The sequence below is a fragment of the Arvicanthis niloticus genome, chromosome 3, assembly GCF_011762505.2.
Source record: "Arvicanthis niloticus isolate mArvNil1 chromosome 3, mArvNil1.pat.X, whole genome shotgun sequence".
Taxonomy (NCBI): domain Eukaryota; kingdom Metazoa; phylum Chordata; class Mammalia; order Rodentia; family Muridae; genus Arvicanthis; species Arvicanthis niloticus.
The window spans coordinates 130,373,230-130,517,408 of record NC_047660.1 but is presented as its reverse complement, the minus strand read 5'-3'; positions in this window follow the sequence as shown (position 1 = coordinate 130,517,408).

Genomic DNA, 144,179 nt, shown 5'->3' with positions numbered 1-144,179 from the left:
AATGATCTGCCTGCCTTTGCCCCCAATGACATAGAATTAAATGTATGTGCCACCACTGCCTAGGATAAGTGGGTTTCTTTATTAATTATTATTTGTTATTTAGATTACATATTTTAGTTTATGTGTATAAATATTTCTACTTGCATGTATGTATATCATACTTGTTTTTGCAGAAAACCGAAGAAGGCATGAATCTGAACTTAGGACTTACAAACAAGAACCACAGTTTGGGTACTGTTCTCACAGTTAAGTCCTCTGTGAGAACAGTAAGTGTTCTGAATCACTGTACCTTCACCTCATCCCCTATAATTATTTTTATTGTTAGTGTCAATCTGTATTTCTTTTCAAGTGACTGGCAAAATAACAACAACAACACAGATATGATTTATTTATTTATTTATTTATTTATTTATTTATTTGAAATTCTCTCCATGGGTTTCTTTAATTATGAATAGCATTCTTAGTTGTCAAGAGAGGGCATTAGGACATCACTTCTCCAGGAACTCGACTTACAGAACTAGCACATGGATGCTAGGAATCCAACCTGAGCTCTCTGCAAGAGCAGCTAGTTCTCTTACTGTTGAGATATCTCTCTTTTACCAGTGGCTCCATCAATTTGTAAACTTCAATTTGCATATCAATTTTTTGCATATAATGAATCATTCTTGGCAACTTTGACTTTGTATTTTATTGTATCAACTGAGCTATGTTGACTAAAAAATGCTTAAGATTCATATATTACTCACTTAAATTTTTAATACCAACCACACTGCTGGGCACTAGATGCAGTGAATGGACTTCATACAAGTTGTCTATTATATCTAAATCTTGCACAGACTTACATTAACATTTCTTTCTCCTTCTATCCCATATTAAGTAATGTTTCATTATTTAACAATAAGTCCTTTGAATGTCACTGTAAATCATCCACATGCTTTTGATAGTGCCATCATTAGTAGGAATATTACTCACTGACATCTATGAACTTGAATTTATACAGTGCTCCAGAATATCATTACAGTAGCCATGCAAATTATCATGTACTCAAGGACTTAGTGAAATAAATCAACACATTGAAAAAATTTGTCAGCAATTCTAAGTCCTTCAGTGGTCAGAGACAGCATTCATAATTAAATTGAAACTCTTCAAAGTTTCCACTTTAGTTTCACCCCTGTTTGTTTTGTTTTGCTACAACTTCCTCAATTTCCATCCATTTTTATAGGTCATAATTCTTCAACTGCTTACCCAAATATGTATTTAAGTTTTGCACAATTCCATGTCTAAAAATTCCCTTTATCCTTTATTACATTAATCTTAATCTTGTGTTATTTTTAAGTGTCCACAAAGTAGTTAATTATTTCTAATATGATAATAGGATTTAATTTAGATTAAATCTCTGTCCATAATAGTGAGCAAAAATGTTTTTGTCATGAAATACCTGCCTATTGGTTAATCTTTTGAACTCTACTTTCTGTAATGATGCTCTTCCCCTGTCTCCCAAAAGATCTTTTATATTGCTAAGAAAATGTTCAATTCCGTAAGTATAAAATCAGTATATCTTTCAGAATTTTCAAGAATTGACAGTGTTTATTTTTAATTCTTGAATTAATGTAGGCATTCCCACACAACAGTTGACCTAAGAATATGAATACTAATATAAAAATTGAATGATGGTATTTTACATTAATTAACTATCATGACAATAAGAAATTAAATGCAACTAAACTTATATTATTAATACTTTATTTTATTATTTATAATTTTGAGTATGTGCATTTAATGTGAGGCTTAAATTTAAGAGGTTTACTTGCTTTTCTTTAATTAATTAATTAATTGGTTCATTTAACTGTAGCAGTGAATAGTTGATCTTTTCTAAAATCCTTCACTGAGGGTGACTGAGCCTCCAGCCATCTGCCAGAGCTCTCTAGACTAATGAATGAAAGATACCCACATCAGCTTAAATTTTAATATGCCTAATTAGCTCGATGACTGGGCACTTTTAAACCTCCCTGTAGCTAGCACACACCTACCTCTAATATTCCTGAGTTAATATTTGCTCTCTGCTGTTCAAGACCCAGTCAATTATCCTGATTCTTACTCATCTGCAGGCCTTTTAGTCTAGTTTTTCTGCTTCTCCATCATGGCGATTCTGTTTGTCCCCCTCCCTCCCTTGTGGGGTCCTTTGCCCTCACAATCTAAAGTACCACCTCTTTCTCCTGCCCAACCATTGGCTGTACTGCAATTTTTATTACCACCCAAAGCCAGCTGTGGGAAGTGACCCTCAGCATCTGAAAGTGTGGCTTTTGAGAGCTGAATTAAGACAAAGCATTAAAACCAATTCCCAATATCTTATACTTTCTGTGCAATAAAAAAGGCTCTTCTCTCAGATATAAATTGAGCATAACCATCAAAATTATGTAAATTACAAAGTATGATATTCAATTAACATCCACCACATCATATTTGTCAATTAGATAAAGTACTCTACCATTTATCCTGACTTAAAGGTTTTATAATTCTATATCTGAATTGTGTTCTGACTTTAACTTGTATTACCATCTGAAAAATTCCTCCATTTCTGGTGTAATTGCAAATTGGTACAACCACTCCAGAAATCAGTCTGGAGGCTCCTCAGAAAACTGGACATAGTATTACCTGAGGACCCAGATATACCCCTCCTGGGAATATACCCAAAAGATGCTCCAACATATAATAATGACACGTGCTCTACTATGTTCATAGAAGCCTTATTTATAATAGTCACAAGCTAGAAAGAGCCCAGAAATCCTTCAACAGAAGAATGGTTACAGAAAATGTGGTACATTTACACAATGGAGTACTACTCATCTATTACAATGACTTCATGGAATTCTTAGGCAAATGGATGAAACTAAGAGATATTATTCTGAGTGAGGTAACCCAATGACAAAAGAACACACATGGTATGCACTCATGGATAAGTGGATATTAGCCCCAAAGCTCAAAATACCCAAGATAAAATTCACAGACCACATGACAGGCACTTCTAAACCTCTGGTATTCCTTAATATTTGCCAGCACTGTATATTATCTCTGCTGCCCCTGACCCACTTAGGGGAGTGGCCCCTGTGGCCACTTACAGATTCTTACATGTTATTTGGCCTTTTAATCTGATCTTTCTGCTTCTTCATCATGGAGAATCTGTCCTTCCCCCTCAGGCCCTTGCATGCATAATGCAAAAGTCCCTCCTGAACCTCTCTGCCCAGTCACTGGCTCTATGACAAATTTTTACTACCAATCTGGAGCAGAAACCTTTAGTGTTGGAACGTTTTGGGAGTTTTGTCTCACAGTTTTGGGAGTTAAATTAAGACAAAGCATTAGAACAAATTCCTAACATTTAACCTTTAAGATTTTTTTTTCTTCATGTGTGGGGTCTGTGTATGTACTTTACATAAGCACAGGATTCTCTGGTGAGGAGATGTTGATTTGAGCCACTCAGCACTGGATGCTTGGAATCACATTCAGGTTAATATCAATAATATTATGTTCTTTCCAACCCCAGCACAAATTAAATTTCTCAATTCTCTCTCTCTCTCTCTCTCTCTCTCTCTCTCTCTCTCTCTTTCTCTCTCTCTCTCTCTGTCCCCCTCTCTCCCTCTCTCTCTTTCTTTCTCTCTCTTTGTTTCTCCCTGTCTATTTTGTCTCTGTCTGTATCTCTGTATCTCTTTATCTCTTACACACACAAGTGTGTCACACATACACTTGCATACAATCGATTTTATATTTAATAAATTTTAGCTGAGCACTTTAAAAATGCCTGCTTATTTAAGTATTGTGTTTTCTTTGTATTGGATGTCTCTTCATGGCTGAATGACTGATTGCCATTATGATATTACTTTTTATGCTCAGTGAATATTTAAATATATTCTGGTTAGCAATCTGGAATTTAATTTTTCACTACATGTTTCTAACTTTCAACATATTTATTTTATGATATTTTTAAAAACTTTTTAAGGGGAAGCATATATACCAATCCAGCCACAAAATATTCATCTATAATGCTGTCCTGCCTGCAAACTCTATTAGGGTGATATTAGCACAAAGCTTGTGGGAGTAACAAACCAGTATCTGATTTGATTTAAAGACCACTACATGAGATGGAACATATAACAAGAACTTATTGGGCAGAAGAGGAGGCAGAAAGGGTGTAAGAGACAGAGGATGTAGAACACCAGGAGAATATGCCTCTCTAAATCAACTAAGAGAAATACATATGAAATAAGTATCAAGTACAGGGCTAAATTGGGTTTGCACTAAATCCTCTCTGTGTTTACATTATAATTTACAGTTAAGTGTTTTAATGGGACTCCTGAATATGTGCATAAGTGGGTCTCAGATTCTTGTAACTTCTCCTTGGTTCTTTTTCCTCTGTTTGTTTGCCTTGTCCAAGTTCAATGTGATTGTTTTATATATATATTATTATTCATATAATATTTAGTTGCATTTTGTTGTTTTGTATTAGAATTCAGTTACATTGCATCCAGGGTGACTTTAATATGATTTTTTATATTCTCATAATTAATATTCAGTGATAGTATTATTTTACTAAACAGAATATGTTATAATTCATGAGAAATTATATAAGGGATATTGTCAGAATTTCTGGCCTAGGTATACAGAGAGTATAGTAGTATGATTTTCATGATATCAAGAGGTCATATATTTGAACAAGTGAAATTTTTCTTTGATTTGTTTATTAATCTCAGAATTATTTGTATAGTTTATACTAGGTAGCAACTGTGGTCACACAGAATTTTAAGTTTCTTCTTTATAAGACTTTATGAATCTCCAAAAGTCTGTTTGATCCTTGAGAAAAATAAAATGTTTATAAGTACAATGAACAATATGTATTATGATAATTTGTGGCATAGCAGTGGAAAATAGAAGAATATGTGATCACCCATCCTACTCCTTCATCCCTCTAGTGACATTTAAGCATTACACATGCACTTTTGTTGGTATTACAAATGGAGCTTATTTAACCTGAGCTCTTTGGATTATATAAATATAATTTAATACAAATGATATATTCAATTCAATAAATATAATATAAATGATTATATTAGGGGAAAATTAAATTATCAGATACAAAGAAATCCATGAGACCAGAGCACCACCTTCTAGAGGGGGCATGCCATTTGACAATTTTTTAGCATTGCTCACTTGGTTTACCAGTGTAAAAGTACATAACAGCAAAAACATTCATGTGCTATGACCCTAATGAAGACATCATGGCATTGGGTTTTATGGTATCTTCCTAACTTCCTTCTTCCTTCTTTTTGAAATCATGATAAAGTTATAGGCTCATTTTGCTTCTTGAGAAACAATTAATACTCATACTCTATTCTTAAAAGTAAAAACAAAATCAAAATCTTAGTTAAATTCAAAATATATCATTAAAATGACTACAAACACTCTAAACTGATTCTCAGGTACTTAATATAAAGTAAGTTCTTCAGTTAATATACTCTAAGTCTCCTGACAATTTCTACTGAGAAACTCTAAGGTTAATATATTATGATGTTATAAATATTGGGGTTGACTGAGGCACAGGGACAGAACTTTCACAAATGAAATAAATGTTTTTGTAAAACAGATGTAAGGAGAAAACTTCAATCAAAAGAAGATGGTGATGAGAAATTCATTGTAATAAAATTGTAAAAATACATTTATATTCTTTATAAACTGTCCAGTTTATGATATTTAGTTACAGTTGTTCATGTGGATTGATACACAATTCCACATCCAAACAGCAAAAGATACCATAAATATATTAAAGAGTGGTATTGTCATTTAGCCTAGTACTTCATTCTCTAGAATGGATAAAGAGTATGAACAACAAAGGAAAATAGGGAAAGGAGAAGAAATGAAACAAAGAACAAATGAGAGGAGGAGAAGAAAAAAGAGTATGAGAATGAATGAGAGAGAAGAAAGGGAAACAAAGTCAAGAAGAAGAAAAGACCTCATAGAAGAAAATGAATGAAGCAGAGAAGAGGGAGAGCTGAGGTTACGGGCTGTCTTCACTTGAGACTGGGACATATTGATGGCACTAGAGAATAAACTCTCCTAAGCTACCACTTAAATATGCTCTTAGAAGACTTGACAAAGCATGACAGCTGGAAATCATCCCATTTGCTACATAGGTGATTTCAATTAAATCTGGATGCCACTAGTTCAAACTGTTCTTAGGCAAGCTGAATTAAATGGTGGCTTGGTATGAATTTAGGCAGGGTTAATGATAGTGAGGCTGGTGGGCTGACAAACGTGGGCAGTCTTTAAACAGTTCCCTGAGAGGTTGGCTGCTGAAATGTAGGCAAAGTGATTCATTTACTAAAGAGGAAAATATGATGTAAAGTATAATTAGGAAAGAAAATAGCCCTCAGAAAATAGATTATATTTTAATTTGCAAAATCCCTGGCTTTTACAAACAAAACTACACATCTTCAAAACAGATTTTAATCTTATGTATACGGTATTTACTAGACTATTATAGTTCAATCTCTATTACATATTTTTCTATATTCTACAAATTGTATGGTCTTTGACTTGACGCTTAACTGACTTTGCTAGTAAAAACCATCATGTGGAAAACAGTAAAGGAAAAAGCCTAGTTGTTTATATAAATTGATGCATACTTTATTGTTCTCTTTAAACTGGAACACTGTAATGTTTACGGTGCTTTGCTTGTATATATCTGAAAGGAATTGGACAGTTCCACCCTAGTGAAATTGCTTACACAAGGGTAACAATGCAAAACGCTGCTTCTAACTGTGTTTTAATCATTCCTAAGTGGGTAGTTGAGTTTATTCAGCTATGAATCAATGCATCAATTTAGAGGGTAGAGTAAATGTTTTTATAAGTATTTTGGGCAAGGTAACTAAAAGATACTTAAGTAAGATATAAAAAGAAAAACAATAGTACAGGACAAATGGCTCAGTGGATAAAGAGCATGGGGTTCCTGAAAAGAATGAGTTTGGTTACCAGTCAGTACATCTAACTAGGGTGGATCTGATACTTTCTTCTGATCTCTCCAGGCAACTGCACAGAAATGAAATACAATACATAATTGCACACACACACACACACACTTCAATAAAAATAAATATCTAAAAACATGGGTAATAATAAAAACTATCAAACTGAATAAACTTGACTACTCTAAAATCAGAAGTGAAATTTCTTTCACTAATGTTTGGTTATTTGAGGTTTAGATATTGGGTTGCCCTGCAAGGAAAATATATTTAGGAGCTATGTACCTACAGTTGCAACTCATTAAAGGGTAATATAGTACATTAAAGAAAAATACTTCTCAATGTCATTTCCATCTATGTGAAAATTAAATATGATTATCACTGTTGACAACAATTTTCTTAATGTAATTTGGATACTTCCATTTAAAGTTTTTTTTTTTTGTTTGTTTGTTTGTTGTTGTTTTTCGAGACAGGGTTTCTCTGTGTAGTCCTGGCTGTCCTGGAACTCACTTTTTAGACCAGGCTGGCCTCAAACTCAGAAATCCGCCTGCCTCTGCCTCCCAAGTGCTGGGATTAAAGGCGTGCGCCACCACTGCCAGGCAACACTTCCACTTCTAATTGAGCTCAGTGTCTATTTTACATCAAAATTCCAGGTTAAAGTTATGTCATTGATATGTTAAGGCAGAAATTACATGCAGTTGGTTACATTATATCCACATATCCACAGTCAAAAGCAGAAAGCTTTTCCACTCTCAATATTTATTCCACTTCTGTATGTTTGTCTTACCAGTTATCTACTAGTCTCCCTGGTTTAACTCATTCTCACTACTACCCAAATAACCCCTCTCATTTTCTTGTTTCCACTTGTGTTCCAAGTTAAACACACAAACAAAAGAATAAAATGTAGCATCTGTGAAGTGGATGTGGCCTATGGGTAAGTTTACCTTTCTCAGCAGGAAATATACTTCCCCTAAGGAAAGAACGCATTGCTTATCCGGTAACAAAGGTTTGACTCTGATAATGTAAGCATTTATGGAACATTATGTAGACTAAGAAGGTTGTACTTACATGTTTAAGAGTACACACATATATGCATACATATATGTTATTACATATATGTGTTATCAATGTTATTAATATATATAAAGATATTCATACATGTATACTCATATAAATTTTGAAAGATAACAATGGGGAGTATATAGGAGGGTTTAGATGGAGAAAGTAGAAAAATGATGCAATTAAATAAAGAAATTATATCTAAAACAGAGAAACAAAATAGATCACTCACAAGTTCACACTTCAAACTGAGGAACTAATGGCAATTAATAGCTACTTTAAAAAGAGAATAATTATTCTTGAGGGATGGGGAGGGCCGGATAGTTGTCAATACTCCTGTCATTGAGCCCATACCATATAAACATGAAACATTAATTTTACTTTGTAGATTATTGCAAATCACAACACTAAAGAAGAAGACATGAAACTTGAAGCAGAGAAAGTCGGGGGATCTTTGAGGAATTGAGTTGGAAAGGAGGGTAGAGAAAGAATATGATCCTATTTCATTATATGCTTACATGTACTTCTCAATAAATAAATCTCTAAATAAACAAAAGAGCTGTGAACAATAAAACAATGCATGTGTATTGGTGTTGATGGTTCTCTCTTTTTCATTTTAAATTTTTTTTCAGCATAATTAAAATATAATTACATCATCCCTATCTCCTTCTACCACTCCAATGGATAGGCCTCCAATGCCCTCCCAGATTCATGGACCTCTTCAACCATTGTCATAACACATACATATAAATGAATAAATGGACATATACAGACTACATGCTCATTTAGTGCTCTATGTATATTTATGATTCTATGGATTTCCATTTCATATTGTGTAAGCAGAGAGCATATCCTGCAGAAAGACTAATTTTCCATCTCCCTAGAGTTGTTACTTGCTTGTAACTTAATTTAGCACTTTGGCACCCAATATTTCCTGCATCTATTTGGATGGAAACTGGTGTTGAATTGTTCAAGTTATCTTAATTAAAGTAACTCTAGTTTGGGGATTTCAAAGGTAGGGCCTTCGTGTATAGCTGGAAGGTACAATCACACAGCATGCTTCCTGGCCCCCTAGTTCTTGTAATCTTTCTGCCCACTCTGCTGTGATATTCCCTAATTCTTACCTGTGCAAGCTGTAGTAAAGAAGTATCATCTGAAGCTAGGCATTCCACAGATATTATTTTTTCTCTACTTTTACTAGTTGTAACTTTCTGTGATTTTTTTTCTAGTGCAGAAGAAGTTTATTTGATGAGAGGTGAAGTCAGTAGTTCTCTGGAAATTCCATTAAGGATTATACTGTTTTAGGGAAGTAACTGTGGTCAATTCTTTTCTGAGACCCATGAATTCATCAGTTATTTATAAATAGCTAGGTTTACAGTGTGAAGTCTGATTTCATTTCTGCTAATTAGACCTATAGCCAAAATGTAAATAACACTGATATGTTCTCTCTTTTTAATTCAATACTCAGCCCCCGAAATAATGTTATCAACAGTCAGACTAAATCCTCCAAACACATTCAACCCAATTAATAAAATTCTTCACAGGCACACCCTTAGTGAAGATCAATCCTTTCTGGGATAACTTGATACTTTCTCAAGTTGACAAAGGTAAACAAACAACCTAAAAACATTACAAATAGTATAAGAGAGATAAAGACAGATATCACAGTTATCATGTTGATCATGCTAGATATTTTGGCTAAATCAATATTTCTAAAGCTCTGATGTAAGAACATTTTTTTTTTTTTGTAAATGAGAGGCATGATAAAGCTTGTTTTACATAGGACACTTTGGATTAATATTTTGTCAAAACAAATATTCATTTTGAAAATATTAAAAAGTAAGTACTGAATGAATTTGGGCAATAAGTTAATTTTATTTTTTCAGAAAGGTTTAACAACTGTTTCTTGTATGTCTGTCTCAACTCATCATTTGAGTTAAACAAGAGATCTTAAAACATGGTAAATTCTCAAGTTCCTGTCCAAATATTTTCACCAGGTTTTATTATGTTTGAAAGAGTCATGTTTTGTATACTTTAGAGTTCAATTGCAAAAGACCATATTATGAATGAATTAAAAATGTGAGATACCCACAATATTGAGATTATATTTAGAAAAACTAAAAATAATGACTCCTGAATGTATTTATAGTACAAAATGGTGTAGGTTGCAAAAATAGCTGTTTATAGAGGTACTTTAAAATTTTAAATTCATATATACATTGAGGAAATTCAAATCAAAACAATTAATTTCACATGTAAATATGTTACATGTTTAAATTATCAACCATTAGTTAAGTACAAAAATAAAAAAACAACAAAAGTAATAAAAACAAAGTTAAAAATTAGGGCTATGAAAACAGCTGCTGTTTGAATAAATGATAAGAATAATAAAGGACAAAACAGAAAGTCTATAGCAGTAAACACCAGGTCATACAACTGCTTAACCATATCAAAATCAGTAATGCTAGGGTTCCTTTGTCTTTCTTGATCATTATTCCAGAGACTCATTCTATAGATGAAATGATGGCCTGAGGTTATGGTGTGCCACCTCTTTAAGTATTTAATTCTAGAATCAACACAAATGTTACTTTGCTCCTAAAAGTCATACTTTCAATTGCATTTACTAACATACATACATACATACTTACATACATACATACAGTCATACTCATGCATACATACCTACACACACACACATATATATATATAAAATTTTAAATTACCTTGACAGCTAATATATATATATGTATATATATGTGTATATATATGAAATTTCAAATTATCTTGACAATGACTATTTTTATATAATAGAAATATAAAGTAACATGAAGAAAGAGCGAAACAGATATCATAAAGTTATATTTTAATATTTATTACAGAAATTATTATAAAGATGCTTCTTTCTAAGAAAATATGATAAAGAAATTAGACTTTAGTACCTTGAAATGACCTATTTTCTTCTTTCATGTGTTATTTTTGTTATTCAGGATAAAACCTAATAATGTGTGTTAAATATATAAAATCCAAATGGACAAGAAATTCTTAAAATGCATTTCTTGATTAACTGAAGAAAATGTAGGATTTATTGATTTGTCATTAGTTATTTTGGATTATTAATTATTTTACCTTCTAGGTTATTTCCATGGTAGAACATGATTTCTAGTATGGCTGGATTTCCAGGTAAGTTAAAATTTGCGTGAAATTCCATCTTGATTTAGGAAAGGATTACTTAATCCATATTCAGTCACATGAGTTCAGTCTATCTTATCTTTCCCTGTCTCTGGCTTAAATTAAAAATAATTTTCTTCACTTATCTTGCACAACCACTTATAACATTTGCTAATAAGATCTTTGCAATCATTTCAAATGTATCATTTTTCTATTCAGTGTTTAATTGTCCATGGTTGTATTTCTCTCATCATTAGCATCTAATGTTCTATTTGTGATTAGTAATCAGTTCTAAAGGACCTTTCTGACGATGAATTCTCCAGCACAGATTTCTGCTTGGTGATGTCTTATGAGGTACAGATTCATCCAGTTTTTCTTTTACTTTTTTCTTTATTTTTAAATTGTATATTTTATTTATTTATATTTCAAATGTTATCCCTTATCCCGGTTTCCCCTCTGCAACATCCCTATCCTATCCCTGCTTCTATGAGAGTGATCTCCCACCCACCCACTCAATCCTGCCTCACTGCCCTACATTCCTCTACACTGGGGCATCAAGCTTTCACAGGAACAAATATTCAACATTTTAACATCTTCTAGGTATATTGCAGTTAGTTTTAAGCTAATTTTAAAAGATATTTTCAAATTTATAAAGATTTTAATATTTAAAATATATTTTATTCCACTGAGTATTCATTTTCTACACCAAAGAGTAATGCACACACTGTGTTGTTCATATCTTTGAACTCTTGATGAATCAGAATACTGAAAATTGATTTTTATTTTTGTAAAATGATGTGTTGATTGGTTTATGTTCTTTTCTAACATTCATTAAGATCCCCAAGTCCAATAAAATACAGGACAGTCATTTCCATATAGAAGTTGCATTAAAGTAAGTTGAGGAATAAAATTTTTACCATATTACTATAAAATTATAAGAATGGTTATATAGTTGACAGATATTATTATTTCATAGCTGTTATATAAATTTTACATATTAGAAATATTCCTGAAAACTGTAGAGTATTTGTATTCTTGATATTTGATAATAAGTGAACTAAGATGCTGATTAATGTGAATTCTTCAATATCCTGTGTTTGGAATGGCAGCACTTCAATTTCAGTGAACATCTATAGCCAATTTGAGTCTGAATGCAAAAAGAAAACACTACTTAAAGACACAACACTGTTCATGTATTTTGAAAGTATAAATATACATAGATATATTTGTTGAGTTGTAACTGCTGGTGCAATAGGAAAATATTTTAAGAACAATTTAGCATGAACTGAGATAGTTCAGCAGCTGTTTCTACACAGGATTTATTTCTCAGTAGTCATATTTGTATTGTTGGAAATTTCAGTTCCAGGGTCACTAATATCCACTTTCAGGCTCCATTGAATCCAACTGTTACATGTATAAACACATATACATAATTAACAACATAAATAAATCATTATAAATGCTTAGAAGTACAATTGTTTATTGAAAGTCTATTGAAATTTTGGTATTGATTTTTAAAAGATAATTATTTTTAAATTCAACTGAAAAATTTTTCAGTAGTGGTATGTTGAATATTGTGTGTCAAATAAATTGTCTAAATTGAAATTAATGTATTTCTATTTGATATGATTAAAATTATTTTCTAAATAACCTTATATAGTGTAATATATATTTATTTTTCTATATATATATTACATTGCTGAAAATTAAATTATTTTTTAAAATATGTTTTGTCATTCATTTAACAGATTTAAATGGATGTCATAATATTCTCATATTTTTCTTAATTTCCTCTTTAATAAGTCAATACATTTCTGATTTTTTTTCTTTTTTCATGGTTTAAAATTTCACTTCCTCTTCATAGGTTATTGGCTATGACTATTTTTAAGTACTTTTCACTGACATAGAAACAACAACAACAACAAAAATAAGCCTAGAGAGATATTTCTCCAGATGATGCTGGTGAGATTCCAAATACCCTCATGGTGGTTAACAACTAACTATCTGTATCTAGTTCACAGGTCCACATCCTCTCTTTTGCCCTCCCCAGAGTCTTTACACAGATGTTACATTGTCATGTATGCAGGGTAAACACATTTTACCAACAAAATAAGTTCCATAATCAAGTAGTCATTCCTAAAAGCATAACACTTCATGAAGAATGATTGAGAAGTTTCAAGACTAACCAAAATACTACAGAAAACAGTGCAATGTTAGGCAAAGCAGTAATAGTCTTCCCAAGGAAAGGTCCCGATGGGTTATCAAATATCAAGTGCTCATCCCTATTTACAGGAAATCCTACAGACTGACAAATGCTACAATATACTAGAAATATATTATTGACATATATTTATGACAATAATAAAAGATAAAGAGGCTATTTGTTGAAGAGAGATATAGAAGTGCATGACCAGGTTGCAGAAATGATACGAAAGGGAAAATGATGTAAGTAGAGTGTAATTTTTAAAATACTATAAAAATAACCAACAAAATGATGTGACTACTAAATCAATATTATACAGTGCATTTATGGAAGCTTTCCAAACATGATCTTTTTTCATCATCCTTCTTCCATTTTACTTTTTATATCATCAATTTTTATTTTGGGGATACAGTGAAAATTATGTACTTATGGTTTACCTTAATGTTAATTTAGAGACTCAGTGTTCTGGAACCCCACACTCACTTCCCCAAGACTCCCTATTTTCCTTTCATCTGAACTTTTTGCTACCTCTTTTCAATTGCAATTTATCTAAATACCTAGATATCTTCCAATTTTTCTGTTTGAAAGATGATATGATATAAGATATGGTCAGCCAGTGCCATACTAGTTTGAATATAGAAAGCTATACTCTTGTTTGGCTCAATAAAATATTATTCAACATATCTTCAAAATATTTACAAAAATATTCAAATTTTAAATGCCACTGAAATGGATGCCTGTGAGTTTAAGGCCATCCTTCCCTAAAAAGCAAGTTCCAGACCAAAGAGAACTATGAAGAGAGATTCTCTCTCAAAATAAGTAATAAGCACATATTACAAATCAATTCTCTAGTACTGTCTTACAATAATCATACATCTATTGAGACATAGAATTTATCAATTATACTCTTTGAACTTTTGTCAGTATAGCTTCATATCTACAATTGTATCTTTATCTATCTTTCTTCTAGTCTTTCTTTCTTTCTCTCTCCCTTTCTTTCTTTCTATTATATATTTCCAAACATTTTGTTTGACATATTATATGTAGAAGATAAGGTATCTTTATAGTATATACTTTCATACAAAAATTTTGAGTTATCAGAAAAAAACATAGCATGTTATATTTTATTGCTTGCATACCTTATTTGAATGCTGAATGTATAAGAATTAACTAAAGTTATTTTGTTTTATTTCATTGTTTAAAACATGGAATAATATCCTTAGAGGAAAAATATAATTTTCAAAACATTATTCTTTTGTTCTGGCAATTTAATGTGTGTGTATTATGAATTTTGAGTTTATTTATGTCTCTGCTATTCTCCTTGTTGCCCTCCCTCTCCCCTGAAAAACCTTTCTTTACCTAAAACAATCTGAATGTTTATATGGAAGCGTATACTTGGCAGATATTCAAGTTGATCTGAAGTTAATAGAATATTGTCAGAGCAGTCATTATACCTAATCTCAAGTTGTATTAGTTTTCTGACTTCGAATTTTAATACCATTGTCTCTCCTCATTTGTAAATACCATGTAATTGCCACAAAAGAAGACATACAGGACAGTGTATGACAAAAGTACCAAAATATAAATTCCTGGAACTATCACACAATATTCATAAAAAATGCCAAGACCACATATTAAAAGACAGCTTGTTCTACAAATGGTTTTTGAAAATTTTAAAATCGACATGTAGAAGATCAAAATTAGATCTGTCTCTAATCCTGCATGAAAATGATCTCCAAATGAATCAGAGGCCTGCATTAAAAGTAGTAAAACCATAGATTTAATATTTTTCCATCTCTTAACTATTTATTTTATCTATTTATGTCTAACATTTTTAAAAGAAAGATAATTGTTTATTTTGGTACTGTGTAACTTATATTAAAATAATCAATAGTTTAAAAATTAAAGATTGATTAATTTTACTGAACATCATAAAAGTACGTGTTATATTTAGAATATATCACTTAGAAAAAAAATATTCTTTTAGAAACCTGTATATAACATATATACATTCTTTTATAAACATGAAAATACATATATGTGTATATATGTAACATACCTGAAAAACTAGCATCAACACTTTCTTAATGGTTATTTCCTTTTACATGTTCCACAATTAATGAGCTTTACGGCTATATTCAAATAATTGTATTTTATTCCTTTTATAAGTAATTTGTTGTTGAATTTTGTTAATGAATTGATACAATTTTGTTGTTAAACGTTGAACTAACATATTATATTATATTTGAATTTATAAATCTTGTCACCAAAGGCAGAGAACATAGAACAAAATCATTAAATAAAATATATCATAAATTTTTATATGTGTGCATCAGTGTGTGTTCTCATTGGATTAGCCTCTCATATTTTTCAGCTTTGAGAAGTGAAGTGCATTTTAAACATTATTTTTAGAAGTGTTAAGTCTGATTGATTTTTATTTGGAAATGAAATATGAAATATTTTCCCTGAAAAATATGAATTCATATGCAAATACATGCAAAACTATTTTAAGCCACTTATATTATTGGCAAATGTATTTTGGAAAATTGACACATATAATTTTTGTATTACATTTTATTATGGCTATTCTCAATTATATCTTGTATGGTGGATATCATCTGTATTTTCAATGTTCCCTATATATATATTTTATTCGATTATGATATATTTACCAGGTAATTATTTTTTTTCATAGATTACTAAATTTACTCTCATACAAAACAATTAGAACCATAATCTTACATTTATAGAAATATTTACATTTTTCTTTTTGTTTCCTAATGAAAACCAAGTTCAAATTTGTTAAAAAATATCTTCTAAAACAAGGAAAAAAATCATGTTTGATTTTACTAGTATCTAAAATCTGGGATATATCTTAATAGCTAAGTTAGAAATAATTATGAAATATTTAGTACATATTTGGTTATTTTTAATCATGAATATTCTAACTTGACTTCTTGATTTGACATATATTAAAATGATCAGTACAAAGATACTTGTATCTTTTATTTATATTCAGTAAATATTTATTCCAACATAAATTGTTATGAAAATATAAATCCGTGCCATTTATTTGATTATAAATTAAAGTATCAACTTCACTCTGGTCTTTATTTTCATTGCATGTTATCATAAGGACACAATTCTATATTTGATATTTTTGTAGTTTTATAGTTAATCAACAACACGTTTTCTGAAAAAATAGATATGAGCTTCCAAGAATCAATCAATTAAAGTTAATCTTATTATTTGGTACTTAGCAATTGTATCATTTTTTTACTCAGTATACAAGAAGATATATCTAAAGATAAAGTGATTTGTGTACTTCTGGAACAGTTTCCATCTATCTATATTTATCTATTTTATTTCCATTCCAAAGAATATCAATATCTCTCCAATAATACCTTACTCTATACATAAACTCTGTGATTATATGAACTGTGACCTGCTTAACAAAGACTTTACAGCTAACATCCACATAGGAGCAACTACACACTATTATTTGTCTTTTGTTCCTGAGTTACCTCACTCAGAATGATTTATTTCTACCTTCATCCATTTCCCTGTGAATTTTATAATTTACTGTTTTATTAGATAAATAATATTCCATTATGTAAATGTACTACATAGTTTTCATGTATGTATATGTTTGCAGCTATCTAGACTTTTTTCTAATTTCTGCCTGTTATGACAGACAAACATTAAATATGGATGAGCAAGTATCTTGGTTGTAGGATATATGCCAAAGAAACCTTTGGATATATACCAAAGAGTGATCTAGCTGAAGAGAAGGAAGTGAAGAAATATGAGAGAGATGGATAAAACTAAGGGCTACTGTGGGAGTCATATGAAAACTTAATATAGTAAAAGCTTCTTTAAAACAAAACAAAAAATATTTAAAAGAATCAAAATAAAATTACCAACTAAATAAAAAGATAATATCCAAATTAGACATCTCTTGTCACCAAATGAAATCTCCACTTTGTTTTAAAGAAGACTATGTTTTGAAAATATATGTATTTCTAAAATGTTCAGAAAATTCTTGCTTATTTCTAGAACTGAACATTAAATGCATGCTTTTTAAAGCATAATAAAAATCTTACGTTTATAATACTTGAACATCAAATTCAATACATGTAATAGAACACATAATAGAAAGAATGGTAAATTAATGTATTTTGTCCCTCTTGGACTGAGTACATGGTTATGGGATTGATTAATAGATATCAATACTTACTCTCTGAAACATGATAGTTATAGTGCATTATTTGTCATTTCTGTAATGTAATTTTTTGACTATTTCTATCCAGTTTGAAATTGCTAAACAAATAGACTGAAATACAGGTGAACTATTGTACTGTTGTGGATTAATTTTTGTCTTTATTTATTTATATTTGTATACATAAGTGATATAAACTTAATATTATGGACTGCATAACTAGGAGGTTACTGTAGATCTTACTTTCTTGACGTCATTGTGCTATTATTGTTTATTCATAGAAAATACGGCATGGCAGAGGAAGGCCGGAACCACTTGGCTTTAATATAAAAAAACTCCCTTGTGGGAGATGTGTGGGAGTCAGTGGGATGTATCCAAGTGAAGAAAGATACCTGTAATGCCTTTACATTAATAAATTTCACCCACAGACTTCACTGTGGACTCAAAAGTGAATGGACTAAAGTACTAGTAATTGGTTCAAATGTTAATGAATCTTGAAAAATGGTCAGGCATATTCAGTGCTATGCTTTTGGGTATTGCATGTTGGTCTTATAAATAATTGTACAGTAATGGTTAATTGTTTTTTGTGATGTCAATGTACTTTAAACATATTTAAGAGGTCAGTATCCCATCAACATTTACCAGGAATGTGCTTATCATTAATTCTAGTACATTTAGAGTTTATTCTTTATGAATGCTCATTTAGAATAAAGCCAAAAAAGACAAGCTAATCCATACTGTATAAATTGCCATTACTAAGGCAGTTACTAAAGTACTTTCAAACTTAATAGAAGAAGAAACATTCAAATAGGACAGCACAAATAATACACTAAGGAATAGTTAAATGGTACATTGTTACTGAGCCAGGGTGGACAGAAAATGTATGATTTGGTGGTTGCTAAATTGATTTCACAAGTTAGCAAAAATAAAATATGTGTATTCTGTATTAGTTGTATCTATGTAAAAATTATAATTATAAATTGTCTTCACTGTTTTATACAAAATGTTTAGGTTTGTAATATGTACTGATTGTCAGCTTTCTTTGGTCTTTATAAGTAAGAGGAAGTTATTTAATTTATATGTTAACCTCAAGGATTGTCAAGGATGCTTGACAATACACATCTGTAGGCGTCATTTTTACAAGCTACAGGAAGTTTATGAAAATTAGTTTGAAATAACAAAAAACCATTTACTTTAAAGCATATGAATACATGCTTCTTCACTGGTTATTCTAATATTGAATTAAAATAGATAAGGTAAATAGTTATTGGTAATTTTGTATAAACTAGAGTAAACATCTTTTCTCAAACCAATATCTCAATGTCTTTTTTCAATTAAGTAGGACTTCATGTTGGTATTGTAAACTTTAAACCATCAATACTCAACTTTTTTTAAAAGATTTTTTTGTCTTTTATTTATTATTTTCTTTTATACTTCAGATTTTATTCTCCACCTCCCTGGTCCACCCTTCAACTGTTCCACATCCCACTTCTCCTCACCATGACCTGTCTCCACAAGGATGTCCCCATCCCCCACCTCCACACAACCAGACTTCTAAACTCTTGAGGCCTCCAATCTCTTGATGCCCAGGTGCATCTTCTCTGACTTAACCAAGACTTGGCAGTCCTCTGTTGTGTATGTGTTGGGGGCCTCTTATCAGCTTGTGTATGCTGCATGGTTGGTGGTCCAGTGTTTGAGAGATCTCAGGGGTCCACGTTATTTGAGGCTGCTGGTTCTTCTACAGGGTCACTCTCCTCCTCAGCTTATTCCAGCCTTTGTCTGTAGCTACAGCAGGGGGATAAAATCTGGAGTGCAAAATAAGAAATTAAATAAAATTAATGAAAAAAACCAAATCAATTGATTCTGAGCATGTCAGGGAATGCGATCTTGTTTCAAATACTTCTTTTATTTTTTGATATTATAATATAATGATATAATTTCCACCCTTCCTTTTTCTTCTTTCAAAAAACCTCATGCCTGTCCTCTTTGCTCTCTTTCAAATTCATAGGTGGAAGATATGTATGCAAACACTTGAAGCTGTTTCATGTCTTCTGTGAATTTTTGTGTATATTGGATAGTGTTTTCTTCTGATGACATAGACACCCTGTAGGAATTTCAAAATCTGTAAATTCATGTCCTCAGTCTTTTTAGGAAAATTTTGCCCATGTATCTTCACTTTTTGCCTTGATTCCACTTTGCTGCATCTGCAAAGATATAAAACTTCATTGCCAGTTTGATCCCAGTTTGCTACTTTGCAGTGGTGATGTAGGGCCTTTTTCCTGATTTTCAAAAGGCTTTTGTATATTTTCAATATTTTTACCTTTCTCGGAATGAGACTGTATGTTCCTAACGTAGCATATTTTATTTATCGATTTTTGTCATGTTAGACATTTTCTCCAAAATATTCTAACATTTTCAATTTTATATTTGAATTGTAGTATTTCCATCATTTCTACTCCTTGGTCTCACCTTACATGTTTTCCAGAATCTCCCCTCACTCTATCAAATTCCTGACCTATTCTTTACAGTTATTATGACACACAAATATATAATATTTCTAGCCATCTGTTTAACTGTCAGTATGTTATCTATAGTTCTGTCTGTCTTTCATCATCAACTATCATTTAATCTATCTATCATTTATCATATATCTACCTATCTATTTATTAGCTGTCTTTAACTATATAATCTATACTTTTATTTATTATATGTATATGTGTGTATGGCAGAGATTTAATAAGCATCAGAGAGACCAAAACAGAGAGAAAGAGGGGAAGTTAAGTATGAATAAAGCTTGTTGACTTTATTTGATGCTGCTCATACATCTTTAGGGTTGAAAAAGTTCTATAACCTAGTAGAGACTCAGTCATGAAGAACACTGATTCTTCCTGTTTTTAACAGACATTCTTTGCCTGCAGCACTTCATTAAGGTGTAGAGTCTTGTAAGATTTTTGCCATCCACAATTACAATTGTAATTGTGAGGATCTTCTTTAAAATATCACAGTTTTGAAATTTCTTGGATGTATTTTTCTTGTTATACATAGAAGGTACTATGTTTTCATCTTTTCTTACAAGTTTATTCCCTTTTATCTTGTCAAATTAACTAACTCTTACCTGCTGCAATTTATCTTATTTACCTTTGTGACCTGGCTATTTAAGCACAGCACTGTAATATATTCTGGTTGTACCTTTTAATATTTACAAACCAATAACATCTAGATAAAAAAAATTTATTATCTATATACATATAGATAGCATATGTCTAGCAATGCTTCTTATAGAAATTTTCATAATTGAAATAAGGTACATACATACATAAATCAAATCCATGCAAACACACATGTCATCTATACATTTATTATATTTTGCATTTTATATTTTAAATATTTAAAACTAATTTACTCTGTATATATTAACATGCCTGTAAGAAAATTAACATACGGATAAGAAAGATTGCCTAGAAAATAAATTTTTGCAGTACAACCATGGGGAAATGACAGAGGATTTCTAGAACCTAATTAAATGTTAGGTATGGTGTCACAAGCTTTCATCCCAAATGTGAAATGGAAATGGAGAAAGGTAGACCACTAATAGCTCATTGGCCAGATAGCACAGAAAAATAAGCAAGCTCCAGGAGCAAGGTAAGGCCTTCTATCAAAGGACAAGGTCAAGAATGATAGAGGAAGATGTGTAAGATGGGCATCTGGCCTCTACAGGCATGTTTTCTCATGTACCCACCCACAAATTTATTATTGTAAAATAATAATATTATTTACAAAGTATAAAAACATATAGGAATTGAGCCTAAGTCATTCATCCACTTGCTTTTTTATCACTATACAATATAACGACTGTTAACTTCAGGGTCTTTGATTTCATTGTAATACGTTCAGTTTTTCACTCTTGCTAAATTCAAGAACCTTTACTATTTCTTAAGGTTTCTACAGATTTTAGTAATTGGAATTCCTCTCTAAGCCCATTTTCTACTTTATACACAATTTGATATTATATGTTAAATACTGTAGTTAGAATATCACTTTAATGTATTTATTATATTTCTCAATAATGCTGAGAACTCAAAATGGTACACTGCAAATACTCTTTAGAAACTTTTAATACCATGCCATCCGTGAGACTATGTCAGTCACTTTTGCAAAAACATAAACACCGATACCTATTTCATAACTTCTAAAGTTATTGCCCCATTTGTACTGAAATAGCACTACATTCAACAACATTAGGAATTTTAATACCACGGAACATTTTGTTGCAGATTGAACTATTGTAACTGAAAGGAGATGAATATGCAAATCACATTTATATCACATATTTCTACTTTTTAATTTTCTTTATCATTTCAAATATTGCTAGACTGAATGCATAAATTCTAATAAACCAATACAGCAGTTTCTTAAGCTAAGTACTTTTAAGGCAGCAATGAAAAAGATGTTTTAACTTGCATGTCCAGATCTTGTGGCTGCTCCACACTGCTTTTTTCAACAGATAAATCAATTGCTATCTTGGATGTACAAATTTTTAGGCAAAGCATAGTTGAACTTCTCACTGCTGGTCATGAAAAACTCAATCATTTCTATATTTTAAGCACAGTGATATGTGCTGCTGTGTGTGAGGATATGTGAGCATGTGTGCGTGTGTGTGTGTGTGAGTACATGTGTGTGTGAGTACGTGTGTGTGTGTATGTGTGTGTGTGTAGGTGAGTGTGTGTGTTTGAGGGCATTTCTGTGTGTGTGTGTTCATGTGTGTGTGCATTTGTGTGTTTTCTTTGTGAGATACAGGTAACTTATACCTCTAATACATTTATGATCACATCTGCTTCTGATAATATTTGGTTTTTGTTGATGTCATAAAAACTCTTGTCATTTCTAGCCAGAATCAATATAATATTTTTCTTCTGAATGCTAGACAATATATACAGATATTCATTGTCCTGATGTTTAATGAAAAGACATTGTCATTTTATTCAAATGCAATTGTCACTTTTGAAATTTAACATTTACAATTTATTCAGTTACCATTAAATAGTTAATTAATTATGTATTTTTGTGAATTTGTGTAATACATGCCAAGGCAAAATTTTGACGTAGGAGGATGCCTTGCAATAGTTGGTTTCTCCTACCAAGAGGATCCCAGTGTATTACATATATTACAAACATTTTCTACAACAGGCTTTCATCCTTCTTTTTGTTTTGCTATTAAAAACTAATTTCACATGATGAATCAATAATGATACTAAAGATACTAAACTAAGCATTGCATAACACCTTTCAAATTTGATATTGCAGGAAGCTCCTTCTTTATATCTATACAAATAAAGGAACCTGTATTATTTAAGACAAAATAAGAGTAGATGGACATTTAATAATGAACTTATTGGTTTAAGACGACTGGCTTACATATTGCTGGCTATAGATGCTACATGGTTTATGCATGGATAAATTTTAAGTATAATGCATACACCTGATCTTCAGTGTCTAGTAACTTTCCTATGAACGTTTAGTATAAAAATGGGTATAAAAATACGTGTTCTTCCATCATGTCAAATACTTCAGCATGATTTTATGGTTTTTTTGATTAATTTTTCTCCTATTTTGGTTTATGAATGATTGATGATTGATTGATACAAAGCCTCAAACTGTGTCCCAGGCAATTCATGATGAGTCATGCATCTCAGTTTATGTAGATTCAGGGTTACAGAAGAGAGCTGCAATATCTGGATAGAGAGGTTCTAGTCTATTTAAATTTCAATGAATTAAAATAAAGTTTATTTATATAAAAATATGGAAGTAATTAAAATTGTACAATGATAAATATATGTATTTCAAGTCTTAATTGACTTTTGATTCCTTGTTTATTTCTCCTTGTTTGTGAAGAAGATCTACTTTAGACAGAGTTTCCAAATTCTGACTTGAGTCCACAGTGAAAATAATGACCATAATCTGGACAATAATTCAAGAAACCTAAAATCTGGAAACCAATTCAGACAGGTAGAAATTTACAAAGAGAGTAGGCAGGGTACAACCAGGCTGTCCTCAGATAGAGTCACATTTCCAGGCCTGAGTAAGTGTCCTTTATGCTGAATATCCCACTCAGGGTCTTTTCTCAGTCACTTTAAAATACTGTAAGATACTATCATCACTGTCCTTGCATAGATTAGTTAACCTATTGCATGGCAAATAAGTAACTCACTTGAGTTAATATAGCTATCAATGCTGACAAGATATTTTCTAGCAGTTTGCTCTCTTCTATGATATTAAGAATAGCAACAAAATATTATATGTAATGAGTAAGCTAAGTAGGAAGGAGTTCCCCCAGTGCCCTGCATTGGTCAGCCTAAAAATCACTCAATTGGTGAATGGAATGCTTACAATGAAGATGAATCAGCCACAAACCTGTCATTCAGAAATGTCCTAATGCAGGCTACACTATAAACCTTCTACCTCAGATCAACTAGCTCAGAAAACAAGACAAAATGAAGAAAGAGGAAGCTGGGAATCAGGGAGCTTGAATGGTTTATGTGAACATTTAATAAATATTACTAATAAGATGGCATTGGTGTGTCTAGCAAATATGTCTTATACATATTTTTTTCTATTTATTATCTGTGGTAATTGAATAAAAATGATCTCCATAGGCTCATACATTTGTATGCTTTATCTTCAGGTAGTAACACTGTCTGATTAGGTGGTGTTGCCTTGCTTGAAGGTGTGGTCTTGTTGGGAAGAGTATATCACTGGGTTTGGGCATTCAGGTTACAGAAGTCTAAGAAAGGTCCTTCTCTCTTCCTACTGCCTGTAGCTCCAGATGTAGACATTTCAATTACTTCCAGGTCTGCCTATGCTACCATGTGTCCTGAAATTAAATTTTTTCCTTAATAAGGAAATAAAATGATTCATCACAGCAAAGAATAGGGACCAAGACATCATTATTCTCTTAGAAGCCATTTTGAAGTTCTTCATATTAGAAATATTATCAGTATTGTAAAGAAAGAAACTAAAAGAGCTAAGAATTACCTCTCATCTAGGCAAGCTCTACTGTGATGTATAAGATGGAAATGTAGCAGATACGTAAATGGAGGTGCACTCAGGGTTAAAGTGGGATCCACGTTTTATTCTTAATATAGGGAGAATTTGGCTATTACCCATCTGCTAAGATTTTACCACACAACCTATACCTTCTACCTCAGATCAACTAGCTCAGAAAACAAGACAAAATGAAGAAAAAGGAAGCTGGGAATCAGGGAGCTTGTCTTGACCACGTAATCATTTCAGAATGGTTACATCTAACTGAACAAATACTTGACCTCTCTTTGTCAAAAGAAACAGAGAAGGATATAAGAGGAAACAACACATGCTTTTGTTTTAGAGAAAAAAAGAAACAAAAAGGAATCTCTTTATAAGTGGGACATTTTGAACTGAAGAAACAAGTCTAGAGACTTGTAAGTGGTAAACAGTGAAGGGGAAGGGGTGAAAACATCTGTTTTATAGAAAATGATTATTCAACATATCTTATAGTACTCTAAATAAATTTATAAAGCTACAAAGCACACACTTTTACCATATAACATCCATATTCAAATGTTTCTCACTGAATATGCTTTTTCTAGTTATTTAATGCTCAATGAAGACTTTTTCTACTAGTAAATGAGAGGAAATGCGAAAGTTCTGTATTAAAAAATCTGTTAAACACATTTACATTATGATATGTCAATAAGTTATATGACAGTTTTCTACTCAGCTTAACATGATGCCACCTCAGAGTACAGATTTCCATGGATTAGAATTCATGGTAACAAGATCATCTATACAATGATACAATGGCCTACAGTAACAGTAATGTTTACCTTTCTAGTAGAAGGAAATAGGAGATGGGCACAGGGTCTTCATTTGGGACTCTGTCCACTCTATGAACTTTAAGTCATCTTAACAGATATTTGTATTTATTCAATGAAAAGTTAATTTCAATTGGGATCCCAGGATGCAGTTCCAGGAGGTCATGATTTCATCATTCATGATGAAATGGGTCTTTGTAGTCGAAAAGAGAACTGGAGGTTTCACAGTCTCATGTAATCCCTCACCTGTGCTCCGTTGAGCAAGTTCATTAAACTTCCTGGTAAGTTGAACTTTGTTGGATCCTTCTTTGTGCAAAGCACAATTTTGTATGAATATATTCTCACTTTTATTTTCCCAGAGAAAGTTAGCACAGAACAATGCCATGAAAGTATTTCAGTTTTCATGAAATGAAATCTCTTAACTCAATTAGTTGAGACTATATTTTGAAAGAAAATGAATAACTATGATGATTCATATTTTAGTTCCATATGTAAACAAATGTGTGCTTTCCCCCCTGGACCTCCACTTGTCATTTGAATATAATCATAGTATATAACAAATTTACATTTAACACTTGAGAAGGCACTGAATAGATATTTGATATTTTTGAATTATTAATGCACTGATGAAAGGGTAGGTATGATAAACTTTTGTTGTACTTATTGTGCCACATTCCTTGCCTATCATTTGTCAAAAACTTCTAAAGGCTGAAAATTTTAGAGATGTATGTAATGACAACATAGCAAAACTACAGTAAAGGATTACAACCAAAGCATCTATATAAACTGTATTCTAATGACATTTCTGTAGGTCAATTAGTCCTTTACGCATGTATGTGTGAATTGAGCTTTAAACAATTTTATCATGTTCAGTTCATTTACTCACCACTTGAAATACTGGGCAGGCTCACAAAGACAAGCATCTTTGGAATTGCATTATAAGACTGTATGACTTTCTACCTAAAATGAGTGTTTGATATTTCACAATTAATATTTTCTTTTCCAAGATTAGTTTTTATTTTTACAATTAAAATGATATATTCTGAAAGTAAAAATCAAGACCACACTGTACAGGGCCTTTCAGGCATTCATGGTTTCTCTCAATAAAATAATATTTAAAAAGATATTATTAATGTATGAGTTCTCTTGCTGTGTCACAATATTTCCAAGTATGAATATACAAAATATCCCCTACTCACTCACTTCAATTGTGCTTTACCTATATTAAAATATTATGAACAAAATAACTTATGAAAATTTGGTATGGCATTCTGAAAGAACTCTGATTTTCAGTTCCCAAAGGTAAATTCCAAGGACCCTCTCTACTCTAACTGTCAGAAACCACCAGTTTCTCCAGAGTAACTACACCATTTGAAATTCATACTCTTAGTATTTGGTTAACTAAACCCCTGTGAAAACTGACTATCATTTTATGTTGACACAGCTAGAGCCATGGGTCTCTCCATATGTACTATTTGGTTGGTGGTCCTTGGGAGCTCTAGGGGCTACTGTTGATTAATATTGTTGTTTTTCCTGTGGGTTTTCAATCTCCTTCAGCTCTTTTAGTTCTTTCTCTAACACTTCCATTGGGGTCTTCGTGCTCAGTTCAATGGTCGGCTGTGAATATCCACATCTGTCTTGGTCAGGCTCTGGCAGAGCCTCTCTTGGGGATAGCTATACTATGCTCCTGTTGGCAAGCACTTATTGGCATCAGAAATAGTGTCTTAGATTGGTGTATGCAGATGGGATGAATCCCTAGGTGGCGTAGTCTCTGGATAGCCTTTTCTTCAGTTTCTGCTTCATTCATTGTCCTTGCATTTTCATTAGACAAGACTCTGTAATGTATGTCAATAGTTGAATGTTTGCTGAACATGGAAAATGCCCTGGGTTCAATCCCCAGAACCACTAAAAATTAATTAATTACATGGAGATCCATTTCACTTTGTTTTAATGAAATTAAGCATGACTGTGTTAGATACATGTATATTTGGGACACCAATGTCTACTTGATTAACTCTTTTATTGGTTAGAATGAAGAACTTCTCTTTATATTTTTTGAGTACTGATTGAAGTCTATTTTGTCAGATATTAGGACACCAAGAGCAGTTTGTTTTCTGTTCCCATTTTATTAGAATACTTTTATCTATCATTTTCTTTAAAGTTAACATGTATTTCTTGGCAGCAACAGATAGATGGAGTTTATTCTTGATTTATTTCATCAGGCTGTGTCTTTAGATGGGTATTTGGGGGCCATAATATGTTCGTATCTAACTATGGGTGTTAATTATGGTAATTGCTGGGCCTACAGTTTGAAAATTACTTCAATGGAATGAAGTTGTTTGGAAAGGTTAGTACTCGCTCATGGTTTGGCTGTAGGTCTGGACAAGTAGGGTGAGGGAGACTTATGGAAAAGATTCCTGAACAGGATGTGAGAGATATGAATGGATGGGTTTAAGTGTGGTTCAGAAGTAACTTGTGTGTAGAGGAGGGTAGGGGAAGGAGTGAGTAGCAAGTGGAGCAATTACTGCTGGAATCCTAGAAGTGTTTAAGGCCAGAGTTTAACGGATAAAGCTTGGGCAGTGAAGGCAGCCTGTGGGGTGGAGCCAGTGGGTTGAAGACAAGGTGTAAATGGGGAAGGTCTGTAAGACTCACTCTGCTAGAACCAGAAGAAGGAAGTTTGAGGTCCATTAATAACTCTGCTTTCAAATGTTACATTACTTAGAATTGACCCAAGTAATAATATGATTATAAATAATCAATAGACAACACATGAATGAATAGGATAGGTGTTGTTAAAAACTACCAAACATATAGATTCAAGGTTTAAATATTTTATTACAAGGCAATGAAAGATATTCATAGACTTGTAAAGTTTAACAGTATTCATGAGTTTTGGACATTATAATTCTGAAAGAGTAATAAGATTCTGCCAAATACTTGATATGATTCTTAAGTAAATTAATTCACTGGAATCATGTAGTTAAAAAAAACATCTAATTTCATTAAAAGAAAGTGTGGATTCATGTTCATTAAAGTTGAAAAAGTGTGAAATATTTTGATAGGATCCTGACACAGATTCTGATAGCATTGGGCCATGCTAATTCACTTTGACTGTGTGTATATATAACCAAAACACTATATCTAGAGATTTTGAAGAAGAAAGTTAGATTTTAATCCAAATTATATCAAGTTGAAGCATGTAGATTATTATAAGTATACCAAAAAACACAATACTTTGCTTTAAATTTTTAGTTACATGTAAAATAACATTTATAAGACTTAATTTAAAAAGTTGTAAATGTTTAAAATGATCTATTTTTAGAACTCATAAAGCTATAATTGAGAACTTTGTTTACAATGGATTGTTCTATAAATGTGACTTATATATTAATCACTGATGTCACAATATCTGCAATTATTGTCATAATATATAATGAATTAGTCTCTTCTAGCCTCAAGTACAGACAGCCAATGAAAGAACTAGGAATGTTGGTGTAGAATGGCTCCTATTCATATACTAATTCAATAATAAAGTTGTTCCATAGTAACTATAAAATAAGGCACACTTTCTTTCAACCAGTATAATTTGGGAATATTATTGATGCATCAGGTTCTAGATTAAAAACAGTATTTGTTTATCAGTTTGTAATATATACTTGCCACTCTGTAGTAAGTAAAAACACATATTAGTTTTTTATGTTAAAACACAATTTTACATAAATATAATCATTAATGGTAATCTAGACTAATAATGTTTTCATTATACAATGGGATTCTTACAAAAGAAAGAGGATTTTTTTTCCATGATTTTGTGAGTTCACATAGTATAAGCACAATTCCTCTTTGTGTGCTTAGAGCTAATACACTTCCACAACCCATTTCTAAGGATAATCAATGTGTGGTTTTTACTTAGTTATCAAATTCACCTTTGGCATTTGAAGTTACTAATATTTCTATACTATAATAGCCCTAGGAACAAACTCATACACATGGGTAATATTACTCTAAAACTTGAGTTATTTCAGTGTCTCCCAATTTTGCACTGAAATTTGATGAGTTTAAATGAGGTTTCAAGGCCCTGAAAAACCCATTAGAATGAGTCAGATTTTACTTTTGTTTATTTTTGATTTTTCATATTAATTCATATTAATTTTTAAATTCATATTGGTTTATCCAATACAAATACAAATGTACTTCGTTACTAGTAACTGACATTTTTGTCCAATAATTTTGAAGCATTGAACTGTGGCTAAGCTGAAATAACCTTGGTTATTTTGACTAATCTGTGTGTTTGCTGGTGTATGTAAGACATCTGTAAGGGTTTAAATGCTTACACATATGATTATAATTGTAGCAAGGGGCAGTGCACAAATTAGTAAAAAAACAATCACTGAAAAAAACCATTTAGCTAGAAAAATTGAGATAAACAATTTTTTAATAATTAAATGAAGAAATATTGTTTAACATTTATAAGAAGTAATTTTTCTGTTATTGGGAGTGAAAATAAATGAATGTATTGGGCTTCTGTTTCATTAACTCAAATTGCAATACTATGCTAATGCTTTTACAGGAGTGCATTTTTCATACTATCCCTAGCATGAATCCAAATAAGACAGGGCAGCTCTTAAGACAATTGCAAACCAGAAAGGCAATAACTCTTGGTGCTTTGTATGGGTTTCTGTAGTTGTATAACTATGTCTCTTTCTTTTTATCAAGAAAATAACAAGACACACATAATGTAAGCCTTCTGTTACCTAAAAAGACTTTTCAACTGCAAGTCATTTCCTTGCTCATGATGTTTCTAAGCTTCACAGAGCATTACTGGCCCTATAGTTGAGAACGTGTAATATGAAATCACTGAAATGACTTCATTAAAATATTTTACAAGCCATTTTCATTTGTTCCATATTGAGCTATGAAATACTTTATTGCTTAAACTAAAAGCAGTAGTCTTGTAAAATATTATCATTATAGCAAGAAGGTTTTTCCTTGCTCATTCAAGTTATGTTTTAAAATGCTCAATTATTACTGAAATTAATTATAGACATTGTTTTTATAAACACAACATTTTAAAAATCAATGCTTAATATTGAACAGTAGTGATATATAAGAACTTTTCCATTGCATCTTCCCCTTATCTGGTTACAGTACTTCTATTTATCTCAGAAATCATAAATGGCATTGCCTATATATAATTTTCCTTATATCTGTGCACTTATAAAATCTTTTATGAATGTTCAATCATACTTATGAATGAAATGAGCACTGTGACATATCTTTTGACTACTTCAATACTATGAAGCATTATAACAGTAATATTGTTATAATGGTTCAAATAGCTGACATAATAATACATTACCTAGTGGCCAGATAAAACATGAAATATAACTACTTTGGAATATGTGGTGGTTTCCATCTTTGATGAAAGGCATCAAAACAGAATGAAATTTCAACATCTTAATTGGAAAGGCATGCAATTTTAAACTTTTGAGTTTTTTGATTTTTGTTTCTGAAACTGTTTTTCAATGTTATTTTCAAACTGTGACTGACTATGAGTAACAAAAATCATGGACAGCCAACTTGTGAATAAGGTCAAATTTCTGTACTTGAAAATAAATATCACCTTCCTAATAGAGGATGGCATGATTTTATGTGTATTTATGTGCAAAATTCAGGCAATTTGCACTTAAAATGAGATGTTTATTACTTCAAAAGCATAGGAAGAAAATTGTTGATGGTCAACGTTGCAACAATTAAAGCATGTCTGACATTTTGTGATATTTTTTAAACTCAAGAGGTAAAGAATTTGTTGTCTTCACTAATATGATGTCCTTCAATTATTCTTTCATTCCATCATTATTCTTTTTTAATAAGGTCAAATGAATTGAAGCAATTGACAATGAAAATCTTAACATGCCAGCTAAGTTACAATTATCACTTTAAAAATATTCTTGTTTTTTTTCTGAACAATGTGCAGGATATTTAGTAAAATGGTACACTGTAGAAATAACACAAAAACTAGAAAAGAGTACCTGTGATGGGAGTAAACTGAGGAATAGTATCATAATGCCTTTACATAACTATGGAAGTCTAGAAATAACACTTTCTCTCTTCAATTAGTTAGTAAAGATAAACTGATTGTCTCCCTAATTCATCTTGGAGTCTCCTTTAGAGCATTACTTGAACCAGACACCGACAAAATATCCTGTAAATATAATATCTACAGATCTGTAGGGAAAGCTCAGGTGTAACTAGCTGGTGCAGTGTGAACACCCAAGCTCCCCAAAGCATTACAAAACATACTGGTACGTCTCAGGAGAAAAAGGCATTAGATGCTTCTCCTTTAGATATTCTACAACAGCTTGATAGAAAATCCAAGAATATGCTTAAAAGACTGCAGCCAGTTTAGAACCTCTGAATCTCCATGAAAACAAGATACCACACAGAAACAATCAAACAAAACATTTTTGAATGGGTGACAGATAATATTATTAAAGAAAACATTAAAAACAGAGTGATACAAATAACTACTTATATCCTTTTTATATAAAAGTCCAAACATCAAGCAAATATAACTGTCTGGGCTGATTTAAAATGAGGAATGTGCATTAACCTCTGATGCCACAGCTAAGCTGCCAACATGAGATGGCAAGAGCCTCCTTTCTCCTTCATAATAATCTTGCTTCTATATCATGATTCAGCTGGCCTTATTTGTGAGGGTCTCTTCATTATTGTCTCTCTTGGTCACTTGATTGATATGATAGGCTCAGGGATGTGACTTGCACCACTTGGGTTCAGAAGTTATTAAAAGGTACAGTGTATATCTGCTGTGGTAGTGTCTGTGGAGGAAGTTCTGGAGTTTGTGGCCACAGAAACACTACTTTATAAAATACTGTTATTCCTAAAAAGCAACAAAGAAAACAAAACTGTGTTATAAAATTTACATATATATATATATAAAATTCAGTATGATACAGCTTCAAAACAAGTGAATATATCATGAATTAAAGGAAGCTGTACCTAAAATTCTACACAAACATCACAAAATATTACAAACTGATACATAAAAATTGGGCACATGGCCCTTGGAGCCGCGGGTCCCCCAGAGGTTGCTGTTTGGGGCTTCCCAAGCAATGCCTTACAGGCCAGGGTGTCCAGGGACGCTCAGGGATGTGACGTACACCACTTGAGTTCAGAAGTTATTAAAAGTTACAGTGTGGTATGCACAATCTGTGAATTGTCATTTGAGACAGACCAAGTCCTTTTACAGCACATGAAGGACAATCATAAGCCTGGGGCAATGTCCTATGTGTACCAGGTCTGTAAGTACAGATCATCTGTCTTCTCTAATGTGGAAATACATTTCACAAAGTGCCATGTAAACACAAAGACTTTGCCTTGTCCAGTTTGTCTTAAGATCTTTGAAACTGGGATGTTGTACATGTGCCTTTACAGGGGCCACTGGGAAAGGATCGGCCACCAGTGCTCCAAAGTGCTGGCTACAGTTTTTAATCTTCAAGGAGAAAATAGAGCATAAGACCCAGTGCCACAAAAGCAAGGAGGGTATATGAAAGGGTTTGGAGGGAGGAAATAGAAGTGAGAAATTATGTAATTTATTATCTCAATGATAAAAAATAATTTAATGAGAAAATATATGAATTTAGTGAACACAACTTTTCTAAATAGCTATTAGTTATTAGTTATTAGTTATTTATTATTAGTTATTAGTTATTAGTTATTAGTTATTTCTAAATAGCTATATTTAGTTATATATTTATGTTTTCAACTCTTGCACATATATATTGTTTGTGGAGCATAAAATAAAATAAAATAAAATAAAATAAAAAAAGACCCAGTGCCACAAAATGTTAAAGAAGCCTAAGCAGCTAGAAGGGCTGCCTCCTGAGAAGAAGGTTGTGATTAGGGTGTCAATGAAGCCTGTTGAGTCAGAATCTGTGAAAGTAGCATCAATCATTGTGAACACAACTGACTGGGAGCCATCCTACCCCAGATCTTAAGGCAGACTCTCACAAAAGCCCTATTAATTCTAAACTAAGTCTGAAACCATACTCTTCTGAGAGAGAAGAGTACAAACCCATAAATTGGTTAATCACTGGTACCCAAGATGATGAACTGATGAACAGATCTTTTTCTTTAATTTTGCGATAATGCAAGGTTTTTTCTGTTTATTTCTTGAGGTTTTTTTGTTTGTTTGTCTGTTCTAATTTAGTGCTAGATCCAAGACGTCACCAATAATAAGCAAGTTCTCTACCACCCCAGTCCCCAGCTACAGCATTTTTTGAGTAAACAGTGAGTGTTATTTAAAATACCTCTGGTTTCTATATTAAATGTTTGGCTTAACACAGGAAAGTGTTTGTGTCTGTATCCCCATGAATAGAAAACAAGTTAAAACTATTTATTAGTAGTTCATATAACCCTAACTTTGAGAGAGCTCTTTTATGTAAAGGTTTGAGTTTGATGGGCTCACAAGGCCCCACCTCCCCCTGAAGATCTACAGGCAGTTAATGCTTGCTATAGAAGGGAGAGAGACATTATTTTTCTTTTTTGAGAGACATCTTCTTAAGTGGTATAGCATGGGTAAATGGACAGGCACATGTCCTTTACAGTCTTGAAACCAAAGAAGGAATCCTGCCTCAATGTCTTTACCTAAAAAGAGTATTCCAGGAGGCCAAGTCATTCCTGTAAAACGCCCGTGTTTGTGAAAGACCCCTGCAAACATTAAAAGCAAAGCTGTGTTTTCTTATAACCACGTGAAGCAGCAACAGAAGTTAGAAGACTGAGACAGAGCACATGACCATGAACTTTGTTTTGCTTGATGCTTAGGGGAGCTAGAGTTATCCACTCTCTGTCCCATTTCAGCTACGTATGTTTGAAGAACTGGCCATATCCACATGGGCCACAGCAGTAAAGCAAGTTGTCCCTTCCCGAGGAAAGAAGCCTTAGCATTTGTAGTTTGAAGTGCATTGAAGTTTAGTTATAACTGAAAAGGTTTGGGAAAATGACATCTGTCCAGTTTATGGCCTGAGCTGACCTTAGTTCTACTTCCAAGCTGTAATAGGAATTTGCCCAAAAATATTGGACATAGCACAAAAACTAGACCAGGGTGACTAGAATTTAAACCCTCTATGGGATCTTCATTTTTCAGCCCATGTGTATGTATCTTGTGTTATTGAATATATGAAGCTTGAAATTTGATGCCCTGGTGCTTTCCCCATTACCCCTTGATGCTAGGGATTAAACCCAGGGCCTTACATGTACCACATGCTCTGTCACTGAACTAGATCCCTAGTCACATTTGTGTCTTGTCTCATAATCAAGTGGTTATAATATCTGTATAATTTCTGAGTTGATCACACCAATATTGCTTGGGTCTTACTTAAAGCACTTTTGTGTGCAAGGTATGTTCTAAATGAAGACTTGACTTCTATTTATCATACTACTTAGGTGGTCACTAGCCTATGGAGGAACAACTTTTCGTAGAACTGTAGAGCATCCTCTGAAGACTGGTCTTCAACAACTTCAGCAGCATTAGCTCTTTCAGTAAATCTCCAGGGCTGTGTCCTTGAGCCTGGCCCAGTGTCACCTGTTGTTCCTCCACCTCCAGCCCAGGTGACCAGCTGCTGCTGTTCATGCCTCAAAAAGTCTGGTGCACACTGGTAATAGACACTGGTCTCAAAAACTCTCTCGAGTCTCCTGTTCCTTTCTTTAAAGGTACCTTATCTTGCTGGGTATGGTAGCACACACTGGTATTAAGAGCTCTTGAGAGGCTGGGGCAGGAAGATCTGGAGTTCAGAGTTAGCCTGGGATCTTCACTGAATTTCAAATTACACAGCAAGACCCTCTACCTTAACAACAAAATGGCAGTATGGACAGGTTCTTTAGATGTCACTGTTCCATTTTTACTTCTGTAGTTTAGTGGAGTTTCTCTAAATTCCATGAAAAAAATGGAGAGAGGTTATCCCCAGGTCTTGGCCTCTCTCTTAAAACTGAGGGAGACAAGAGGTTGTGAATATCTTTTGCTTGCTCTGTGCTTGACCATTGATTGACTGTGATGTGCCATTTTCTTATTTTGATGGGCCTTTTCAGTGAATCTTTTTACCCTGTATCTTTCCTTTAGGTATGGAAAATGTATTTGGTTCACTTGTTCTGGTAGAAAATCCTGTTGTTCATGAAATGAGTCTATAGACTTATGTACTATCTATGGTAAAAGGAAGAACTTAGACCTGTGTTGAGTGTCTCCAGCCCAGTTGCTGTAGTTTTCTCTTTCACTAAAGCACACACTTAAGAAGTACAGGCTGTTGTTAACTGCTAAGGAACACACCAGGCCTCTGGTTCCTGCCTACCTGCTTCTCCTGTTTGCCACCCAGCATTTATTGTAGTTACTGAATCTTTTGTTCAGGTTTTTAAATTCTGAAGTAGATATATCAAACTTTTGACTTGTATTCATCAATGGAGAATGTATTGCACAAATGACAGAGTATAGGTTGCTCATGTTGCCTTAGTTGGTATATTGACATGGTTCTACTTATGTATAAAACACACCTCATTAAAATACATAAGAGACCCGAGAAAATAGTCTTCTATCATTTTTCTAGTTCCTAAAGTGTGTTTTTATTGCATATAAGTCGAACATGCTACAATTAAATACAACTTATGAAATAGTTATTATTTTTTGCAATTAATAATAGTAGAGTTTTGAGATGCAACTGTTTTCATTATATTTTAGAATTTATTAATTTGATAAAACAGATTCAGCAATAATTTTAGATAACTCTTCAAAATTCTTGTAGAAAATTTTGAAATTTTTGATGGGTATTGTCTATCAATATTCTTTCTAATACATCATAATCTCAAAAATATTATTTTAGAATTCTCTTGTTATAAATAAATTATTCTTAAATTTCAAAAAAGTCCATCTATACTCAAACAAGCTAATGTGAAAAGAAACCAGCTATTTCTAATAATATTAGAATAAAAACTCATTGTCAAGAAATTGAATATGGAAGGGCAGAGAAAATATTTTTATACAGTTTAAAATACAGGCACTGCATTTTTAAAGATTTCTGATTTTTATATGAAGAATTCTACTACCCAATCGCTATAAAAATAACCTAGAGAAAAGAAAAATCATCCTCACTCATGATATTATGCTTCCTACAAATGGCTTCTTGCTCAGTAAGTGGAAACAGCACTCCACATGTATCACAGCCACAAATTACAAATGTGGAAACATAGTAGTTCCCACAGTTTAACTACAGTGAGACTGACATCTGGCAGCTACACTGCTGGGATTCTCCACTTGAGGGCAATTCATTGCTCATTTTTAGGTTAGTATAACATTTTCTCTACACAGCAGCTTGCTGTGTCCATGGTATAAATTTTTGGAAGGCTAAAAAGAAAAAAACAAGAATTGTGGGAAAGTGAAGAAGCTCATGAAGAAAGCCACCATCTGAGTTAATTTCCTCCTCAATAGGAGTATGTCTTGACATTATGTTCCATATAAGCATTTGCCTACACACCATAGGACTTTATGAAGGCTATCAAAGTTTAGTAACTTACAACAGGCTATATTTTGATTCTTGAATTTAATACTCTTATAGCACTTGCTTTTGTTCATATAAGTATTTTGTAAATTTAACTTTAAGAGTAGTCTATAAAAATTTCAGACATAACTAAAGTTACAAATGACATTGTAGTTGTCATAAAATCTAATAATTTCAGAATATGCTTGTTATGGAAATTCACTGTAATAATAAAATTGTGTGTCTGAGAATTTATAAAGCTAAAATATCATCATTTTCTTTTTTTCACCACAACTCTTGAATTCAGAGACTTACTTGGTATCCACAAGCACTACCTAGGAAAATTTAAGAAGTGTTTAATTAAAATGTTTTGTTAAATAATTTAATATATTCATGTATGCAGGAACAGTTTCTTACAGTATAGTAATTGTTTACCGAAATTGATATAGGTTTAACAAAGAGGAAAATTATCATCAAATGACTAGAGGCCATCTGCTGTGCTTGACATAAGAATCCATAGGAAATTAAAGAAGTTAGGCTGATATTTTTACATCCTGAAATGTTTTTTACAGGTATTCACATTACAGTTGATATTAAGCAAGATGATGTCATTCATAAAATAACCTCTTGAAGTATTTGATTACACTAGTTCTGTGAGAACACAGATTTTAAATTTAAAACAAATAGAGTCTAGAAAATAATATTCTAATGGTTTATAAAATATTTTGTAGCGCTGCAACTTTTCTTTGGTAAAAATGTTGTCCTTAAATAGTAAGTGCGTTAATTATAGAATTTAAATATATGTCTGGAATAAATTGGCATAAGTGCTATAATTCTGATTATTTGATTGCATAAAAATTTATAATTGTCTATTTAATCTTGTCAAAAATTTGAAACAGATGCTAGTTCCAAATATAACTTTTAATAACTAGATTCAAAATCTTTACATACTTTTGTTAGGTGTTGAATAGAACAATTTGAATACTCACTGCAAAAATAAAAGAATCAAGGTCACAGTGTTTACATTAGATCACACTCTTAAGATTCAGAGTCAAAGCTTCAGTTTTCCTTTAACAGGATGATTGAGCCACAGAGTCAACTATGAGCAATAAGTACATCTCTCAGTGAATAATGTGTTCCATCTGCCACGGTCTCCACATTTTACCACTTGTGATATGATCCAGGAAATTGTTCTGGGCAAGGCTCATCATACTAAATAATAGTCTCTTTTACATGAGCAGATTGTTAAATCAGAAATATTCCCAATTTCAGAGTAGAAATGGAAATGAGCCTTGAATTCAGATCATGGAACTGGTTGTTGCTGTGGAGAGTGATGTGTGTGAATTGGGAAATGTAGCTGAAGCAAAGCAAGGAAGCAATGAAGTAAAAGAGGGCAGGCCATAGGCTTGCTATGAAAATATGTATCAACTATAGATCTGAGACCCCTTTATTGGCAATTTTATTTTCCTAATTCACCCAACATGTTTTGCTTCATTAGTTCAAACAAACTTTGATTGCTTAAAAAAAAATGTTTACACAGAGGAAGTATAGAACGCATGATCCTTGGTCCTTTGCTTTGTTTTTGTTTTGTTATATTTGTTGCTATTTATGAACAATTATGCAAAAGTGCCATCATTTATAATAATAAATATGTCATCAAGTGTATCATTTTTAGGTAGTGATTCAAATGAAACATTTAACATTTAACATTTATGGGTTATCTACCAGAGTTCAACCAGTAGATTTCAGCTAACAGCTTGGTTGTATATAACGGCTAAATAAAATATTTCATACCTGATGCCACAGTTGGAAGTCTGGAAGGCTGTGCTTCACAAGGCTCTTTTCCATCTCCTTGTAGTGTCATTGCTTTTATGAATTGTTTTTCAATAAGGAGAGTCTGAGTTACATGGTAGAAAAATTTCCACAGGAAAAAGGAAAAGATTTCTATTAAACAAAATAGTAAAAAACAAATTTATTGAAAATAGAAAAAATAACTCTGATAAAAGGAAAGGGAAAAGCTCTATACTTAAAAGAGAGTTCAAGAACTATTTACTAGACATTTTTTATATGCCAAAGTATAGAATTAGTCAGAAAATATCCACATTTTACCACATGTGCAGGTGGTGATTATTAAAAAGACTTTTTACCTTGTAAGTAAAAAACTTTGGTAGGACTTGATTACAATGTGCTACACTTTTTTTCTAATTTTTTAATTATTAAATAAAAACTGTAATCATATATAATTTGTCTTTTTATAAATTCATACTTGTAAATAAATCATGTAACCAAAATATTTAACAAATAAAGCCCCTTCACATGGTTAGGTCATATTTACACAAAACTTGAGACTTTAAACTTTACAATTGACATTATGTGATCTATAAGACTGTTACTTACATACCATATTAATTTGTAAAGGCTATCAAAATTTGATAATTTACTACCAGCTGCAGCTAAGGCTCATAGATCTTTAAGGATGAGAAATATCTTAAAAGTCGGAGCTTTAAGTCATTGAAAAGAACTCTTAAATTTTGTAGTTCTTGTAATGCTAAAATATAATCTTTCACAGTTGATGGTTTCTCATAGGTTGGCAGTAGGGAAGGACTCAGTTTCCCTTAAGGGGCTGTCTAATGGGAGTTTGACCATGCATCAGTGATTATAGGAGTATGGGCAAGCAATCTTATACATGATTTCTTCTTCTTCTTCTTCTTCTTCTTCTTCTTCTTCTTCTTCTTCTTCTTCTTCTTCTTCTTCTTCGTCTTCGTCTTCGTCTTCGTCTTCGTCTTCGTCTTCGTCTTCGTCTTCTTCTTCTCCTTCTCCTCCTCCTCCTCCTTTTTTCCTCCTCCTCTTCCTCCCTCTCCCTCTCCCTGTCCTTCTCCCTCTCCCTTTTTTTCCTCTTTCTTCTCCTTCTTCCTCTTCTTCTCCTTCTTCATCTTCACCCTCATCTTTTTTCTTATTTGGGAAGTAACATGGTTTAGAGAAAGTTAAACCTGTGAAGACTGGGAAGGGACTGTGGTCAGGGTGCAATATGTGAAATTCCCAAATAATCGATTTAAATATTATATTGAAAAACATTTTAAAATATGTTTTTAAAGAGTAAGAGTTTGTAGCATTAAGAAAACAATTTTTCCACACATCACAGGACAGAAATACATATAACCTTAGGGTAAATGCAACAACAAGCATAAGACCTGTGAAAGGCAAAGCCAAACAACATTCCACCTTGAAGGGAATATGAACACAAAATCTCACCACTTGATACTTGTTAGCTTCAAGGGCAGGGAGTAAAAGTAACTTTTCTTTAATAATCTGACTCTATGAGGTTGTATAGTTTCCATGACAGGCTCTATTCCCAATACTAGTTAGCCAGAACAGGCAGAAACTAATTGTAAGGATGACAAGGAAACTCAAAGTCGGGTAAGAGAGTTGTGGAGGGTAAAATAGTGGACATAAGAGTAGACAGCTGTAAATATGATCATAGTAAATTGTATGAGATTATCAAATAATCCCAATAGATATTTTTAAAAGTAAAACAGTATTGTGATTTTCATTATAATATTTGAAATTTTGTTTATGTAATGATACCACAGAATAATACATTTTAGATTTGTTAACAGTTTCAGTTTGAAAGCTTACATTGTAAAATGTGTTTTTAGTTAGAATTGCATGACTGCCTGTTCTCTTTTCTCCATCCAGTAGTTCCCATGTCTCTCCACTTACTCTCAACTTTATAGCATCATTTGATTTGATTACTGATGTTACATAAATATATATGTGTGTGTGTGTGTGTGTGTGTGTGCGCGCTTTTGTGTGCATGTGACTGTGTATGACAATGGATATGTGAATGCATTGACAGAAATTAATAAATATAATCTGCTGAGCCACTTTTTATAGGTTTGGATGTATATGGTTTCAGAACTGATCATTCTTCCATAACACGGGTCTCATTCTTAGGAGAGGACAAATCTCCTTCTCCCAGCCATTAATGGTTGAGTGTAGTACTTCATTTGAAGAGTTATTTTGTGAATAATATCATCCATCACACTCTGAGATTTTCCTAGTACACATCCTCAGTCTTCCTCATCTGGTGATTCTCAAAATCATCCTTATCTTGATTAGATAAAATTATTGATTAATGCTCCACAATTTCTTGAATAAAAGACAAGTTTTAATTCTATGAATTCTGCTACAGTTTGGTTCTGCACAAAGAAGTGAAAAGTTAAACATATAAACATTGCAAACTGGGGGTGGGGAGGAAATATAGGATGTGGAACAGTCAGAGTATGGACTGAGAAGGGGATAAAATCTGGAGTGTTAAAAAAAGAACAAGAAGAAATAAATTGTAAAACATTGCAGATATCAATTGGTATATTTTATATTTTTTCACCATTTTGAGGAATTAAAAATGTAGGATCTTATTTGTAGAATGAGAAATCCTAAATTCTATGTTCTATTAATAGAAGTAATGGGAGGAGGACTGAGAAGACTGAGAGTAGTAAGGAAAGTAAACTGGAACTGAACATTTGTATCACTTGACTATAATTTTGGAAGTAAGAAGACTGATGCAGAAGAACCATCAGTTTACAGCCAGCCTGTGCTATGTAGAGCAAGAGCTCAAGGTAGACAAGGTAAAATAAAGAAAATATGAACACTTGCATAGTTTTTGTTACAAATATACCATTTCTGTCTTACAACCACTGTTACAAAAAAAATTTGGTAAAAATTATCAGAAATTATATTTAAAGGCAATATTAGGAGTATATGTTGCTACAGTTTGTTTTTATATTGTACTATGCAAACAAGTGGATTTACTTCTGTTATGTAATAGAAGATTGATATAAATACCAATTGAATGATGGTGTTGCACGCTGTAAAAAGACTAATGGTTGACCTTCACATAACCAAGTTGACAAATTAAGGATTCCAATTATTTTAATGTACATACTGACCAATGCGAAAATTGAATATCTATAGCTATTCCAGTGATTTCTACTCTACTGACCTACTTAATGCTTCTAAATGTTGAGTCAATCATGTTTGTTTGTAAAAACAAAAAACTATCTCAGATAAAAAAGATTTTGTATGTATTTGAAGATATTTCAAATGAACACTACAATTGGAAGAAAGCATGAAAGGTATCTGCATATTTTAAAAAATAATAAGTACAAATCATCAATCCATGTTTATGTAATTATCAGCAGTAAGTTCTAGCAGATTTGAGTACTGCATTTGAAAGCATTCTGAATATTTCTTGAGAGCAGCTTGGAAATACTTCAAAGTTTTAGTGTTTAAATCTGAAGCAAAAATAGGCAAATGAAAGAGAGAGAAAAAACACATGTTTAGTAAGCAAAGATACTGAACCCTGAAATTGAATACCAAGAAAGGCTGTGACTGAATTAAGCAATAAACATATTCTAATTTTGCTCAAAATAAAACTATGAAGAAAAGTTTGTCAAATATTCATTCAATTAACCTGATTGTTACAGATCCAGATCATGTCAGAGACAAGAACTCCTACTGCCAAATGTCTTCCAGAAATTTTAAACAGATGTACACTCCCCGCAGCAGTATACAGACTGGCTGCTTCCCAAACTGCTGATATGTTCCAATAGGAAATCTACACTATATTTGTAGATTACATGAATAGAGGATATTTTCAAGCTGTAATGTGCATTTTCTATTTCTAAGCAAGTCTTAAATACATGCAAATATCTGTACTGTAAATTATATTACTAAGTAACAATCATTTATAACCACTTTGATTATATTCTATGATTTATAAATTCATTTTACATAAAGTTTGCCAATCATATTTTCAGAAATCAATGTGGTATTTTTTATTTGAAATATACAATTTATAAATTGGATTACTGTTTAAAAATAAAACAGCACTTAAAACATTTCAAATAATTTCTTATATTGAAAGTCACTTGATACTAGTTTACACATGCAGTAACTGATATCTAGTTTATTAGATTTGTCTGTTTAGTATTTGATATTTGCAAACATTTTTGTATTAGACTTAGGTTGTTGCAGAAATTATTACTTTGATCATTCATTCTGTGATATTAATAATATATGTGTGACAAGATACACATAAACACATGTCAGGAGTTGTACTGTATAAATGCTTAGAATATTATTTTTTTGTTAGGATTTACTTTATCTTTAAATTTGTATGGTAAGTGGATTTCTATTGGTTTTAAGTTGCAAATTTTCTTAGTGTTGACACTGAATATTTATTCTTATATTCTATCAATTTGTCATTCTTTGTTTAAGGAAACCTGACAACTCTATAATCTGTAGTCATCTATTATGAGTGTTCTTTCTTCATAGTTATTCTTTTTTCAGCATCTAAATCATGCCTATTTTTGTATAATCATTTTAAAATGTCTTTTATACTTTACTTTTTAAGAAATATTCTTAGCTTCATTGTTCTTATTCAGTTTTTCAATATATACTTATTCTCTATGAATTTCACCCCAATTTTCAATAGCCATTTTCTTCATATGTGTTTACTTTGATTTTCAAAAAAATGTGCCTTTAAATCTATTCATTCAAAACATGTTTCCTATTTATTTAAGATTATAGGTACAATTTAAATCTGCTTAATACCAAACACTTTTGGATTAAAAAACGAATGCAATCAAAATATAAACTATATCTAATATTCTACAACATGTTTCTTTTTTATTGTTGGTCATTTGAGATTTTGCTTCTACATCTAGGTTGCAATATTTTTATACTTATTTTTTATTCAAATTTGACTCATGTTGTTTGTAAACTCATTTAGGCTACTCATTAGAGTAGCTGTTAATCTATTCCATACTTTTTCACTCATGTCACTGGTTTTAAAATTCAGTATTCATTTTCTTTGAGGTTCTAATTTCATCTCCTTATATTTTTTTACTTCTCCTACATCATTATGTTTTCATTCAGTACCATCTTTTTTAACAAATTTTTTTTCTTTTTTAAACAAAAATTATTTTTCTTTCTTTTGAGGGGAATAGGATTTGTAAATAATCCAGACTTCCCTCAAACTCACTATTTGTGCGTAAGATTAAGGAAGCTGAAACTTTGAATCCTTCCTCCACTTCCAAACCTTTGGAATTACATATCTGTATCACTAGGCCTCCTTATATACCTTGTAGGACCCCAGGAATTGCTCTTCCTACCTACGTATATCAATAGTCCTCATGTAGTATTCTATATACAATATTTTTACTTTCTGGGCTTGGTTTTAACATGTGATTGATGCTTTTGGCTTTTACATAGGTCTAACCTATTCTGGTATAGAACTATGTCCTATTTCTCACCTTGTTTAGAATTTGCTGATCTTGCTAGAATTCAATACTATTTGATACAAAAGTTAAAACTATCTATCTATCTATCTATCTATCTATCTATCCATATGTGTGTAATTTTATTTTAGTTCAATCCCTAGTAATTTTTAATCTTGTTTTTGTGTCCTGTTGGGACTTCTACTTTACAGATGATACAATGGACAATTTTACCAGTCAGAAAATCAGAAAATTAACAAGAGAGATAAACCCTTATCTGAACTAAATAAAGGTCCCAGAGGGAGGGAGTATTCAAATTAACAAAATCAGAAATGAAAAGGGAGACATAACAACAAAAATGAAGGAAATTCAAAAAAATGATCAGATCCTACTAAAAAAGCCTATACTCAACAAACCTGGAAAATCTACATGAAATAGATGGTTTTCTTGACAGATACCACATATCAAAGTTTAAAAAAAAAAAAAAAAAAACAGGTAAACTATCTAAACTGGCCCATATCCCATAAGGAAATAAAAGAAGTCATTAAAAACCTCCCAACCAAAAAAAATCCCAGGGCCAGAAGGATTTAGTGTAGAATTCTACGAGACCTTCAAAGAAGACCATATACCAATATTCCTCAAACTATTCAAGAAAATAGAAACAGAAGGAACACTACCTAATTCATTCTATGAAGCCACAATTACTTTGATACCTAAACCAAACAAGGACACCACCAAAAAAGAGAACTTCAAACTTAAGACCAATCTCACTTATGAATATTGATGCAGAAATACTCAATAAAGTTCTTGCAAAATGAATCCAAGGAAACATCAAAACAATCATTCACCATGACCAAGTAAGCCTCATCCCAAGGATGCAAGGTTGGTTCAATACACAACAATACATTAATGTAATCCACAATAAAAACAAACTCAAAGAAAAAAATCACATGCTCATTTTCTTAGATGCAGAGAAAGCATTTGACAAAATAAACACCACTTCGTGTTAAAAATATTAGATCAGGAACTCAAAATCTGTACTTAAACATTAAAAAATCAATTTACTGCAAACCAACAGCCAATATCAAATTAAATTAAATTAAATTAAATTAAATGAAGAGATACTTGAAAGAATCCCATTAAAATCAGATTGCACACTCTCCCCATATCTATTTAATATTGTACTCTAAATGTTAGCTAAAAAAATAAGACAATCAAAAGAGATCAGGGGAATAAAAGTTGGCAATAAATAAATAAATAAATAAATAAAGATATCACTATTTGCAGATGATATGATAGTATAAATAAGCAATCCCCAAATTTCTACCAGAGAAATTCTCCAGCTGATAAACAACTTCAGCAAAGTGGCTGAATATAATATTAACTCAAACAAATCAGTAGCCTTTCTTTATACATATGATAAATAGTCTGAGAAAGAAATTAGGGAATCAACTCCCTTTTCAATAGGCACAAATAAAATAAAATATCTTGGGAGGTAACACTAACCAAAGAAGAGAAAGATCTGTATTAACAACTTCAAGTTTCTCAAGAAAGAAATCAAAGATCTCAGAAAATGGGGAGAACTCTTAAGCTCATGAATTGGCAGAACTCTTAAGCTCATGAATTGGCAGAATTAACATAGTATAAATGACCATCCTTCCAAATACAATCTATACATTCAATGAAATGCCCATCAAAGTTCCAACACAATACTTCAAAGACATAAAAACAGCAACTCTCAAATTCATCTGGAAAGGTAAAAGTCCCAGAATAGCAAAAAAATTCTTAAAAATAAAAGAGCAGCTGGGGGAATCACCAGCCCTGACCTCAAGCTTTACTACAGACCAATAGTGATAAAAACTGCATGATATGGGTATAGAACAGAAAACATCAATGGAATAGAAATAAAGACTCAGAAATAAAGCCACACACTTATAGACACTTGATATTTGACAAAGAAGCTAGGAATATACAATGAATAAACAAAAATATCTTAAATAAATGGTGCTTGTCTAATGTGCTATATGTATTTACAAAAGTAAAAGTATGTTGGGGCCCAAGCTCGAGTCCCTGTTCGGGCGCCAAAATAATGTTGGGGTCCACACTAGCACCACATTGGGGCGGCCAAAATAAATGTTGCAGCCCAGGCAAAATGTTGAGGCCCGGGCCGACCCACGTTTGGGCGCCCACTGGCCCAAGCTGCTGCTTCGGTCTGCGGGTCAGGGTTCAGCAAGAGGGAGGGTGAGGGCAGACTCAAAGAATGGAGACCAGACAGGGTGTGATTCAATCCTGTTTATTCTTCAGTCTCTCTTCCTCTGAGTGTCTCCTGTCTGATTCTCCCTCTATAGTCTGTCTCTGGTTCTGTCTTCTATAGTCTGACTTCTGATCTGTTGTGTCTCTGCCTTTTATATGTCTCACTTCTAAGCCACGCCTCTAAGTTACACCTTTAATCATGCCCTTAGGTCTTGTCTCTAACTCTGATCTCTATACTTCTAAGTCATACTCTTAAGTCACACACCTTTAATCTCACACACCTTTAATCTCACACACCTTTAATCTCAAGGTATCTAAACCAAGATTATCGGAGTGTGCTCAGCTGTTGTAGGCTATTGTAATCCAAATCTCATGTCAGGGTATCTGGCTCAAGATGGCTGCAAAGCTAATAGCTGATTTCTGCTAAAAGTCGGCCCCCAACAAAAGTAGACCTGTTTTTGTCACCTTGCACAAAGCTCAAGTCCAAGTGGATCAAGAACCTCAATATAAATCCAGGTACACTGAATCTAATAGAAGAGAAAGTAGGAAAGAGCCTTGAACTCACTGACACAGGGGCAAATATCCTAAACAGAACTCCAATGGCTCACGCTCTAACATCAAGAATTGTCAAATGGGACTTCATTAAACTGGAAATTTTCTGTAAGACAAAGGCCATAGTCAATAGGACAAACAGGCAACCCACAGACTGGAAAAAAAAATCTTCACTAACCCCACATCTGATAGAGAGCTAAGATCCAAAAAATATAATGAATTCAAGAAGCTAAACACCAAAAATCCAAACAAACCAAGTAAAAAATAAGGGAGGTTGGTAAGCCGAGAATTCACAACAGAAGAATCTAAAATGGCTGAACAGTACCTAAAGAAATGTTCAAAGTCCTTAGTGATCAGAGAAATGCAAATTAAAATGACCCTGAGATTCCACCTTAAACCATTCAGAATGGCTAAGATCAAAACCTCAGTTGAAAGCATGTATTGGTGAGGGTGTCGAGAAAGAGGAACACTCCTGCATAGCTGGTGGGATTGCAAACTGGTACAACCACTCTGGAAATTAATCTGGAGGTTCTTCAGAAAATTCGAAATAGATCTACCTGAAGACCCAGCAATATCACTATTAGGAATATATCCAAAAGATGCCTTACCAGGCCACAGGTGCATGTGTTCCACTATGTTCATAGTGGCCTTGTTTTTGATAGTTGGAATCTGGAAACAACCCAGTTTCCCCACGACAGAAGTTTGATACAGAAATTGTGGTTAATTTATGCAATGGAATACTACTATACTATCAAGAACAAGGACATCCTGAGTTTTGCAGGCAAATGGGTAGAACTAGAAAGTAAAATCCTGAGTGAGGTAACTCAGACCCAAAAGGACATGCATGGTATGTACTCACTAATAAGTGGATATTAGTCAAAAAAAAATGCAGAATACCCAAGATACAGTCCACAGAATCAAAAAGGTCAACAAGCTGAAAGACCCAAGTGTGGATGCTTCAATCCCACTTGGGATGGAGAAGAAAGCAATCACAAGGGGAGAGAAAATGAGGAATAGACCTGGATGGGAAAGGGGACAGAGGGGGGAAGAGGGGAACATGATCTGATATTTGCTGAGGGAAAAGAATAAAGCCTGAAGGAGCAGCAAAAAGAATGGAAACATACAATCTTGGGAGGTAGGACGTGGGGAGACCCTCCAGAATGTACCAGAGACCTTGGAAGTGAAAGACTCTTATCATTCAAAGGGAGGGACCATAGATGAAGTGTCTTACAATGGGCAGAGTTAAGTTGTAGAACCCACATCTAGCAGAAAGACAGGGCATCAAGTGAGGGATGGTGTTGCCATCCCACAGTCAAAACTCTGTCCCATAATTATTCCTGTCTGAAAGAACTGCAGGGATGGAAATGGAGAGGAGCCTAAGGAAAAGAAGTTCCAGAGATAGACCCAAAGTGGAATCCAGATCAAGGGGATGTCCAAAGGTCTGACAGTATTACTGAGGCTATGGAGCACTCACAAACATGAGCCTATCATGACTGCCCTCTGAAATACCCAATAAGCAGCTGAAAGTGTCAGATGCAGATATCAGTACCCAACAAATGGATAGAACCCGCTGATTCCTGTGGTTGAAATACGGAAAGCCACGAAGTAGCTGTGGAGGAGGATGGCCCTTTAAGAGGACCACCAGTCTCATTTAATCTGGACCCCCAGGAGCTCTCAGATACTAGACCACCAACCAGGCAGCATATACCAGCTGATATGAGGTTTCCAAAACATATAGCAGAAAAGTGCCAAGTCTGGGTTCAGTCAGAGAAGATGCAACTAACCCTCAAGAGACTGGAGGATCCAGGGTGTGGGGAGTTTTGCTGGAGTGGAGAGGGGGATAGGAACATCTTTGTGGAGTATATAAAAGTTTTAAGTTAAAAAAATATGTGATGTGAGAATTTTATGTTTTTGCAACACATAGTAAATATTTTGATATTACATTTGCTCTCCCATTTTAAATATATTTCATATAGTATCATATATAAAAGATGAAATTTCTATTTGTTAACTGTTTTCATACATAGAACGTTTATTTCATTTATTTTCTTTTTAAGTTATTTTTCCATTTCATTAGATGATTTTCCTTCAAGAATAAAAAAAGTCTAGCATCCAAGTTATGAGAGAGAGAGAGAGAGAGAGAGAGAGAGAGAGAGAGAGAGAGAGAGAAGAACCCACAAATATGGTGTAATTACTAACTTTGTCAAATTACAATTATGAAGTTAATATCCTTTTTATTTTCATAATGCTGCAGTTTTATGGATCTGAAACATAAACCACACACTATACAGATTTTTTATGATTTGTCTCTGAATTATTGTAAAGACTGGCATATAATTGATTTAATTGTCTGCATGAAAGAACTGCCTATATCAGTGTAACTTTAATTAGCTTTATATAGAAAATGTAATAGATATGCTAATTTATAGAAAATACCTCAACATTTTAATTTTACATTATGCAAAGTAAAACTATAAACATGAAAATCAAAATACAAAGTTTAAATACACAAACAAGTAGAGCAGATAAATGATACGGAACAGTAAATGAATAGATTGGTGCTACTAACTTCCATTTCAAAGAGGAGAAGGTAGAGGACAGACGTGAAATCATCACATAGCTGGCAATGTCAATATTTGAATGAGGTTTTTTGGTGAATAAGTAGGAGCATGAAAGTAACAACATTCATGGATTAATGCACTAGGAATAGCCAATAAATAATATGGAGGAAGTTAGGCATGGTGTTTTCCACCTGTAACTTCAGCAAGTGGAAGCTAACTAGGAGGACTGCAAAGTTTAAAGCCACATTCAGATACAAAGTGAAATAAGAACATGAAAGAATCACAGAATATAATAAAGAACTATGTTACATCAATGGAAAGAATCGTAGAGTTCAAAATGGACTTCTGAAGACCTGAACACATCTGAAGCTGCTTTCTATTGTTTAGATCAATATTCTAAGAAATATTAGTATTAGGAAATAGTATTAGGAAAACATAAGAAAAAATTTACATGCAAATTTCTGGTGTGTTATTTATAGTTTAAGAGTCAAACTGCATGAGGGAGGGTCAGAGAAGTCAAATGTGCTTGGTTGGTCTGTTACCACTACTGACTACTGTTTGTACCAGCTTTCTTTGTTATGAGAGGTCTCACATTATGTGAAGATAAGATGCATGACCTGGGTTTCCTTTTGCAAATGAAAACTAAAGGTCCATATTTGGTAACTGGAAAAAAGAATATCACTAATTGTCAAATAAGCTTAACCAAGCACATATTTCTTGGCTGTTGCTCCTTTTGTATATAGTAAGAACTTCTAAGTCCTTCTTCCTAGACAAACAAACTGATTATTTAACGTCTATTAATTATATCCCGTATTTCTATGCCTTTAAAACAAGGATACTATACAAAATTCCATACAGTTATAATATTCACTGCATTGTATGTTTTTCACCACAAAGTGAGATTAATGGATGCAGAGACCATAGTTTCTTGTTCCTCAGATTTATGCTCATATTTGGGATCATTTCAACTTCATTAACTGTTTAATCTTTTCAGTTACATTCCACAGAAATTTACTAACAACTTGCTATTAGAACACCCACAATTTGCTACAAAGGCAAATGATTTGAAAATATCACAATGTAAGAAATTTTTAACTAAGTAGAAAGACATTAAGGGAAAACATGGAGAATGGTGTATATTGAAATATATCAAAGTTATAGTCCCATAAATTTAGCAACTATAAAATAGAGAGGACCATAAAGCTACTCAGTGTTCTCTGAAAAAGAATATTCAAGGAAAGCAGCAATAAAAATTGAATAATCAATTTTTACCCTGGTTCAAATGGCAGAAATGATTATGACTTTGCTTTTCAAATACAAGACATTTGGAAAGGATAGATCTATGAAGTCATAAATTCTTGGAGTGAAACATTTACTGAATGATGAGAAATAGGCTTCAAACAAATAGGATCTTATTCTATGAACTCTTTACAAATACAAAAAGTATCTGCATTTGTTTTAGTCAGGTGCTGCCAGAGCCTCTCAGGGGACAGCTATACCAAGCTCCTTTCAGAAAGTACATCTTAGTAGCATCAGCAATAATGTTGGAGTTTGGTGTTTGCAGAAAGGATGGATCCCTAGGTAGGGAGATCTCTGGATGGCCGTTACTTCAGTCTCTGCTTCCATTTTTGTCCCTAAACAATTTTTGAGATGGGTGTACAACTCCATCCTTCAACTGAAGGCCATGCCTATCTAATGGAGGTAATCTCTACAGCTTCAATCTCTCCTTTGTCAGTGATAGCAGATGCTGGCAAAAATTGGAAAAAGATGAACACTCCCCATTGCTGGTGGAACTGCAAGCTGGTAAAACCACTTTGGGAATCAATCTGGCAGTTCTTCAAAAATTGGAAATAATTCTAACTGAAGACCATGCTATACTACTACTGGGCATATACCCAAAAGATGCTTCAACATATAGCAAGGACACATGTTCCACTATGATAATAACAGCCTTTTAAATAATAACCAGAAGCTGGAAACAACCCAGATGTTCCTAAACAGAAGAATAGATACAGAAAATGTGGTACATTTACACGATGGAGTACTACTCAGCTATTAAAACTGAGAACATTACAAAATTCTTAGAACGAGGATATCACTATTTTTTTCAGGCAAATGGATGGAACTAAAAATATAATCCTGAGTGAGATAACCCAGACACAAACAAACACATATATGTACTCACTGATAAATTGATATTAGCCCAAAAGCTTAGAATACCCATGATACAACTGACACACCATATGAAACTTAAGAAGAAGGAAGACCAAAGTGAGGATGCTTCAATCCTACTTAGAACGGGGAACAAAATAATCACAGGAGATAAAAGATCAGAGGGTCCTTGTAGGGAGAGGAAGGGGGCAGGATGAGGTATGGGAAGAGACAGGAGAGAAGTACAGAGAGTCAGAAAATTGGACAGCAATATGTAGGAGTACAGGATTGATAACTGGGGGTAGCAACTAAAAAGTCCCAGATGCCAGGAAAGCAGGAGGTTCTCAGGACTCAATGAGGATGATGTTAGCTGAAATACCTAACAAAGAGGAGATAGATATAACTTCTTAATGCTGTTAACAATATCAGTTTTGAGTCCTGTCTTATGGATGGGACCTTAAATTGAATCAGTAAAAAAAAAAAAAATGGTGATTTTCAAAGTAACATTCATGCTACATCTGTTGCACTGGGTCTGTATTGTCAGGTCAATGTTATTGGAGCTCACTTGATTGAGAGTTGCATCAATGGAAATCAATCTGACAGTTCCTCAGAGAATTGAAAATCATTCTATCTGCAGTCCCAGCTATACCACTCCTGGACAAATACCCAAAACATGGTCCACCATATAACAAAGATGCAGGCTTCACTATTTTCATAGCAATGTTATTTATAATAGCAGAAATTGGAAACAGCACATACCTTCCACAATGGAAGAAGGAATACAGAAAATGCAGTAATTTATACAATGAAACACTACTCAGATATTAAGAATGAGGATATCACTATTTTTCCAGGTAAATGGATAGAACTAGAAAAAAAATCACCCTGAGTGAGGTAACCCAAACCCAAAAGGACATAAATGGTATGTACTCACTGATAAGTGGATTTAAGTCAAATGTTCAGAATACCCATGATACAACTCACAGACCATATGAAACTTAACAGGAAGGAAGGCTGAAATGTGGATGCTCAATTACACTTACAAAGAGAGCAAAATAATCACAGGATGCACAGGGAGAGAATGACATTAATGGGAGATGGGAGAGGGAGGAAAAGAAATGGGGTGACATTATCAAGCATGGGATGATTCAGCAGAGAAGCCCAGAGGTCCAGGAGAATGAATAGAAACATGCAGCTGTGCAGGTTAGGGAATGGAAGTAAACCCCCAAAATTCCCAGACACCAGAGATGTGGGAGGCTCCAAAGACCCAGTGGGGATAACATTACCTAAAAAATCCCAACAGTGTGGAGATAGAACTTGAAGAGACAAACTCTAGTCTATCTACTTGTCTCCCATTGTTTGAACATTTATAGCGTCTGAAGAAAGTATCATCTCCCTCATGTAGTATAATTCAAATTAAACTCCTAAATGTATGGAGAGAACCATATAAAATATCAGGTTTTCACATAATCTTTTTTTAAAAAATTTATGTCATGTGTATGTGTGTTTTGCCTACATGCATGTCCACCATATGCATGCAGTATCTACAGATGGCAGAAGAGGCTGTTGCAATTAAAGATGATTGTGATTCGCCATGCTGGTGCTTTCCCCTTGTATCTCTTATGTTCCACATTCTGCTTCTCTTACATCACCTTCCAGTCTCTGGTCATTTTCTCTGAATGCTATGGATATGCTGAGTTAAGCACAATAATCTAAATGTTTGAAGTGAAGGTGCACATGAGAGAACATTCAGTATTGGTCTACTGCGTTTGGTTACTTCACTGATAACCTTTCTCAGTTACACATATTTACCTCACATTTTCACATTTCCATTCTTCTGTCTGTTGAGTAAATATCATTATATATATGTACCACATTTGCATTATCCATTCCTAGGCTGACAGAAATCGAGGCTGTTTCCCTGACCTATTGTGAATATAGCAGCAACATGCTTGTATGATAAGTGTGTAGTAGAATGTAGATAGCTATGGTATTTTTCAGAAGTAGAGTCATATGGAAGGTCTATTTATATCTCTTTGGGGACCTCTGCACTGATTTCCATACTGTGTGCCTCAATTTGCATGCCCATCACAGCAAATGAAGGTTCATTCTACCAACACTCTCACCAGTACGTGTTATCCTATGTTTTACATATCAGAATCGTGATGAATTAAAATGAAATCTTTAGTTTCAATTTCATTTTCTCTTATTGTGAAATATTTTCAGCTATTTCTAAAATGTTTTAGTCTTTTATGTTTCTCAACTGATAATTTTGTAGATCCAAAGTTTACTTTTGAATTGTGCTTGTTTCCTCAATATTTTATTTTGAGGAGTTTTGTATACAATGAATATCAATTTCTATTAAATACCGAGCAAAAATTTTCTACCAAACTAAGGGGTTCTCTTCACTTGTCTCCTTTTTCCTTTGCTATAAACAAATTTTCTCAATTTCACGAAGTCCATTTTGTTGTTTTTGGCATTGTTAAGCAAATGAAATATTCAGAAAGTTACTTCCTTTGCCTATATGTTTAAGTGTGCTATCAACTTTTCTTCTAGCAAGTGAAAATGTTTATATTATATATTAAGGTAATTAGAATTAATTGTTATGTTAGGTAAAATGTAAGCATCTTATTTACCTTATTGCCATATGGCTATCCATTACCCTAATATCATATGTGGAAGCTGTTTTCTCCCTCCAATTCTCATCTTTTCTCTTCATTATCAATAATAAAAGAGTTATGATTATGTAGACCTGTAATGCCCAGTGTGGGGAAATTTAAGGGTGGAGAGGTAGGAGTGGGAGTGTGGGTTGGGGCACATCCTCACAGAAGCAGGAGGAGGGGTGCTAGGATAGGGGGTTCCTAGGCAGGTGGAAAATGGTGTAAGGGGATAACATCTGAAATGTATATAAATATCCAGTAAAAAATAAAATAAAAATAAACTTAAATAAAAAAGGGCTATGACTATGTAGACTTGTAAATTTTGAGCATTTTTCAGTTTATATAAATAATCATAGTTTTATTATGATTGCATTGAATTTTCAAATTGCTTTTGTTAGGAAGGTCATTTTCACAAGATATAATGAGCATCAGAATTCTATCCATTTTGTGTATCTTACTCATTTTTTTCCGTGATGGAAAGTTTCTATTGTAAAGGCTTCTACCTCATTGATGATTTTTTTTTTTTGTTCATCTTTTTGTGTCTAGTTATTTCACTGATAACCATTTTTAGTTAATTTTGCTTTTGAAAAATTTTAGGTTATTTTGATAAAATTAAAGGTATTAAAATTGCTAGTCTATTTATAAATGCTCTTTTATAATGTTTTTATGTGTCTATTTAGAGTTGTACTTTGCTATTTTAGAACTGCTTCCATTGTTACCCATAGGTTTCAGTGACTTGTACTTTCATTTTCTTTTAATTCCAGGACTATCAAGACTATTTTTTTATTTCCTTTTTATTCAATAACAAGTCATTATACAATCCTTGTGTTATACAATCTCAATGATCTTGTAGATTATCTGGTATTAATTTTTAAATTTTAAGTTTTATTCTACTGTGATTGAATAGATTACATTGGGTTATTTTGATTTCTAAACTGAATATTTTCTAATTTTCAAGTAAAATTTCTATGTATTGTTTTCAGTTTTCAAAAAATTAATTCACGTGGATTAGTGTTTGGTTACTGTTATTTTTGTTTTGTTTCTTTTAACTCTTAAGAAAGTTATTTCAAGACAGTCTAATCTATATTCAGATAGCACTAACATAAATATTTTACAGTAATAGTTAATATCTCGTGCTAATAATGGTGCTATCATTTCTAAATTCTACTTTCATTCAAATTATTTTCTCTAGATTCATTAGGTGTGATTATGGAAATTACCATATTTGGCGGAACATAACAGATTTGTATTTTTTTCATTGTGTCATTTAGTTTAGAATATTTATAAACAAACAGTTCTAGATGATGGTAACTTTTATGTGACAGAGCACACTTGGGCTTTGTTACAGTTTTTTTATTGCTTGCCTACTTCCTCTCTATATTTCTCCCTCCCTTCCTTACTTCCTTCTTTCCTTCCATCCTTCCTTTCTTCCTTCCTTTCTTCCTTCCCTTCTTCCCTTCCTTTCTTTTTCTTGTATGGTGTTCTGAACCTGAATCTCTGTATATAGCTTTGGATGGACTAGACTTTTTATTATATAGTCCAAGCTTGCCTCTAACTTATATTTTTTACCCTTATTAGGTTTGGAATTATGGAAGTATGCTTAAGATGCATGTTGAATGACCAAAATAGAGTTTGAAAGATATCATAAATAAATACTTGTTTTATCATTTACATTTTACAGCTAACTATACTGACTTGTATTCTATTTTAAAAAGTAACGTTGTTATACCAGTAGAAAAGAAAAAACTTAAATAAGACAAAATGTTCAATCAATGTGGAATAATAAGAATATTGTTTAGACATCTTAAAGAAACATAAAATAAAAGCATAGGTTTCAAATATTACACAATTAGCCAGTGTAAGATAATTATTATGGAGGACAGAGAAAGTGTTAGAATAAGTCATAAGTTGTTTGATATTATTGGGTGTACAGAAAAACAAAGCAACAAACCATGAGTTGGAAGTAAAAGTGTCTCTGAGTTCAGAAGAGAAACCTGGGTGTATGAGGACTCCTCAATACAGTTTGCTTAGTATCAAAGAGCAGAAAACCACTACAAAGAAAACTCAACAGACTGAAGATTCTCCCACTAGAACTTATTCAGGAATAGAAAAGAACTAACTGGAATGATGACAGTTGCCAAAAACAAAACCACAAAAATAAAACCTTACCACTCATCACCTTAAAATTCTCAAAGTTTTCAAAGTGCTACAAATAGTACCACTTACCTTATATTTCAGAAATACCACAGTACCTAGAAATAATGCCATCAGAGAGTTTTCTAAAAATAAATATTCAAATAGCAATAATGATTAAGGTTTTTGGTTTACAGGGCTAGATGATAGATTTGGGAAAGAATATATGAAAAATAAACAAAATGTGATAAAATGAAATAAAATTAAAAAAATGTTTTGTGGGAACAAAATTATAGTATTTGAGATAAAAGGTGAATAAAATGGTAGGACAGCCCCAAGAACCCTAATGTAAATATATTGGAACTTGAGGGCTATGAAAATGATATATTTTATTGTATCCATAATTTGGGATAGACCTGAAACTGAATTGTTACATTTAGTTTTTTGCTACACTGCCTAAGCTGTGCGAAAGGACTGAGCAACCATCCTCCACCCAGCTTCCTTTGTATACATGGATAAGAAACACAACCACACACAGTTGTTCAATTTCAACTTGCCTTTTTGGCACAGTTGCTGGGAGTTACTTATCTCCCACCTGGAGAAGCAGGCTCTTATCAATATTCTTAGCTCTGTACCTCTCCATCTGCCCTCAACATTAGTTGATCAGTTACATCTAGTCCCAGCTAAGCATCCCCAACTGCCTGCCTGTACAAGTGTCCTGTGGCCACTCCTTCAGAGATCTCACATGGCTGATTATATTTTCTCCATCAAAATGGTGAACTTTCCGTTTCTCCTTTCCTTGCATCTATCTGCTTGACTGTGTGGCCCAGAAATCCTGCCTATTGCTTCTGCCCAGCAATCGGCCCATGGATTCTTCATTGATAGATCATGAACCAACTGTGGAACAGGACCTTAGCATCAGAATCACTCCTATAGAAATTACTACAAGAATATCAGCTAATTTTGGATTTGGAAATAAGAAAGAAAATTGAATTGATTGATTAATTAACTTATTTATTTTAATTAAGATATAAAGGCACGTAAAACAAAAGAAAATTTAGTAGAGTAAGGGTTTAAGAAACTAAATGTTTTCTGTACAGGGTGAAAATAATCAGCCAAGCAAAAAAGCTTCTGGTCATAGAAAAAAATACCTTCAAACTCTACAGCTTACAGAATTAATTTACAGAGAAGATGAAAGAATCACAAATAAATAATTCGCAAATAAATTGTGTCCAGTGATTCTAAATAGACAGTATTTCAAATAAATATATAAAAATATACAAAATATACAAAACAATATTCAAATCCACTAATCATTAGAGAAATACATAAAAAAGCAACAATATTTTATTAGCTTCACAATAAAAAAATGATTGTATAGAAAATAAAATAATTGTATGGAAAATAATGAAGTTTATTCTGGTAATGTTACAAATTGTTGATGAGATTGGAAATGGTCAGACTTTAAAATAGTACAGAAGTTTGTTTTGCATAAAAGAGAGGACTCCCTTGTTCATTATATCATCAATTATAATAAGGGATTAATAGCTCATAATAAAATTAATCATTCCAGATGTACATATAAATATACCAGAACAGAAGGCGAAAAATTGCCATCTGTATTACATTTAATGAAACTATCCAAGCATGTTAATACACATACCACACACACACACACACACACACACACTCTTACTCATATGTGAACCTGATAAAAGTTCTACCCTTCAAAATTATGATTAAAATAGTGGTTACAAAACTGAGATTAGAGGGAAAAATATCATTCTATTTCTAGGTAGGCTGTAAATATATCAAAATTGTGCTGTATGTTTTGAATCTTTAGTTGATTATTTTGACACAGATGATATTTAAAGTCATAGATTTATATCTTGGTTTGAGCATAATAAAAGGTATTGTTTTATGGAAAAATTATGCAATATTATATGATTATTGTGTATTGTTATAAACCAATTAAAATATATGACTTTAAGACATGATGTCTAAAATTATGGATTAAAAAAATATACATACAAATATTAGAAAACTAAATTTTTCCTAGTTTTAGAAAAATTGAGTTTTCTCAATACTCATTTTAATTTTATGAATCCATATTTTAAATTAATTATTTTAAAACAATTATTTTAAATGAATTAATTATTAAATAAATATTTTAAAACAAATATTTTGGAATTTGGTAACAAACTTGAAGGTTATTGATTGAATTTTGAAATTGATACTAAATGCTGAAAAGTAAAGCTATAGTAAATATGTATATACAAAACAGAAAGAATAAAATTATATGTTGTATGCAGAAAAGATACTTTGAAATCCATACCAAAAATGAGTATCTTAAACACTCAAAACTTAAAATAATTTACAACAGATGTTATTAGATGGCAAGGAAAAGAAAGTGTTTCATAAAGCAAGAAAATATTACCAGATGGAAGTCTGAATGCATGCTAAAGTCTGATAAGTTCAAGAAAGTAAAAGAACAAATATAAATATTATGAAATACAATTGGCTATTTATCAATAACATTTAAAAAGCAATGTGTAGTTTTGCAATATAAGTGGAAATGAGACAGAAAGTAACTATCCTAATAACATGGGCAGGTGTTAAGTTTTGTTTTATTGCCTGTATTTTAATTCTACATACTGGGCCTCAATGTCTGGTTGTCCCAGGGATGAGAGAATCCACAAATAGACCCAAGCCATCCTATGAGACCTTGCTCTTCAAGTTTGTTTGGTTGATAGGAGAATAAAGATGCCTACAGCCTATAGCTAAACAGAATTGAGATAGGCATGAATTGAGATTCCTAGGCTTGGGGTCTGAGGAGAAGCATGATGAGGATAGAAAAAAGATAGAACAAAAGATTTCATGGGGTAAGAGTCTTCAAACATGGCTATGAAGGCTGACCATTTGGAGTTAACAGTAGCAGAGATGGAACATAGCAAGTTATTTATAGGGAAGTAAACATAACAACCTAGAGGGTAGATATCTACAAAGATGTAGTGCTGATTGAATCTTGTTTTAAATATAAAGGTTATATGTCTACTATCTGGGAACTAAATGATCAAAGGCAGGATTAAAAAAACACAGATTTAGATTAAATTCTTTCAACAACAGAAAAAGAAAATCAAAATGTGATATCTTCTAGATGAGTATATTTAATAACACTATAACCTAGTATGGTGACATAAGCATGGAATCCCAGCACTTGAGAGTCATAGGCTGTGAGATGACTATGTAGCCTGACCTACATAGTCAAATGCTTACTCAAATAGAAGTAGCAATAAAATATAGGAGGATAAGCTTTATATCTATATACTCACAGAGTATAGGCATAGAGTAGAGACTGGTGGGAATAGTAAATTTAGTTAGATTAGGGAAATAGAATAGATAATTATGTATAGAGGGAGTCAGAGGTGGGTGTTGAAAGATCAAGTAAGGAGCAGGGAAGAGGAATTGAGGGAGAAAATAAGGAGTTACATCAAAATTAAGGGTCATTTGAGGGATCCTATGGAAATCAAATGCAATAGAAAATTTCTACAAAATATGTTTATATGAAGGTGATATAAATGAAGTCACCAAATAATGGGGGAGAGAGAAAATTCTACCTGGTCAGCTCTTGTCACCAAACGGAGTTTCCAGTGATGTACTTGGTTACATCTAATTGAGTTTTTGGACAGAGCTGCCCCCATAGGATTGCACAAAGAACTCAGGTGTTGACAAGACTATGTGTTGTTCTCCAGAGTTGCCCAGTTTCTAAAGACAACAGCTATAAAACTTAGTGAATATGGAGGTGTTGAATTGGTATTCCACCATCCATTTGTACATTCTAGTGTCTTTGATAAAGCAAAGTACTCTTCACACCACCAAGCGAACCAGCCATAAAAGCTTTAATCTGCCCTTCGTTCTGCCTGGAAAATATGCTAGGGCACATAGATTGTAAAAGTAACCAACCAATAACTGATTTGATTTATAGCACATTCTAGTACTCAAATTCCATACTTGATACTGTTTAGGTGATCAAGAATCACAGACTTGATAGAACAGGGACCTATGATAAACCAAATAACACTGATCTTAAGAAGAAAAAATAAATGATGAGAAGACTCCCAATGATATCCCACCACAGTCATACTCAGATCCTTGTTCAGCTCTAATCAGAGACACATCCTCTTGAAGAAGGTAATAACAAGTACAGAGACCCACAGCCATATACTACTTAAGATAGTGATAAACCTTGGAACACTTAGCCCTAAATGGGATGCCTCCACCAAATACCTCTCCTCAGAGTTCAAGGAATATAGTGGAGGTGGAGACAGAAAGAATGTAAGATCCCAAGGTGATGGAGAGTACCAAGAACATGAGATTCTCTGGATAAACATGATCAAATCTTGTGTAAAATCACAGAGACTGAAGCAGCCTGCAAAGGCTTTACACGGGTCTTTATCAAATCCTCTGTGTATGCATCATGGCTTCTATGTATGTGGTTCTGAAATTCCATGTATACAAACAAGTGAGTATACGGGTATATGATTTTTGTACTTTCTCTTGGGCACTTTTCCTATTTGTCCTATCCAACTTCAATGTAATTTTTTCTCTCTTTTTTTTAATTTAAATTATTGTATTTATTTATTTATATCCGAGTCATTGCCCCCCCCATCGATGTGATTTTTTCATCTTATGTTTTATTTAGTTATAACTTTAAAAATGAATGAATCAATGAATAAATGGCCTCTAAGGTGAATGTTATCAGTTGCACTGCTGTGTACCCTAACTGGGAAAGGGAAAGTTCATTTTCTCCAATTGATCTGATAACACTGGATATGTCAACCACTTCTGGGTTGGCCACATGTTCTGGAGTAATTGGTCAACATTTCATGAACTACATAGTCTTAGTGTGTTTTTATTGGTTATGGTTTTGTGAGAAGGGTATTGTTTTATTTATCATTTTAGTTTTGGAAATCTTTGTTGTTTTTGTATTTTTTTGAGAAGGAACTTAAAATTTGGTGGGTATAGAAGGAAGAAGAATCTGCAAGGAATTTGGGGAAGAATATAATGTGACATAATTATATTTAAATTTATTATGGTTAAGTTATAACAAATATAATTTTAAAAAACCCTCATAAATAGACAGGTCTCCTAGGGTCAATGTGGTGCATCCATTAACAACTTTTATTTTTCAAATATTTTAATGTTTTGTAGACACTGTCTTTATGTTTTGGGATAAATAAATGAGAATTCAATAATACTAAAATTTAAAAAATATTGTATAATTTAGGTATTAAAGCAGCTAGAACAAATTTCAATCTTTGAGGAACACATGATGTTACAGTTAATCTTGACTGACCATTATTAGATTTGAAATCAAAAGATACACCTCTAGGTATTATTTTGAGACCATTTACAGATATGTTTAACTGAAGGCAGGATATTCACTCTAAATGTGGTAACTGAGTCACTTACACAGCAGTATCAAATTAAGTACAAAGTGGGAGAAAAAGGAAGATGACTGAGAACTGACATATTTCTACCTACTTCCTTACTTAGGATGCAAAGTGAACAGCCACACCAAGTTCCTGCCTTTAGTGCTTCCCTTAACAGTGGTGTGAATAAATGCCTTCTAAACATTACCAGCTGAATATATATATATATATATATATATATATATATATATATATGAACTATACAACACATACATACACACACACACACACATGCACAGACACACACAGACAGAGACAGAGACACAGACACACACCATTTTAAATAAATAAGCAATCCTATCATTTAAAAGCAAATTTACTGCATACCTCTAGCTTTGCCTATAAGGTTCCCTCAAACAATCATGAATTGAAGGTTTGGACTCCAAGCAACACTATTAGAAAGTTGTTGATTCTTTAAGAAGTAAGAAAAAGAGATGTTATGCATAAAAGCCATGTGTTTGAAAAATAGAGTGAAATCTTAGACCCTCACAGTCCTCTTTTGCTTCATAATCATATAGGAAGATTTACTGGTAAATATATGATTTAAAAAATGACAGTTTCTTAGCAATTATTAGTTTATAATTTATTTTTTACAGATCAGTTATTTTAAAACACTAAATTTTTGTACTTATTGCAATATTGTTACAAAATTTTAAATTTATTAAAGTAGTAATAAAGCATATGTAGAAATGAACACTAGTTTATTTTACAAATCACAGACCCAAATTTTTATAACATTTTAAAGTCAGGTTAATGTATCATTGCCATTTGCTCAATTAATTCACTTCTTAAGTTCTTAATGCAATATATGTCTTTATTATTAGTCCTCTGTATGACAGATTTACTAGTTTTCTTTTTATTACTAATCATTTATATCATCCCTAGTTATACACAGTGAATTATCAGTGACAGTTTCACATTATTAGTAGCTATAAATCACTAAATTGTAACCCAGGAAAAATAAATTGAAATTCATTGTGTTAAATAAGTATCATATTAGAAACAGATTATTACAAAGAAGAGAATGACCCTTTTTAAATAAGACTGGGGCAGAAGAGATGGCCTGTTAATATCTCAGAGACCAAGGAGCATGGCCCTTCCTAGTACTTGAATCATAAATAGCTGACAACATCTTAGAAACTAAGAGGGTCAAAACTGATTGACACTTGGATCAGAGATGTTGGCAAAGATACTTGAATTAAATCTGACAATATTCAATCTTTAATACCTAAAACCCACATTGTGAAAGAAAAGAATTTTCTCTGATAGGCGTCCTCCAAAATTAATATCTATGATAGGTCACAACTCGACTAAGCATAAAGTAAACCATTTATTAATGTACCTTTGAAATAAAGAAATGAGCTATGAAAAATTAGATTTCCTAAAATTTTATATTTGTTATAATTGAATTTGAATTCTCCTCATGTAACAGATTGCTACATGAATTGAACATTATTGACACCTTCACTGATTAATTTGATGTTTTCCAAATGCATATTTCCCTACTCTTGAGCTGTCCCACTAGTTAGTCTGACTTACTACCTGCAAAGAGCTGTGGGAAAATGTTTAAATTGAAATCAACAGTGAGTTAAAAACAACAGTGAGTATCCTGTTGATAAATAATACCTTGCTGACTTCCACCTTCTAAATGGCTCCTTTTTTGTGCTTGGCAAATGTAGGCCATCACCTAAGGATACTAACTGTCCAAAACACCTTGGCTTCTGGGGATCAATAGAAAAATGAAGGGAGTCAGGAATGCTACCAACCCATATGCCAGGTCAGCAAGATCCCAAATTTAGGTTATGTTTATGTGACATTTATCTAATAAGCAAGGCCAAACAGAATGATGAATGCTTTTCACTAAGGTTGTGCACAAATGGGTTTATAAACAAGCACCTGCCATAAATCACAAAAACAGTTTGTCAAATGTAACTAGAAGCTAGATGTATCTTTATAATTACTTGAGACATCTTGTGTTCTGCTTTTATATCTCTAACTCTTCTTTTAGATCAACTATTTTATCCTACTTCTGTACAATTATTCCTATTCTCTGTAAAAGATGTGTTTCTGGCCAAAGTGCTTCTAGGAAAATTCTTTCATCCTCTTGAGTGTCTGTCAAGATGTCTGAGTTTAGTGGTGATGCTCCCAATAATAAAACAACACAGATTAATTTACCAGCTTCTCTTCAAATCTCCAGTTCATTTTTATTCACCAAATGTCAGTATTTTGTTTAAAACAGTCTTTGGTTCCCATACTACCAGATGAAGCCAGTGACTTTTACGTTTGGAGAAACAATGGTTCAAGTATACCAAGTTCTCTTGGAAGAGAGCTGTGATCTTAGTTTGCCTTTACTTGCTGTGATAAACATCATGACCCAAAGCATGGGAGGAACTGGTTTAGTTGTCTGACATATCTATCTCACTCTATTATGGATGGAAGTTAAGACAGAAATTCAAACAGGGAAGAAAAAAAAAGTAAGAACTGAAACAGAGACCATGGAGTGTGGCTTACTGGCTTGCTATTCATGGCTTCCTTAATCTGATATCTTATCCAACTGAGTACCACCTAACAAGAGGTGGCACCATGAATAGTGGGCTGAATCTTCCCAGGTCAATTAGTGATGAAGAAAATGTTTCCACAACCTTACATAAAGTTCAATCCTATGGAGAAATTTTTTCAGTTGAGGTTCTCTCTTTTCAGATGACTCCATCATGTTGACAAAAATATAAGTAACACAGTATCAACTAGCTCTTACCAGTAGTTGAAAGCTTATTGAACAAAGTATGGAAGACTGGAACAAATGAATGTTTGATAATATGAATAATTCTGGGTGGTTAAAACACTCTTTAAAAAGTGTATTATGTTAAGAAGTAGTCTACCAATTTCTAGCAGTACTATTCTATTATCAATAACTGGTCTAAGTATAAGTACAAAATATTAGTAGAGAGTATAGCATAAGAAATGAAAGTGAAAAAAACAAGAGCTTGGATAGTAAATGTGATTTTGAATTCAACTTTCTTAAAAAAAAAAAAAAAACTTTGCATTTTATTACCTCTGTAGCAACACCTAATATAATGCACAGGTTTCTTTCAAGTTCTCAAGATTTTTTCATAGCATTTTAGCAAATAGTTTTGCAGTAATCATGCAATAGAAAGATCAGTACAACACAATAAACATCACAATACTCGTATCAACCCATGTGATTTTCCTTTTGAAGATAATTGCTCACTAATGTTCTTATTAAACACAAGAAAACTGTGTGTATTTGAATGCACTGAGCTATTTTGTCATTGTTTAGCTGCTACCTCTGATATCTCTAATGTGTGTCACCGCAGTCACAATATATCCTAGAATACAAATTAAATATTCTTTTAAACTCACATTTTTAGTTTCTTAGTTGCTTTATAACTAATTTATAATCATGATGTTGCTACTAACTAATCATCTTTATGTTGGCTTAAGGTATAATATTGCCAAAGGGAGTAATTAAATCACTTCAATTAATGAGTTGTATATTGTTGATATGTTTTAAACAATGTCATAATATTTGGATATCTATAAATTTAATCTTTGAACATTTAGGTATTTGTTGATGGATTGATGTAATTAATATATTCATATATTGCTTATGAAAATATATTCACAAATTGTTTATGCCTAATTTTCATAGTCATGTATTTGGTGTTATATATAAGATCTTGATTTAATTATCAACATATTAGTATTCTTACAAGTAAATAAAGCCAAGCAGTGTATTGGTTACACAGAATTTTAATAATGTGCTGCATTATGAGAACAAAAACTCACAAATGTCTTCATGATACTTAGATGTTTTAGATTTAAATAATTAGAAAATCATCAATATAAACCACAGAAATATTAATAATTTAGAGATAAATTAAAATATAATATAGAAAAAAATTCAAAATTAATGATTTGTTGGTCAACTTGAAAAATCTTATAATGGAAGTTCTTTGGTATACTTCCAAAATACTTTAATAAAAATAAAAAAGTAGAAAAATGGGATGTTTATCTTGTTAAATGTGATTAATTAAATATTTTTCCACAAATATAGGAATGATTAGATAGATTAGGTAGATTAGGAAATTAGATACCTGTAAATGGGTAGGTAGGTACATTCATTCTCTATTGATAAAGATTATGCAGTAACTGATGTGGTTAATATAGACATGTCTTAGCACAAATGCTAATATATTATCAAAAGATCAATACAAAATTTTTTCTTATATATAATATTAAATAATGCACTAAATATTTAATGAAGCATATGTACATGCATTCTGTAATTGTACTGAATTTTGACAACTGATTTTTTTCTGTTTCATTTTTTAATGTTGAAATAACTTTTTAGAGTCTATCACATAGACATAGTCTTTCAATATTTATGACTGACTCAAGTATCACGTATCTTTCAGAAAAAGGTGAGTTTGTTTGTTTTATTTTCCTTTTTACTTTGAAGATTTGAAATTTTATGCCTAGTTTATTGAATGTTAACTTTTGGTAAAAACTAATTAGTTTCAATGTCACAATTTAAAAAGTTTATTTAATTTGTACTAGACTTATATTTAAAAATCCATCTCCCTTAACTATTTTTACTTATTTGGAATATATTCACAATTTTCATAGTGTATAGACTCTTTATAATTTTTAAATTACTTTCTTTTAGAAAACATAAATATAAAGTACTTATGAGTCTCCAGATTAAAATTAGATGAGAATTTATGAGTTAAACTCTCATAATACAGACACTGATCAAATATACAGGATATTTGAGACACTCATGAATATAGAAAGACTGTGTCTATGTGATAAACTCTATAAAGTAATTTCAACATTAAAAAATGAAATAGAGAAAATTAGTCATCAAAATTCAGTAAAATTACAGAATGCATATACATATGCTTATAGATCCAGGTGTTAATGTGTATTTTCATGCTTGCTTCATTGCCCTCTGCCCAAAAGATAGTTGATGTTCATAATGTATCTATTGATATCATAGAGAAGAACAGTGTGAGTTCTAAAGTATACAAGAATATTTCATGAGGTGTATATTTGCTCGTTTGTTTGTTTGTTTTAGGTTTGAGGTTTTGGTTTTTAGTTATTCTTAGGGAGAACACATTATTTAACCACAACATGTGATAGGTAATGACTTTGAAAACTCTAAAAACATTTAACTGTATTATTTTCAATATTATAGACTTGATTTTATACATATTCATTAAGAAATATATTACATGGATATAAGAATTATATTACATGCATAATAAGGGAGAAAGCAATTCACATGGAAGAAAATAAATCATATGGAATGTATCATTAAAAAGGCATTTTTATTTTTAGCATAATAGCAATCTCTTTTAAATATGTTATATGAGCCATCCTTGATCTCCAATAGTTACAAATACATGGAACAAAGATGTATTTTAAATCATAATATTAGATTCCTCGACAATGTAATAACTGACCAAGTGGTAGCCTCTTGACATGAATTATGTAAAAAAAAAAAAAAAAAAAAAAAAAAAAGGCTTCAACCTGCCAAAGACTAGACAACCAAGATCTAGCTGGATTTAAGTACATGTGGTTCTTAGCCATATTTATTTCTGATAGTTCCTGATATTGGTTTTGTTCTTTCTACTCTATATTTATCATCTCTTATGGTGCATTTACAGAATGAATATCACACTGCAACACAGATCATTGCTAAGAAAAACATGTACATTTTAAAAATCAGAATAAGGGAGCCAGTACACTTGGAAATTTTTAAATAGTTGTCACAAAATCAGAGATTGTGGGAGCCTGTTTCCCATCTTATACATCTACAACCTGTCCCCTACACCAAAATTCAGGGAATATTTCAAAAGGGGGAAGAATATTTACAAGAGTTAGAAGACCAGAATGCTTGGTATTAGATATTTGGCCCTGCCTCTATCTTGTTAGCTACAGCAACAATGGCTCAATGACATTTCCAATAAAATACCCAATCCTGGCAGTAACCCTGCAGCCTCTGCAAGAAACAGCATATGAGTGCTGCACTGATGGAACTCTATTGTGGCCAGGCCCATGAAAATTCTTTATCACTTGGTTAGGACCTGTGGTAAATTTAGTGGACTCTATGCTTATTTCCTATATTACATGTGCTACAAAGCTCTCCTTGATTTTTCTATGTTGTCTATATTTATAGCAAAATTTAGTATAATGTTGGTCACATGCAAGGCCCAGATAAATCAAAGCCTTGTGGATGATTCTGTTTTTCTCAATACTCTTTTAAACGGTAAAAACTTCCTTTCCTCTTTTGACTCTATAGATCCTCCAGATGTGCTCATTACTCCTGGCTATATTGGGACATGTAAATATGCCCTGGGTAAACACCTACTATCATACTGAATAAACCTGTGGCAGTGGTTGAAAGCAGTGGGTCCTTGCATAACAGTTCTGAAGAAGATTGTTGTGATCAACAGAGACTTAAACTGGGGAAGTTATGTCTGATCAACAGAGAGTTAGAAATTAGGAAAGTCTGATCAACAGTTATTTGAAAATGGTTCTTAGAAAGATGGCATCAAGAATTGATAGATATATATCAGGAATGGTTGCTTGGCACAATGACTATGTTTCTGTACTCAATTAAAAATTATGACGACAAAGAGGTGCTATTTGAAGACTGGACTAATACCCCAAAATGTTTAATCTGCACTTTTTATAATTGTGTAACCTCATTTGCTACCAGCTAGGTAAATGCTCATATTTACAGGACTTGCCTGGCTAGACGTTTATTTTTGGCTGTCTGAATTTGTGTTTTCTACTGCAAAATAAGTTTAGGGGGTGATTGGCTCAGTGGGAGTACAGAAAGAGGAAGGGAAACTATGAGGAGCTTTTGTAATGATGAGCTTTTGATCTCATTTTATAAAATATTAAATGCTAATGTTATGACCTCTTTTAATAAAATAACCAATGGTATCACTACTCAAGTGACTCTGATTGTAAAAATAAAGATGGCTCGATTTATTAGAGCCCATTGCTTGAAAGTCAGTTGTTGGTCAGTATCTTCACATTGCCTCAGCACCTCTTTCCCATCTCAGGACATGAACTTTGCAGCTGGAACTGATCACAAAGTCAGTCCTACAAACTATATATAGGAGTTAAATTGGCCAGTAGTATTTTCATTTGTTTTGTTTTCTGTGTATGTGCGTGCAATGAAATAAATAAAAGTCCATAAATTTGAGAGAGAAAATAGGAGGACATTGGAAAATCTAGACAGGAAAGAAAAAAGGAAAAAATTACCTTTATATAGTATTTATGTATAAAAATCATTAAAAATTAAATAAATTTAAAAACAAGTTCAATTTTTTAATTAATTGAAAATTCAAAAGGAAAAATAATCTAACAAAAGTAAAACTGTAGGATGAACAAAAATGTCATTGCAAATACTGAAGTTGAAAAGAAAAAATACATAGATTATATAAAAGATACATAGATTGTGCATAAAATTGCACAATATAATTAAATTCAACTTTATTAGAAATAATTAAAAATATGATAAATTGTTCAAGTTTTTCATTAGGGAATGAAATAAGAATCAAAATGAAATACCAGTTAGATGTGGTAAGATGTATAGCAATCAGACTTGATTACTAAAAGGTTAATTATTTGTTGTCTTTTTTGTCTCATGTGTTGAAGCATATTTTCTCAATTAATCCAGACTGTCACTGTATTTGGAGACAGTTCTTTGTAAGAAGTAAATACTGCAGCTGTGGGATAAGCATTAATTATATCTGACTACTTTTCTTGTTTATAACAAAGGCAGACTTGGTAGAAGAGACTTCAGGGCATTCGTAAACAAAAGAAAAGAATAAAATTATTTTAAGAAGTCAAGGAGAGAAGTATCAGAGAAAAAATCCTAAACTGTCATTTTTTTTAAATTAATCTGTTTTCTCTTTTAACTTTTAAATTAAAATAGAATTATGTTACTCATCCACTCGGTGGTTTGTGACTGATAAGGATCCCAAAGGCTTATGCATTTGAATGTTTGGTCCGTAGTTGTTGACACTCTTTGGAATCATTTAGCAGGTGTGGCCTTGTTGGAGAAGTGTATCACTAGTGGTAGACGGGGGTTTCCACAGTCCAGACCTAGTTAGCTTTCTCTGCCTTGTGCTTGTGGATAGAGATACGGGCTCACGGAGGTTGCTCTGACATAACGCCTGCCTGCTCCCATTTTCCCTATCATCATGGCTTATGGATTCTAAGAAACATGAGGCCTGCTTTAAATTTATACCTTCATATATTGCCTTGCTCCTAGTGTTTTGTCATGGAAAAAGAAATGTAACTAAAAGAGTTCCTTTCCTTTCCTTATTACAATCTCTCTCAAGTGCTTTACCTCCAATCTGTCTCATAATATTGTACTATCAATTTGACAGCCTCTTTTTAATATATTTCCTCTTTATAATATATTTAGATATATATTTTATATATATATTTATATTTCATTTCTTCTGTGATGGCTCCTGAACCATGTCTTCAAAAGTTGTTGTGATATAAATGTATCTGGATGAATCTGGTCTCCCCACCATTTTGTGAATCTCCACATTATATCTAGTTGTGTTTTTCCGAGATGCTTTCAATTTACTATAAGGAACACTTTTTTGATATAATGGTAGCTACACCTATCTGTGAACATAAGGATAGAATAATGTTGCATTTCATGAATGTCAATACGGTGGTATGAACAAAAATGGCACTCATAGGCTCATAGCTGAAAGCTTGGGTCTCATTTAGTGAACTTTTTGGGAAAGATTAGGAATTATGGCTTGTTGGAGGTTTTTCAATAGATTCAAATTAGCTCTCTCACTCTCTGCCCTGGAGTTGTTGTCTCAATTGGCAAGCTCTCAGCTGCTGCTCCAGTTGCATGCGGCCATGGTTCTCATAGTGCTGGTCATGACTAACACTCTGAAGCTGCAAGCAAGTTACCATAGCAAATAATATTTCTCTTTAAGTTGCCTTGCTCATACATAATGTCTCTTTATAGAAATACTGAGGTAGTTTAGACCAGGAAAATTCATATCTGTTGTATTAATACCCAATCTTTGGTAGTTTTATAACAACTCATGTTGGAACACATTTGACCAAAGTATATAGAAAATATACAAAACAAATAGAAGGAATAAAAGAATCAAAAACTTCTAATGTGAATATAAAATATTTAAAGAGAACATTGTGGAAGTTCTTCAGTTTTCTACATTTACTATTACTGTATAACACACAATGTTATTTTTTATATAAATCCAAGTTAAGGAAAAAATGTAAACATGTGAACATTTCTTCAAAGTTCACTGTCATCCAATACATCAAACCAAAGAGAGTGGAAATGACTTAGTATTGAGATCAACTGATAGAGAAAAGGACAAATTTTATCAAATGAAAAAAATGTGGTTTAAAAAATAAAACAACACAGTTTGTAATAAAATAATAACCATAAGAATTAACTATCAATAATTAATACCACAATAAGATTTCAGATAAAACATCTGTCTTCTATATAACAGAGTAATTAATTCCACAAATTTGCCATCCCATGTTTTTTAATAGTATCATTTAATATGTTAAACCAACTGAAAAGAATTCAAACCTGTATCACCAATAAAAGTAATAAATATAATATAAAAATATTATTGAAATATGCATTAATATTAATAAATATTAACTTAAATGATAGATATTTTCTATGAATATTTTTTTAAAAAATGTGACAAAATAAAATTTATTGTTTTTAATTCAAATTGCATTTTTCTATCACTTCACCTTCCAGAAATGACATCAATGATGATACCATATTATAATGCAAAATTTACTTGCAAATTTTACATACTCATGTATTTTATATTGGAGTGAAAAATGTTCCAAATAAATAGCTAAGCTATACTTTTTTTTTTGAGCAAATCATTCATTTTGCTTTGAGATTTACATGTAAATTTCTATTTAATCTTGTTTATTTGAGCACCTAATCCTTTCTATTAACATAATTTCCTTAACATGTAATCTGCATCTTAGGTAGTTGTTCAAAAAATGGTTGTATATCATTTGATTATTCAGTGTATAAATTTATTGCAATTACTTTAGCATTTTAAATCATTTCAAATTTAAAACTATGTAATGAATAAGCTTACTTTACATGTTAGTCTTGACATGATTTTATAAGTGAATACACATAAATGCATACTGTAAAGGTTGAAAAACAAATATCTGCCCAGTTTTTAAGATTATCAATCAAGATTCAACTGTGAAAATCATTCATTTTACATATATGTCCATTATATGTTAATTTAGTAATCTTTGAATTGATTTTAAATATTTCAATTTTAACAGCTGTTTAATAATTATCTTTAATAGTTATAATACAAATAAGTATTGCAGGAAAGGTTCTAGGAGGGTAGACTAACACCACTTTCTGTTTCATTTACATCTAATTGCACACTAAAGGAGCTCTAGACTTTATAAAAATTTGTTTTATAATGGAAAATTTTAATTGGAGATGTTCTAAGTCATTTTATATGAACTTTATGATCTCTGACTGTTCACAAGTAGCCTTATTGCTTTGTACATAACTGTACCGCATCCTTTCAGTTCATCATAATTAGATGAATAATACTAATAAAAACCCCAACAAATTTTACATAAACCACACAGAATCTCAATGTCATAGTCATCTATTTATCAATTGCCATACTTACCTGACAGCTGTTAAGATATCAGGATTTCAAATAATATTGTGTTGTTTCCTTTTATAATTGGATGGTTTGAAATTGTTCCATTTTCTAATTCTATAGAATTTTCACCTCTGCATGATGCATCACCTCTATATCATTCCCATTCTCCAGGTAACACTTTCAAATTTTCCCTCAGTCCTCTTTTTATTATTATTATAGTTGCCTGTATGTATGCAGAAGTTAATCTACATAGTTCATATAACTTTGGTTTTTTTATGTACCTAAAGTGTTATTTCGACTAGTTTGCATACTGAATAATAAATAAAAAACATATTGCTTTGTTGTCTGTTGCTGTGATAACATGCAATGTGCAGGACAACTTATGTAAGCACATGACTTTTTGAGTTAGTTGGGGGGCGAATAAATTCATTGATGTATAAGAATGGAAGCATGACCCCAAGTTGTACTCTCCACCATGAAGTGTATGTGTAAATGTAATGTACGCAAACATATCAAAGATTTGGAGAACTGGAATGCAGTAGTAATCATGCTGAGCCTTGAACCAGGGCATCAAGAGGTACATTTAAATGGTAACTGCAAATACTTTTAAATTCAGTGTTTCTTAGAATTATAGCTACAGAAAGATAAGCATAGTTTGCATTATGAATATAACTGTGGTGAATGCCTTCTTCAAAAGTAATAGAAAAACTTCTTGGAGCAATTTCAAAGAACCCAGAATAAAAAACAGGAGACACTGCCAGGAGCTATCAGAAAGAAGCTAAAACCAGCAGGTGATCTTCCTGAAATGCTTCTGCCATGGATTCTTAAAGTTAATGACAGAATTGCTTCTTTAGGAAAGGCAAGAGGATGTCATTTTAGGAAAGACCATTAATATGCCTTTCCTGCATAGCCCAAACTTTTAAGTAGATTTCTGCAGAACAACAAAGATATACTAGTAGTGATGGTAATTAGACAAATACTTGATTTTTTAATTCTCAATGATAATCCTGTAAGAATTCATAAACTGTATTAGTAGTTATTAAGCTCTTTTATAATAGGACTGCTATTAAGTCCTCTCAAATAAACAAAACTTCAATGAGAAACCTGTCAGTCTTCAAGTGTCAGGTATCTACAACTTAAGAGCAAATACTAAGAGGTTGTAGAACAATTAACCTAAAGTCATAAAATGGGAACCAAAGATTTACTATAGGTACAAGGAGAGAATATGAAATATTAATTAGGTTTATCAATACAAAACTTCACTGATAACTTAGTCATAAAAATTACAGTTTTTTACATTTCAATGAACCTTTTGAGCTAGTGTCAGGTAATAATTATTCACCCAGATAATTACTTTATTTATTTTACACTCCAGATTTTATTCCCGTCCCCCACCCGGTCCACAGTCTGATTGTTCCATATCCCATAACTCCTCTGTATCCTCTGTCTCCACCAGGTTATCCCCAGCAACCCCACCCACCCAACCAGACCTCTAAACTCCCTGGGGCCTCCAGTCTATTGATGGTTATGTGCATCTTCTCTGACTGAACGCAGACTTTGCAGTCCTCTGCTATATATATGTTGGAGGTCTAATATTACCTGGTGTATGCTGCCTGGCTGGTAGTCCAAGTTAATTAAGACTGTTTGTCCATCTACAGGGTTACCCTCCTCCTCAGCTTCTTCCAGCTTTTCCCTAATTCAACCACAGGGGTCAGCAGTTCTGTCCATTTGTTGGGTGAAAATATCTGCATCTGACTCTTTCAGCTGCTTGTCGAGTCTTCTAGAGAGCAGTCATGATAGGTCCTTTTTTGTGAGCACACCATAGATTCAGTAATAGTGTCAAGACTTGTGACCTTCCCTTGAGCTGGATCCCACTTTGGGCCTGTTGCTGGACTTCCTTTTCCTCAGGATCCTCTCCATTTTGTCCCTGCAGTTCTTTGAGACAGGAACAATTATGGGTCAGAATTTTGACTGTGGCAGCCCCATCCCTCACTTGATGCCCTTTCTGCTGGAGGTAGATTATACAAGTTCACTCTCCCCACTGTAGGACATTTCATTAAGTTCCCTCCCTTTGAGTCCTAAATGTCTCTCACCTCCCAGGTCTCTGATGCATTCTGAAGGATTCCCCCACCTCATAGCTCCTTCGAGGTTGCCTATTTTCATTCTTTTTGTTGGCTCACAGGGCTTCAGTCCTGTTTCCTCAATACCTGATCATATTACCCTCTACCCTTGCCTGTACCCTTTCCCACACAAATCTTTCCCTCCCTCCCCACTTGTGATTGTTTTCTTCTCCATCCCAAGTGAATGGATTGAGAAAACCACACTTGGGTCTTTCAGCTTGTTAACATTTTTTAGTTGTGTGGACTGTATCTTGTGTATTCTGTACCTTTGGGGGAGCTAATATCCACTTATTAGTGAGTATATACTATGCATGTCCTTTTGGGTCTGAGTTACCTCACTCAGGATATTTTCTAGTTCCATCCATTTGCCTGCAAAACTCAGGATGTCCTTGTTCTTAATAGCTGAGTAGTATTCCACTGTATAAATGAACCACATTTTCTGTATTTATTCTTCTGTCGTGGTACATCTGGGTTGTTTCAAGATTCTGGCTATCAAAAACAAGGCCGTTATGAGCATAGTGAGACATGTGCCCTTATGGTTTTGTGGATCATTTTTTGGGTATATTCCTAATAGTGGTATTGCTGGGTCTTCAGAGAGATCTATTTCTAATGTTCTGAGGAAAAGGATTCACGGTGACACTTTCATAAATGAATGTGGGTTCTTGTTGGGTAATTTCTCTCCTTTCCTCTCAGACACTTACCCTTCAAGATAATCTAAAATAATATATTGTGAATAACTCTCATTTCACTAAAATGGGGAAAAGATGACATTAGTTCTATTCAACTAGAAATAATACTTAATTTAGGTAAATAAATGAATAAATGCAAAGTGCTTTATTTATACTTGCTAATACTTAGAACAATGTTAAAATGTGATAAGTATGGATATAATGCTGATAACTGTACCTGCTTAAAGTTATTTCTACACAGAAGCTTATAGAAATCATTTTAGCTAAATAAATTGACTTGATGTTAGAGATATAAGTCTATTTATAGTAGCCTTCCTGGCTGGCATTATCAGAGACCCGAGTTTTATCTCCAGTTTAGCATATACCCAGTGTGGTGATATAAACCTAAACCAACACTTGGAAGTAGAGACAAATGTCAGAAATTTAAAGTCCCATGTGACTATATATCAAGCTTGAATACAGCCAGAAATACATGAGTCTTAATCTCAAAATTATTAAATTGCTTAAATAAAGTAACTAAATAACTGACTAATTTTCACCCACAAATCACTATGTGATTCTTATTGTATTTCCTACTTGCTCTGAATTTCTCAATGATTAAACAAAGCTAACTTGCAGAGAAATGATTGCTTAGATCACCTAGGGTGTTTTTGAAATATCACAGAATTTGTTCCATAAAATAGATATTAGTTGTGTTACTGCTGCTATTTTTTTTTTTAGCAGAGGATTGCTATTTGTTCAGTCTATTCCTAAATTTGGGCACCCTGTACCTCAATATGCTAAGTACTGGCATTACAGAGGAATGTTACCACACTGCCAAAATTACAATTCAACTTTCTATTACCTCAGGTAGTATTTTCCCTGAACAAAAGAAGAATAATCTAATATATTTGTTCTTTAATAAGATATTCATATACAATTTTTATAATCACCATGAGCTAACTATACTAGAATTTAAAAACAAATATGCACAAGAGGAAATATTTTCTATATTATTGAGTATAATTTTTTCTGATGTAGAATGAAGAAATACTTTGAATATACATAAGAATGATGCATGCTGATTTACTAAAGGCAATAAATCCACTTGTTTGATAGTTAGGTAATGATTAAAGATATATCTAACAGGGCAATGTTTTCATATTATTGCTCAGGTAGAAAATTTTGCCTGACATTTCCCCAGCATTCCTCCCAATTAAGAAGACAGCTGTCATACTGAAGGAATTGATAATCTATTTACATGTCACCTGAGAATGTTTAAGTTTAGCAGATGTTAAGTCACTAGAGAATGTTCAAGTTTAGAAATTAATGTTTCCTTGGAATTTTATCACTAACAGCAAGGAAAAGAGCTCATCTTGATTGTCTTTCTGGGTTTTTACTGTCAGTCTTGTTTGAGTATGTAGAAAATTTCAGGAAACATATTTATTTTTTAAGCAGTGTTGTAGGAAGATAAGGAAAAATTATTGTTTATCTTCTTTATAGTAAATGAATCTATAGTTATCATAGTCTGTATCCGCTGGCTCTTCATAATGCCTTTAACACTAATTACCAATCCTTTCTGTTCCTGTCTCCTCTCCATCCTCCCCTCTCCCAGCCTCTCTCTTTTTCTTTTTCTTCTTGTCTTTCTCTGCCTCCTCACTTAGCAGAGAAAAATATGAAAAAATGATATCCTTATGAGCTCTTCTACCAGACAAAAAATAATTTATGTTTTAAACTAGTTAAGTGTTTGAAATGTTATTTATAATAAAATAATCATTATTGATGTTTATATAACATCTTTACTACTTATTAGTACATTCAGCAGTATCATTCATTTTTTTATCTAATGGTTGGAAATTGTGAAACAAGTACAGTTTAGTCTGAGTGTATTTCATTCAAATTACCTTCATTTTCTTAGTCATTGTCAGAATCATAATCTGTACTTTAAATCATTTACAACTACATGGTATTTTTTACCTGTAATATCTCTATCATATGAATTATGATATTTATTAGGGTCTCTATCCTTTCATTTTCCTATGTTAATGGAAATTAACATAGGCAACTAATTCATGTATGTAGACCATGAATTTGCTACTGAGTTAGAATTCAAGTTTTTGCCTTATATTCATATTTGAAAACCTGCTACCTCAGTCTCTAGACTAACCTATATTACAAGCCTTCTATAAACAGGAAATTTAGCTTAATTTGTTTTCCTTTTTAAAATTTATTTGTTATTTGTTGCTTTTTGTTTATGACTTGGGTGTGTTCAACATGGCAATGAACTAATACCTACAAAATTTAGTGTGTTCTCCCATCAACAAATCACATCACAAGCAAAGTAGTAAATATGAAATACAAACTGCATTAAATGTTCCATGTTTTTCATTGGTAGTTCTTCCCTTATGAAGTAATATCCTCTGTTAATTCTCACTTTTGGCACACTTATGTTCTACCTTGGACTGTATAATGTGAGTTGTAACTATTTTGTTTCATTTTTCTTCTCCATCACATCACACTGTTTCATAGCAATGATTCTATACATGCTTTTCTCTCCCTGTAATTTTTTCATTCTGTTCTTTAAATTATGTGAACCTAGTAAATTCCTTTACAATTAACTACTCAGATAGCCTCTCTAGACAGTGAAGCTTTTCTTAATAAGGGATATAATTCTATGGAAGCCAATATTGTTTACTTTTAAAATCACCTATCAACTATTTTCTCTTTCTGCAGTCCATCAAGCAAATCCCTTTTCTGTTTGACCATAATGGAAGTGTTGACAATAGTCAAAATTTAAAATGCCAGTCTTTAGTCCAGGGATTATCTTCTGATATATATGATTCTTCCTAAGTGATACAACAATTAAAATATATTTAGGGCTAATTTCCTTCACATAATAAATGTTCTTTGCTGTTTGGTCATCTAGAACAATAAGACAACCAGAACGCACACCTATCCTTTGTTCTACAAGTATTACATTATTAAAGGTTCATATAATGTTTCCTTTATTTGTGAAATTTGTGTGTCTCTATCTTTATGTGGCTCATCTGCAGGTGTATATTGTTTCTTAGAGAAAAGGTGCTGAATTTTTCAAAGCAATATATACTGAGTTAAACTACCTTTACAATAAAAAAGCATGTTTCAACATCATTTGTATTTATTGAGAAATTATCCTTAAACAACTTTCATGTTTATAATCCATTTAGGAACCAATGAGCTAGCATTATAGTTTTGAGATAGCAATATAATTTTGTGCATGCACTTAAACCTGTTCTTATTTGCTAAGTGGAGAATGAGTAAATGTAATGCCAACATAAAGTAAAGGGATGTTTTTTACATGTTAGGTTATTTGTCATGAAACGCCATTAATTAAATTGCACTTTAATATATTTTACATATTATTAGTTTGCAGTGTCATTAAAATAATCTTTCTTTTATTTGAAGTGGAAGCTTACACAAAGAGGAATATATGGAACTAAATGTTTTAAGTTTCTGATTCCCATTACAAAATATGAAGGAAGTATGCAAGTAGTTTTATATGAATGCTTTCTCTCTTTTGCTCTCTTTGTGCCTCTCATTGTCCAGGCCAGGTAGACAATCAAGTGGGACTGTTAGACCCTGTGGAGAGGACTGAGATGCATGAGAAAATAAAAAGGCACAGCATGTCAAGAAGTCTGATCAAGCTGGCAAATTTTTTATTGTTCACACCTATTATATACTCTAAAAACAGGATATAGGGAGGGGTAGGAAAGGAAAGAGGCCTTTGCAGGTAGAGGAAGCTAACTGAAGCTGTGGCGTCTAACTAAGCTATTCTTACAAATCCTTTCCATTACCAGGGGTTCTAAAAACATCTATCTAGCAGGATGTTGGATAAATCTAAAGATCAGGAGGAAGGGTTACTAAGGTGGGTTGTTATGAGGCCTTGTTTGAAATTCTGAGAACAGACAAGTGAATCATGGAAAGTCAGCAGAAAGGAGAATAGTAGATAAAAATATAATCGTTCCTGTCTGAAAAAACCTTCAGGGACAAAAAAAAAAAAAAAAAAAAAAAAAAAAAATGGAGAATAGCCTGAGGAAAAAGAGGTCAAGTGACAGGTCCAAATTGGAATCCAGCTAAAGGGGAGGCCCCAAGAACTGACACTATTACTGAGGCTATGAAGTGCTCACAAGCCAGGCTATGGTGGCACACGCCTTTAATCCCAGCACTTGGGAGGCAGAAGCAGGCGGATTTCTGAGTTCGAGGCCAGCCTGGTCTACAGAGTGAGTTCCAGGACAGCCAGGGCTATACAGAGAAACCCTATTTCGAAAAACCAAAAACCAAAAAACAAACAAACAAAAAAATGAAGTGCTCACAAAAAGAGGCCTATCATGACTGCCCTCTGAAATACGCAAAAGCAGCTGAGTCAGAAGCAGATATTTACACCCAACCAATGGACCTGACCCCTGTAGTTGAATGTAGTTGAAGGGGAAGTTAGATGAAGATGGGGAGGCAGGTGACCCAGTAAGAAGACCAGAAGTCTCAAGTAACCTGGACTCCAGAGATCTCTTAAACACTGGACCACCAACCAGATAGCATGCACCAGCTCATATGAGGTCCCCAACACATATACAGCAGAGGACTGCTCTAGACTCAGTCAGAGAAGATGTACTTAAGCCTCAAGAGACTGGAAGCCCCAAGGAATGGGGAGGTCTGGGGGAATGGGGCTGGGATTGGGAACATCCTCATGGAGACAGGGGACTAAGAGAGGAGGTATGGGATGTGGATCAGTCAGAGGGTAGATCGAGAAGGGAATAAAATTGGGATTGTAAAAAAAAAAAAAAGATTAAATAAAAATAAAAATAAAGCATTAAACAAAAAGAATTCATTGGTCATATATTTATTCCTGATTTTAATCATTATCTCTCATATACTACTTTATGGTCTAAAGTGCCATACTTTGGTTTTTCTAGAGGATGTGAGAAATTCTCTGTTGTGTATATGTAGTCATGATTTCACCATGCTATTACTACCTCATAATCCCACAGAAATTTTGCATAGAGTTAAGTCTACTATTCTTCACGATACACTCATTATAACATTTTATGAAGATTGAAAATTTTTAACTAAAAGTACATAAACACGACCTTCTATGCTAGAACTAATTCATGTTAGAAAGCTAACCATACTGCGAACACCCCAACATACATGTTTAAAAGGAGAAAAATGATTACTCATTAACAAAATATGTCTTTGAAAGTAAATTACCAGATTACTATCCTTCATATAATGTTATGTATCTTTATATTTATTACTCACATTTTAATACTTAATATAACGGTCTTATACTAAACACATTAGTTATATAATTTAATTGAAATTAAAAACAATCCAATTAAAATGTACTATTACATATATATAATTTCATACTTTTTTATCTATAATATAGTACATATGTTCACAATTAAGACACAGCTAAACTATACTTTCAATAGCATTTTTATTCTTCACATCAAAATATTTTGTCTGGGGCTGGAGCAATGGCTCAGTAGTTAAGAACACTGCCTGTTCTTCCAGAGGTCCTGAGTTCAAATCCCAGCAACCACATGGTAGCTCAGAATCATCTCTAATGGAATCTGATGCCCTCTTTTGGTGTGTGTGAAGACAGTTTCAGTGTACTCATATAAATAAAATTAAAATAAAGATGAAAAATATTTTGTCTGAATAAATATATCTGAAATTGAAATATTAAATATTGTTATTTTATAACCAAATATATCTATTTTAATATTTTGTATTCTTTAAACAAAACCAATCATCCTTTCATGAATCATTTAATCATACTTTATCTCAAGAAAACTACATTTGTGAGAAATTAAGGATTTATGAAGATTTATGATGATATATGGAAACATTTTCAGTTTCATAAAAATTGAATATAACAAATTTCTGAAAAAAAAGGTAATTTAGTATATGCTTCAAAAACATATCATGTTTTGTTAACTGAAAGCTAACTTTTGATTAATTTTGTTTTTATATTAGGACATATATTATTATTCAAAGTAACATAGTTATTATTTATGGATTAAGGAAGCTTAAATATAGTTTTCATAAATATTTAAATGTTAATTAGTTTGACATTCCTAGAGAACAACTGTGTATATTACTTGATTCTAAACATCATTGAAGTAACTAGCTTTGGAGAAATTTTCTATTTTTTTATAAAGTTCCCCACAGTATTAAGTACATATTATTATTATTACTGTTTATATTTTAAGATATACTCTGAAAAATTTAAACAATATCATATATTTATAACATGACAAAAATGATTAAAATGTATTATAACTATTACACTTTAAAGTTTTCTGAATAGTTAACCTTTTATAATTTATAATGATAATAATGATAAAGTTATGATATCCTAAAAATTATTCAACTTTTTAAATAATATGGTATCCAAAGTAAAGTAAATTGTGTGACTTTTTATTTTTTTTGATTGTTTGATTTTTTTTTGTTGTTTTTTTGTTTTCTGTTTTTCCATTGCACTTGATAAAGAGGTCTTTTGTTTTGTTTTTTCCTTGTGATCCAGAAACCCATGGAGTTGTGTGGTTTCCAGCTGACTCTACTATTCTTTAAAGCAGAATTTAATATTTCACTTCCTGTAAATAATACTATTGTCTAAAGGATAACTAATATGCAGAACTTATTGTAATTTTATTAATCATAAAGAAACCAACCAGCATAAATTTTAAACAACTCTATATGTTAATTTAGATTCAATTAACTAATCTGTTTTAATAAGGCCTTTTAAAGATTTAATTGGTACTTACAAAAGCTAATAAATATAAATAATGAACAAATCAGTATTTTCTTTGTAACTTAAGAGCACAGAATCACTTGCTGTTTAATAAAGTAATTCTCATGTTGAAGGAGCCAAAGGAGTCAAGGATACCACAAGAAGACTTATAAAACCTTAACCACAAAAAGCATGCAGGGGCTGTACCTAGCAGTTTCTCCCTCACAAATATGGAGCAGAAGTATCGCTCGGTCTTCATGTAGGTCCCCTAAAAGTCAGAATGGGGGCTGTCTCTGTCTCTGAATATGTTGCTTGCCTTTGGATCCCCTTTCCCTAGCTGTATTGCCTTGTTTGGCCTCAGTGTGAAAGAATGTTCTTAGTACTCCTGAGACTTGATGTGCCAAGGTACATCAAGTACACAGTAGGGAAAAGAATCCCCTTTTCTGAGAAGGGAGTGGGTAATGGGTGAAGGGTTAGTGGTAGTGGAACTGAGAGAAGAAGGGAGCTACAATCAGGATATAAAGTGAATACATACATACATACATACATACACACATGCATACACACATACAGGTATACGTAAGTGAAGAAAAAAACAAACCATAGTGATCATTTGAACAGGAAGAAAGGAAACAAATAAAATTATCATCTGAGTAAAAGAAAGCTGACTTTTGTAGCCTTTGCCATTTAATACAGAATTATTGATAAGACACATTAACTGTTTTTCTAAGATCTTTATGACTCAGATCTTAAAAATTCAAAATTGCAGTGACACAAAAATAGTTACTTATTATGACACTTGGTCAGCATTGTTAGTCTCCAAACATCATAATGTGTCTTTTAGCTAAATGACAACAGATTATTTAAGCAAAGACATAATTTGTGACATTAAACTCAAATCATTAGGCATTAGTTTAATTTTTTTAGAGAGCAGTCTTTATTATAACAGTGTATCAGCAGAAGAAGCTAAAGAGATAAGTTTCTCTTGAGTGAAAATATTGACGACAACCACTAAACAACCTAATAAACCTGTCTAGCATGGTTCTTTATTCTTCATCACTTATAATACTTGTTAATTCTGCTGTACTATAACTAAGTTTGAGAGAGTATTCATAGTAAAATCTTATTTGCAGAATTCTAAATATAAGTTCAAATACAGCAAAGCTTCCTATCCAACTCTGACCATACATACAACTACATTATCTATCGTTATCCAGTGACAGAATTCTTACCTGTTTATATACATTGTAGCTATTATACCTAAATCTGAAATAATCAATTTCACAATTAATTAATTAATTAATTAATTTTGCCTAGATAGGCAAAAACATGGCTGGAGCTATTGCTGTTCATTATAGGATAAAGTTTACTCAGGGCATGTGGAGGAGAGTTAAGAGGGTAGTAGAGGCAGACAAAGGCAGTGAAAGAGAACAAACATGAAAGTAGAGAAGTAGATGCTAGCCATGAGCATGTGGAGAAAGAGAGGGGAGGGGGATGGGGAGAGATTAGGAGCAGGAAAGCAAGAGTAAGGGATAGAGAGAGCAAGAGCACAATCTTTTATTTAAAGAACATTCTTCACATATTCATTAAAACTGAACAATGGAATAAAATTTTGACACATTTCAAAACATTCTGTTATTAAAAGAAAGTTATGCCTTACTTTCATTTTTTCCCACTAACAGGTCAGTTCATTTTGTCACAGTAATTGAAAAAATTCTCAAATTTTACAGGAAAAACAAAGACCCTAGATAGGCAAAATGATCCTGATCAATAAAAAACATGGCTGGAGCTATTGCTGTTCAATTTATGTTGCATTTACAAAGATATAAGAATAATATAAAATAGTGTTTCCATAAAATCAAATATCTTAATCAAAGGAGAAGAACTGAGCACCCACATATAAGTATTCATACCTACATTCACCTTATTTTTGTAAGTATGTCAAAAATTCATATTGGAGAGAATATCTTCAACAATGGTGCTGGTCAAACCGAACTTTTACAATTGAAAGAATGAAACTAAATATTTATGTTTCAGTTTCTGCAAAATCAACTCCAATGAAATCAACGATCTCTACAAGAGACCTCATAACCTGAATCTGATAAAGGACAAAGGTGGATTTATTTGAATTTAATTGGGACAGGAAATAGTTTTCTGAAAAGGAACTTGTAGACTAGAACAAAAATTCATATATTACACTATATAAAACTGAAATAGACCAAAAGACAACATCATTTGAGAGAAGATGTAGCATACAGAATGAGGAAAATATCTTAACAGACTAGACATGCAATGGTGAATTACTACATAAAATATAGAAAGATCTCAAAAAAATTAAGTATAAGTAACACAAACAATGCAACTAAAAATCAAGATATAAAATTAACAGCATTCTCAAAGAATGAAATACATGTGGTGGAGAAATATTATTTTGAATGTTCACCATTCCTAGACTTTAAGGAATTCTCACAGCCCAGTGTCTGCCCAGTGCCTCGTGGATGGGGCTCAGTCAAAAATTCCCCATGAGCTTTGCCTTTCTGATCCATGACAGACATGCAGGAACCACAATGCAGTCCAACAGGAACCCACATCTGCATGCCTATGCATGAGCTAATCATCCCCTCAGACCTTGAATTCCTGATCTTTTCAAAACTTTTACCATGAAGGGCTGTTGAATTTTGTCAAATGATTTCTCAGCATCTAATGAGATGAACATGTGATTTTTTTTCTTGAGTTTGTTTATATAGTGGATTATATTGATGGATTTCCATATATTGAAATATTTCTGTATCACTGGAATGAAGCCAACTTAACCATGATGCATGACTGTTTTGATGTGTTCTTGGATTTGGTTTGCGATAATTTTAATGAGTATTTTTGCATCAATATTCATAAGTGAAACTGGTCTGAAGTTCTCTTCCTTTGTTAGGTCTTTGAGTGGTTTAGGTATAAACATAATGTGGCTTCATAGAAAGAATTGGGTAGTGTTCCTTCTGTTTCTATTTTGTGGAATAATTTGAAGACTGTTTGTATTAGGTTTTCTTTGAAAGTCTGGTAGAATTCTGCACTAAAACCATTTGGTCTGGGCTTTTTTATGTTGAGAGATTTTTAATGTCTGGTTCTGTTATTTTAGGGGTTATGGGACTATTTAGATGGTGTATCTGTTACTGATTTAACTTTGGTACCTGATATCTGTCTAGAAAATTGTCCATTTCATTCAAATTTTCCAGTTTTTTTAAAGTATAAGCTTTTGTAGTAGAATATGATGATTTTTTGAATTTCCTCATTTTCTGTTGTTATGTTTTCCTTTTCAGCTCTGATATTATTAATTTGGATACTGTTTCTGTGCCCTCTGGTTAGTCTGGCTAAAGGATTGTCTATCTTGTTGATTTCCTCAAAGAACCAGCTTCTGGTTTTGTTGATAATTTGTATAGTTCTAATTTTCTCTACTTGGTTGATTTCAGCCCTGAGTTTCATAATTTTCTGCTATTTATTCCTTTTGGGTATATTTCCTTCTTTTTGTTCTTGAGTTTTCAGAAGTTCTCTCAAGCTGCTAGTGTATGATCACTCAAATTTCTTTTTGGGGACACTTACCACTATGAGTTTTCTTCTTAGCACTGCTTTCATTGTGGCCCATAAGTTTTGGTAGTTTGTGCTTTCACTTTCATTCAATTCTGAAAACTCTTTAATTTCTTTCTTTATTTCTCTGTGACCAAGTTTTCAGTGAGTAGAGTGTTGTTCAGCTTCCATGTGTATGTGGGCTTTCCATTGTTTTTGTATATAGAGGATTTTAATAAGGACATATATAACTCCCTTAAAGAAACACAGGAGAACACAGGTAAACAGGTAGAAACCCTTATAGAGGAACCACAAAACTCCTTTAAAGAAGTACAGGAGAACACAATCAAACAGGTAAAGGAGATGAACAAAACCATCCAGGATCTAAAAATGGAAATAGAAACAATAAAGAAATCACAAAGAAAGACACCCTGGTGGTAGAAAACCTAGGAAAGAGATCAGAAGTCATAGATGTAAGCATCACCAATAGAATACAAGAGAGAGAAGAGAAAATCTCAGGAGCAGTAGATACTATAGAAAATATTGACACAACAGTTAAAGAAAATGCAAAATGCAAAAAGTTTCTAACCCAAAACATCCAGAAAATCCAGGACACAATGAGAAGACCAAACCTAAGGATAATAGGTATAGAAGATGTTAAGATTCCCAACTTAAATGGCCAGTAAATATCTTCAACAAAATTATAGAAGAAAACTTTCCTAACCTAAAGAAAGAGATGCCCATAAACATAAAAGAAGCCTATAGAACTCCAAGTAGATTGAACAAGGAAAGAAATTCCTTGTGTCACTTAATAATTAAAACACCAAATGTTCAAAACAAAAAGAGAATCTCAAAAGCAGTCTGGGAAATGGTCAAGTAACATATAAAGGCAGACCTATTAGAATTACAACAAACTTCTCACCAGAGTATAAAAGCCAGAAGATCCTGAGCAAATGTCATGCAGACCCTAGAGAACACAGAAGACAGCCTAGGCTACTATACCCAGCAAAAACTCTCAATTGACATAAAAGAAGTAATCAAGATATTTAATGACAAAAACAAATTTACACGATATCTTTCCACAAATCCAGTCCTACAAAAGATAATAGATGGAAAACTCCAACACAAGGAAGGAAACTATATACTAGTAAATGCAAGAAAGTAAACTTCTTTCAACAAACTCAAAAGAAGATAGCCACAGAAACACAATTCCACCTCTAACAACAAAATAACAGGAAGCAACAATCGTTTTTCATTAATATCTCTTAGCATCAGTAAACTCAATTCTCCAATAGAAACACATGAACTAGCAGACTGGATACGTAAACATGACCCAGCATTTTGCTGCATACAGAAAATGCACCTCATTGACAAAGACCTCATTGTAAAAGGCTAAAAAAATATTTTCCAAGCAAGTGGTCCCAAGAAACAAGCTAGAATAAACATTCTCATATTGAACAAAATCAAATTTCAACCAAAAGTTATCAAAAAAGGTAAAGAAGGACACATCAAAGAAAAATCTAATGAAATGAACTCTCAATTCTGAACATATATGCTCAAAGTGAAAGGGCACCCACATTCATAAAAGCAACTTTTCTAAAGCTCCTGGCACACAATACACTGTCAATGTCTATTGTGTTGAGGACCCTGCATGTCAGTCATGAAAAAAAGAAACAGGACACAGGGGATGCAGAGCAAACTCAGAAGCAACTGCATGCTGCAACAAATTTTATTAAGCCTTATATAGATAAAAAACATGCATTCCCTCAAGTTCCCTTTGGCAAGCTAAATATCAAAATAATCTTTATTGCCATAATACCAGGAAGATAGGCAAAACTAAACAAATGCTTCATCTTACAGCATTTAATTAACAAATCACCCCAGTACTTATTATAACTCAGAGACCTTAAGAGCTGCATCCACAAAGACAGGTCAAAGTAGAACATATCTCAGGCCATGTGAGAAAAATATTTTCTTCTCAAGGGCAGCATTCTAGACCCTCCTTGTACCTTTCACCATTCCTTACTTGATCCTGCCTGGGAGCTGTATCTCTACATTGCACCTCACACAATAATAATGGGAGACTTCAACATCCCACTCTCATCAATGGACAAATCATGGAAACAGAAACTAAACAGAGACATAGTAAAACTAACAGAAATTATGGACCAAATGGATTTAACAGATGTCTATAGGCTATTTCACCCTAAAACAAAAGAATATACCTTCTTAGCACCTCATGGTACCTTATTCAAAATTGATCATATAATTAGTCATGAAACAGGCCTCAACAGATACAAGAATGTCGAAATAATCCCATGCATCCTATCAGAGCACCACAGACTAAAGCTGGTCTTCAATAACCCACTCTGTCTTCTATTAGTTTTAGTGTACCTGGTTTTATGTGAATATCCTTGATCCACTTGGACTTGAGCACTGTACAAGAAGAAAAGAATGGACCAAATTTCATTCTTTTACATGCTAACCACCATTTCAGCCAGCACCATTTGTTGAATATCTTGTCTTTTATCGACTGGATGGTTTGGGGTTCTTTGTCCAAGATTATATGACCATAAGACTGTGGGTTTAATTTTGGTTCTTTCATTCTATTCCATTGATGTACCTGTATGTTTCTGTATGAATAATTTGTATTACCCTAATCAGAATGACTAATGTTTAAGAAACTGATTCTCTAAAATGTAAATGAAATATCTAATTTAAAAAAATAGAAAGAAAAAGTTTTTTCTCTGGGTCAGTCACTTTTTTTTTGTCGTGATAACAAACTAACAAGCTCATTTCCCCTCTGGTGCTCGTTAGCCCTGCTTTGTTTTATCCTTGACTATTTAATGTTTAACTGTTGTGTTCATATCTACAGTCCATTTAAAATAAATCTGAATTCATGAAGTTAAGGTCAGGCATCGTTCAACATGAAGATCAAACTGAAAATAAAAAGCATCATTTATTTTAAAATAGTCATCCTTTAAGGCTGGATAGATAGCTCAGAAGTTAAGGACATCTGCTCTTGCAGAAGACTGGTGTTTGGTTCACTGTACTTCATGATGACTCAAAACTTTTCTGTACCTCCAGTTCTTGGAAATCCTGGGCCCTCTTCTGGACAAATGAGCAAACAATATGAACCCAGTACACTCACATACATCTCTGGTTTGAAGTTCCATGCAGAATGGTAGAGCAATGACATCTATTGAATCATGAGCTGAAATCCCTTTAAGAAAAGGCCTACACAATGGGGACCATGCTTAATACATCATCCTTTTCTAAAGTGAAATTAAGCAATGCACTGTTGACTGTGCCCTTCCCCCCAGGCCTGAGCAGGCCTGCAAAGTCATTTACCACAATAGACCAAGTAACAGTAGGACCTAGGAGATGCATTGCATTACCAGCCTTGGTGCCTTGGAGCCTGCTACCTGAGCTAAGAAGAATGGACTGCCTGCTGAGCTAGCCTTGACACCTTCAGGACTGCTATCTCCTTGCCCAGCCCCTGGGCTGAACCGAGAAGAGACTCTGGGGGGTGGGGCTTCCCCTTTATATGTGAAAGCAAATTATTAAACTTGGAGCCTTGATGAGAGAACTTTGTCTTGGCTTCATCTCTTCCCACCCATTTCCCTATTCTCAGCCTCTCTTGCAGGTGAACCTGTTCAGCTTTTGCTGCAGGCAGCAACAGAATAGCACCTTGAACAGGGATGGACCTGAGGACAAGAGATGAGCTGAGGAACGTTGTCTTGTGTAGAGTTCTATGGAAAATGGAAGAAGAAGATTATCCTGCACACTTAGTAAGTAGCAAATGAATTTTGATACTAGCGCTAGTTATGGTTAATTGTTGAAGGCCGTGTTTGCAGGAAGTGTGTTTGTCAGGGATAGGGTCTAGGAAATAGGCGTTGGCCCAGCATAGAATTTACCTAGGTGTTGACAATGAATTATGAGTCAGGAGAATTCAAAATGGGCATTTGCCCGCAGCTTACAAGGATTTCTCCAGGTGGGAGGATCAGGGGTTTCAAATAGTATGTTAGAAAAAATTTTGGCAGAGATAAATTCATACTGCCCATGGTTCCCACAGGAAGGAATCTTGAATAAGAAAACCTGGGAAACAGTTGGACAGGTTTTAGGAACTACAAAGGCAGATCCTAACACCCTTTGCCTTTAGGAGCTTGTAAAAGATGGTATTGATAATTGAATAGGGGGTGACAGTGAGCTGGGGAAAAGAGAGTATTTGGCAGGCCCAAGAGAGGCAGCTTTAGACTAGAGGAACTGGGTTTAAAAGAATTTGAAAAACAAAAAAGGACAGAGCACTGAGGAGTATCCATAATTTGGCTTCTTTGTTTGTCCCTTGGTGTGCCAATGCCCATGTGTCTCATTGTGTTTTTTGTCCGCGTGTCTCATTGTGTGAATGATTGATGGTCTGTCTATGTCTTGTGGTGTTCTATGTTTAATGTTTAAAAGATCGTTAAAATTGCTTGATTCAACACTTGGTCTAGTTTAACTTGGTTTTCAAAGGCAGTTTTAATATGCAGAGTAGCAGCTGATAAGTTTGCTTAACACCTGTAGCTAAGAGTGGAGCTGAGCTAGAAAAGCTGCTTTTAAAGGGACCAGCAGTTTTTTTTAGAATCTATAAGGAAGTTAAGAGTTGTTTGTCATAGAAAAATCTCTGTGACAAGGTGCTTTTATTTTAAAATTACAGCTAGAGAAAGCAAGAAATTTTGTTTGGTTTAAATATATAAGATGTGTTGTCACTTCATTTTTGTTTCTAATTGGCTTTAAGGTATAAATATGTTCTACATGTCTTGGTTATAGATTATCGGCCTAAAGTTATTGGATATAGTTAAAATTTTACAACCTTGGTAAAAAAGGTTGGCGTAAGATTGGTAACTCAGGGTTAGAGTTATTCAGAAACCAGATGTATAAAGATAAGATTTAAGAACAATGTCTCATTAGTGAGATATTAAAAGCTGAACTATCATGCATTCATATATAAAAATTGGCAGCAAAACTTTATAGCATAAAGGTAAACTACTTGGTGTTGATTTTAGAGAAAACAGATTGCTTACATCATTAAAGATTGCTTTTGTTTCTCAAAATTATGGTTATATTCTAATGTTACAAAAGAGGCTTAAAAACGTAGTTAAACTGCCAATATTCCATTGGCTACAGTTGGTAGTTCTATTGAGAGTTTGAGATTTTTTGATTTACCCATGTTTATAGAGAAAAAATACAACATGTGTCTTTTAAAGTTTACAGTTTAAATTTAAAGGTAAAAAAAATTGTGCAGTTCAGGCCTAGCCAGGCCTCAGAGAACAGGTCGAGATTAAGAGCATTTACATTTGAGTTGAGACAATGCAGACTGAGCTCTGCAGCTCAGGTGCCAAGAGTTTTTTTTGTCCTGGGCCTTCACTACCAGGTCCTAGAAATGTGTTTACCAGAATTTGTCTTTTGCCTTGCTTGTTTCTACAGTGAAAGAGGGATAAATCTAAGACCCAAAGACTGTTTACAACAGTCTGTGGGCCCGAGAGTTATAATTATGCTGGAGACATTCCTCCATGAGTTATAACTGCACCTGCTGACAAAAATATTGTTCAAGATGCTTTGGATTCCTCTAATATATGTAACAATTATTAGAGAATAAGGTTGGCTTTTATCTGATTCTCACTCAGCTAAAAAAGATTGGTTATTAAATTAATCCAAAACAAAGTTCAAACTTAAGATTTATGAAACTAATGGGGCATTACAGCCTAACTTGCCTACTCCAGCTGCCATTCCAGTACATACTTATAGAATTATTATAGATATAAAAGATGTTTTTATACCATTCCTTTACATTTCTAGTAAAGGTGAGAGGCTTGCAGTCAGTAAATTTATTCATAATTTTTAAGAGCCCATGAAGCAATATTGTTGTTAGAAATGATTGCCTCAAAAAATGGTTAATTACTTTACATTATATATAAAAATATTGTTGTTGCTTAAATACAGAAAATTAAGAGTTTAAATCTTTTAGTGTATATTATTCATTGTATGATACTTTATTAGCGGATTTCTCTAAAGAAGTTTTTCTACAAGCCTTTGCTCCAATATAACGAGCTTTAAAAATTTTTGGAGTACTCGCTGCTCCAAAAAGGATTCAAAGGCAATATCTTTTCAATATTTGAGACCTCATTTATATTCTAAGCAGATTGTGACACGGAAAATTCTAATAAAAAAAAAAAGATAGTTGGGGCTAGAGGGATGGCTCAGCCGTTAAAGGTGAGACTTATAATTAAAAATATAAAAGTTGTATTCCCGCCGGGCAGTGGTGGTGCACACCTTTAATCCCAGCACTTGGAAGGCAGAGGCAGGCAGATTTCTGAGTTCGAGGCCAGACTGGTCTACAGAGTGAGTTCCAGGACAGCCAGGGCTACACAGAGAAACTCTGTCTCGAAAAACCAAAAAAAAAAAAAAAAAAAAAAAAAAAAGTTGTATTCCCAGCAACCACATGGTGCTCACAACCATTTGTGGTGTTATCTAGTGCCATCTTCTGGCTTGTAAGTGTACATGCAAAAAGAAAATGATATGCTTTTAATCTTGATTTGTGTTTAGTGATTTTTAAAAGTTGTTAAGAGATATTATTTGGCTAAAACCTCAACTTAAGCTTACCATAGGAGGATTTAAACCTCTGTTTGATATTTTCAAAAAGATGCAAGTCGTAATTCCCCTTGACAATTAACTATAAAGGAGAGATAGCTTTGCTGAAAATAGAGTAAACTGTTAGTTATCAACAGATAGATTATATAGTTTGATAAATTGTTGGCTGTTTGTGTTGTTACTACTCATATGTCCACAGCAGCCCTTTGAAAAAAGAAACCATTAAGGTGGATTTATTTTTTTATATCTACAAATAAAGTTTAAACATCCTATTATAAAATTATAATTGTGTTAATAGAAGATTATATGATAAAATCCTAAAAGCATTTTGGATAAAAGGTTTATTCCTTATTCCAAATAGCAATTAAATTGGTTATTGAAAAATAATGATATTTGGCCTATTACATGGCAAACATTTTAGACAAATTTGATAATTATATGTTACAGTTTTTCTCTATGCATGCTTTTATATTTCCTAAAATTTACTATGCATGCAGCCCATAGAAAAAATGTTTGCTATATTTACTATATTTACAGATGCCTCATCTATTGAGAAGACTGTATATGTAATTAAATCATATGTGTATTTTCTAGTAAGCCGCTGATCTGACGGAGCCGCAGATCTGTTGGCTGACTGAAAAGGTGCCGCAGATCTGTCGGCTGAGTAAAGCAGTGCCGCTGACTCAAAGCGGCTGACAGAGCTGCCACTTTGACTGGCATTCGCACATCAGCCTCTCTGACGTGGCAATCCAAGATGGCGCCTGCTTAGGCTCTGGTAGTGACTACCAGTGCACTGTGCAGTGCACTTTGGAATTTGACTCCAGCCCCTCCCGAATGGGGCATGCAAATGAGGTACCACTAGGGTACCAAGATCCTGGCCAATCACCCCCTCCCAGACGGGGTATGCTGAGGTATATGCATATGAGGCACTGCAAATTGACCAATTGAGCACCTCCATGTGCTTTGCTCCACCCAGGGCTGAGGGAATATAAATAGCTCGTTCTGGGCATTCGAGGTCTCTCCCAGAAACCTAAAAGAGCGCTTCCAATAAAGGTTGTTGAGAAGGATCCGGTTTGTTGCGTCTTCCTTGCTGATCTAGCGGGGACGCAACAAAGTGGTGCTGAAACCCAGGAACGAAAAAAGAAAAGAAGAAAGAAGAAAAGAAGAAAGAAGAAACGAAGAAAGAAGAAACGAAGAAAGAAGAAATGAAGAAAGAAAAAGGAAGAAACCCGGGACAGAGGACTGAAGAAAGAAGAAGAAACTGAGCATGGGGGACCGAGAAGAAATTCTCGTGGATTCAGAACTCTTCACCCTGAGAAGCAGCGGTACCTGTAAGTTCCCAGGTCAAATGGGATAATAAGAAAAGGTCCTCAGAAAAAGAGGATTCGAAAATCCACGGATTCAAAAGACCTCGGTAAAGAGGCACCTCAGAAGACCTCGGTAAAGAGGCACTCAGAAGATCTCTGAAAAGAGGCACTTCAGAAGACCTCGGTAAAGAAGCAGTTCAGAAGTCCTTGGTAAAGAGGCAGTTCAGAAGTCTGCAGTCTAGCGGCAATTTGCCCAAGGGAAAGTTTCTGAGGGAACGGGACAAAATAAGCCCAATGTTTGATTAAGACAGACAGGGCTAGACAACTCTGCCTGTCCACCCGTGTGTAAATCTCACGTAGCTAAGTGAGTAACATGGAGAATACTCAATCCAGCCAATTCTTGAGCGTGCTGCAAGAGCTCCTTGAGCAACAACAGCTTGATATAAAATGAAAAGTCCTAGAGGGCTTTCTACATGAAATAGAGCGAGTAGCCCCATGGCTCGCACTCATGGGGTCTCTAACCATTGGCTCATGGGAGAAATTGGGTCAAGAGATTGATAGGGAGGCTGAGGAAGGGTCAGTGAAACCCGGGGTGAGGCCCCTTTGGCGCATAATACGTGCCTGCTTGGAGGATAAAAGACGTGTTGAGGGTGTGAAAGCAGGACAGAAATTGCTTCAAGAGCATTAGGAGAGCATGTCAGAAGAGGATAGGGCCTTTAAGGAGAAAAAAGAGGATAAGGGGTACAAAGATAAAGAAAAGGGAAAAGCTAGCAGGGCCAAAGACAGGCCTAAATGGCCTGAAAAGGATAAAAAGGAGAAAAGGGAAGAGGGATCCACAGGGACTTACCCCTCTTTGAAAGAATTAGAGACTTCAGATGAGTCGGGGTTAGCTCCTGAGGAAGAAGCAGAGCTCGAAAGGGGAACCGCTAAGTATATACAAAAAAGATGTGATCTTGATCAGGGAAACATCAGTAAGGCCAAGGATAAACAGGAAGAGAATAAGTTAGACAAAATGGAGGAGGAGCTGAAAGAGTTCCTAGCCAAAATGAAATCAATGACTCTTTCAAGAAAGAAACAGGAAGAGGGGAGAAAAGATGGGAGTGGGCTTAAGCCACCGCCCTGGGCGGCTCCTAGTGTGCCGCCTCATGCAGAAGTTCCGCAGCGCCCACCATTAGAAAAGGGATCTTCCCTTTGCCCTAAGATGTGGAAGGATGCCGCGGGGGCCTTTCCTGTTTTTGAGGATGATAATTGGCAGAGATTTTATGAGCCTTTAGAGTTTAAGCAACTAAAGGCCTTGGCTGAGTCCGTCCAGGCGTATGGAATTAATACATCTTTTACTCAGGCATTGTTAGAAAGATTGACCTTGAGTGCCATGACCCCATCCAATTAGATGAGCACAGTTAAAGCCTGCTTAGCAATGGGTCAGTATTTGAACTGGAAGGCCCTGTATATCAAAGCCAGGCTCGGGCCAACCAAACCGATGGCCAAGATGCTTGGTCCTTTGACATGTTAATGGGTCAGGGTCAATGGGCCGAAAATCAGACAAATTATCCTATACCAGGTTACGGCCAAATTAATGCCATGGCCATAAAGGCATGGGGGTCCCTACCCAACAAAGGAGAGGTATCAGGAAACCTAACAAAGGTCATCCAGGGGCCCACGGAGCCATTTTCTGACTTTGTAGCAAGAATGATAGAGGCAGCAGAGAGGATTTTTGGTGAACCAGATACAACCATGCCATTGATAGAACAGCTTATCTATGAGCAGTGTACGGAGGAATGTAGGAATGCTATCACTCCATGGAAGACTAAAGGATTGCAGGCATGGATGAAGGCATGCTGGGAAACAGGAGGCCCTTTGTCCAATGCAGGATTAGCAGCTGCCATTCTACAAGCTGCAAGAGGAATAGAGAGAACCAAAGCATGATTTACTTGCGGGAAACCTGGGCATTTCAAAAGACAGTGCCCTGAGAGAACAACTTAATGTAACTGGTTGCTCTGCTGCAGAGCGTCATACTTATTAGCATAAAACAAAAAAGAATTTTTTTACCCTTTCACCAGATATTGGTACAAGTTTTTATGCCACCTATGTTGGCCTTAATTTTACTCGGCAGGATAGCTATGTCTGCTAATTCTTTTGATGTGTGGTTGACTCAAGCTACTAAACTGTCTTGTCAGCTTTCTAGTTTTTCACAGGTAATTGGTCGGCTGACTTTGAAAGTTTGATGAGGTGGTTGCAGATAGCCGTTGTGACAGTGAACTCCACTCGCTTAGACTCTAGTCTCACCAGTGGACTTGCTGCATGGATTGCTGGAGCTGTTTCATCTTAAAGAGTGGGTGGGAGTCCTGTTTTGGGGAGCTGTGTTGTTGGCCAGTTGCGTCTTTTGCATGTGGCTTCTATGCAAACTAAAGAGAGACCATGCCAGGCACAAAACCGTAGTCTACCAAGCCTTGGCCACCATCGAGAATGGCGAACCTCCCCATGTTTGGCTAGCAACCCTGAAGGAAATATGAGCGGGTTTCATAGATAGAGCCCTTAAGGAGTGCTCTACTGGCAGTTTGAGGTGTTTGCCAGTGGGTACTTGACAGGGAATGTTCCACGAGTATGGATAGATTTCCCAAAAGTATGCCTGATTGCATAAAGGTTTGATGCTAAAAACCTCCTCTCCTGGTGGTGCCCCAGGGCGGAGGCTCCCTTTCCCCGTCAAAAGGCATCGAGATGGGTATGGGAAGTATTACTCGTTGCACGATGACAAGAGAAGAAACCCATTACAATATCTCATCTTGCACAGGGGATCAGGCCTCTGCTTTCCCTCATTGTACAACTACACTCATAGGGCAACTATCATGTACCCGTTCTATGACTTAGGGTTTACAATAAAACAAAAAAGGGGGAGATGTAAGCCGCCGATCTGATGGAGCCGCAGATTTGTCGGCTGACTGAAAAGGTGCCGCAGATCTGTAGGTTGAGTAAAGCAGCGCCGCTGACTCAAAGCGGCTGACAGCGCTGCCACTTTGACTGGCATTCGAGCATCAGCCGCTCTGACGCGGCAATCCAAAATGGCACCTGCTTAGGCTCTGGTAGTAACTACCAGTGCACTTTGGAATTTGACTCCAGCCCCTCCCGAATGGGGCATGCAAATGAGGTACCACTAGGGTACCAAGAACCTGGCCAATCACCCCCTCCCAGACGGGGTATGCTGAGGTATATGCATATGAGGCACTGCAAATTGACCAATTGAGCACCTCCATGCGCTTTGCCCCGCCCAGGGCTGAGGGTATATAAACAGCCCATTCTGGGCATTCGAGGTCTCTCCCAGAAACCTAAAAGAGTGCTTCCAATAAAGGCTGTTGAGAAGGATCCGGTTTGTCACATCTTCCTTGCTGATCTAGCAGGGGCGCGACATTTTCTTGAGTTTCCCCTGCTTCAACACAATTAAATTATGTCTTGTAGCCACTGCTTGAAATGCTAAAAAATCAAGCTTCCCATGTATATACTCATAGCCAGTATATGGCTCATGATTTATAATTGCTTAAAATTGTTTCTTTTTTAGATATAGCTAATTCTCAAATTTTATTTATAAAAATACAGCTTAATTTATGAAACATGTACTGTTTCTTAACTTTATAAGACATTTAAAATCTCATTGGATTGCCTGAACCCCAGGACAATGCCAGAGCAGATTTATATACTAGACATATTATAGGCCTTTAGAAAATAATTGGCCATACAATCTTATTCTTTACAACATCAGAAGAGTAATAGCTTAAGACAACAATTTGACATTTCTAAAATGTGTACAAGTTAAATTGCAAAAACTTGTTCTCAATATCTTCAATTTTTTCATAATGGTATTAAGCCTTGAGGACTTATATGTAATCAATTCTGGCAAATAGATGTTACTCATTTTTGATAAAAAAATTAAAATACACCTTTTAGACCTTTTAGTTGCAACTGCTTTAACAAGAGAGAAACTAAAAATATAATTAGTTATTGCCTATATTATTTTCCTGTGCTTGGTGTTCCATATCAGACTAAGATAGATAATAGAACTGGCTATTACAGTTATTTGGCTACAGTCAAACATTTGAGATGTTTTGTTGACAATTTAATATTACTGACATTTCCTTATTATCCTCAAGGACAAGAAATTGTGAAAGAGATTATGAAACTTTAATATTTTCATAATTCTCTAAATATGGGGAAAGCAGCTAATGGTGCTTCTTCCCTGGTTTTACAAGTAGTTCTAAAAAATTGGTTTTTTTAAACTAGAAAGGGGGAATTATACCCCAAGGTCACTAAAAGTACACCTTGCTTTTGTCTTGTTTTAAATTTTCTGCAAACTGATGCTAAAGGTCAGTCTGCAGTGGATTGCTACTGGCATCCAGTTACTTCCAGCTCATTTGCCAGAGTCTTGTGGAGAGATCCCTTAAGTTGGTACTTGGTGTGGTCCTGATCCTGTTTTATTTGGGGTCATGGGTCAGTCTACATTTTTCAGAAAAAGAAAATGGAGCCTGAAGGCTGCCTAAAAGACTGGTCCTCAAATGGACAAAGATCTTGAGCCTAATAATTACAATTCTAATGATAAAGATGTCTCAAAATCTTTATCAACCAGCTTATTTAACTTGGCATATAGTCTCTACTCTTACTGGAGAGTGTTTTTTATGATTACTTAAAGCCATCCACCTGGTGGCTAGACTTTGTGTCTGATCCCTGCTAATTAGCAGTTGGATTAGATACTGAAACACTTCCACTTCCAACCTTATTTTCTATATTGCTTGAATAATCGTGTTGCTTTTAACCTTTGAACCTTATATTTTAAGCAGATTGATTGTCCTCACACAGGATCGCTCTCAACAAGCTCAGCTATTCATCATGGTAGTTACACATCACTGTGAAGAACTGCATCTAGTACATGCCCACAGGTCTTTTGGTCTGAATGTGGTCTTGGTCCAAAGAGTGTGCCAATGATGGCCGGTTAGTCAATGATGGGTAAGAGTGTTTTGAGCTCCTATAAACCTAAGACAGAGATATACATCAATATGCTATGTATGATCTCCTCAATGATGGGTAATATAGAAGTAATATAAACACCAACCTAAGACAGACATGGTCACCCAGCAACTCGAGATCCTAGACGGGATGAAATTGTGCCCCATCCAGATATTGGCACTGCCTCTTAAAAAATTAAGGGGGGGGGAACTGTGCCCTTCCCCCAGGCCTGAGCAGGCCTGCAAAGTCATTTACCACAATAGACCAAGCAACAGTAGGACCTAGGAGATGCATTGCATTACCAGCCTTGGTGCCTTGGAGCCTGCTACCTGAGCTAAGAAGAATGGACTGCCTGCTGAGCTAGCCTTGACACCTTCAGGACTGCTATCTCCTTGCCCAGCCCCTGGGCTGAACCGAGAAGAGACTCTGGGGGGTGGGGCTTCCCCTTTATATGTGAAAGCAAATTATTAAAGTTGGAGCCTTGATGAGAGAACTTTGTCTTGGCTTCATCTATTCCTGCCCATTTCCCTTTCTCAGCCTCTCTTACGGGTGAACCCTGTTCAGCTGTTGCTGCTGGCAACAACAGTTGACATGGATTTAAGGTAAAGTAAAATTTTATCTTAGATTAGATTCTATCTTAGTAAGACACAGAAGGTATTTTGAAGTAATGGGAGTGCTTTGGCTAGATTTTTCATCATTGTGACAAATACTGATGAAAAATGGCACAGAATAGCAAACTAATTTTGTCTCATAATTTCAAAGGCTTTAGTCCATTCTGAAGTGAAAGTGTTGTTACATAGAGTAACTCAGATTATGACAGATAGGAAACAAAAACAATTCTCCTGCTAATAGACCTTCTGCTTCTCCACATTAATTGAATGTAGACCCCCCAGGATATAGATTTTTTCTTTCACACTCAGGACAGATCTCCCAGTTTAGTCAGTCCTAACTGGAATGTCCTCAAAGTCCTCAGAACATACTCATTATAGACATTCGCATTGTACATATTTCTCAGTCCAATAAAGTTCATAATTAAACAAGATAATTTACAGCACAAGAGAGAACTAAGAGCTTAAAGACCAAGAAGTTTGCTAGAAAATCATGTCTCCTAGAAATATCAGAAGTTGTACCCACAACATCTCACCAAAATGCTTGCCTCTACATAGGTTGATCACAGAAGACAAAAATAAACATACCAACATGGATATGAGTAAGTTCACAAAGTCTTAAGATCTACTCATAGAACTACAGGAAAGTAAGGAATGCTGATTGTTAGAGAACTAGCCCTCCTCAGGAAAGTGTAACCAGCTGTTTATTTAAGTTAATATCAACTAACCAATTCACCCTGAAAACATACTTACAACTAATAAGTAAACTGAGAAATCTACTTTTATGTGTTTAGAATCACACACACACACACAAACACACACATACATTTTTATAACAGCAATTAAGGGAAAAGAGGTCGTGAATTTAAAAATAATGGTCATGAATTTGAAAATAATATGGTGGAACATATGAAAGAGTTTGGATGGAACAGAACAAAGAAGAAAATGTTTAGCTATTTTATAGTCTCAAAACTTCAAATGAATAATTGTTAAAAAGAAGAACTTAATCCATTCTGAAAATTATTGAAAATTTAAACACTCTTCAAAAGAAGTAAAATGACTAAATCCACATAAAAGGAACCTCATAAGGAATGATATGGCATTATTATAGACAGAAAAGGAGGAAGCAAGGAAGGAAGAAAGAAAAAAGGAACAAAGGAATGAAGAAAGAAAGAAAGAAAGAAAGAAAGAAAGAAAGAAAGAAAGAAAGAAAGAAAGAAAAAAGAGAAAAAGCAAGCAAGAAAGAAAACATAGAAAGGGATGAGGGGAAGAAGGAAGGAACAAAGGAACAAAGGAAGTAAGATAATAAATGCTAAATCAATTTCAAGATGATACTAAAAGAAATATGGTTTGAAATCCCTCCTGTAAAGTATACTACATCAACGATGTGTTGGAGAAATGCTCAAAATCTTTCATCTCTCTCCAGTTGTATTTCTATGAAAATCTAGACACTAAAAAAAAAATAAACAATAGTTTCATCATGAAGATATTTGTGCTGACTAGTTTTATGTTAAGTTATATATGTTAGAATCATCAGAGAGAAGGGAATGTAAGTTTAGAAATGCCTATATAAGTTATGGATGAAGGAAAGCCTGTAAGGCATTTTTCTAATTAATGATTGATAGGAAGTGAAGGGACTCTGGCCAGCTAGCATGTGGTGGGCATGGCACTGGCAGACATTTTCTGTTTCTATGATTTCTTTTGGTTTCTGTAATAACAATTAGATTACGTTTCTAAAGCAAGCCACAAAGGTCTATTTTCTTACTTGTCCAAATCCTCCTCCTGAGGCTGACTACCAATGTACAACAAACAAAAGTTTTTTTTTTTTTTTTTTTTTTTTTTTGGTTCACCTTATTAATGTGCACAATTAAAATTAAACAACTTGTAGAACATTTCTTTTAAGTGCTTCTTAGCCATTAGAGGTTCCTCTGTTGAGACTTCTCTGTTTTTCACTGGACCCAATTTTTAAATTAGGTTATTTGTGTTTTCCTGGAGTGGGAAGCAGCAGGGTCTGGAAGGATTACTGTGGTTCCCAGTCTCCTGTGTATCCAGAATCTGTTGGCATATGGCTGGGAGTTGGAAATGGAGTCCCCTGTCTTTGCTTCATATCAAAGTGTCCATAGGACATACCAGGCAAGAAGGGAAAGGCAGAATCCTTCACTGGGATGGAACCTGGTTTGATATCCAGAAGATTTAGCCTTAATGAAAACAAAGGCATCTATTGTAGGCAATCCTTGATGAAGTGACAGTCATTGCTTGATTGAAACTGCATTATTTGATGGTAGATGTGAATGCATACACCTTACTCAGGGTGAACCAGGGATTAAATACTTTTTGCAGAAGGAATGCCTAGGGAGGAAGGGAGTTCGGAGAGGGGCTTTGTGAGGTTGGGTACTGAGAGTAGGGGTTATGATCAGGATGTGATCAGTGAATAAATAATAAAAAAGGTTCTAAATTAAGGCCACAACAAATTAAACATCTCATCCTAACACAGGGTTCCCCCATACTTTTATAAATTAGTAGTTTCCTACATGTCTGTGTTCTCTCTATCCAAAATCAGTCCTTTGTCCCTATTGAACAAATACCCCTGACTTCTCCATTATTTCTTTCCCTGTCTTCTTTCTCTATCTCCTGTCTTTGTCTCTGAAGGAAATAAATCTCCTTTGTGCTGTGATGGCAATATTCATCCCTTTTGGAAGGCCCAGCCCATTGTGGATGATGGTGCCATTCCTGGTCTAGTGGTCCCTGCATTCTATAAGAAAGCATGCTGATAAGCTCTGAGGAATGAGCCAGTAGGCAGTGTTCTTCCATGGTCTCTGCATCAGCTCCTACCTTCTGGTTATTGCCCTGCTTGAGTTACTGTTTACTTCCTTTAATGTTGAACAGTGATATGGAAGAGTAAATCATATAAATCCATTCCTCCCCATGTCATTTTGGTAATAATATTTCTCCGCAGCAATGGTAATCCAAAATCAGATAATATTAAATAATAAAATTGATTTCCACCTGAAATAATACAGTGAATCAAAGTATCCCTAATTTTATGTGGGAACAATTTTTTTTTTTAAATAAAAGAAAACATTGTAGTAATTTTCCTTAGTTCAAGAATTATAATAAACTTTAAATGATAGATGCAGCAATGCTTTGGCAAGAGATGAGAGGTAAAACCTGTACCCTTGTTTGGAGTCATTGTCCACTAAATATCATTTCAAGGTCAATGAAAATAGAAGTGGAAGACCAACAAAACGTTCTGGAGTAGCAATAATTAGGAGAAAAATAGAGTCATCTTATTTTTCACCCCTACTATGATTAAATTAATTTCAAGTAGATCAGAAACTCAATCATTACCATAAAATATTGATGCACCATAAAAGTTTAGATAAAAATATTAAATTATAATTCCAAGATGTTCACATATTCAAATTATCAAACTATTCTGCAACAATCTTACTAAAATCTCAACTATAAATAGGAGCTGAGTTGTGAAATAATTTGTTTCTTTTCTTTTCTTCCATTTTTGGTACAGCTCTTGAAATCAAACCCATTCCCAACTGAACTGTTTTACTTAGCTGTGACCAGCCCAAACTACCAAATACTCTAAAAACACTTTAACAAAGATTTAGGATTCCTTCATCACTTGTTGCATAGGTACAGTTGTAAATGACTTAATATGACAATAATTGCTTATTAATCTCTAATATGCACACTATAATATATGAAAGGTTCGTTCTTTTATTTCCTGAAGGCTCTAATTTTAATATATAATTATATATGTAGTATAAAATAACTATATTCTATTTTAATTTTACATTTCTACTACTTTTATTTCAAAAAATATTTATTATATTTTTCAAAGCCCCAAATCAGTACAATCTAAAAATAATTGACTTCTTTTTTCACAATCCAAAAATTATTTACAAGTTTTTCATCGAAATACTAGGAGCTACATCCATAATCCATTGATGTAGTAATAGCAATTTTTCTGTAAACAATGGTTATTAATACTTTTTAAATACCAGCCATATAATACATTAGAAATACGTTTATGGGCTCTATTAATTGGCTATTAATTAATAATTCAGTTTTAAATTTTTGTTGAAATATATAGCTATAATTCATACACAATGCATTTAAAAAGAAAATCATTAAACAAGTCAGATCTTAACATAAGCAGTTATATGTATTCTTCCTTTGATATGATACAAAATTATATGAACCTTTCCAAAATTTTCAAACTTTCTCTAATGGATTGAATCGCTGAATGTAAATTTTACCCCCTGCCTTCATACATGTATCACGTTGCCTTCTTAAACTTACCTTATAACTGACTGTAAGCAAGACCATTCCCATAGAACCTAATAGAGGATGTGCAAGCTACATGACTTGGAAATGAGGTTATTTTTTTTTTCTACTGTGGAGAAGGGAGAGAAGATAAAAAAAATATGGGTACACACCTCTAGGTATAACATAGCACACAAGCAACACTCTGCCTCTGGAAATAAAACATGCTGTGCAGGCTGCTTGGGAATGTGGCTATGAATAATTCACTTTGCACTTTAAAATTAGTTGATTGGGAACTAAAACTAGAGTTTAGCCAAACAGCAATTTTACATGAATTGCTCTGTACAGAGAAAGACTTGTAGCTAAAGTTGCAGTATGTCTCTGTCAGGTTTCAGGCATAGCAAGGTTTCCTACTTCTGTGTACTGACTCACAATTCACAGTCAGCAAGGTCTCTAGAAACATGTACTTACTATTACACCTTTATTAAAAAATCCAAGAATATTTTTCATCAATAATTTCCTTGATATCAATTTTAATACTTATGATTATTAATAGAATATTAATTGCCGGGCAGTGGTGGCGCACACTTTTAATCCCAGCACTTGGGAGGCAGATGCAGGCGGATTTCTGAGTTCAAGGCCAGCCTGGTCTACAGAGTGAGTTCCAGGACAGTCAGGGCTACACAGAGAAACCCTGTCTTGAAAAAAAAAAAAAAAGGAAGAAGAAGAATATTAATTAATATATAAACATATTTTCTTCTTGCTATGACACTCATAACTATAGCTGCATTGTTCATTCTCCTTATTCTCTCTCATTTCCACATATTCATCCTATAATATATAGTATATAGAATATGCCTTCATAATATAATAATAAATTGGCAGTTATAAATCATCTGTCTGTACTTAAAATGCATTTGTGCTTAACATAGTAGCACATGCCTGTAGTCTAAGAACTTGGGAGACTAATGCAGTATGTTGAGTCTCATATTAGTCTGGACTACATGTTATTGTTTCTTTCTCTCCCTCCTCCCCATCTCTCATTCACACACACACACACACAAAAAAAAAAAAATAAAAATATTTATGGCAATATTTAGACCTCATTTGCACATTCTTGAGATATGAGTATGTTCTAAAATAACCATAAGTAAGTGTACATGAGTCACTCCTTTTTATCTCCTCAGAGGAGGTCTGTACACTTACCCAATAGCCCAATAGACAGATAGGTGTTTTCAATGTCTTGCAACAATTTAAGGCCATTTATCTATATTTTATGACACACTCTGAATGATATAAATCTGAAGTATAAATTTTTCATGTACTCATTGTGAAAATAAACAATTCTAAACAGCTATTCCTATCCCAGTGTGTGTCTCATGCACCGCTGAGATCTGTCTTTATTATGATTTCAACAAAAGCAAAGAATGGGAAATACAACAATTCCTAAAGCTCCAGCCTGAGAGCCTTCAGGGTTTATTCAACAACTATCATGAAATCCAACCTCTCAGCAGGTGAAGCTAGTGTATCGCATCTTACAAAGAAACAGGACACAGTTGCCTCTAATTCAACTTCTGAAAGCCAGTAATGGGATATTTTTCTCATTTCACAGAACTTCACTCTGCCCCATGATATCAACGTTAACTGATACACCTCTATATATTACTTTTCTATCTTGTTGTGGCTTTGTTTGCTTCTGCTGTTTACTGTCTAATGGGATGAATGATTACAGCTTCAGGATAAATAAAAAAAATTTAAATTTAATATAATGCATTTTAAATGTACATTTTGATCAAATATAGCATTATTTAAACACTAAGTTAATTTTTTTCTTACTATTTTTTAATCTATCTATTTAATTACATGTCAAATTTGTATGGTTTTACTAACATAATAATTTTGTTGTCATTAAGTGCAAAATTGTAGAAATCTCCCATTAAACTAAAATTATTTATTAGATCATAAAAAGCCATAATAAATTAAGATATTTACTTATATGATGATGGTATAATTATATATTGAATGTTACAGTTAAATGTTTATGTTCAAGAGACTGGTTATTTAATTTTTAAGTAATTCATTTTTATTTACTTTACATCATGGCCAAAGTTTCCCCTCACTTCTCTTCTCCCAGGCTTCCTTCTCTACAACATTTGTTCTTCCTTCCTTTCTCTTCAGAAAAGTGGAGGCCTCCCATAGATATCAACTATACTGGTCATATCAAGTTATAGTAAGACTAGATATATCCTCTCCAAATGAGATTAGAAGAGGCAGCTCAGTAGAGAAAGTGTCCCAAAGGCAGGCAAGAGTCAGAGACAGTTCCTGCTCCTACTGTTGGAAGTACCACATGAAGACCAAGCAGCACGACTGTTATACATGTGCAGAAAGCCTAGTTCTGTCCCAAGTCATGCTCCCTAGTTGGCAGTTCACTGTCTGTGAGCACTTAAGAGGCCACATTAGTTGATTCTTTAGATTTTCTTGTGGTATCTTTGAACCCTCTGGCTCCTAGTATTATTCCTTTCCCTCTTCTGCAGGATTCCCTTAGCTTCACCCAATGTTTGAGTGTGAATATCATAAGTTGATGGGTGAAGCCTTTCTGATGGCATTTATGTTACATTTCTGTTTGCAAGTTTATCAGAATATGACTAACAGCATCAGAGGTGGGGTTCCTTTCATGTCATGGGTCTCAAACTGAACCATAGCTGGCCATTCCCTCATTTTCTGTTTCATATTTGCTCCTGTATATATTGTAGGCAGAAAAAAAAATTATGTCAAAAGTTTTGTAGCTGGGCAGGTGTCTGAATCCCTCCTTCTTAAGGCTTGCATGGTTGAAGGAGATGTCTGGTTGAGGCTTCATGTTCCCCATTGCTAGAAGTTTTAGTTATATTCACCCTTATAGATTTCTGGGATTTTTCATTGCACTAGGATTCTAGCTCCTCTCAAAGATTCTGTCTTCACCCAATTCTAGTTTCCCTAATTCAGTATTCTCTATCTCCATCCTTCCTCACCTGATCTCTCCAGTTCACATTGCTAACCCTACACCAATCCAAAGCCTCCCCTTTCCACTCATGATATTTATTCTATTTTCCATTCTCAGGGAGAGTCTCTGCCTCCTAATAAGCCTTCCCTTTTACTCAGAGATTTTATGTCTGTGGATCATAGCATGGGTATCTTTTATTTACAGCAAATATCCACTTATAAGTGAGTATATACCATGTTTCTGTTTCTGGGACTGGGTTACCTCACTTAGGATATTGCTTAGTTCCTTCCATTTGCCTGAAAATTTCATGATGCCATTGCTTTCCACAGCTGAATAATATTCCATTGTTTAAATAAACCACAATTTTTTAATCCATTCTTCAGTTGAGGGCATCTAGTTTGCTTCCAACTTCTGGCTTGTAGTAGTAAATGTTAAAAATCCCATCACCTGGAGTTCTTCCTCACCTTAGACCATTTATGATCCTGGATGAAACACACACACACACACATACACACACACACACACACACACACACACACACCTTTATATTTTCAATATGCTTTAGGCAGCACAAGAGCTGGGCAGCTTCCTACCCTCCACGCTGTTAGAATCTACCTTCCCTTCAATAACCCCAAGCCATCACTCACTATTTACTATGTTCCATCTGGTTTGCTCTCAACTCCAATGAGGCAGTCCTCTGGGCCAAGTTCTCTTAGCCCCTCACCAATGGTGGCTCTCCTTCTCTTTCCTGTACCTTCTTCTTCTTCCAGGGCAGCTTCCTTTTCTTCTCTCCTCATGGTCTTATCTTCTAAGCCCATGAAAACTCAACCCCACTTATTTCTCTTCTTCCCAGCAATGGCCTGTTGGCATATTTATTAACCAATCCTAACTAGAGGCAGGGTCACTCAGAATATTATGTGCTAATTCTCTCATCTTTGGTGCAAACAGTTTTGGGGGCCCAAAGTTAGCATTAGAACACAATCAACATTAGGCCAACCCACTACACTGGCTCTTAAAAGTAAAGCTTCTATGATCATATATGAGAAAGTGGGTGTCTTGTGGTTTGTTGAAGCACCCTTTCTCGGTATCGGTTTTATGTGCCTTTTATCATTTCTGATTTTGTTACTTTGGATATTCTGTCTCTGCCTTTTCACTAATCTAATTAAAGGTCTTTCTATATTTTTTGATTTTCTCAAAGAACCAACTCTGATTCTTTGATTCTTTGTATGATTCTCTTTGTTTCTATTTGATTAATTTTACCTATGTGTGTTATTATTTCCTGCTGTCTACTCCTCTTGGCTGTGTTTGCTTCTATTTTTTTTCTAGAGCTTTCAGGTATGTTGTTAAGTCACTTGTATGATATCTCAATAATTTCTTTATGAAGTCACTTAGTGCTATGACCTTTTCTCTTAGCAGTACTTTCATTGTTCCATAAGTTTGAATATATTGTGCATTTTCATTGAATTCTAAAAACTATTTAATTTCTTCATTATTTCTTCCTTAACCCATAGGTCACTGTGCATAAAGTTGTTCAGTTTACATGTGTCTGTAAACATTCTGTTGTTTCTGTTGTTATTCTAGTTCAGCTTAAATCCAATGTGGTCTGATATGATGCAAGGTTATTTAAAATTTTTTGTGTCTCTTGCAACTTGCTTTGTAACTGAGTATACAGTTGAGTCGTAATGTTTATTAATTCCATTTTTTTTTGTTTAGTTGTGGGAATGACATGTCCATTGGTGAGAGTGCGATGTTTGGAATTCTCCCACTATTAACTTTTATTTTTTTAAAAAAAAAAAAATGTTAGATTTTTCCTTCGGTGAGTATAAACTATCCTTTCCCTTCTCTTTTAATTAAGTTTGTTTGGAATTTTACTTTGTTAGATATTAGAATTCCTACACAAGCTAGTTTCTTTTATGTGTTTCCTTGTAAAAATTTTTCCAGCCCTTTACTCTGAGGTAATGTCTGTCTTTGATGTTAGGGTGTACTTTTGTATGCAACAGAATAATGAATCCTGTTAGCTTGTGTCTTTTTACTGCATAATTGAGTACATTGATATTAAGCGACATTAATGAACAACAATTGATAATTATTTTTAATTTGATAGTGGTAGTAGTAGTATGTGTGTGTGTGTGTGTGTGTGCTTACCTTCATTGTTTTTACTGGTATGAAATTATGTCATGTATTTTAGTTAGATTCTTTAGGTTGGAGGTTTTTTTCTAGTATTGTCTGTAGGGTTGGATTTGTTGATAGATATTTTTAACTTTGGTTTTATCATGAAATATCTAGTATTTTTTAACTATGGTGACTGAAAACTGTGTTGGCTGACATATATGGTCTTTTAGAGTCTACGAGATATCTGCTTTGGCACTTCTGCCTTTTAAATTCTCTGTTGAAAAGTCAAATGTAATTATAATATGTCTGTCCATATATGTTTCTTGGCCTTACCACCCTTCTGCTTTTATTGTTCTTTCTTTGTTTTGATTATTTAGTGTTTTGATTACAATGTGGCAGTCTTTTTTTTTTTTCTGGTCCAATTTATTTGGTGTTCTGAAAGCTCCTTGTGCATTCATAGGCATCTCTTTCTTTAGGGTAGGAAAATATTCTTTTAAATATTTTTAAAATTTTAAAAAATGGTTTTTTAAAACCATTAAATTTCTAGGCTAATTTCTAGGCTTTTGATCTGGAAATCTTCTCCTTCTATTCCCATTATTCTTAAATTTTGGTCTGTTCAATGTGTTCCAGATTTTCTGGATGTTTTGTGTCAGAAACATTTTAGGTTTAACATTTTTTTGAGCAATATATCAATTTTTCCTATTGTGTTTTTACTCCTGAGATTTTCTCCTCCATGTCTTGTATTATGTTGGCAATGTTTATGTCTGGAGATCTAGTTCACTTACCTGGGTCTTCCTTCTCCAAGATTCTCTCAGTGTGTGTTTTCTTAAATGTTTCTATTTCCATTTTTGGGTCGTGAACAGTTTTATTTTCTTTGCCTGTTTGACTGTGTTTTCTTGTATTTCTTTAAGGTTTTTATTCATTTCCTTTAAAAATTTTCTATCATCTTCATAAGATTAAATGTAAGATCATATTCTTGTGCTTCAGCTATGTAAGGCTATTTAGTTCTTGCTGTAGTAGGCTAGCTGAGCTCTGGTGCTGCCACACTGTGCTGACTGTTGTTGATTGTATTGTTTTCTTTCTGTCTTTTGGGGGGGTTCTTTTTTATTGGATATTTTATTTATTTACATTTCAAATGTTATCCCCTTTCTGGGTTTCCCTTCCAGAAACCCCCTATCCTATCCTCCTTCCCCTGCTTATGAGGGTGCTCCCCTGCCCACCCATCCACTCCTGTCTCTCAGCCCTGGCATTACCCTACACTGGGGCATCAAGCCTTCAAAGGACCAAGGGCCTCTCTTCCTGTTGATGTCTGACAAGGCCATCCTCTGTCACATATGTGGCTGGAGCCATGGGCTCCTCCATGTGTATTATTTGGTTGGTGGTTTAGTCCCTAAGATCTCTGGGGGGAGGGGGTGTCTGGTTGGTTGATATTGTTGTTCTTATGGGGTTGCAAATCTATTTAGCTTCTTCAGTACTTTCTCTAACTCTTCCATTCGGGACTGGGTGCATGCTCAGTCCAATGGTTGGCTGTGAACATCTGCCTACGTATTTGTCAGGCTCTGGCAGAGCCTCTCAGGAGACAGCTATATCAGGCTCCTGTCAGAAAGCATTTCTCAGCATCCACAATAGTTTTTGGGTTTGGTGTTTGTATATGGGATGGATCCCCAGGTGGGGCAGTCTCTGGATGACCTTTCCTTCAGTCTCAGCTTCACACCTTGTCTCTGTTATTTCCTCCCTTAAGTTTTTTGTTCCCTCTTTTCAGAAGGACTGAAATATCTACCCTTTGGTATTCTTTATTCTTGAGAATTATGTGGTCTGTGAATTTAGCCCCAAAGCTTAGAAGACCCAAGATACAATTTACAGACCACAGGGGTCTCCCAAGCTTTGGGACTAAGTTCACAGACCACTTGTTGATTGTATTCTTATGCTATTCTAAAGCTGTCTGTGTTTTGAGGCTATGATAGTATTTGGTCCTGATTTCTGAGTTTCTCATTATTACATGGCTGCTTTTTTGTTTATTTACTTGTTTCTTTTAAGTGATTTTTTTCCCTTGGTTTACACTTTATTTTAGTCTTCTGAGGTATTCTGGCCTAAGTTGCTTGGAGTTGTCCAGAGTTCTGGTACCCAGAGTGTTTTGAGGTCCAATAAGGACCTTCTTGAGTTTTTGAGGCCTCTGTGACTTTTGGGGTTTTGTGTACCAACTTTGTCTCTGGGATTTTTAGAACTGATGTGGCCAATAGGGAAGCAGAGGTCTTTTGCCTAAGTTGAGAGCCAGAATATGTAGTCCAGAGGATAGGTTGCAGTTCATAGCTGTTCATTGTGCTTTACAGGGAGTCAGATGGCATAGAGGGGGGTCTTATCTTGTGTCCCCGATGCCAGCATGAACTCTGTGAGAAAATGCAGAGTTGAGAACTAGAAAATGGAGTCCTGAAGACAGAATACAGTTTAAAGTGATTGGGTATACTTTAGTGGGAGTAGCAAGCATAATGAAATTGGCTCTGTATTTATTAACTCTTAAAAAAAAAAAAAAGAAAAAGCAAGAGCTCAGGTGTCCACATTGGCCTTGAACTCTTACAACTGATATGTAACATATGTCCTTGAACTCCTTAGCTCTCTGACTGCCTTAGCCTCATTAGTGCTGAAATTTCAGTTATGCACATCCACATCTGGCTATCTTACACCACTGAAACCTAGGACTCTTGCTTGTTCACAATTAAGAACCAACTAAGCTTAAATTAGCTTATGGAAATGAGGCTTGCTGCAGCAAATTCACTGTCCTTACAAAGAAAGAGCTAAAGAACCAGAGATGTGAATCATTTGGTAGAGGACTTGATTAACACAGACAAAATCCTGGGTTCTATCCTTGTAAAATCAGAGCATGGACTAGAGTACAGTGAAATAAATTCTTCTTGGCATGGCATGGTTACTGGAATTATGGGCTCACAGGAAAAATAACTACCTAACGTTTATCTATGTAAGCCTTGGGTTTTCAACCATCTATAATGTATAACAAGGCACTCATGAACCTGCACGCCTTTGTGAGGACCTATTAAAAGTTAACTTTTGCAGGAAGTAAGTGAATTCCTTTTCTATAGTGGAGTAGCCACTTGTAATTTGCCCATTTTATAGTAAATGACATTTAATCTGCATTCATCCAAGCGACCACAAACATAAACTCATTGAGTGACAATAATAAAAAAAAGACATAAAATAAATAGAAATCTGATTGTGAAAGAGGAGAAACTCATTGGGAGGAGGAAATACCAAAGAGAAATTAATGGCAGGGTGACAAGAATTATAATCCATTGCAAACATACATAAAGTTATGGAATTAAATAGAACAACTGAGAGTTCCAGGATATGCCTGTAATTGTAGTGATCTTGAGGCAGAGACAGGAAGTTAAGAGTTCAAGATTATATTTGGCTATATAGTTTAAACATTTCACAAGTATATGAGACCCAATTACTCAATCTATACACAAAGAAAAGGTTGTGTGAGTCTATAGCAAAATACTCACCTCCCAAACAAAAAGAGGCAGTTGGATCTTAGGCTTTCTCTGTTCCAGAACTGTGAGACATAAGTAGATGCTCTTTAAGCCACACAGTCTATGAGGATTCCCACTAGAGCTTAAGTGGTCTGGAGCACTATGAAGTTGGAAGCAATTTTCTTTACCTTCTTAATATCACACAATTTGATTGTTTTAAATCCTTCTCTTCACTTTTGACTTTAGACAATCCTTATCAGCCTTGACATATAAAATGGTAACAATAAGAATATTTTTGACTCCATATTATATTCCTAGGACTATAACTGTAATAAGAATATTATATATGCATTGCCCTCTACTGGTAAATATACTCAGAATTCACATGCCCAGAAGACTTGATATTTTCCATAGAATGGGTACTAAGTAGCAGAATCTCTATTGCAAATGCCACTAGTTTTGTATTTTAAATAATTGTTTTCTGAGTGTAATTTATTATTCTTCAATCCACTATATCCTAAGGAGTAAAAGTTAAATTATACTGCTGATAAGAAATTATATACTTAACTAATACTGTTAATTTTAATGTGAAAAATTGCACCCTCTTTATGTTTTAGAAACCAATTTCTAAAAATCCTAAGGGTACCATACATATTCATAGTATTTTCAAATTACCATGAAACCCTAATTCTTTTACAAGTACCATGTCCAATGTCATTTACACAAGCCTGCAAACTCTGCAAAGTTTCTTGATTCAATGGAAATAGAAAAAGATCATAGAGATACAATTCAAATAATATATGAATGTCAGTCTTTTAAAACCAAATCAATAATATAAGCACTTTATATAAACAAGAGGACATCAGGCTATTACGATCTTTCTCACTCCTCTTCCATGATGTTCCCTGAGCTCTAGGTGTAGGATTTGTTTTACAGAAGCATCCACTGGGATTGGGGTCTCTGCATTTCTGTGATGGTGTGTCGGGCCTTGGACGAGGTCTAATCTCTATTCAACCTACACTCTTCAGTCATGTAGAGGGCGTGATTAACAGGTCTCCACCTCCAGAGATTTAAATATTAATGAGTTATCTAAAGTGGAAGGGAGGCATAGCTAATTAAGTTATTCCCTCCCCTCTTCCCCCTTTCTATAAAAGCCAGGGGAGCCTTGTCTTTTATAGAAAAGACCTGGTCTTGCCACCAGGTTCCCAGCCTTTGGAACCATAAACCTTCCCAATACAGCTGCTGGCCCACCTGCGGTGGCTGCGTGAATGTGGGACCCCCTGCTGGCAGCATGGAAAGCCTGCCCCAGCATGGGACCCCACCGCTGGACTCTCCCCTCGACAGTTTTTTCCCACAATGGTGTCTTCTGTAAAAGGAGGCTTCTTAAGCTGGGCGGTGGTGGCACACACCTTTAATTCCAGCACTTTGGAGGCAGAGGCAGGCGGATTTCTGAGTTCGAGGCCAGCCTGGTTCTACAGAGTGAGCTCTAGGACAGCCAGGGCTACACAGAGAAACCCTGTCTCGAAAAACCAAAAAAAAAAAAAAAAAAAAAAAAAAAAAAAAAAGAGAGAGAGGCTTCTTTGATGGGAGGTGAGAGCTACTCTTACCTAGGGGCATAATGAGGCTTAACAATGTCTCTAAGGCTTTAGAAAGGCACCAGCCTGACTTCTCCATGTTCAGTGAGTTGTGTACATGTGTTCATCAGAAATGGGAGCTTACCATGTTATGTGGAAAAATAGGCACTATCCTTGGCAATAGTCTGAATTGTTTGGTGCTTCTTACAGAAGCCATTTGGCCAACAACTCGATTAAACATAAGTCATTACTGGCAATGGTCAAAAGAGACGTCATGTTCCAGCTCTGTCTCCACATTAAGTATTTAATTTTTAACTATTGTTTAATGTTCTATCTTTAAATTTACCATACATTATTTTTTCTATTCATTGATTGATGAACTAACTTCTAAGTTGTCTCCAGTATTTTGCTATCATGTATAAAGCATGGTACTAGAAAGTATTCCAATAAAAAAAAAAAGTGGACACCAATTCATTTTCAAACCCTTTGTTCTAAAATGGTGACTCACTTGCAAAAAAAATACTCTTCCAATAGTAACACAAAGTTCAAGGGAGTAACCAAATAATACCAGATTTGATTTGAGCTCCATTCTATAAGATGGAACCAATATTAGACAGTGCTTGAATGGCAATAATCCTAAGACTAGATAACCCAGAGTCATACAGGAAAACAAAAACATAGCAAAAAATTCTTCCTAATGGCATTCTAATACTGCATAGTCCAGTCTCTTGCTGAGATACAAATAAAAAGGTTTTTCTCCTTGTAGCAAATGGAAAGAAATACAGAAACCCATAAGCAGAAAAATATGCAGATATTGAGAGACTTTGAAATACTAACCTCTAAATAAGCTGTCTACATCAAAGCCATTCCCTTAGACTTCAGGAAACTCTGGAAGAGCAAGTACGAAGATTTTTATTTCTCCTACAATAATGGTAGATAGTTTTGATGAATATATTATTCTAGGTTGGACATCATTATAACTAGTGTTCAAGCTTTTAAAGTTTCAGTTGATACTTTTTGATAGGTTTATTTATAGAGATATTTTGGTTGGTTTTGGTGGTGATGGTGGTAGTGGTGGTGGTAATGGTGGTGGTGGTGGCAGTGGTAGTGGTAGTGCTTGTATTGGTGTTTATGAGACAATAGTGAATGGGAGTATCCATGGTCTCCTTTTCTGTATGTTTACTGTGATATATAGAAAAGCATTTGATCTGTTCAAGTTTATGCTGTATTCTGTCATGCCATTGAGTTTGTCTTTTCAAGACATTGTATGGTAGAAATTTAGGGTTCTCTAATACATAGTATGATATCATCTTCATACACTGATAGTTTGACTTTTGCTTTTTATACCCATGACTTTCTTTTTTCTATTGCTGCAGGAAATACTTTGATAACAATATTAAAAAGGATAAAGGATAGTGCGCATCTCTTTTTTTCTCTCCTGACTTCAATGAGATTACTTTAAGCTTTATTTCATTCAAAATTTGGGTTTTGCCAGACAGGGGTGGTGCACACATTTAACCCCAGCACTTGGAAGGCAGACACAGGCAGATTTCTGAGTTCAAGGCCAGCCTGGTCTACAGAGTGAATTCCAGGACAGTCAGAGCTACACAGAGAAACCCTCAAAACAAAACAAAACAAAAACAAAATTTGGGTTTTAATTGTGGTCATCATCTTGTTGGTTTTTATTTTTGTTTACTTTCTCAGTGATATCTTGTGTTTTATTAGTTATGAATTTGTATGTCTTTCTATGGTCTTTTTTGCTATGGTCAATTCTTTGTTCCTTCTGAAAATAATGCTTCTTCTGTTTCCTTTAGGTTTTGTTTGTTGTAATTTTTTAAAATGTCTTTCTGATGCTTTTCCTTTATATGTGAGCTGTTTGTCTCTTGTAGCATTTCATATTCTTTTGTGTAATGTGTACTTAGTATTCTCACTATGAAATCACATGGAGAGTTTTTAATACATTTATTTACTTATTTATTTACTTTTATTACTTTTATGTCTTTACTGTTCAGTCACTGCCCTCTTCCCAGTCTGCTCTCCCACAGTTCCACATTCCATTCCTCCTCCTCCCTGTCTCCAATTAGATGTCCTCTGTCCATCAGTCCTCCTTGCTCCCCAGGGCCTCAGATCTCTGGATGGTTAGGCATGTCTTCTCCCACTAAGACCAGACCAGGCAGTCCTCTGCTGTGTATGTGTCAGGAGCCTTGGACCAGCTAATGTATGTAGCCTCGTTGGTGGCTTAGTGTCTGAGAGATCTCTGGGGTCTGGATTAGTTGAAACCGCTGGTATTTCTAAGTAGTTGCTTCCTCCTCGGCTTCTTCAAGCTTTGCCCTAATTCAACCACATGGATCCCTGACTTCAGTCCAATGGTTTGGTATAAGTATCTGTATCTATCTCAGTCAGCTGCTTATTGGGCTCCAAAGAGAACAGTCATGCTAGGCTCCTGTCTGTAAGCACACCACAGCATTAGTAATACTGACAGAACTTGGAGCCTCCCCTTGAGATGAGTCCCAAGTTGGTCTTGTCAATGGAAAGCCTTTTCCTCAATTTCTGCTCCATTTTAATGCTTGCAGTTCTTTTCATCAGTAACAATTCTAGGTCAGAGTTTTTGACTGTGGAATGGCAACCACCATCCCTCCACTTGATGCCCAGTCTTTCTACTGGAGGTGAACTCTACAAGTTTTCTCTCCCCATTTCTAGGCATTTCATCTAAAGCTCCTCCCTTTGAATCCGGAGGGATTCTCACTTCCCAGGTCTCTGATACTTTCTAGATAGTCTCCCCACCTCCCATTTCCTGATATTTTATAATTCTAATCATTCTGCTCCCCCTCAGTGCTTGACTCCTGTCTCTCCCTCACCACATGATCATGTTCCCCTTTTCTCTTCCAACTCCCCTCTCCAACTCAGTTCTGTCTCTCCATCTGCGTCCAGTGATTGTTTTCTTCTCTCTCCCAGGTGGGTTTGAAACATTCTAACTTGGGCCTGTTGACTTATTAACCTTGAGTTCTAATGTTTGTATCCTAGGTATTCTGCTCATTTTGTATATCTACGTATTAGTGAGTACATTCCTTATTAGTCTAAGTTGCCTCACTCAGGAGGATATTCTATAGTTCCATCTATTTACCTGCAAAATGCATGATGTACTCATTCTTAATAGCTGAATTACATTGTATAAATGAATCACATTTTCTCTGACCATTCTTCTGTGTGGGACATAAGGGTTGTTTACAGCTTCTGGCTATCACAGAAAAGGCCACTATGAACATAGCAGAGCATGGGCCCCTGTGGTATTCTGGGGCATCTTTTGGGTATGGCCAGAGTGGTATAGCTAGATATTCAGGTAAATCTATTCTGAATTATCTGAGGAACCTCCTGATTGATTTCCAGAGTGGTTGTACCAATTTGCAGTCCCACCAGCAATGAAAAATTGTTCCTTTTTCTCCTCATCCTTCTCAGCATCTGCTGCCACTGAAACTTTTGATCTTAGCAATTCTGATTGGTGTAAGGTGGAATCTCAGGGTTGTTTTGATTTGCGTTTTCCTGATCTCTGAGGAGTGAACATTTCTTTAAGTGTTTCTCGGCCATTTGAAAATCCTCTGTTGTGAATTCTGTTTAGCACTATACCCTGTTTTTTGATTGAGTTGTTTGGTTTTATGGAAGTTAGTTTCTTGAGTTCTTTTTTTTTTTTTTTACATTTTTTTATTAATTATTTTATTGATTTAAATTTCAGATGTTGTCTGTCTTCCCAGTCTCCCTTCCAAAAACCCTTCAGCTCATCTCCTCTTGCCTTTGCCTCTAAGAGGGTACTAACCCATAGACCTACGCACTCCTACTTCACCCCTTTAACACCCTTCTCTGAATTTTTGAGTTCTTTATATATTTTGGATATTAGCCTTCTATCAGATGTGGGGTTAGTCAAGATTTTTCCTAATCTGTAGGTTGACAATTTGTTATATTGTCTACTTCCTTTGCTTTTCGGTTTCATATGGTCTCATTTGTCAATTCTTGTTCTAAGAGTCTGAGCCACTGGTGTTCCATTTAGGAAACCCCACCACCAACCCAGGCCAATGAGTTTGAGTCTCTGTCCCAGTTTCTGTTCTATTAGATTCAGTGTATCTGTTTTTTGTTTTTTTCTTTTGTTTGTTTGTTTGTTGAGGTCCTTGATCCATTTGGACTTGGGCTTTGTGCCAGGTCACAAATACAGACCTATTTTAGTTTTTCTACATACTAACTGCCAGTTAGAACAGCACGGTTTATTGAAGATGCTTTATTTTATTTCATTTTATCTTTTTTTTTTTTTGGCTTCTTTATCAAAGATCAAGTGTACATAAGTGTGGTGGTTTATCTATGGGTCTTCAATTCTATTTCATTGATTAACCTGTCTCTGAACCAACACCATGCAGTTTTTTATCACCTTCACTCTGTAGTGCAGCTTGAGGTCAGATATCCTGATTCCTCTGGAAGTTCTTTTATTATTAATTGCTTTTGTTATCCTGGATATTTGCTTTACCATATAAAATTGAGAACTACTCTTTTCATGTCTGTGATGAATTGTGTAGGAATTTTGATTGGGTATTATGCTAAAACTGTAGATTGCTTTTGGTAGGATGATCATTTTTACTATGTTAGTCCTACCAATCCATGAGCATGTGAAATGTCCCTGAAGGTTTTCTTTTAACTCTTTTCTATTTTCATGTTCTGGTTACTTTTTGAATTTGTACAGGTATGTCATTCTTTGTGAAAGATTTCGTCTGTGATTTTATTGAAGCTCTATTATATGTGTTGACTTTGGGTGGTTCTCTCATTTATTTCTATAATTCAATGCTTTGTTTATTTTGCTGTTGTTGTTTCTGCTTATGATTCTGTTAAATGAAAAACATTTGTTTTCCCTAGAGTCACACATATCCTGATTATTCATTTTCTGACTTTTTACTTCACGTTTTAATGATACTTGCAAATTTAGTCTAGATTCTATAATTTCCTTTTTATGAAAATAGATTTTATTTTCATATAATAATAAATTCTGATTATAATTTTCCCTCTCCCTACTTCTCCCAGTACATTCTCAGCTCCCCTCCTCTCATCTAGATGCACTTCCTTTCTGTTTCTCCTTAGTCAACAAATAAACTTCTAATCAATAATAATAAAATAAAACAAGATAAAACCTAGCACATCAGAATCAGACAAAACAAACAAAATAAAAAGAACACAGGGGAAGCCATGAGTATGAGAGACCACTTGTTTCACGATCAGGAATCCCTTTAAAACACTAAACTGTAAAACATGATATATAGGAATAGGAACTGCTGCAGACCACTCTAGGTCTTGTGAGTACTTGCTACCTCTGTCTTTAGTTCATATGAGCTTTGATCATGTTGACTAAAGGATATTGTTTTCCTCATGTACTTCATTTCCTGTGTTCATAGACTCTTTCTGCCTCCTTTTCCTAGTCTGATCTATGAGCAGACTAATTAGGACTGAGTGCTCCATTATATGCATAATAACTGGTTGTAGGTATTTATATTTGTTCTCATTTGCTACAGGAGAAAGCATCTCTGATGCTGGCTGAGCCTGGCACCAATTTATTAGAGTGATTTAAAATCATTTTATTTCTTTCTTCACAGACTTGAAATTCTTGTCATACAGATCTTTCACTTGTTTGGTTAAACTTACACCATGATATTTTACATTATTTGTGACAAATATGAATGGTGTTGTTTTGCTATTTTTATTCTCAGCTGATTTATTACTTGTATATAAGAAGTTTAGGGATTTATTTGAGTTAACATTATATCAGGTCACTTTGCTGAAGATGGTTATCAGCTGTATAAGTTCTCTGGTAGATTTTTTGGAATACCTTATATATACTATCATATCATCCCCAAATAGTGATACTTTGACTTCTTCCTTGGCAATTTGTATCCACTTAATCATTTTTTGTTGTTCTGGCATTTGCTAGAACAGTGAGTACACTATTGAGCAAACAGGGAGAGAGTGGGTAGCCTTATCTTGTCCCTAATTTTAGTGGGATTGCTTCAAGTTTCACTCCATTTAGTTTGAAGTAAAAAAGTGAAGAACACCTTGAAAAATAGAAAGATATCCCACGCTCATGTATTGGTAGGATTATTGTAGGAAAAAATGGTCAATCTACCAAACGCAAACTACAGATTCAATGCAATTCTCATTAAAATTCCAACACAATTCATCAAAGACATGGAAAGAGCAATTCTCAGCTTCACATGGAAAAACAAAAAACCCAGGATAGCAAAAACAATTCTCAACAATAAAAGACCTTCTAGGAAAATCAGCATCCCTGACCTCAAGCTGTATAATACAGAGCAGTAGTAATAAAAAAAATGGTATTTGTACAGAGACAGGCAAGTAGATCAGTGGAATAGAATTAAAGACCAAGAAATAAACCCACACACATATGATCACTTGATCTTTGACAAAGAAGCCAAAACCATCCAGTGGGAAAAAGACAGCATTTTCAACAAATGATACTTGTTCAACTGGAGGTCAACTTGTAGAAGAATGCAAATTGACCCATTCTTTTCTTCTTTAACAAAGCTCAACTCCAAATACATCAAGGACCTCCACATAAAACTAGATATGATGAATGTAATAGAAGAGAAAATGGGAAAGAACCTTGAACAAATTGGTACAGAGGAAAACTTTCTGGACAAACCACCAATGGCTCATGATCTAAAATCAACAATTGACCAATGGGACCTCATAAAACTGATAAGCTTCTGTAAGGCAAAGGACACTGTCAATAGGACAAAACGGCAACCCACAGATTGGAAAAAAGATCTTTTTCAATCCTACATCCAATAGAGTGCTAACATCCAAAATATACAAGTTAAATAGTTTAGAAGTTAGACTCCAGAGAACCAAATAGCACTATTAAAATGTGGGTACAGAACTAAACAGAGATTTCTCAACTCAGGAATCTCAAATGGATAAGAAACACTTAAAGAAATATTCAACATCCTGAATCATCAGAGAAATGAAAATCAAAAGATTCCACCTTACACCAATCAGAATGGTTAAGATAAAAAACTCAAGTGACAGTATATGCTGATGAGGATGTGGAGGAAAAGGAACACTCCTCCATTGCTGGTGGGATTGCAAACTGGTACAAACATTCTTGAAATCAATCTGGTGATTCCTCAGAAAATTGGAAATAGTTCTACCTAAGACTCAGCTATACCACTCCTGGTAATATACCCAAAAGATGTTCCACCATATCACAAGAACTTGTGCTCTACTGTGTTCATATTTGGAATAGCTAAAAGCCCCCAGCTAAAGGACATATACTGGAAGACTGAAAGAAAAGCCACCCAGTGACAGACCCAACTAGGGATCCATCTCATGCATGCACACCAAATCCTGCCACTATAACTGAGGCCATATTTTGCATGCAGATAGGTGCCTGGCATGGTTATCTTCTGAGAAGCTCTATCAGCCACTGACTGAGACAAAAATGCAGACACACACAGCCAACCATTGGACCAAGCTCACCGATCCTTATGGAAGAGTTATGGAAAGAATTCAGAGAAGCTGAAGGGGATTGAAATCTCATAAGAAGAACAATAGTGTCAACTAACCAAGACCCTTCAGAGCTCCCAGAGACTAAGCCAAAAACCAAGGAGCATACATGGGCTGATTTGTGGCCTGGGCACATGTGTACCAGAGGACTGTCTTGTATGGCCTCAGTGGGATAGGATGTGCTTAATCCTGAGGAAACCTGGTGCCCCATAGAAGAAAGATATTGGTGTGGTGAAGAGAGGTGGGTCAGCAGGTGATGGAGCATCCACTCAGAGGTGGGGCAAGAGAAAAATGAACTTAGGAGGGATAATCAAGAAGGGAAACTTTTGCAATGTAAATAAATAAAATAATTTATTTAAAAAAATCATTTTATTTCCCATGGACTGATTTGATTTGATTTGTTTTTCTTAGAGTAATTAATTTTGTTCTTACTCCTGTTCCCTGACCTATTTATTCTCAGGATCTTGATTACCCTAGAAATGTTGTGTTGGGTTTTGTCTTGTGAAGTAGGCCTTGAATCTAATCAAATATTTGGTTCCTACCACAGCTTTGTGCTACTGTTGGACTGGCATACCTTCCAGGTAGAACAACATTGTGGACCAGAAGTTTTATGGCTGGTCTGCTGTTTACATTTGTCTTTCGGTGGCATGTTGAGTATCTTCATGTACGAACAATGCTAGGACATAAGGATGATGGCTTTATTTATGTGTCACCTCAATTTCCTCATATTCAATGAGTTGCGCAGATGTTATGGCATTGATAACAATTTGTGGAAAGATGCTTAGGTTGTTAGATCATTTATATAGGATTCCTTTGGACAGAAATAACCCAATCTCTGCACTGGTAATTCATCCAATAACAAGAGATTGTCATTTAGATTTCTGCTTTCCCTCCTCCTTGGCATTTAGTTGACTATTTTGTATAGATAGCTGTCATATATGTATTTAATTTAGAAAGCTTTTATTGTGTTAGATTTCCATACCCTTAAATTGCCCATCATTTGACCTGTCTTCATATTCTCTCTTTCATTCCCCTCCTGTTCCTACTTGATCCTCAGATTTCTCTGACCATTCTTCCATAACTATAGGTTCTCTTTCCCTTTTCTAACAAGAGTTACATATATCCACTAGCCCTGTACTTTATACCACCCTCTGAAGGTCAAAGGATTGTAGTTTGTATTATTAACATAATAGCTAATATCCACATATAAATGAATATGTAACATATTTATCTTTTTGGGTATAAGATGTCACACTTGGCATGGTCTTAATTTTAATTCTATGCCTTTAGGTGTGAATTTTATTGTTTCATTTTTTAAGAGTTGAGAAAATTTTTCTATATAAACTAACTACAATTTATCTATCCATTCTTCTGCTTATTGACATCTAAGTTATTTCCATTTTTTGTTATTATGGATAGAACAGCAATGAACATGGCTGAGTAAGAATCTCTGTAGTAGGATGAGGTAATTTTTGGGTGTATGCCTAAGTCACATATATGTAGATCAATAGATAGATAGATAGATAGATAGATAGATAGATAGATAGATAGATATCCCTGAAGAACAGCCACTGATTTACATAGTGGCTCAACATGTTCGCTCTCCTACTAGTAATGCCAGAATACTTCCTCTGCTCCATATCCTTGTCAGAATGAGCTGACACTCTTTTTAAAATTATTTTATCTTAGCTATTTTAACAAATGTAAAATGAAATATCAAAATAATTGTGACTATCATTTATCTAATTGCTAAGAGTGCTGAACATTTCTTTAACTGTTTCTCAGTCATTTATTTGAGTTTACTCTATCAACTGCACTCATTTTGAGGTTTTTTTTTTTTATGAAATCTAGTTTTTGAGTTCTTCATGTATTTGGGATATTATCACTCTATTGTTTGTATAGTTGGTAAGAATCTGTTTCTATAATATAGTCTACCACTCTATCCACATGACAGCATTCTCTGCTATGCAGTTTAGCTTCGTGTTATTCCATGTATTAGTTTTTTTTTTTTTTTATTTTAGTACCTGTGTTGTTGGTATTCTGTTCAGAAAGCCTTCCCTGGGTAAATGAGTTCAAGGCTATTACACACTTTCTACTTTATCAGGCTCAGTGTATCTGGTATTATGCTGAGGACTTTGAAACATTTCAAGTTAAGTTTTCTGCAGTGCGAGTAGTGATCTATTTGGATTCTTCTAAATGCAAATATCCTGTTTGACCAGCATCATTTATTGAAGGTGACGTCTCATTTTCCCAATATTTTTCTGTTTTCTTTATTTTTTTAAAATAATGTATGTGGATTTATCTTTCAGTCTTCAGTAGAATTCTATTGTAGATCTTTTTTTTTATTATTATATTTGAAACCTGTCTTTGGTTTGATTAACTATACTTGTAAAGATTTCCTTTGAGTTTTCTTTTTTGGTCTGTCGAGCTTTTCATACTCATTTTAATTTCTTCTTGAGACCTTGATTCCTGATTGAAATTTGTTCTTGAGTTCTAGATTGTCTTTGTCTTTTTCATCAGTCTCATGTTTGTGTTTTCCTGGGCATTATTCAGCCAACTGAATTCTTTAGTTCTTTCTTATAGATTTCTCTGAGTCATTTGTGCCTTCATTTTATTTTTTTCTGATTCATTGATTATGTTTGTGATTTTCCTGTTAAATAGATTTCCTGGAGTTTGTCTAGTTCTCATTGACAACTATTTCTTCAGGACTGTCAGGTTTTAAAGGGAAGATAGTGGCTTGGGCTTTTATATTGTTGGTATTCTTCCAGAGCAATCTGGGCATGTGGAATCCCTTTGATAGTTCTGAACAATGCAGTTAGGGAAAGAAGAGAAGGTTTAGTGAAAGCTTAAGTCTAGTTTCTGGAAATTGCTTAGTAGAATGAACTCATGTTGACAGATAGGTTCCTGGCTGGTATAAAGAATGGGCTTCATGTTTCAAGCCTGTAGTACAGAGGTAGATCTGTCTGTATAGAAAGGTTGAATATAATGTGGATAGTTCTGAGGTCTGGGATATATATATATATATATATACATATATACATATATACATATATACATATATACATATATACATATATACATATATATATATATATATATATATATATATATATATATATATATATTTATTTATTTATTCCTGGCCAAGCTGGAGCTCCTTTTCTTTCTTTTTCTTTTTCTCTTTATTATTTTATTAGTTTATGTTTCAAATTATATCCCCCTTTCTAGTTTCCCCTCCACAAAACCACATCTCATTTCCCATCTACTTTGCTTCTGAGTGTCCCCCTCCACCTACTCACCCACTCCTATCTCACCTCTCTAGCATCCCTTTACACTGGGGCGTCAAGCCTCCACAACACCAATGACCTTCCATCTCATTGATGCCAAATAAGGCCATCCTCTGCTACATATATATCTGGAGCAATGGATCATGGATCTTTCCATGTGTTCTCTTTGGTTGGTGGTTTAGTCCCTGAGAGCTCTGGGTGGTCCAGTTATTTAATATTGTTGTTCTTCCTATTGGGTTACAATTCTCTTCAGCTCCTTCAGTCCTTCATGTAGCTATATCCATTGTGATCCTCAAGCACAGTCTGGTGGTTGGCTGAATATCTACATTCTTATTAATCAGATGCTGGCAGAACCTCTAAGGGGACAGCCCTACCACAAGCACTTCTCCGCATCAGCAATAGTGTCATGGTTTGGTGCTTGCAGGTGGAATGGATCACTAGGTAGGGTGGTCTCTTTATGGCCTTTCCTTCAGTCTGTGTTTCACTGTTTGTCCCTGTCATTCCTTTGGACAGGAACAATTCTAGGTTAAAAATTCTGAGATGGGTAGGAGGACACACTCCTCAAATGGTTATCTACTGAAGATGATCTCTAGAGGTTCTATCTCCCCTTTCTTGGGCATTATGACTAATGGCAACCTGATTGGATCCTGGGAAGCTCTAGCTTCCTTGGCATCTGGAACTTTCTAGTGACTATCTCCAGTTCCACATCGCCCAATGCTTCATATTTCTATTCAATTTCCTGACCTTCTGGACTTCCCTACTGTCCCTTCCAATATCTGATCCTGTTCCCCATTTTTCCTCTCCCTTCTCTCTAGCTCCCAAGCCTCTACCTATGGAGATAAAAACCATATGGTATTGGTACAGAGACAGACAGGTAGATCAATATTCAATAGAATAGAATTGAGGACTCAGAAATAAACACACACACATATGGTCACTTGACTTTTGACAAAAAATCCTAAAACATCCAGTGTTAAAAAAAGAGCATTTTCAACAAATGATGCTGGTTCAACTGGTAGAAGGCACCTAGAAGAATGCAAATTGATCCATTCTTATCTTCTTTTACAAAGCTCAAATCCAAGTGGACCAAGGACCTCTACATAAAACCAGGTAAGCAGAATTTAACAGAAGAAATGTGGGAAATAGCCTCAAACACATTAGCACAGGGGAATTTTTTCTAAACAGAGCACAAACAGAGCATGGCACACATTCTAAGTCCAACAATTGACAAATGGGATCTCCTAAAGTTAAAAAGCTTCTGTAAAGCAAAGGACACTGTTAGGAGCAAAACAGACTGGAAAAAATATCTTCACCAACCTTACATCCAATAGAGGACCAACATCCAAAATATACAATGAACTCAATAAGTTAGACTCTATAAAATCAAATAACCCTATTTGTACAGAGCTAAACAAAGAATTCTCAACTGAGAAATCTCAAATGTTGGAGAAGTACCTAAAGAAATGTTTAACATTCTTTGTAATCAGGGAAATGTAAATCAAAATAAGTCTGAGTTTCTACCTCACACCAGTCAGAATGACTAAGATCAAAAACTGAGGTGACAGCAGATGCTGGGAGGATGTGGAGAAAAAAGAATACTCATCCATTTCTGGTGGGACTGCAAGTTGTTAAAACCACTCTGGAAAACAATCTGGCAGTTTCTCAGAAACCTAGAAACAGTTATACCTGAAGAACCACCTGTACCACTATTGGGCATATACTCAAAAGATGCTCCAACATATAACAAGGACACGTGCCCCTCTATGTTTTAGCAACTTTATTTAAAATAGCCAGAAGTTGAAAACAACCTAGATGTCCACTCAACAAAAGAATGGATACAGAAAATGTGATACATTTACAGAATGTAATACTACTCAGCTCTTAAAAATGAGGATTTCACAATTTTTCCGGGCAAATGGATGAAAGTCAAAAACACTATCCTGAGTGAGATAACCCAGATACAAAAGAGCACATATTGTAATTAGTTATTGGTAAGTGGATGCTAGCCCTAATTCTCAGAATACTCATGATTCAACCCACAAATTATATGAAGCTTAAGAAGAAGGAAGACCAAAATGTGGATGCATCAATCCTTCATAGAAGCAAGAACAAAATAGAGCTCCTTATCAATGAAGGCAAGAATGCTAGACTACTCTGTTGCACTGGTTATGAAATCCCTAAAAATCTGGTAGACTACAGAAAAGATGCACTTGGGAAATTCAGAGGTACTCACCAAGCTAGACAGTACAGGAGGCCATGGGAAATCTGTGTACCTAGAAGGGTATTGTTGGCAGTCTTTCAGGTACATTTGGGTGTTTGCAGGTGGGCTGGAACTTGGTAGAAGCCTAGAGCTTCACTGTAACATGGCAGAAGTCAGACTATTCTTGGGTTCTAGTGGTTGGAACTGGTTTAGATCTGTCAAGTTACAGAGAATGAAGAATTGGGGTCAATAGTACTTGCTAGGCAAGATAATGAAGAAACATGTTAGATATCTTTTCATTGAATGGGGTGGTAGAATTGTCCACAAATACTGTTACAAGTGAGAATATAGAAGTTCTAACTGATACCTATGAATAAAGATTTCCACTCTTTAACTGAGGAGCTATGGAGAGTTGTTGGCTTCTGAGAGGGGGAGAATAAAGTTTCTTTGCAGGTGTAGACCCTGGTCTTTTTCAGTATTTAGAACCACATTTAAATTAGGTTAGAGTTGATTTTATTAAACAAATGAACACTGTATTGAGTGGGGTAAGAATTTATAGTGGATATGAGAGAAACTAAGAAGAAAAAATGAGATGGAATAAGATTGAAAGAGATTCTATGAAATTCTCAGAGAATTCATTCATTTTTTGAATAAACTACATCATAGCAGAAGTGAAACAAAATCAAAATGAAAACAAAAGAAAAATTTTCTCAGATTTATTATTTCATATAATAAATTATAAATAAATTCTTCTTGGTTTTGATTTGTGATGGCAATCATTCAATTTATATTTATGTTATATAATATAATAAGTATGAGTTTTATTTTAAAATGGAAAAAGGCTGTTTGGGGGTGTAAAGAAGAGATAGAGCAGAAAGCACTTGGAGAAAAAGAGAGGGGAGAAACTGAGGTTGGGATATAAAAAATAAAAAAGCATTTTAATTTAAATAAAATAAAAATCTCATAAATTATTATCACATTATAGATTCCATTTAACATTATAGCTTTGTTGCTTATTAGTTTCATGTCCGAGCTCCATGTTGGAAGTTAATAAGTATGAACAGAATAACCATAAGATTTTTATTATATTCAGTAGAAGTTCACTAGGCTTCAGTGTACGCATCTAAAGTTCTTACTTCCTAATCAAAGACTCTGAGTTTAACTCTCAGTTTAATGTTTGTGAAGAGTTATCTGACTCATAACACTTCAGAAAGATTGGTTACATGAAGATATACTGCACAGGATTATTCTGTAGATACAGAATAATGGCATACTTACCATACATGAGAGTCACCTCTGCTAATTATTGTTGCGGTTGTTATAGTTGCCTAGTTTAATGTAAGTCAATGACTAAAGCATTCCCTGGAAAAAAATCCCATTGAGCAATATGAATGATAAAGGGGGCTATGGCAAGATTAAGTATATATTTATTTTTAAATGGGTTACTACAATTTTATTTTTTTATCTGAAATTAAAACTAGAAAGTACCCATTTCTACACTAGACCACTGATATTTAGGGTAATCAAAATACTAATTTTATAATAAAATAATTTGATTTATGTGTCTTTCCATAAAACACCTAATATGTGGAGAATGAAATATGTCAATGTAGATGCTTTTATTTACCATAATTAATCAATAAAGAAGCCATAACTTTGCCATATTGAATTGCTTTAAATATAGCTACTAACCCATACTTCAGAGAAGAAAACACAAAACCATGAATAATAGAAGGCAGATATCTTGGAGTGTATGTACAAGTCTAACATATAAACAACAAAATGAAAAAAATCAAACAGTTATTTAAATCATAACTTTGTTGCAGGAGCTTGTTTGTTTTAAGCTCACATGCAGAGAAAGATGAGATGAAAAAATATGTAAGATTGTAAATGACTGAAGGGTTAGAGATCACCTAATTTGTGTGTGCTCATTTGCAAGCATCCTTTAAAAACTTGCACATTTGAAGATCTTGGCACACTGCAATCAGAACACTTTATCATGACTTTCAGAAGAAATTAACTCTAAATTATGCAAATTGCCTTAATCAACTGGATAATATGAGTGTGAACAACTCAAAATGTTTTTGAAAATTCTTTGCTACGCAAGCCATCATGTTCATCATGCTTATTGTCAGCTAGAGGTCTGTGAGAACCCTGAAACAGCCATTCACCCTCTTCTGTCTACTCTTTACTCTGGCACTGTGGATGTCAGTTTGTCAACAATGTACACAAACCCTTGAAAAGCTAAGTAGATGGAATGTTGTTTTGTTGACTAATTGCATGTATTCACTGGCTATAATTTTATAATTTTATTCACAAAATTTTTGATTTTGTCTATTACAACATGAACCACATGAAAAAAAGTATAATAAATTATTATAAAACAGTAAATATTAGTAAATGCATTTTAGAAATCAAGAAAAAATGTATTGACTAAAGGCCAAAATATGAAGACACATTTTTCCTTTAAACTGTGGAAGATTAATCATTGAACTGGAATGGGCTTCATAAATTTATTTATAGATGCATTTAGACAAATGATTGTTCCATTTCTGATATTCAGTTACATAATATTTTTATGTAACATCTTCCCTCCCATCTTATGATTTGAGTATTATTTAAAGATGTTCTCTGAAATGATAAGTGGTTCTAACATGTATTTTGTACATCTTTACTCTGTATAATCTAATAATTGGATTGTAAGAATAAACAATATCTATTTGTGCTATATTTATTTTCCAGGAACTATTGTTATTTTTATTAATTTTTCTGCAAAGTTATGTTTATTAAGTTTTAAATATTTTGCTGTTATCTACAAAATTGATCTTTTAAAGATCAATCTCCATTTTAGTGGATTTTTTATTTTTTTCAGAATTTCAAATGTATATATTACCTAAAATCATTTTGTCTCAAACTATTTATGCAAAATTATTTATTTAAAACTGTTGGCACAAAACAAAACCAAATTCTCATTAAATATATGTCACAAAATTTCTTGAGTATGTGCCTTACTTGGACATTCATAATTATTTTTGTCTTTCAGTTATTCTAACAGTTTAATAGATTTGAAATATTCATTTGGAAACCAAATAATCAATAAGAACTGGATGTTTATGCTTAGCTTGGTTTTAAGAATTCTAATAAATCTCTGATGGTTATTTTTGCAATGTCCCCTGAGGTAGAAAAAGTAAGAACCAGAGGATCAGAGAGTTTGCTGTGAGATTGTGTCTTAATAGCAATACAAAATGTACACTAACTAAGCCTTAGCAACATGACTAGCCAAATGTAAAATGAACAAAGGTGGCACCAATGGACATGCCAAAGTGGACAAGAAATAGTCTCTGAGGCCTAAGCTCTACAAAAAAATCTGCATACAACTAAAAAATCCTGAGAGTTGGGGAAATTATTTTTTCCAGAGATGAGAACAGCAGTTAATAATACAATACCAAAAGATCAACCCTGAAAACATCCATCTGAGAAATATTATGTTGACAGTGGGTTATATTTAATATGTATATATATTATACATGTATATGTATATGATGTGTATGTGTATATGTATATAATATATATGATATATATATGTATATATATATGTGTGTATATATATATATATATGCATATGACAAGAATTAATGAAAAAGCTGATTTCATGGTATGTAAACATAGGAAAATTTGCAAACATATTAAAATTTCCAAAAAAATGAAAAGTGTTTCTTCCACTGTGTCATGCACTTACATTAAATCACTGTTGCATTCACAATATGCTTTAAAATAATGCATCCTGTAACCATTGTGTTCCTTGTTCATTACACAAGCAAAGAATTATTTATGGATATGACCAGTTTTCAACAAAATTTGCTTCTAGTCTTCAGAACTATGGAAATTACCTTATGTAGAAAAAGTTATTAGGTAGCATTGGGTCCTATTTGGGGGAAATATTTTTATAAAGATTTTGATAAAATATTTGAAAAACAAGTTGACTTTTTTAAGAGTTGGAGATACCATGACTTACATAAAAGTAAATGATAAATAGATAATGGCTGAAAGAACATTTTACATGTTTTCTATAAAGTTCCTGTGTGAACTACAATGAGATAAAATGCCATTTGTCTCTATGATTATGTTACATATACAGTAGTTATGTTGGAGGAAATGTGATGCATGGTGAAGACAGCAGTAAACTTCAAAGGACAGTTTTGTTTTTAGTTTCGTTTGCTTTTGATTTGTTTTGTTATGTTTTACATGCAATACATTCTGTTCACTCATTTTTCTTCCTCCAACTCCTCTTAAACATTCTGTACAAAATCACCTGCAGAACTCCAGGCTGTCTTCCTTTCAAACAAAGAAACAAAATTCACATACAAAATCTACCAAAAAACCCCCCAAAAGACAAAAACAACATATAATCAAACAACTAAAACTACCCAAAGAACTCAAAATGTAACAAAATGTTTATAAAGAACACCATTGTGCTGACATTTACTGCTAAATATGGGGTTCTATCTTGAAGTATTGTTAATATTCTCAGTGAGACTTCACAAAAAAATCTAATTTTACATTCTTAGGATATCAATTTCAGTTATCTCCTTGTTTAGGGATGAAAGCCTATGTCCACTTTCACCTCTTTTTCTCTTTCCTGTAACTGCTGTGACATGTGTGTGTGTGTATTTATATGCACATAATTACACACACACACGCGCACACACACACACACACACACACACACACACACATATATATATATATATATATATATATATATATATATATATATATATATTCCTAAACACATAAATACAACTTGCTCAGTTAGTATAATGTTTATCATATATATATTTTCAAAGCTTACCTTTTGGTATTGGATAACCAATTGGTGTGTTCTTTCCTTTGGAAGACTCATTATCCGGCTCTCAGCATTCCTTAGTTACCTGTAGATATTTGTACAGGGTGGAGGCCTCCTGAATCTCATCCATGTTAGCATGTTAGTGTGTGTGTGTGTGTGTGTGTGTGTGTGTGTGTGTGTAGTCTTTGTTCAAGTAACCATACTTCTGGCATATCTAGAAGACACAATCACACAACAAACCATCCTATTCTGTGGCTCTTATACTTTCAGACCCCTTTGTCCCTTTCTGAAATGTACTTTAGGTGCAGGAATTGAGCTTGTTTTTAAGCAGTGAAGTGTGACTTGCAGGGGTTTGCATTTGTTTGCTTTCTGTTTCCTGAGATATAGTGTCTAACAGTAGTTAAATTTATTTGTACCCTTCTATATAGCTCAACTCATGACAATTTCCTGATCGAGAGCTTGGAATAAAGGCATATTCACCACACCTGTATGTAGCTTTAGCTTCTTACATGCTTGATACAATCTGGTCACTAAAGCAGATACATCCATTTATAGCACCAGTTTTATCCTCCTGTACCTCCAAAGAAGTAGTAAAGAAAGTACATATTAAGTAACCAGGACAATTCATGTTCTAGAGTGGTGGCAGAGGATTATAGCATATCAAAGGAAAGATTGTAGCAGGAAATGAAAAATAAAAAAAACTAGTTGCTCTCAAATACGTGCTTTTTTTGTCCTTTTTATCTGGGGCATAGCTAGCTAGAATAGAGGTTCCTCCAGCTTGTATTGCTCTTGGGTTTTGCCTGGGGAGGAATTTTAGAAAGTTACCTGGGATCTCATTTGAGAATGAAGATGGACGGTGGGGCAGCTAGGTATTCCTAAAGCCTTTATATCCTCTACACTTAATTTTTAGCTTATCATTGATGACAGGAAGTGATTGCTATACTAGAACTAGGAGGTTTCTTTTGACTGGTGATTTTACATATAAACATAATTCACTTTAAGCAGGGAATTCTTTTACATTTTATTTTCCTTACCCCAAAAGTATATTCAAAACTTTAGTATTTCTGCATTTCTCACAATTACACATTGTTGAGATGTGTTGATTTAATATATACCTGGTTTGATATCTGCACAGTGACACTACAAAAGCACATTTGTTTAACCTGGCCTATATCCATCTGTAACTTACTTCTAATATGCATTCTACATCAGTGTACACAATTGATACACAACAAGCATTAACCACAGATAATGAGGTTCAGTGATGTATGTGAAAACCAAAATATATCATTTAAAATAATCTCTGTGGGTTAATAGTGCTATTAATTTTTACTGCATGTATTAAAACTGGTATGTAATAAATACGAACATTTTACTATTTAACTTCAGAAAGCAGTTAGCCAGGCTTCTCTGTATGCCATGAAAATCCTAGGAGTATAACAGGTAGATTTTAGTGCCCGATTGTCTCTGCTCTCTACAAAAATGGTACAGGCAAACTAGTTCTCACATCTTCAATCCCAGCAAACCCTGAGGATGTCAGAGTGGTATTTAATAAAAAGAAAAGTGGCAGAGTAGTGTACATGTAGCCTAATAGAACACTTTATCTTGTGACACTCAAGGTGAGTAACAATAAATCCTTCCCCTCATGGAACAGAAACCTGTGTAGTTCCCTGTAGGTCAGCAAACAGAAATAAATAATGGCTTTCTTTTTGTAAACTATAAGTTCTATGTAATATGATTTCTAGGTTATAAGAAACCTATCTTTGAGGTATCTAGTCTACTTGAACTATTTTCAGCTTTTGTAGCACATTCATTTAAGTAGATTTTTCTTTTTATGCCACTGAATCTAGGACAATTCACCTTATATATTTCTAAATCTTTGTGTAATTTGCATATACTCTTTAAAGTTTTATTCTTACAGTTAATGTTTGTAAAACTTAGCCTTACTTAAGAAGCAAATATTTTCAAGATTAAGAAAGTTATTTTCCTTTGGGTTAGTTAATAGTACATTTTCAACAGTGAATGACATGATTTCTAAAGACAGAGAAAAAACTTACATTTTCCATTAAAAGAAATGATACCAGAAAAAAAAAAGAAATGGTACCTGAAGGATTTGTCATAAAATTATCAAAGCTGTTTTATGTTTTACTTTTTCCTTTTGTTTCTGCCTATGAAGACACCATAAAGATACACAGATTCATTCTAAAATATCTTAACTAAACTTGATGATAAACAATTATGCTACTTAATATTTTTTAATTGTTTCTACAGCAATATTAGTGAAATAGTGAAGTCTTAGCAAAACTTAATTTTTGAAGGTAAGATATACTAAATAATAATAATAATAAGGTGAAAGAAAAATATATTTATTATGTAAGTTATACATATCACTCTCAGATGTTAATCAGTATCAAACCAGCAGCTATCATGTCATGCAGCAGTGCATGCTATGCTTCTGATTCTCCTGAGCATCAGTATCAAACCACTATCTTTTCCTCAAGACTGTATTTCAACTTGCTCTCAAGCCATTTCCAAGAGCCTTTCTAGCAATCAATTTTTTCGATGTCTTCTTCAAATACTCCAACTGTCACCCTTTCCAACATCAGTATCATTATTCAACCAAGTGCAATGTTAGTTGCACCAGTTAATCTCAAACTGCCTGTGTCCACTGAAAGATTTGTCAGTATTTTTATATGTGACACTGAAATACTCCCTTCATCTTTGAAAATGATTGTTGTCATGTTTACTTTTTCTTTATCCATCTAGGCCAGCACTATCCTTTAATAGTCTAGTTGTTATTTTAACAATGAGTACTGTCCTTATTTGTTTTACAAATATATCCATTTATATATACTTACATACATAATTTTAGAATATAAAACTAAAATACCAAGTGAAAAGGCTCAGCATGGCAATATGGCATTTATTTCAGACTACGACAAATGAAGGAAGCATTTCAAAGCTGAAAGATAATAATAATAATAAATAAAACAAGTAATAATAATAATAATCAGGTAAAAGACAAAATACATTTACTATGTAAGTTATACCTATCACTCTTAGAAGTTATTCAGTTTCAAATCAGCAGCTACCATGTCACGCAACATATCTGCATGTTATTAATAGCCAATAGTACTGGGATTTTCTAGTTGAATGGGCATTGGAGTTATTAGAGAGTATAGTCTGTACATATGTAATGCATGTGTAATATGGAATAGATTTGATAGATAAAAGTTTCTGCCTTGAATCAGTTCATTCATAATTTCTACTTGGATGAGAAGGATGTGTGAGGGTTAACAACCTCACTAAAATATTTTTCATATCTAATCACTTTTAAAGAAGAACAAATGCATTCCTGAAAAGCAAAACAAAAACAATAAAAAAACCTTAAAAAACAAAACAAAAATGAGTAGAACTTATTTTTGTAGTGTGTTTTTTTTTTAGGCTCTTGGATGTAAATTGTGTAATAGAAAAACTATGTTTTTAATGATTGAATGGAATAAACAATCAATTAAAGTGTACCATTCTGTGTTCTGACAAGAATATCTAACCAAGGACCCACTGTCACGCATGAGAGATGATACATGATTATGACTCCTCAATATTTTATAAGCCACAAAGTCCCATTTACCTCTGAACTAGGATGAAAAAAATCTCAGTTATCCTATATTGATCCCTTCACTTAAAAATGCTTCTTAATAGATACATACACTATGAATTATTTTGCATTTATTGTGTTTGCTTAATATAATGATTGAAAACATCTGCTCACATCTGGAGTCCTTCAATCCCACAATAATAGCATGCTATGTCCCCATTTCACACACACACACACACACACACACACACACACACACACACACATATATATATATATATAGATAGATAGATATACAACATATCCATATGTTGTAAATATCACTGTGCTTATCTAAATTTTTTTAATTTTTCTAAATTATTTATTTGCAAGTGAACATTTTAGAAGTAATATGAGTTTAAAGATCTTATTCACATTTTATTCCTTTTTCTTAGTGAACAAGAACAGTTTCCTTGCTGCTAGTCTTAGTGAAAACACATTATAGTTTTCTCCATTACTTATAACATTCACTGTAAATACTTCATAGTTTTTCTCATGTTGAGAAAATTTCCTTCTGCTTATTTTGTATGTTTTAATCATAACTCAGTAATGGATATTATCAAATTGCTTTCCTGTAGCAACTGATCATATCACACCAGTTTTCTGCTTTAAATAGGTTTATGTAGATTATAATAAGTGATTTACAAATATTATGACAAACTAGAATAAATCCTACTTTTTGTGCTTTAAAATCCTTCATGTACATTCTTGAATAATATTCATTCATATTTTATTGAGTATACATCTATGCCTATGAGTAGTATTTGTCTAGTTTTTATTCTAAGAATGTTAATCTGTTTAGAATTAAAGGGTTAGTTATGTAACTAAATTATCCAAATCAAAACTTTACTCCTGGAAAGAGGAGAGAGGGCTAAGATCTAAGAACACTCAAAATATATAATTTAAACTGAAGATTCTACAGGGTAAGTGCCTAATGTCCTAAATTGAATACAAAACATATTGCCATTTGTACAAGTGAATTCCACTCAATATATAGTGAAAGAATTAAATAAAATGTATATTGTTTCCTTATGAAATAAAAACAGGAAACATCCCTAATTTATTTTATAAGATCCACATATTATAAAATGCCATATTACTAAATTATTCTCCTTGAGGAACTATAAACAAGCATCTGTTTACCTAAGAAAGGGTATCACAAAAAATCCCTAGGAGCTAGGAATGCAAGGACTAGAATCACTCCAACTTTTATAAATTTGGCCATCTCAGAGTAAAAGATTCATAAAGTTCTTTACCAAGAATGTCTAAGAAGTGAATTGTTGCTCTGGAGAATCATAGATATAGTCTGCCTGGAAGCTATGCAGGGAGCCTCAGAGGCACAGTTTGAGGACTCCTCACCCAGACAGAGGTAAGGTATTTTTTGATGCAGGTGCTTTTGTGTAACCCATGGTTCTGTATATAATTCCTCACTTATACTCCAGCAAGAAACTCCAACCAATTAATTGCTGTGCTAGCTTAGGCTTGGGTTGATTTGCTCTGTGGATCTCTTGTGGTAGGTTTTCTTGTGTGAAGAGATGTTTGTCCACATCTTCCTAGGGAGAATCATTCATTAACTGGTATTTTATATTAATTGGACCTTATAAAAACAAATTAGGGAAGTTTCCTTCTTGCATTCTTTTAGAAGACAGTATATATTTTATGTAATTTGTTTTCTAAATATTTGGTAGAATTTGTCTGTAAAAGACAGCAGTACATGCTATGTGTTATGTTCCATTTTATACATTAGGCACTTGCCCTACAGAAATGTCAATTTAGGTCATACTTTTTTAACTAAAAAAATTAAAGAATTATTTCAGATATTTGTACATATTGAGAAGTATGCAGAATTTGACAGAAATTGTAATTGTATCTTAACATATGAAAAAATTCACTGACAGTATGATGAGTAGAGCATCCTTGGACATGACCTTGGGATTCTAAGTGTAATATCTAATGTAATGGCACATAAGTATTAAATACTTCAAGTCAAGATCCGTGTGTTAGTAATCCTGACACGTATATACATGTTCACTGGAATTAAATAATTTAATGGATAATCTAAGAGCCCATTTCTTATTACTAGAATGATAATGCAAAGACTGGCAAGATATATAGGTTACAAAGATTGATGTATTAGAATTAGGAACATACTTAGAAATTCATGTTCAATATTATGTAGGTACAAATAATTGCATACACAGTTATAGTGAATATAAACACTTTGACTTCTCAAAATATTTCTGTTATATGTCATCTGGAAGGGTTTTGAAACAAAACATCAAATAGCAACAAACATACCTAGAAAAAACCTTTCTTTTTAACATGAATTCCAGCTAAATAATCAAATCTTCCTTAGAAACGGTGCATCTAGGCCTCTGGCTGGACACATAATGTGAGCCCAGGATATCTTATAATACCACAAAGTGAGACAAAAGAAAAGCAACAAATCTTCATTCAGTAGCAATGCTGGGCTACATCAAAAAGGACAGTGAGCGGCTGAACAAATCTCTAATGCTAAAACTGTAATTATTTGAGCTGAAGACTAACTATACAGTATTGTATTAAGTTGTAGCCCAAAGTATAAAAACAGATCTGTGATTGCATATTTACATAAATAGATGACTTATTATATTAATAACTGCTGCAGAACAGAAAAAATTCCTAGGCAAAAGAACTTTACAAAAATTCCTACACATTCCATGCTAATGAGTATAACCATAAACCTGCAGTTTAGTGTATGGTGATCATCACCACTTCCTTCCAAACAGCACTGTGTAGAAAGACACAGAAGAGTAATTCTGTATTGAAAAATCTTCACAAAAGAATTTTATCAAGATAGTCATGGTGAATGCTAGCATTCATGTCACATCAAGGATATGCACACCACTATGAAGTCCTGATTATTTAGTGAAAGTGACATTCCACAGTAGTTTTCCTTCCTAAAACTGATTATACAAATATTTTAATGGGAAAGGGAGAACTATGTAAGTTTCCATTCCTACAAAGGAATCTACAATGGACATGATCAATTTTCCTCAATATTGTCAAATCCTCATTAACAAGAGTAGTGTGAGCAAAGTTTTCACCCTTGAAGAGCCTGAAAAATTATGACAATTAAGTACAATGTATATTGGATCAGTTTTTGGAACAGAAAAGGAATCAAGTATAGTGATAGCACCACATTTTCTTTTACTTTAGCTAATGAAATACACAAGGGGTATATCAACAAGTAACTAGTGTGCAACACTAATGCAAGATGCTGATAACAAGCTAAGTGGATTACATGAATATATGTGAGAAGTTTTAAATTTAATTTAAAAAGTACAGAATCAATTGCTACATGTAAGTCAACAAGAAACCACATAAGTCCATAAAAATATATAGTAGTAAATTTTGCATGTTAAATGCTGCAAGGCATCTTTCATAACATTGACATTTATACTGAGTTAAGTTTTATTTTTTCAATTGGATACTATGCTCTGTTAGTATGGTTAACTCTTAGAGTATTAATAGATGCATGTTCTATGGCTAATGCCTAAAGCATTACCAAACTAACACTTTAATGAGTGCCTGAAGTATGCTTCACACACACGGTTGTTTCTGCAAGTTAATTAAAAAGAAATTAGCAATAAAATTTTATTTAACACTTTGTTATAATGAATCATTTCCTGTAATTAAAACATAATTTTCTCAAAGAATTACAAAATGGGGCTTTAAAAATAGAGATACATTTCAGTCTTTCTACACATAATTCCAATTATTGTATTCATGTTATAGATATTGCATGACTTTTCTTATACACAAACTTTTGTATATATATATATTTCTCCATAAAAATCACCATATGAGTTCATTACATCTTTTGACACATTGTGCCCCCTTTTAGGTAGAACTGGAACTGTGGAATTTGATCAGATTTTATTGAGACTGATAATGCTTCTTGTGGTTTACAATTTAAAAGTAATGCCTTCCACACTGCATATTACCTATACAAGAGATCACAAAGAAACAGTGTCATTACCCTACTGGTTTGGAAGCACCATCATGCCAAATAGCATGCACTAATTAACAGGCTCTCAGATCATGTCTAGAGGATATTTTCTGTCCTGTCCTTTTATCCATTTGTCTCTACAGAGTTCTTCACAAGTCCAAGTTTGGGATATTAGAAATCTTGGTTTCTCCTAAGGTTTCAGTTCTCTTGTCTTCATCTAAGCCAGCTGCTCTCTGCCTTCTTCTCACTTGCCCTTCTATGAACTCATCTCTGCTCTCTTATGAATCCTTATTCATGTTGCATACCATCTACATCTTCCAAATATTTGATCACTGAATAGCTCTCATACATCTAATTTTTAGAAGTGAAGTCTTTTTTTTGCAGTAAGCAATTTTCTTGATTTCTCCATTATCTTTCTAAGCATTTTCTCTTTGCTTCTTCTCAGTTTTTCATGGCCTAATATATTGAGAAGATAGTCTTCAGCAGGAAAGATCAAGCCAATTGGTTATCCAATAGCAAATGGTCACACTGAAAACATATATAGAAGTAACATTATACATACCAAACATGTTATATTTATGAATGTATATGTATGTACACATATGCATGTAATAACAATTAGTATAAAGAGGGCATAAAATTTCAAAGAAAGCAATGAAAGCTGTATGGAAGGGTTTGGAGAGAGGAAGGAGGAAGTATAATTATAAACTAAAAGACAAAAATATTAAAAATAAGATTAAAGATCACTTGTTATTCTTTTTTCTCTTTATGAAACTACATTTTTATTTGCATAATTTAAACTCCAGAACAAAATAAATAAGAATAATACAAATAACACAGTTTTCAACCCTTCTATTCAGTGAGAGGGGATTTTGCTGCCTTACAGTAAAAGGACAGGACAGAAAAGGTCCTCTATACATGAGCTGAGAGCCAGCTGGGTCAGAGCCAGCCCAGGTTGCAACTGAAACCATATAGTTGCTATTTTAAACTTTAGAGGACATGGGCTTCCCATAACATAACTTTTCAATGCAATTGGCACCTTTATCACCTTCAATTACAGGGAGTCTCGCCAGGAAGTGCAGTGCTGGGCTCTTCTGCGGTCAGCCTACCTTCAGAGATGACTGAAAACAAACAAAAACAACAGAAAAAAAGACCCACATGTGGTTCAAGCCAGATGGCATTATGTATGTCCAAAGACTCACCTAGAACAATTTTGATCATGTTGTAGATGCAGGTGGAGTTAGTTCAGGGTTTCTAAAAGGAGGAACCAGTAGAGACCAGACCAGTTTCAAACAGCAGCACCACCAGGTCCCTGACAACTTTGTCAGTTTCGCTCACTTCAACTTTCTGCTGTGGAAGTCTCCACAATGAGGTGGCACAAGACTGATGTATAGGTTCATTTTAGAAGTTAGTAGCCCATAGTGGAGTAGTCTTGAAATACCGGGACCTTCATGATCCATCCCACATTGGTTGCCCAGCCTTAAGTGTTTGTCACAATGCAGCAGTGTGAATTGCAGATTCTCAACTTCTTCTTTTCCATTTTCTATTTCCCTTTTATCCTCTGGTAGGTCCAGGTTCTTCTTACCACTGAAACCAAACTCTTTCCTCCCAAGTCCTTGAGCTGCTGTATGCAGTACTCATGGATTAAGTCAGACACTTATTTCCACTGCAAAGTCCACCTTCTCCATATTATTCACAAAAGCAGTTAGTCATCTGCTCTTTGCTCTGACCAGTGATATGGTAGATGTACTTTTATGTCTCCTTCATAAAAGATACATCATCTGATAGGAAGATGTGTGAGCAGAGCAGTTAAGCAATGAGCTTTCACTAAGAGGAGTCTTCATGGATTTCAACCTTTAAAGTCTTAGAGTATGCCTTATAGAATTTCATCTACTCTTTTTCTTGTGACAACTAATAGAAGAGCTCAAGGCATTTCTTCACAATTGGTTTTGTTGATAACATTCAGGATCTTGCTCTGGTCAAGCATTTCCCAGGAGATATTTAGAGACATACATGTCTGCAGTACTCAGATGGCAGTTCATTATAGCTGTCCATGATAAATACACAAGGGACATATAGTTTGAGGTCGTTCTTTTCCTTATTCTCTAAACATTCAAACAAATGTTGACTAGAAATGAAAAAAAAAAGGGGGCCTAAGCTCAAAATGACATTCTACAGAGACGTGTTCAAAGAAATAAAATCTAGTAATATATTTCACGACAAGATTTCCCAGTCCCAATCTTATCCCATTATTAAATACCTAACACTGGAATGATGCCACTCACCCAAAGTCCTAGGAACAGAATAAAAACTATGGGCAGCTCCAGAAAAATAAGCTTTGATACCAAGTCAACTTAGAATGCTAGTAATAAAAGGATACCTGCAATCAGAATCCTGCCTGTTGTGGCTAGCATGTGGATTCCTAACAGAAGAGAAAATAAAACCAGTGCCAACTACAGGTCTCACTGAGTAATTCCCAGTGAGTAAAGCCATATAATTCCCTGGTTTTCAGTACTCAGCTATCAATCACTTGGGAAAGTTGTTCCCTACTCTCTCAAGCACATTTTGCAAACCATTCTAGTTTATACAACAAGCACCTTCATTGCCCACTGACCTTACCCATATTTGGTCAGGCTATTATAAATTGAATCATATCCATCCTTAGTGACATCAGTGGGTTTTCTGGTCCACATTGTCTTAGTCTTATTCAACTCTTCCTAAGCAATGTCTTCCTTCTTAACCTTTTTGGTTTTCTTTTTCTTATCTTTGCCATTGTACTTCTCTGCCTCAGTACCTATATAGTTATTGTTTTGGATGCAAAAATAAAAGTAATCAGTTAGCTTATTTTGATTTATGAATAGACATGCTGCATTGTAACACCACCAAGACTTAAATGTAAACCTACTTTATAACACTAGTTTCAAAGTACAGGCTATGAAATTTTCCTCTTCCATGACCTTCTTTGTTATGGGTATAATGAAGATTATCTTTTACTCATTATTATCATACATTTTTAGAAAATTCTTTAAAATTTTTAAAATTTTCCAATGTCAGCCAGTTCATTAGATTATAAAATTTTGAAAAGGGAATTTCATGTTTGTGTTCTAATATAAATTAAACTTTGCTTAATTTTTTAAATAGTAATTTTAATATTCTTAAAAATGGAAGATTACTTAGCCAGTTTTCAGTGATATTTTTATACAGGGTGGATAATCAGGATTATATTTTGCACATACGGTTAGTATTTTATGTAAATTCAATAAAAAATAAATATTTCTCAATATTTTCCTATTACCCAAATTCTAATTTACTCTATGCAGTCAGTACTTTTGCCTTCAGTAACATATTTCTTTTAATGTGATATGAAAATGTTTTTATTTCAATATTCTCATGAAAGTTAAAATAATATGTACATATTAATGTCTTCATTATATTTTTTACATTTTTATATCTTAAATAATTACAATTTGTATGATGATTTTAATATATACATAAATAATATTATATTATTTTTATTTAATTCTTTAAAACAGTCCAAATGTGTTACCTATTTGTACTTCAACTTTTTTTAGTTACCCAAAATCTTGAGTAAATGTTTTGCTTTTCATTTGACTTCAAGTTTCTCTTCCAAGTCTTTAGAAATATAGGTTACACTCTAAAATTTTGCTTTATGCATATTGTGAGTTTTGGAGAGCTTTATAATGTGAAAGCTATATCATTACATTTACCCATTAAAAAATCAACTTCAAGAGTGTTTAAAATACATCATCCATCACTGAACTGAAAATAACACATAATTATTTCAAATACCAACTTAGTCAACAACTTCAGGAGCTGTGCATTTTCTTCAAGAAGATTGAAGCAATGAGTTGCTGAGTACCTATTATGGGTAATTAAGGTTTAAAAAGCACATCAGTAGTCTCACAACACTGTTTTAAAAACAGCTTTGTTGTCATGTGACTGGCAGTAAAAGTCATTCCTAAGCAGGTTGACTATATTCCATACTGGCTTCATTCCATCAAATCTAGTCGTAAAGTTTTTTCCTAATAAGAAATTTTAAAACCTCAAATAAAGGTTTCACTTATAATAGTAAGTCATGGTTGTTACCAACTTGTCACTGTTTGAGATTCATGGGCATTTTCTTGTTTGCTTGTTTGTTTGTTTGTTTTAATTTGATATATCATTTTATTTCACCAGTATATTTTCATTACATTGCTTAATTCTGCTTTGGAAGTAAATAAATTACCGTTTCTATGGTTATCTAAGCATTAATGCAATATACCATATTCAGCAGTTATATTTGCATTATAAAAATAAGTTTCACTAAATAATCCATTTACTTTCAATAGTAAACAAAAGTAAAAACTGCAACTCTTTTTTTCAGAATTTCAAAGTAATACTGGATACTTTGTTTCACTGCTTTAGGGTGGTGTCTGTAATCATCCTTGAACACTCTTGCACCATAAAGGAACATCTTCAAACACACTTGGAGTTTGCCAAACGTCTAGTTAATCATATAATTTATAGTGAATAGACAGTCCTTTCTGACTTTCTTGTAAAGCTGAAATTAGAACCAGGCATCCAGGCCCACTCTAAGTTTAAATTGGTTCCAAAACCCTAAAGTGACGTTTTGCCATCATGCTTGGGTGGCAGGTATTTTAACAACTGAGCAATCCCCCAGTACCCGTCGAGTGTTGTAGATTGGTTCTAATGCTATCTGTGCTA